This window comes from Tamandua tetradactyla, chromosome 3, assembly GCF_023851605.1.
Source record: "Tamandua tetradactyla isolate mTamTet1 chromosome 3, mTamTet1.pri, whole genome shotgun sequence".
NCBI classification, from domain to species: Eukaryota; Metazoa; Chordata; class Mammalia; order Pilosa; family Myrmecophagidae; genus Tamandua; species Tamandua tetradactyla.
Window position 1 is genome coordinate 51,147,685 of NC_135329.1, and position 144,179 is coordinate 51,291,863.

At 38.7% G+C, this 144,179-nt stretch overlaps 1 long non-coding RNA gene across 2 annotated transcripts; it reads left to right on the top strand.

Annotated features, from left to right (window-relative positions):
• Positions 1-1,131: 1,131 nt before the first annotated feature.
• LOC143677289 (uncharacterized) lies at positions 1,132-80,139 on the top strand. 2 transcript variants are annotated; one of them, XR_013172492.1, is made up of 4 exons: positions 1,132-1,600; positions 28,194-28,285; positions 67,049-67,482; positions 80,046-80,139. It is a non-coding gene; the product is annotated as an uncharacterized LOC143677289 (long non-coding RNA). The 2 variants fall into 2 exon arrangements; XR_013172493.1 differs by lacking the exon at positions 28,194-28,285 and having other exon boundaries at positions 1,134-1,600.
• Positions 80,140-144,179: the final 64,040 nt, after the last annotated feature.

Genomic DNA, 144,179 nt, shown 5'->3' on the forward strand with positions numbered 1-144,179 from the left:
GTAAATATATATTTTTAAGCTCAGTTTTAATTTAGTTTAAAACCATATGCAAACTAAAATGCTTATGGGCATCAGGTAAGATTGAGTGGATGTCATAAAAATAAATACCTGCATTTTAGAAAATAAGATCCTACTTTCTCAAAGTATTATATGATAGCAAGAACCCAAGCACAAGTACACAAAAAAAAAAGAAGTGTGTAATGTATCTAAAACTTCTATGAGAAGCAGAGCTAAGTTGAGAGAACACAGAATTATGAAGTGGGCAGGTTCAAGTTTGGACCCAGGATACATCATGTAATGCATCTTCCTAAGGATAAAGACTTGAATCTTGCAACCTCCAGTTTCTCCATCTGTAAGATTGTTGCTATAAAGATTTAATTGAAATGAGACACCAAGCTCCATGGATGCCATAGCCTTGGTATTGGATAAATGGCAGTCATCATTGTGATAGGTTATAAAGAAACTCTGTTTTTGACAACCCCTTAGAATAGAAACTAGGAACACAATTTAATACCTATGTGGAATTTCAACTAGCTTTCAAATACACAATTTAATCAAGTAAGAAAAGTCCCAAAAGCATGGCGAAGAAAAGCTTGTTACAATGGAATTTAAAAGCTAATATTGCAAAGGTGGCAGCTTTCCTATAAAAGCAATTTAAGCCACAAATCTATAATGGAAGTGATTATTTGAGATGGCTAGATTATCTGCAAAATTTTGTGTTTCTTAAGTCATGGAGAAGTGGGACTAAGGAAGCCGGACCATGAGAGCTGAGGTGTGTTTTTGAATAGAGTTTAGTAGAAGGGATGGTTTGCTGCCCATATGTTTCCAATTTATTTTTCAAATCTTTTTTTTCGTATGTTTTCGTCTTTCTGAGCCAGGTAAACTAAAGACATTGGAAGAGTAATTGTTTCATTAACAGAGGACCAAGATTATGATTTGGAAGAGTGGGATAGTCAATACATGTTATAGAATCTGTTTCAAAATCCGCTGGTTCTAAATCTTCCTAGATAGCAGAGCGTGGAAACTTGACAAGCAAATTTTGGCAGACAGGGATTTTAAACTGGGTTCCCAGGAGACAGGAATCATTCTGTCATAAGCAGTTGCATAAAATAGCTCACTCTTTCTTGTTCTGCAGCTTGGGGTGGCATAATGCAGTTAGGGTGAGATGGACAGGGCATTGACTGTGTCAGGTGAGATGATTATGCGGAATGAAGTGAATTCTATAAAATTCCATTCCGATTCCAGAGTACCCATTCTCATTTATGATGCTTGAGGTGGACTGTATATTTATTAGATTATGAACACTCAGGTCTTTTCCATCTCCCTGCCTACATAAAAGGTTTATGTCCTGGTCCACTTAGACTTTTTCCTTCACTCATCTTCTGAAGAGTGTCTGTTGGCCACACAGGTTGTTGGACTTTCTTTGCGTGGAGAACTGAAGACAAAGCAGAAGGGAAGCAGGCCGATGATATTTGGGGCAAAGGCCTAGACATTTTTTTCTGAGCATTTCAAAGACAGACACATGGAAGCGGACTCCTTCCAAAATGTACTTATTTGTTTGGAACGTGATTTTTCATCATGCCACTCTTTGAAGCAATCAGTAAGTTTATAACTTTATGGAAGTGTTATTTGGTGTAAGTCATTGTGTTGGGTGATGCTGTCAGAGGGAACATAAAGCAGTAAAAGGGAGTGATCTCTGTCCAAGGGTAACTTAATATCTATGAAAGAACGCAAAGCAAAAATACATACAATTGCATGAAAATACAACATAACGTGACCACTGATATCACGAGGCAGTCTATGCTCAGGGATGAATGAATGATGTAGTAGAAAGCTGTGGGTTTCCAGATGAGGGAACTGTTGGTTTCTTAAAGCTGCCAGAATGCAATATACCAGAAATGGGATGGCTTTAGAAAGGGACTTTATTAAGTTGCAAGTTTACAGTTCTAAGGCCATTAAAATGTCCAAACTAAGGCATCTTGAGAAAGATACCTTGACTCAAGAAAGACCGATGGTTCCAGAATACCTCTGTCAGCTGGGATGGCATGTGGCTGGCATCTGCTGGGGTGTTTAGGGACTTTATTAAGTTGCAAGTTTACAGTTCTAAGGCCATTAAAATGTCCAAACTAAGGCATCTTGAGAAAGATACGTTGACTCAAGAAAGACCGATGGTTCCAGAATACCTCTGTCAGCTGGGATGGCATGTGGCTGGCATCTACTGGGGTGTTTAGGGACTTTATTAAGTTGCAAGTTTACAGTTCTAAGGCCATTAAAATGTCCAAACTAAGGCATCTTGAGAAAGATACCTTGACTCAAGAAAAACCGATGGTTCCAGAACACCTCTGTCAGCTGGGATGGCATGTGGCTGGCATCTGCTGGGGTGTTTGACTTCTGGTTTCAAACAGCTTCCTGGAGGGTGTTTTCTTTCTGCATCTACAAACATCCAGGTCTCGTATTGGCTCTGTCACTTTTGAGGCTTCTCCAAAATGCTTCCCCTTCTAAAGACTCCAGTAAACTAATCAAGACCTACCTTAAATTGGGTAGAGTCACATCTCCATATAATCAAAAGGTCACACCCACAACTGGGTGTCATATCTCCATGGAAACAATCCAATCAAAGTTCCCCACTTTAAACAATAGGTCTGGTCTCACAGTATTGGGTCAGGATTAAGGCATGACTTTTCTGGAGTACAGAATAGTTTCAAACCAGCACAGGAGCCAACACATTACACTGGAGGAGTATGGAAAGACTTTGTAGAGAAAAAGTATTGTGAGTCTACTCCTGTAAGGTTAAAGGATTTCAGATATATGTAGAGGAGGGAAATAGCATGAGCAAAGTCCAAGCTGTTGAAATGCCTAGGGTGTCCTAGAAATATGAACTTTTTTTTTCTGTCTCTGAGCTCTCTTTCTCTCTCCCTTCCTCCTTCTTTCCCTCCCATCCTCTCTCCCTCCCTCCCTTTCTTCCTCCCTCTTTCCTTCTCTCTTTCTAAGTAGAAGTATTAACGTATGTTTTGGCTAGGAAGAACATGAGCCCAGACTCAGAGCTTTTGCTCTAAGAGTAAAAGGAGCTACTGCCAGATTAGTCCTCGGGCAATGACAAATCTTTCTTTGCAAATGCTTTTCTTTCCCAGAAAAGAGTCTGTGACATTTGCTGCATCCCACAGTTATCAATGCTTAAAAGGACGCTGAGAACTTTTAGTGATTTTATGTATGAAGTTCTATGTCCATCAGCTAAATTTAATGTTAGCCAGAAGGTTTTGGTGAATTGTGAAAATAATTAAAGAACAAACAGAGCTGGTTTACTTGATAACTGGGTCAATAGGGTATTTTCTATAAGCATGAAGAATGGTTACAAGTAATTATTAGTATAAACTGAACCAGACTGCAGATATTTTCTATAAATGTCTTATCCATATTTAAACCAATCTGGAGGGTTTAGTTAAAATTTGGCCTTTCTCTGAAAAAAAAGATTTCTGATAATACCAACCCATGATGAGCTCTATACTACTTTTGATGCATGGATGAAACAATGTTTTAAATTTTGTGAGTAATTTGTATAAATAATTAAATAAATTAGAGAGTTGTTTCTTTATTGATATTTCAGTTTTTCGTAAAAATTAACTTATTTCTCTGATGAAAATTTAAGCCTTATCAGGAAAATGGTCAAGCTCTTTGTATCCCCCTCATGATTAATGCAGTGAATTCTTATTGATTTATATAGATGATCCCAGTAAAACAATTTTTCACTAGAGAAAGGCAAGAACAAGAACTTTTAAATTACACAATTTTCTCTAAATAAATAAGCTTCACATGCATATTCAAAGATATATGTGTGCGTGTTAAAACATGTTAGAAACCTGATTACAAAAAAGTTTTCTAGATCCTATTTCTGTTTGTAGAATGGGACAACAAAAGACTCAAGAGTTTTCTTTTTCTTTTAGTTTGTTTTTTCGTTTTACTAAAGTGGCCAAAAGAAGTAGCCGACCTGAGGAGACATTTGAAAATCCTTGTACCAGCCTGACTTGCTAAAATCAAATATTTACCTCCTAGCGGTACTCAAAATAAAAGCTTCTGCTTGACAATTTTTTGCCAGCAAAACAAATGTTTGCTGCAGCAGGCTACAGTTAGGTTAAGACGTAAATTGTTTGATTGCCAAATCATATTTTTCCTTTGGAAAAATTACTGATATTGGTTACATGGTTGAAGAGTTAAAATTAGCTTTTTTTACTTGAGTGATGGTGTTGGACACTCCGAAATTAGTAAGACCTCACAATATGTACTTTATGGATAGCATACATTTCAAAACAGTTGTGAAGCTCAGATGCAAAGGCAAATAAGGCAAATACTTGCTCCTAAAATAAAAACTCACTGGGTGACGCGCATTGCCGTTGCCATGTTCAAGGGTATGCCAGCCTATTTCCTATCTTAGGCCTTTGTACGTGTTTATAATGAGATTTTTTTTTTTTTTTAACACGGGCAGGCACTGGGAATGGAACCCGGGTCCTCTGGCATGGCAGGCGAGCATTCTTGCCTGCTGAGCCACTGTGGCCCGCCCTATAATGAGATTTTTGTTGTAGAAATAAATCTCAATCAATTGGACTTCGCTAACTTGGAATTTTTGATATGACTTATAGAAACTAGTTTGGAATTTTTCTTTTAAGATATTAGAATAAACACAATTTCAAGAAGATCTTTGAAGCTCCATAGCACACTGCACTAGTCTTAAGCACTTTGGGAGGCATTTATCTGCATATAAACAATCCAAATGTTTGCTGCAGATCATTCTGTCCTGTAATTTAAGCAGCTCCGTCAGAAGGCCTCTTAGGCATGTGGACTTTCACCCACTTTGAAGCTTTCTTGTTAGTGTTTTGTTTTGTTTTGCTCTTTTTAAAAATTAATAAAGTTGCATGCATTTTTATTGTTCCCAACTTCAACTATCGCCTCTGCCCAGTTTTTATGAATCAGTGAGGTGTGCTTTGAATAACTTATTTGCCATGTTGCTAGGAGATGGGGCATTTCTCCTTACTCACGTGCTCCATACTAAAAAGTAATAAAATAGTAAAAGGTAGCTCAACTGCTACCTCAGTGTCAGTTAATCCTGCACCTCTGCTAAAATTCTTTGACTTGATAGAAAATTTGTATTTCTCCACCTTGGCATTGCATATACTACAAGTGGTTAATGCTGGTAATGGGTGTGCACTGAATGTTAACTGAGTTTTAACTGTTTGATACATAAAGAAAGGGCATCCTCTGCCTGGAGGCTTCATATAAATTATGTAAATTAACAGATAGAAAACACACCACCAGGAAAGAGAGCAGAGCAGAAGAAAATCATTCTTCTAAGCCTACCTTGTAATGATACCTTTTAATAATGAACATCATATCTGAATTGAATAGTGTTGCTATAATAGAAGGATCATAAGCTCTTTAATGTAAAAATCTGGCTGAATCCCAGTGCTGCTTCCTGTTAGATCTCTTGAAAAATGAACATGCCCAGGTCTCACTCTTGGAGATTTTGATATGGTGAATTTGGGATGAGGTCTGTTCAGGAAGTTTGTAAAGAGCTTTAGTGGTGAGGCTGATGCACACAGGTGAATAATATCTACCGGATAATGAAAGCAGCATTAAGTAGGAGTTTGAGCACCTGCATTCTAGTTTTGATTTTTTTATTTACCAGCCACCTGACATTGGCCAGGCTACTGACCCTATCTGAGCTTTAGCATAATATTCATAGAATTTAAGTGTCAAAATTCATGCTGGAAAAAATATAATAAAGGGCTCAAAATTGCAATACTGTGTAAAAAATAGATGAGATTTTTAGTTTCAGAGACTGGAGGTTTGATTGGCTGAAGTTTGTACATTGAGAATATTTCATCAGGCTTCACCCTGCTAGTTCACTCACAGACAGTGCTTCCTAACCCACTTGTCAGATCTTCCAAACTGACCTATATATTCGGTCCTTGGATTGATCAAGAAATGCTTTCTGGCATGATAAAAACAGAAACATGCAGGGAGCAGATTGGCTTACTAATAGCAGGATGCATGACCTGTTTGGCTGTGTCAGTAAAATGAGACCATAGTGGACATGTTTGTCATTGATTATGTGATAAGCAGAATATAGAGAAACCATTAAAAGGTGTTTCAATGGAGGTCAAAAATTAGAATTCCAAAGTAAAAAAAAAAGACAGAAATGAGGAGAAAAAATAGGTATCTGAGATAAAAACAAAAGATCCAGCAGAAGGGTTGTTTCCCCTTAGGATGTAGAAAAAAAAAGTAGAATGCCATTTCCACACCCTAACTTTGTGAAATCATAGAATACTCACTGAGCAATAAATCAGTTCATCAGAGAGCTTAAGTCACCAAACTACCAGATGAACTCCCTTCCATGTGGAGCTGATGCACGTAAACTGTTTTACCTTTGGCAAAGCATTTTATTTTCTGGTCTCCTGGTACTCAAAAAAAAAAAAAGACTGGGGTCAGAATATGAGGACTGGGAGCTTGGTAGCACACATGCATGATATGCTGTTTACTTATGTCCTATGAAGCCAAAGCCTTAACTTTCTGGGGAAGGGGCAGAAAACCCTTCTATTGACAGGCCAAAGCAAAGAGCCTCCATTTCTGGAAGAGAGATAGATAGAAACAAAGTCTGCTTCCCACTGGAAAGGGGTAGAAAACCACCCATTCCTGCTTCTGAGGGAGGGGCAGAAGAAAAACTCTTTGCTCCTGTGGCAGGGGTAAGAAACTTTTTGCTTCTACCATAAGTCTTGAACTGTGTGACAAACAACAGCAGTGTATTACTTCTAGAGGGATGGGAAATCCTCCTGCCACTGGTTCTGGACTAATTTATGCTACAACTGATGAAGAAATAGAAGCAAAAATTATCTCCCCCGGAAGGAGCAACAGTAAACCTGTTTGGGCTCATGATCTTAAATAAACACCACGCAAAGTTAAGGTCCTACTGAGGGAGGAGCAGGAAACACTATCTCATCCAAGACCCCTCCCAGGTAGAGTTTTCTTGCTATGAGGAAGAGGGAACAGAACTATAGAAAAGTGCAACCCCAAAGGCTCAGGTAATAATGATAGGGATAATGAGAGACTGAAGATATACCCAAAGGATTGAAAATCCTGGCCACACACTACCTGAAGCCAACAGGGGGAGTCTCCTGCTGGGGTAAATGAAAAAGTGCGCAGAGATAACCATTCTGTGATGCAGGAGTGCCAGGCCACTGAGAGCTGAGGGTGAAACAGGAGCAGTGAAATTTCTCCTGGCATAAGGGTTCAAAATAAAGACAAGACATCAGTAATCCTGCATGCAAGGAATCTGAAGTCTTTGGAGCCCTAAAGGTAAATACACCAACAACAAAACTCACACCTAGGGTAAGTATAAAATAGGTTCACTTAATCTCCACACCGACATTCTGGTGGAAGTAAAGATGAACCTATTTCCAAGCATAAATATTATTTACCTCAGTCTCTACTGTTCTACTCTCCAGCATTCTATCAAAAATGGCAAGACACATACAAAACAAGAAAAAAACACAATTGATTGTAATACAAAAAGCAGCCTACAGAAATGAGTTCAGGGACATTGGAATGACCATACAGTGGCTTTAAAATAATTTCAGTGAATATAAAAGGCTAGTGGGAAAGACAGGTAACATGCATTAAGAGAAGATTTTAAGCAGGGAGATGGAAGTTCTAAACAATAATCAAATGGAAAAGCTAGAAATAGGAAACTCAATATCAGACAGGAAGAATTTCTTTGACAGACTTTTCAGCAAATGGGATGTAAGTGAGGAACGAATAAGTGAATTAAAAGATTGGTCAATAGAATTTATCCAAATTTAAGCAAAAAGATAAAAAGAATGATTTTGTTAAGGTGGCATCCAATAACTTTGGGACAATTTAAAATAGACTAACATACATGAGTGAAGTCCAAGACAGAAAATAAATTGGGCAGAAGAAATATGTGATGAGATAATGACTGGAAATTTTGCAGAGTTAATAAAAAGACAAAAAAACCCCCCACAGATCTAAGAAGATAAGAGAATCCAAAGCAAGATAATTAAAGAAACAAACAGGTAAATAACACATTTGTATGTACATACAAAATAAACACAGCATCTAAGCATATTATAGTCAAGCTGCTGAAAAACAAACATAAGGAGAAAAGCTTGAAAGAAAATATTGGAAAAAGAAACATTGCATAGAGAGGAACAAAGATCAAATTAAAGAACATTTTAAATAAAATGTTGTGAGTCCAAAGATAATGCAGCGACATGTTTAAAGAATTAAAGGGAAACACAACTAAGAATTTCATACCCAGAAATGTTATCATTACAAATACTAGAGTAAAATAAGATCTTTTACAGTCAAACATAAATTGAGAAAATCTTTTGTCAGCAGATCTGCATTACAAGTAATGTTAAAGTTCTTCAGGCAGAAGTGTATCAGATGAAAATCTGAAGCCATATGTGTTGGCTTGAAAGGATATGTGTCCGCTAGAAAAGCCATGTTTTAATCTTAATCCCATTTTGTAAAGGCAGCTGTTTCTTCTAATCCCTGAACTGTACCATATGCTTGAAACTGTAATTAGATCATCTCCCTGGAGATGTGATATAATCAAGAGTGATTGTTTAACTGGATTAGGTGACAACATGTCTCCACCCATTTGGGTGGGTCCTGATTAGTTTCTGAAGTCCTATAAAAGAGGAAACATTTTGGTGAATGAGAGATTCAGAGAGAGCCAGAGAAGAATGGCATAGCCACGAGAAGCAGAGAGCCCACTAGCCAGGGATCATTAGAGATGAAGAAGGAAAATGCCTCCTGGGGAACTTCATGAAATAGGAAACCAGGAGAGGAAGCTAGCGGATGATGCTATGTTCACCATGTGCCCTTCCAGAGGAGAGAGGATCCCTGACTGTGTTCACCATGTGCCTTCTCACTTGAGAGAGAAACCCTGAACTTCATTGGCCTTCTTGAACCAAGGTATCTTTCCCTGGATGCCTCAGATTGGACATTTCTATAGACTTGCTTTAATTGGGACATTTTCTCAGCCTTGGAACTGTAAACTAGCAACTTATTAAATTCCCCTTTTTAAAAGCCATTCTGTTTCTGGTATATTGCATTCCAGTAACTAACAAACCGGAATACCATACAAATAAATGAAGAGTAAGAACAGGTAAAAATGAAGGCAAATATAAAATAAAAGTTTCTTATTGTTAATTCCACTAAAAGAAGACTAAAAGTCTAAGGCACAAATGCCAACAAAACAGAGTGGAGTTTAACTCATATTTAGAAGTAAAGTGTATGAAAACAATAGCTCATAATTTGGGAGAAAGAAAGTGTAAATGTATTATACATGGTTCTTACACTATTTGTTAAGTGACACACTATTGCTTGAGGATAAATTATGACAAATTTAATCTATATATGGTAAACTGTAGTGTGATGATGTCTCTACGATAATGGAAGTAGTCTCTATCTGCACAGCACATAATAGTAGCCACTATCCACATGTAGCCATGTAACATTTGAAATATGGCTATTTTAACAGAGGGAATAAATTTTAAATTTTATTTAATTCAATTTTAAGTAGCCACATGTGCTAGTGGCTGTCATGTTGGGCCCTACAGTTCATGTGTAACCACAGGTATTTGTGAAGGGAGAGTATATAAGAACAGTGTATTTTGTGCAGGATTTTTCTGTATACCTACAACTTTTCTAATAAGAAAGCTTATAAAAAGAGTAACCACAGACAAAAAAGGAGGCAGAGTTATATGACGATAATGGAATGAAAGGAATCATACAAATTTACTCGATTCAAAGAACAAAGAAACAGAAAAAACATGAGATATTTGGAAAATAACTAGCAATATATAAGATTCAAATCCAGCTACAACAACATGAACAATAAATAATCTGAATACCCCCAATTAAGGAGCATAGAAGGACAGATTGAATAAAAAAACTATATGCTATCTGTAAGAAATCCATTAAAAAAATTTTTTTTTGTGGGCAGGCACTGGGAAACGAACCCAGGTCTCCCACATTACCAGTAAGTGAGAACTCTGCCTGCTGAGCCAACGTGGCCCACCCAAGAAATCCATTTTTAAATACAAAGACATAGATAGATTAAAAGTAAAAGGATAGAAAATGATATACCATTATAAAACTAATCAAAAGAAAACTAAATGGGCTCGTTTCCTGGGCCATGCACCCCATCCCACACCCCCCCCAAAAAGAAAGCTAGAATGGCTACATTAAAATCAAATTAAATAGAAAAAATATTACTAAGGATAAAGACAGATATTATCAATAAGGAAGTAAATTCCTTTGCATGTCCACTTTTGGCTAAAATGAGGTAAAAGGTAAAGATTACACTCCTACCTGAAATAATTAAAAAGTGGATAAAATATTTGAAACAACTATGTTCAGGCACTGTACTGCAGGCAGTGCAGGACAATGATTCTTAGAGAATGGAAACAAAAGAGGTGATTTTTGCGCTTAGCCTAAATCATTGCCCAGAGAAAATTTTCAGGGCACTGAGTAGGTAGAGCTTGCACAGGGAGAGCCTGGAGGTCTCCTTGAGTTGAGAAGATGTAGTTGGGAGTCAAGGCAGCTAGAGATTGCTGGACAAGATAGAGGTAAGAGTTTCACAGAGAAAGAAAAAGTCTCTGTGACTAGTCTTCCTCAAGTAGTCGATAGTCTTCCTCAAGTTTTCATCCAAGTATAATCAAGTTTTGTATGTGAGATATCAGTATATTGATATCTCTTTTAGTCTCCGTTACTACTTAGTCCATGGAAAGAACCATTCAAAAGTACTAGAGCTTGTCTAGTAATGGTGTGTGTTCTCACCAATCACAATAGAAAAGCCTCTTAATTCACAAAATATCAGGTAGAGTATTCACCAAATTGCCTTCACAGTGAGGAAGAATGAGCCATATTCTAAAAGCTACTGCCCTCTAACAAAATAAACAAGCAAGTGAAATAAGGATCAAACTATTTTCAGGTAACTTAACTGAGTACCAGAGCAAGATTAATGAACAATTGTAAGCAAATGAAACTATGTATCCCCAAACAATTTATAAGGCAATGTCTGGTATCCAATGGAAAATGACTAGGCATACAAAGAAGCAACATAGTATAATTTATAACCAGGAAAAATATCAACCCATAAAAATAAGAGATGATGCAGGTAATAGAATTAGAAGACAAAGACATCAAAAAATGATTGCAAATATTTTCCATTTGTTATAAAAATATATAGGAAAGATTTAACATATGTGCATATTAAAAGAAACATGGAAGATACACAAAAGGTCCAAACTGTACTTCTAGAAATAAAAATTATAGTTTGGGAAATAAAGATTATATTTTTGGAGATAAAAATGCATTGGATCAGATTAATAGTTGATTAAATACTGCAGGAGAAAAGATTACTGAGATGGGAAACAGCAAAACAAACTAAATGGAACATAGAGAGGAGAAAGCCTGAAAACAAATTAATAGAGCACAAGTAAGTTTTTGAATAGCTTGACATGGCTTAATATGCATGTAATTAGTATTCCTGAGAATGTGGGAAATACAGGAGGAAAAAATCATTTCAAGAATAAGTGACTGACCTCTGGATAACCTCTTTTGTTGCTCACATGTGGCCTCTCTCTGTCTAAGCCCCAACTCACCAACTGAAATTATTGCCCTTCCCCCTACATGGGGCATGACATTCAGGAAAGTCTCCCTGGTGGCATGGAGATGACCCCCAGGAATGAATCAGGCCCTGGTACTGTGGGATCAGCAATGCTGTCCTGACCAAAAGGGGTAAAAGAAGCATAACAAATAAGGTATCAGTGGCCGAGAGAGTTCAGATCGAGTCAAGAGGCTGCACTGGAGGTCACTTATGCAAACTTCAGTTAGATATTTCTATCTGTCACAACTTGCCAAACCCCAACCGAACACCTAGGACAATTTATAAGGTTCTACAAAGGTTCCATGCACTAAGGTAACTTTCCAGAAACCAACAATCTCCAGATGGGTCCCTGGACCAGATAAGTCTCGAAATGCAGAAAGGTCAGCCTCTCCAGAACATCAACTTGTTCCATCCCCGATCCCATATTATCAACAGCCTTTTCCAACATGAAAAAGCTGAAATGGGCATAATCCAAATACCCTTAAAGAGTGGGAGAAAAGCCAAAGATTATGGTGCAGTTATATTGAGAAGGTCAGGTTTAACAAATGAGTATGATTGCTGAATCAGTAGATTGATATCTCTTTTAGTCTCCATTACCTTAGAGCAGCTAGAAATAAAAACCTAAAATTGTGGAACTGTAACCCATACCAAACTCTGAAATCTGTTCTACAACTAATTGTTCAATGTGCTTTGAAATTTATTGCTTTTTTTTGCATATATGTTATTTTTCACAATAAAGTTAAAAAAATAAAAAAAGTAATTATAAAAAAAAAGAATGAGTGACTGAAATTTTTCCAAATTTGATTTAAACTGTAAACACACTAATTCAAAAAGCTCAAAAAGTCCCAAGTACAGTAACTGAGGAAAACTACATTATAATCAAACTGCTCCAAACCAATGATAAACAGAATAAAGTCTTCCCGATTGAAAAGACACATTATATACAGAGGAACAAAGATAAAGATGTCAAAAAATTAAGATGGAAATACCTTAAAAGCAAGGAAAGGAAGAAAATGTCAACCTACAATTCTGTGCAATATGTGATTTCAAGACTCTCTGTAAAGCTACAATAATCAAGGTAGTGTGATAGTGGTGTTAGGACAGACATGTGTAACAAGAGAACAGAACAGGGAATGCAAAAGTAGCCCTACATATGTAAGGCCAGTTGATTTTGAACACATTTGCCAAGTTAATTCAATAGCAAAGCACTTTTTTTCAACAAATGATCCAAGAACTGTTGAACATACATATGTAAAACATTGAACCTCAGCATTTACACTATGTATAAAAAATCAACTCAAAATGTAATATACAACTACATATAAGATGTTAACCAATATAATTTCTAGAAGAATACAGAAAATCTCTGTGACCTCAGATTTAATAGTAAATGATTACTTTAATATTAACTTAAATAAAAGTTTAATGTCCCACCAAAAACATGAATCATAAAAGAAAATATTGATAATAATTCACTGATAAATAAAATGTCTTCTGTTCAAAAGTCTTTGATAAGAAGGGAAAAGGCAAGCCATAGAAGGTGGGTAAATATTTGCAAAACATATGCTGATAAAGGGGCTTGTACCCAGAACATACATTGCAACTCAGTAGTAAGATGAACACCGAACTAAAATTGGAGAAAAGATTTGGACAGATACCTCACCAAAGAAGATAAAATGATGGCAAATAAGCACAGAAAAGATGCTTGTAATCAATAGTCATTAGGAAAAAGCAAAATTAATCACAATGAAATACTACAGTATACATGTTAGGATGGCTAAAATTTAAAAGATTGACAATAGCAAGTGTTGACAAGGATGCAAAGCAACTGAAACGATCATAGTAGGTTGACAGCAATGCAAAATAATACAGCCACTTTGGCAAACAGTAGCTTGGCATTTAAATGGATCCATAACATAGAACTCAGCAATCCTACACTTACACTTAGTACTTTTCCTCAAAGGGTTTTGTGACAATTATATGAAATTTAAATCTCCTTCAGTCTGACTTCTGTTAACAGACGTTTTACTATACTAAATCCAGTTCTCTAACTTATAGGTGTAGGCTGGGTGAGAAGGGAAAAATAGATTCATTCTGGCCATCAACATCTTTATTCAACATGCAATGCCATTAGTTATATTTTGTAAGATCTTGCTCCTGAGAAACTTACAGTCTAGAAGTAGATATAAAATGTGGCTATAAATACTTATAATGCCAGGCAATACTGCCTTGCATAAGCAAAGTTAAATATAAATTGTTTTAGTAAATTTGGAAGAGCTAGAGCATGCTTTTGAGGATGATTAGAGATGACACTATGGAGGAAGTAGCAATTTATTTCAACTTAAAAATTCTTGACAAGTGGATAGAGGAAAAGGTAGTGCAGGCAGGAAAAAACAAGCAAACAATAAAAACCCAGTCAAGGAGATGAGAAAGTAAAGAAGCAAGCTCAAGTAAAAACAAATAACACATATACTAAAGAAAACTTATGATGGAGTGAACTGCTGGGAAATAAAACTGCAAGGATGGAGAGGGGTCAGTACAGAGAAGGCCAGACTGAGGAGATTGACCTGTATTCTGGGGGCAGCAGGAACGAAGGGCCACATTTTGATAAGAAAGTAACAGGATTAGCACTATTTCAGGAAAACTGACTTTCTCTTGAGTGAGGAGTGAATTAGGAAGGGGAAAATCTGGGAGCAAATATTCAAACAGGGGGGCACTCACTGCGCTGCTATAAGGTAGATGAGAGACCCAGTAAACAGATTTTTCTTTCTGTCTGACTTTTTTGCTTTTGGGGAGTTTTGGGGAGATTTGCTATTCATGTAGCTGACTGTGTATATCAGGTAATTTTCTAACGTTACATTAGAGGATGTGGCTTAATGGTCAGACAGGTTGGTGATCTTTTTGGCTAGGCAAAATATCAGGTCATTATGTGATGCTGTAGTTTATTTAACGTTTATCATGAGAAAAGGCCTTTATGACACACGGCTACCAGAGTAATGTGGCAATCAGCTTTTTTTTGCTTCATTATTAACAGGATAATTTTCTTCAGAATCAGATCTCTGAATCAATATTAAAAATAATGTCAATAGCCTGATTTTCAAATTGTTACACTGTTATATATTATTCAGTTGAAAGGATGCTGAGAATTTGGGGATATAGGTCAAGTTGTGTAGAGTTCCAAATGGCCCCATATGGCACACTATTTTAAGGTCAGTGGCTAAAGGGACATTCCCTGCAATCAGTCATTTCCTGGTCACCCATGACAGCAGTGTGAAATGCACCAGGTGCTACTGCTCCAAAGACTCTTTGAAATACTAGAAAAAAACCTGGCAAAGTCAATGTCTCTAAGACTCTGGAAAAGAGCTAAAGGGCTGCAGTAACTGTGTGAGTGCCAAATCAAGAAAATGCAACTTACCAAATGGAGGGGCATGTTGATGTTGATGGATCCTACTAGACCCCCTCCCCGGTATGGTGTGGATCTGGCCTGCTCTGCCCTTGTGGTCTCTGGCCCTGTTCTGGAGGGAACAAGATAACCCCTCTGTGCATATCATGCTGCCAATCTAAACAGGTAGCAACCTGAAAGACTGAATCAGGACATTATTTTCTGGCTCACCTTGCCAGTATTTGCCTACAGGGCAAGTGTAAGAAAAGTAGTATTGGAAAAAAAGAAATCAAAGTGGCCTGGGACAAAGGATTACCTACTTTATGACAAATAGAGTGTGTTAGTTTGGAAGCTGCTGGAATGCAATACAGAACTGGAAAGGCTTTTAAAAAGGAGAATATAATGACAAGTTTACAGTTCTAAGCCTATGGAAATGTCCAATCTAAGGCATCCATGGAAAGATACCTTAATCCATAAAGGCTGATACATCTGGAACACCTCTGTCAGATGGGAAGGCACACTGGTTCCTTGCTGGTCCCCTGTTCCTGGGCTCCATTGCTTTCAGCCTCTGTTCCTGTGGGGGTTCTTCACTTTGCTTCTGTAGGGCTGGTTTAATTTCTTGGCTTCCCTTGGTTCTCGTAAAGCTCAGATTGCATGCTGAGCTCCAACCATCTCCAAACATCTGTGTCTCTGTTTGGTGAAGCAACTGTTCTCCAAGTACATCTTGTCTTTTCAAAATGTTTCCTTTTAAAGGACTCCAGTAAACTAATCAAGACCCACTGGAATAGGTGGAGTCACATCTCTATCTAATCAAAAGGTCACACCCACAATTGGGTGTGTCACATCTCCATGGAGATAATCTGATAAAAAATTCCAGACTACAGTATTGAATCAAGATTAAAAGAAACAGGCTGCTCCCACAAAATTGGATCAGGATCAAAACATGCCTTTTTTTGGAGTACTTAATATTTTCAAATTGGCACACAGGGCAGTTGTGAAAGGTGGGTGGTTTCAAAGGGAGTAGAAAGAACTCAGTTTCCTATAAGTAGGTGGGTTCCTAAGGCCATGAGCAGAAGCCAAGGGCATGACACAGGTTCAGAAAAGACATAGAAGAACTTGCACTTTCCTGTCTGTCTGATCAGGGGAGGAGGGCTAACCTCTGAGAGAGAATGCCAGTCAACAGAGCCAATTTGCAAAAACTGTGAAAGGTGATACTTGCATTAATTTCCCTAGTTTTGCCAGCTCCTGGGACCCAAGGAAAGCTTTGTCATATGACTAACTGGACCAAACTTAAAAAACAAACAGCTTAGGGATGAAATCCCAGAAGTAACATATTAAAATAGCATTCTGCATCCCAGAAGTAACATATTAAAATAGCATTCTGCATCAAACATTTCAAACAAAGAAACAGGAGCTGATGGTTCATCCGAAGGAACAAGATAAAAATTTAGTTATCATCAATGAAGAATACCAGACTTTTTTTTAAATTAGAGTAGTTGTAGGTATAAAAAAAAATCATACAGAAAGTACTGAGTTCCTTTGTCCCCCCCCCCGCCACATGCAGTTTCCCTTATTTTTAATGCTTGGCATTAGTGTGGTATCTTTGTTACAACTGATGAAACAATATTATTGTAATTTACATTAACTATAGTCCATAGTTTACTCACTGTTTGCATTGTATAATTCCACGGGTTTTTTTAAAAAATGTATTCCGTGACATATTTACAACCTAAAATATCCCTTTTTAACCACATTCAAATGCACAATTCAGTGGTATTATTTACTTAAACAATGTAGTGCAAGCTTCACCATCAACCGTTATCAAAGCATTACAAACACCTAGAGAATCTCTGCACCAATTAAGAATCAACTCCCAATTTCTTACCCATACTCTGGCCTCTGGATAATTTATTCTAGTTTCTGACTCTATAAATTTGCTTATTCTAATTTTTCATATAAATGAGATCATGAAATAATTATCCTTTTGTCTTCAAGGTTTATCCGTGTTGTAGCACAGATCAGAACACCATCCCTTTTTGTGACTGAATAATATTCCACTGTGTATATATGCCACCTTTTATTTATCCATACACCAGTTGGTGGGTACTTGGGTTGCTTCTATCTTTCAGCAATTGTGAACAGTGTTGCTGTGAACACCTGTGTGCAAATATCTATTTGAGTCACTGCTTTCAGTTCTTTTGGGTATACAGTTAGAAGTGGGATTGTTGGGTTATATGGTAATTCTACACTTAGCTTCCTGAAGAAAAGCCAAATAGTCTTCCACAGTGGTACAGAAATCTGTAAGGAATTCAACTCCTATGAAACTCATAAATGTAGTCATGCAAGGGAGTAAAGAAGACCTTCTAATCCTTTAGGCTCTCCTTGAATATCATCATTCGGGTAGACTTTGGCATACTTCATTTGCTCGGCATTTAAGGGGATTAATTTCTTACCCTAAATATCTCATCACTCTCCTGCACATTGCCTGCTGCATCAGTAGGGCTTAGTCCCTTAGGAAAACCTCAGTGGCTGCTTAGGTGGGACCAAAACTTGAGAAAAGGCTTCAAGTTTTCCCAGATGGCTCAGAGATTGTGGGTGTTTGCAGGAAGACTTTGCACATATGTAACTCTCCAGGAAAGAGGATGCTCTCACAAGAAGGTAGCACAGGGTGGCAATCTGTCACTTGTGCACAACAGAATGAGTTTAAGAACAATTGAGTTGAACGTGCACATGCACTATTCCATAAGGTCCCCCAAGGGCTTTTTAAGCAGGAAGCAAGATGTTATGACTATGTAAAGCTGTGAGTTTCCTGGATAAGAAATCTGTTCCTGTATTTCTTTCTTTGTCGATACGTCAAATATATCCATGCAGAAGAGGAAACTATTTTAGGAAGGAACATCTTCCAACCTCATGGCTTGTATTATGCAAGAAAAATTTTTGAAGTTATTTGGGTCAATTATTATAGTCAGAAGATGAACTAAGGGGCATGATAGTCTGTGATCTAGGAGAAAATTTAGTTAAAAGTCAAAGCAAATAATTTCCTATGATTCCACCATACATTACTGGCTGATTTGTAAAGAGTATTCTTTTCTCTTGATTAATTCTTTGCAGTATCTTTTGCTGCATAAAAACACCCCCACCCTGACCCACCCCAATTTAGTAGCTAAAAGCAATAGCATTTTTTTTTTTTTTTAATGAATTGCAGTTTGGTTAGGTTTAGCAGGGACAGCTCACCTCTCTTTGATGCAGGGTTCACTGGAATGGCTCAACTAGAACCGGAGCATCTACCTCCAAGGAGGCTCAGACAGAGAGGGAGTAAGCTGGGGCTGACTATTCCTGAGGGTTCGGATGGGGTTGTGGTCCATGAGCCTCATTTCCTGCTCACAGGATGACAGCTGATTTTTAAGAGAAGGAATTTCAAATGTCAGGAAGTGGAAGCTCCCAGCTTATTAGGGTATGGGCCCAAAGACTGGTTTAGTTCTGCCACAATCTGCTGGGCAAGCCTGTCCAGATCCAAGAGATGATGCATAGACTTCCCAACTCTTGAGGCAATCTACCACATGCTCCCTTGGGTGCCATAACGTGTCTTCATTTCATGTCAGACTTTTACTGAGAGTAACATTTCTCACGTTTCCTTTTTTCCTTTGTAAATACCTTATCTCTAGTTTTTATTCAGTCATTGTCTTCATAGACTTAACTGTTTTTTCTCTAATCTTGCAAGTAAATCTCTGAAGGCTAATGAGGTGGCGTGACTTGTCCAAGGTCACAAAGTGAGTTAGTAATGGTGGAGATGAGAACCCAGGTGTACTGACATATCGTGTAAGCCTCTTGTCATAACGCTCAATTGACCAAATTGAGCTGGGCCTTTTACTGAATAGGTAGTGTATGCTACTATTCTCATATTAGAGAACCATATATGCATCTTTTCTTTGGCATGAAATACTTGAGAAGTTACAGTCTATAATTGAAAAATGCTAACATTTCTTGACAAACAACATACTTTGGGGAAGGAGGAAAGCAAAGTGGTCTCAGACAGTATGTTAGACTATTGTATAACTGAACCAAACCAAGCTTCTTTCTAACTGAAGCTTCATAAAATATCAGAAGCTCACAGGCATCTCCATGTTGTTTCTTGGTCATTTTAAAATTATGCCATCAAAATGATGACTTTATACCATGCCTGATTTTCATAGAGAGACATAAGAAAATATGGAGAAAGGTATGACTTAATAGTATGGAGAATGAAATATAGGAGCAGATTTTAAGTGCTGCCAGAATCCTTTTATACATTTCAATATTAATACATTTTTTTTCTCATAATAACCTTGCAACGTAGGCTTTGGAAGTTGAAATGAACTATCTTGTCCAAGGTCTGTGACCTGCTAAATTACAGATCTGAGATTCTGTTCTTCTCTGTAAATATTTATCAAGCACTTACTGTTTACCAGGCACTCTGCGCGGTGTTCTAGATACATCTTAAGCCAGCCCAGAACCAGTCTTTGCTCTCATTCAGTGTTTAGCCTAGGGAGCTTTGAAATCAGCTTTCTCTGAATTTCTCCTTACTTATACCAACCTTTTTGCCTACTCAGGTCATCCTTGAGGGACCAGGCATGGGTGAACCAGCCTAAAGTAGCAAAACAGAATAGTCCACGGCAATGAGCTAGAGAACATTCATCCCAACTGAAGACATACAAATTGTTTAAACACAACGTGGGCTAGATGAAATGGGCTGTGAGCTGTATTCTAGGTTCAGGCCACCTGTTTGGGTCCCCTGACATAGAGTGACAATGGAAATGACTGCCTGGATCTTTCACTGTTTTCAGACTTGGCTTTGGTTTTGATATTTACAGAATGCATTAATCCATATAAAGATACATAACTGTGGAAATCCCTACAATTCCAAAGCCCACCTTTTTCATAATATGCTCTGGAGTGAGTTGAAGAAAGAAAACAGTACTTCTACATGACTATCCTGCTTTTAGGTCAATGTCTCTAGAGAGATCAAGGCTGTGCCTTCTGGAGTCTTTGGTATCCTACCTCTGAACTGAAAAATCAGCTGCTTCATCCTTGATAAGCTTTATTTTATCTTTCTAGAATACTGCAAAAATGTTTTCTAGTAACCATTACTTGTTGAATTTTTAACCTTTTAACAATCTCTTATTATCGAAATTTAACCCAAAAATCTTGCTGGATCTTTTAAAAATTGAAATGAAGTAAGGAGCAGTATAAATTAATGTAGCTTTGAATTAGCTCATAAGGTAAAAATGATGTTCATTTTATTTTACTTCCAACTTGCCATTTTTGCCATAGTTGAGACAGAACAATAGCTGTTCTTTTTTTCCCCTTATAAATGCAAGAAATGCATTGTTTTTGCTGCAAGAAATGCATGAATTGTTAAGTTTTAATAAGCAACTTTGATGATAAAATGTCATATAAATTATATTTTGCTTTTACTGGAAGCATCTAGAAACAATGTTCTTTCACTATAAAATGACTATAGTGTTTTACACTGTAATAACAAAAACAGCAATAACATGTGTACCTTAAAACAAAATGAAGATCTATATTGTTCTACCTAAATGATAGAATTTTTTCTATTCACGTTTTTTTGCAAGTAGACTAGATTACAGGGCTTAATGGAAGGCATATGGAACCAAAGGAAAGTCATCTCCACTGTGTTAAAGTATAGGGCTATAATGAAGGATAACGCACAGGATTGACTGTGGTTCCTGCTTTGTGTCGATTAATCTCTAGAATGTTCAAATCTTGATTCCAAATAAGTAAAGAAGCAAGAAAAGAAAAATAGCAGCAAAACACTTAGTACCTATTATGTTCCAGGATGCATTCATGTATATTTGCTTATTTAATCCTCACAAAATTGCAGTGAGTAAGGTGTCATTATTATTACATTTTACAGATGAGAAAACTGAGGCACGATGAGGAGTTAAGTAACTTTCTCCAAGTCACACAACTCAGTAAAACAACGAGCATTTAATCCTAGACAATGTCATTTCAGAGTCTATGCTCTTGACCACGTTTTTACTGTCGATTCTCTTTAGAGGCTATATCCTACAATTTTGCAGATTATATGGAAATTCCTCTGCTAATTTTATCTTCTCCTTAGTAGTGGTCTCCTCCTTTCTACTTCTACTTTTATTCTTCTTGTTACACTTTTTCTTCTCATCCCCAAACTGCTACTGATGCTAGTTAGTAGTAAGCAACACGTTCTCCTGCTTACTAGAATGGAATCTTCCTCTCTTTGGATAAAATAAGTTTTAGGCAAAATACTTAGATGATAAGTCTTACTGGCCCTAGCAATGCACTAGAAAAGCAGAGAGGGAAATCATATTTTCTGAACTACTCAAAACACCCTGGTAAATGCTTTTCAATTGCTCTCTCATTTAGTAGATGGTAGAGTGAGTTTGAGATGTAAGCTTGAGATGTAAGTTTGAGAGTAAGTTTGGGATATGTTCCAGCTAATTGTTTTAGGCCTGTATATTCAGAGATATGGAAAGCTACTTGGTTTGGGTTCAGTGACAAAAGCTACCAAAGTTTCCTCTTCCATTTTCTCTTTTGCAGAGTTAACATGACAACAGCACCCACCACGCTAGGTAGTTGTCAGAATTAAATAGATTACATGAGACAATGCAATGTTTGGCATATTAAACGCAAAGCACATTGGCTATTTTTATTAATAGGGATTGAAATGCTCATTGCATTCTGATGGAAATCATTTGAATTTTATGATATCATTGTTCCAAAGCAAAACATGTTTAAAGTAAGAATGTAATGGGAAACAGTTGCAATTTGATCATTTGGCAATTTCTGGATTATTTTCTCTAGGCTGCTAGAAATTTCATTCTTCCAAAAGAAGAGAAAGTTAGAACAAATGCAATTTCAAAACCTTTGCCTTGCTTCTTTCAGTGATTTATGGATCGCTCCTGCATCCAAATCATTTCCAAATATTTTCTACTTCTGAGTTAAGGGAAAATTACTACTTCAACATATCTGGAATTTTACTGTGGGAAACAAGTATTTCTTCCAATTCAGCCATTTAAATGGAGGGGAAAGTGAAGCAAAGAGAGTTTAAATGACTTGCCCAAGGATATGCCATCAGAACTAGATGACAATTTCTCTGCTCTAGACTGCACCTATACCAATAATACATTTGTGGCTTTTTCTAGGCATGTAAGAACTTTCCCTCTGGAAGTTCATGGCATCCCTCCCATTCCATTAAGCCTAAGATTTTTAATGCCCTTTTAGATCCTTAAGAATGAAATTTGCACAAAATAGCTGAGCTATTCTGTGTTGCTATGTAGCTCTACAATGAGCTCTGTTTTGCAGTTGCTGAAATGGGCCTCTGATTTTGTACCATTGTTTATTTTACCGAGGTCAGCTTTATTTACATGTTAGGTCCCACAGTACTTTACATCCTGCAATATGATAGGCTGGTATTATCTCAGAGATGCAAAAACATTGCTCTCATTAGTGGGGTTTCAGAAACAACCTCACTGTATAGAACACTTTCAAAGAAAACCTATTACTGATGAACATTTAGTAAGAATAACACATCTATACTCATGGTGATTTTTGAAATGTGATACTCTGGGTTAAATGTACTGTCTATACATTATTTAGCTTTTGGATAAACATAGCATTTAACTTTGATTAAATAGGGAGTAGATGTGAATTTAAACTAGTGGAACTCAATTATTGGACTGATTAAACAAGAAATATATGTTATCTATTTTAATCTGCTTAATTACTGAAATAAGCTTTTCTTTTAAAATTACTCCATTAGTCCAAAGAGCAAAATCAATGCATATTCAATTAATATTAATTATACAACAAATGCAAAGTGAGTCAGTTTTTGCACAGTCCAATACTGTAATTTTCTTACTGGTAAATTGAAAATTCATTTACTGAGTTAGAGAAGGCTGCCTTTGACTACATTTAGTGAATGCTAAAATTCTAAATGTCAAACCAATCTCAGACCCGCAGGGGTTTGTTTAAGTGTGTACAGGGGTGAGGGAGGCGAAGAGTGGGGACAGGATGTATATTCTGTTCACTGCTTTCTCTAGAACAGAAACTTGAGAAGACCTACAAAATGAACTTGCAAGCTTTCTGGAATTATTTTTGCAAAACAATAATTCAGTGATTAAAGAATAAATGAATCAGAAAGATATCAAATTGATTTTCCTTATGCTATATACAGGTTCACAAATGAAAGAGTTAATCCATAATAAAATGTGTCTATGTTTCGGCTAGACAATTCTTTTGGCAACCACTGCACATGACAACCCATTTTGTCCACTTGAGAGAAAAAAAGCCAAGCATATCCAACTCATTTTGCCTATCCAAATCCATTGGTCGTGAGGAATGTAAGGAGAGAAAGGGAGAGAGGCAAAAAGAGGTGCTTTTACAGTGGCTCACCTAAACTCTCCTGGTTAGGTTTGGACTCTGCCAACATGTTGCATTGAATGCAGATTTGATCTGGTAGTAATATTTTATGTTTATATACTGCTTTCATTTTACAAAGCTTTTAGTTTCATTCCTTAGTTAACTCTACCAGGTATATATATATATGTTTACATAGACATGTGTTCATAATATATATACACACATACAAACACAATTATGTCTATATATAGCTAATTAAGCTAAATTAAAAATTATATATATAACCTATAAATTATAGTAAACATTTATAAATTAGTAAACAAAGTCAAAGAGATGGAATAACCTAAATAGAATTGAATAGCTGATGAATGGCAGAGCAGGTTTGTGAGTCTGTATTTTTATTTTCTAAATCTAGTACTCTTTTCTCTATGCCAAAAGTCTCATTCAATTAACTGAATTGTTGATTGAGAGAGACAGGGAAACAAATAACTACTCCAAGATATACTTTGAGGAATATTGATATTACAGACTCTGGTTCCTATGTAAATTAAGTTACTTCAACCGACCACAGATATACTTCTCTCCATGATGTCAAGCTAGAGTCTAAGTTACTATGCACAGAATTTAAATGTTACATTAATTCTCTCACTCATTTATTCACTTTCAACAAATGATTTTCTATGTTGCCTGAGTCTCTGTACTGGTCCTTGGAAATAAAACTGTGTAAAATATTGAGATGGCTCTTACCTTCAGAGAGGCTAGAAGGGGACAGATTAGTGGCTAAAGAATTAGAATGAAGAGTAGTAAGTTCTATGAGAAGGGAAGTACTCAGAGATGTGGGGCATCAGAGGAAAAGCACTTAATCCAACCTTGAAGAGTTTGACAAATCCTGGAAGACATTTCTCTATTTAGTACTGATGGACAAGGAAGAATTAGCAAGGCAAAGTTGGAAGCAAAAAAGGTTTGCAGGAAGGAGGGACAAAGATGTTCCTGAGAAAATGAATAGCATATATGAAGAATCAGTTGCTTGATCTAGACTATTTTTCAACAACTGTATGCAGTTTCACCTTGTCAGAGATATAGCTGACCCTTAATAACCATCCTCACTTTATTAGTGTGGGTGCCAAGGCTCAGGAAAGCAAGGGCTTTTTTATCCTCTGCTAGTAATAACAGAGTCAGATTTAAAACCTACGTTTACTTGTCTCCATATTCATTTCTTTTTTCCTAATTAACCATGGTTGATATCAAAATTCCCCAGATCACAGTTTGCCTTTGGATATGGAGAAGATAGCAGCTATTGCTGTGACCAAATAAATAGGACCTTGAAATTATTAAATGAGTCAAAGTAGTTTATTCGATGAGTCTTAAACGTAGAAACTAGCTACACAGCCATCATTTTCCAAGGCTGTCTGGACCATGAAGTCTGAAAATGAAACAAAGTTGATGTGGGCCAGAAATAATTCTCCACTTCTGCTACAGTGATTCTAAATATCTACAAATATATACAAATTATAATTCAAAAAATATTTAAATTTCAGCCTTTCTGATACATCAAAGCCTGTATCTCAGAATGAATTGAGAGGGGGAAAAAGATGTATGAAGCATGGCTTTTAGGACTCTTTGGGAATATTATATACATACTTTATGTTCCTATATGTGTTTATATATGTGCAATTTTTATATTAAAACAGGCACAGAGATTCAGGGCTATCTTACATGTAGACTCCAAAAAAACAACTTACAAATAACTAATGAAAGTAGACAGACAGTAATATAGATGTTAACCACCTGGTATGGCATTTTGGCCATCTTTAATGTTCCACCACTCAACCCTCAACCCATTCTGAATGTTTGTTATTTCCTGAACATACCTTATTTCACACTCTGATGTCTTCCCTCCCTTGTACATGCTGTCTCCTTGCCCTGGCACTCTGTCCACTTGCTTCATTTTGTACCCTCATGCTTCAAGATTCAGCTTATTTATTTTCGCTGCCCATGTCTAGTCAACCTTTTTTTTTTTCACTAAAACAATGCCATAATTTTTGTAGAGGGAGGGGAAATGAATCCTTCAAGGCTGACAACTTATGAGGTTTAAATGGAGTCGATTCATGAACTAAGAATGAAGGCAACACACACACTTAGAGAGAATGGACCCAAAAGACAGGATCAGAAAAATCAAAATTTGGGTGAAATCAATTAAACCTCTGAATCCAACACTTACCCATGATCAGATTTTAAGCCCCCCACTTCATAGAATATTCCCTTATTCTTTAAGCAAGTTTGGGCTGTGTTTTTGGCCATTTTCCATCGGAAGAAAATTAAGTGATGCATTTTGCCAATCCTGATGAAAAAAAAAGATGCTTGGCATTCCCAAAGTACTTTGCTTAGAGCACTATTCAAACACTGATAAATAGCTTTTAGTTATATATGTCTGTAAGATACTGAGGGCATTAACTATGACTAATTCCACTTTTCATCTCCCAACTGGAAGCACAATGCCTGGCACATAGTAGATGCTCAACGAGTGTTTGTTCAATTAACTAACAAGTTTACTTCAGTTCTTCAGTTAGTTTCAAATTGGTTTCCTCTCTCCGTGTTTACAAGCTTCAACTCCTACAGAATGAGCACAGCAAAGATTCCTGCAATGTTTTAATGATTAGGATAATTAAAAGACAATAGAGCTACATTATCTTGACAACTTCCTCAAATGTGAACCCAGTTGAATGCTCTTGGGCTAGTTTGAAATGATGTATATACCCTAGAAAAGCCAAATTTTAATCCTAGTGTCATTTTGTAAAGGCAGCCACTTCTTCTAATCCCTATTCAGTATTGTATGTTTGAAACTGTAATTAGATCATCTCCCTGGAGATGTGACTTAGTCAAGAATGGTTGTTAAACTGGATTAGGTAGAGCTGTGTCTCCATCCATTTAGGTAGGTCTTGATTAGTTTCTGAAGTCCTATATAAAAGGAAACATTTTGAAGAAAGAGAGATTCAGAGAGAGCAGAGCAGAACAACATAGCCACGAGAAGAAGAGTCCACCAGCCAGCGATCTTTGGAGATGAAGAAGGAAAATGTCTCCTGGGGAGCTTCATGAAACAGGAAGCCAGGAAAAGAAGCTCGCAGATGACGCCATGTTCACCATGTGCCCTTCCAGATGACAGAGAAACCATGACTGTGTTCACCATGTGCCTTCTCACTTGAGAGAGGAAACCCTGAACTTCACTGGCATTCTTGAACCAAGGTATCTTTCCCTGGATGTCTTTGATTGGACATTTCTATAGACTTGTTTTAATTGGGACATTTTCTCAGCCTTAGAAGTATAAACGAGCAACTTATTAAATTCCCCTTTTTAAAAGCCATTTCATTTCTGGTATATTGCATTCCGGCAGCTAGCAAACTAGAACAGCTCTTAACAAATCACCATCAGAGGCAAACCAAATGCAGAAAATTCTCAACTGTTTGCCAAGAAATGTCACCATTGTTTTTAAAGCTTGTTTTTCCAGGCTCACTTTATTTCTATTCTTCCATGGGCACTGGGGAACTTTGAAAAATGAAGTATGAGTGTTCTATTGATAAAAAGGTAACCTTTAAAGGATTTTGGAAGATACAAAATAACGATCACTGAGAGTGCTTTCCAGAACCTTGTAAAAATGCTATCCCCTGAATTATTATGATATTTCTACTTCGTTTCAGTAAATCCACCCCTGCCAGGATTGAAAAATACCAGCCAATTAGCCATCCAGACAGCATGAGTGCTTTCATTAGCCTTCAAACGTTTGTTGAATCTCTCACATGCACCCATACTGAGCAAAAAGCCCTCTCATGGATCCAGTATAAATGCAATCAATAGGCCAGATTCATCATTTTTGTTACTCTGGTAACTTGAAAAATCCAGGCCAAAGCTGCTAAGCTGAAAACCACTGCCCATGTATTTTTATTTTATCGCAATTTTCACAATCATTCCTCCCCCATCTTAAATGGAAGGAAAGACCACTTTAGACCAATGGCCTTTATTGATCATTCCTTGCCTCAAACAGAGTTCCTGGTAAGTAAAGCCTACAAATGCAGCTTCTGGCTTTCTATAGATTACTGACACATCTGTCCTTTCTTAGGTTTAGCTGTGCATTTTAACATGAGGCAATAACGCTTTTGAATTTCACCTGAAAAATATCATACCGAGAAGAGTAATGAAGTGGCATGGAGGATGATACGGCAACAGACTGCTTTTGACTCTGAGCTGAAGGGCTCTGAACTTGGAGAAAATCACTTCTCTTCCCCTGGTTTCAGAGGCCTTGTAAAGAAAGAGATTGGTGTAAATAGTCTGTCAGTATTCTAATCCTGGTAATATTTTCTGATTCTGTAATGCTTTTCTTTTAGGAAGCAGTATGCTAGTTAATGTGCATGCGATGCAGAGAATGTCGCTTGGAGAAGACAGTCACAATGTCCTGTTTGTCTTTGGCAAAATAGTTTTTTTTTTTCCTTTCAAGTATGCTCATTTGTAAACTGGGAAGCATAGACTCCTTCTAGAAACCTCTTTCTCGCTGTGGAAAGCAGAAATGTAATCATGTCGAAGGAAAAGAAATAGAGTTCTGATTACACTTAAGTCACAAAGAATTATACAAGCATTGGAATAACCTTTTGGATTATTAATGACTTTTGAAATGTGATCCTGTTAGTTCTTCCTATTTGCCAGTACATTAACTCCAACTTTCTAACGTAGAGAATTTCTAGAGACTTGTGATGTCTCCACACATGTTTACCAGCCCTAGGAGCCTTCACTGATGTCCTCAGCCTTCTTTGTGCTCTTATAAGGTACGTATCAATCACTGTATTTCCATTCTCTTCACTGTTCTTTGTGTGTATCAGTTGTCTATACTTTGCTTTACTTGAAGGCAAAGAGTATACCTCATTCTTTTTATCCTCAAGACCCAGCCTATTGCGTAGCACATTATAGAGAGTTCAATAAATGTCTGAAGACTAAATTTAGGGGAAATAAAACATCAAAAAAGAACAAGCCTTGAATAGTACTGTGAAACTTAAAATAACAATACAAAAAGATTCATATAAATGTGGGATAAATAGGAAATGGATGTCCCAGACATGGGAGGGGTAGAGAGGAGATAAACTGTCATTTTTAGGAAGAGAATAGTATACATAAATATGAAAAGGTGACAAAGTGCTTGTGCTAAAGAACTGAAATTAATCTGCTATGGCTTCAGAATATTAGAAAGTAGGACCGAGCAAAAATTTTAAAAGGCATTGAAGGTCTTAAGAATATGTGCTGTGGGCAACCCTATCTTGCATCTATGTTATGGAGGTGGAAAAACAATATCCCTTTGAATCTCAGTTTCCTCACATAAAGAGTAGAAATGTTAGATCACCAGATGACCTGTAAGATCCTCTTCTGATCTACAATATGAAGCCTATGAATTAGGGCTGGGCTAGCTTACCCTATAAACACGTCATTTTGGAAAGGCCCTCTTGCCTCTGCTTCATCTGAGCTAAAGATAATAGATAACTGCAATCATCATTTTGACCTACACATTTCAGCATACTTTCCTAACAACCATGACATTAATCCCTTAGGTCAGGACTTTATATTCATACAAAATAATTTGTTGAGGATTCCCAAACACATTTCACTGAAGAGAGGCAACATAGCATTGATATTCGCCCCAAGTCCAAAGTTATCTTGATAACCAAAGCTAGATCTAACCGACATGGGTCTGCTTGATGAGCACAGTAGCTTAGACTTTAATCTATAAGTGACTTATACCTCGTTATATACCAAAATCACACCTATCATCATGTTAAGTCTGCCATTTTCTTATAAATGTTCTGTGACTAAGCATATAATCAGTCTTCACATGCTCAATAATTAGATCACCTCGGATTACATCATCTGGAGCCATTGTGCTCATTATCCTAAAACCTGCCCTTCTTTTGATACCATAAAACTATCAGAATTGCTGCATTTCAGAAAGACAGATTTTTAGGCTGATAGGCCATCTGATCCCATCCTTTGCATCTAGTGATAAAATATCTCTTTGAAACCTTGGTGTCTCAGGAATTGGTCATTTGAGCTTACTGGGAAGAGAAACTACCACACTTGTCCTGAATCAACACCCTGGGAAGTGCTTCTCTAAGGAGGAAGAGCACAGCATAGCTAGAAACCAGGTTCAAGAACCAAAGCTGAGTTGACCTCAGGGTTAGAAGGGCAGATGCAATACTGAAAATGAAAAGAAACCAGAAGCAGAAGCCAGTATGTGGGTAACCACATTTTGGTGTGAGCTAGCTAGAGCAGGGAAGATCTGGAGTTCTGAATTCAGTATAGGTAGGCTAGGCCAAGGGAAGTTTAAAATTGTAGCAGGAACTTAAGTACCCAAGGAGGATCCAGAGGAGCTGGCATGACTGTCTTTTTGCGGCTCCAGATGGAGTTGCATTCCAAACCACTTCCCAAGGCAGTTTCCACTTATGCTTCCCATAGATGCTTAAAGTTCTCAAATCACTTATGACTGTTTGGGGGCAAAATGGTGCACTAGAAGCTCAGACTGGCTAATACTCCAGTCTTAGTAAATAATTCAGAGAAATACATTAACCTTCATATATTATAAGCAATTCGCATAGGTCTGTGGCCTTAAATGTAATATGGACCTTTGGACATATACATACATTGCCCACTATAATTAGGACACAAAATATAACTTCCGATGTGGTCAGTTCCTCTTACTGTATCTTCTTTCCCTATGTTGATTAACCCAGTTTTGTACTCACACATGAGATAAAATGCTATCCAAAGGTATGAAGTTAAGTTTTTCAAGGAGAATGAGGATAATAACACACATGCATGCATATACACACACAGAGCTAGCTTCCTGGGCGTGTGACCTAAGCAGCACACAATGGCCTAGTTCTCAGAAAGGCTCTACACTTGGTTTAATATTCTCCTGTCTCTGTCTTAAAATTCTTAATACTTTTTGATCAAAGGGCCCAAGAGTATCATTTTGTCCTGGGTCTTCCAAATGATGATGTAACTGGTCTTGTATGTGGGTAAGCAGATATATAGTTAAGCTGATGGATTGGATGGATAAATAGATGCCAAATTATAGATAAGGACAAAGATGAAAGGAAGGAAGAAATAAAAGAAACAAGGAAGGAAGAATGAGAGAAAGATGGACAGAAAGAGAGAGAGAGAGATAGAGAGAGAGAGAGAAGAGAGAAAGAGAGAGAGAAAGAAAGAAAGAAAGAAGTAAAGAAAGAAAAAGAAAGAAGGAAAGAAAAAAGAAAGAAAGAAAGAGAGAGAAATAAAGAAAGAAAGAAAGAAAGAGAAAGAAAGAAAGAAAGAAAGAAAGAAAGAAAGAAAGAAAGAAAGAAAGAAAGAAAGAAAGAAAGAAAGAAGGAAAGAAAGAAAGAAAGAAAGAAAAGAAAGAAGAAAGGAAAAGAAATTTGATTGAAGGAGACAAATCTGGAGTTTGGGATGAAACTTTCTACCATATATTAAATGATTGAACCATTGCTTTTCTGCAAACCCATTCTTCTCCCATCTTATTTGTATCCCATATAGAGAGAAATTTTCAATTTGATTGTTAGTAGAGAATTTAAATGCTGTAAAGTACCTATTCTTTATGAGTTGCACTGAGATTAACTTTGCACGCTTCATTAAATGAAGTTATTAATGTTATTTATATGGGTACTTTACAACATATTAGAAAGGTACTTTTTTCTAGAAATGGAAGAATATTTGTCAATAACCTTCTTTCGCTTCTCTTTGTCATAACTTCATGCCTAAGAACCAGCAAATTCTAGGTGAAAAATATGCCTAATTTGCTGCCACCTCAAATACCAAATGTTTCAAAGCATGAAGTCCATAGACTTACTGTGTGAGCTGCGCAGTGCCTATGCTTCATTTTGGTATAATTGCAAACAGGCCTGGTTTGAAAATCCATGATGCAGGAGAGCTTATTATGCACCTTGAAGACATCACAGAGCAGTTGACAGGTCCACAGAATTTTAGAGCTATTCAAATGGTCAGAGATTGTCACAGTAACAAGATGAGCCCATTCTAAAAATAATTGTTTGAAATCCTGTAAAGCTCTCTGCTAAGCCTCACTTTATTTCCATGTTGCTTATTACATATTAGCAGTTGCCTGCATTTCCGCTTTTAAGTTATTCTACATTTAAGCTTATTTTTAAAAAAAGCTATGAATTTTCTTTCTGGATAATGAAAATTACTATTAGTACTAGAAGAACTATTTGAGACTATCCAATTCATTGTTTTACAATCTTCCTGTATTTGTTTAGTATATTCAAATCTTTTCCATATCGTCATTCCTGATACATAGTATTATTACTTCTAAGTAAAAATTTAAGATCAATTCACATGTTATGGCAAAGCCTCAGCTTAAGAAACACTATTCATTAAATCATGGATTTAATATGTTAGTCGTATGCTTTCCAAACATACAGACACAGATGCAAATGTATACATGCAAAGATGCACATGTGTATATATAGATATATATACACGCATACAAATAGATGCATATACATAGTGTGTATTACTATTCTTTTTTTAAGTTTATCTAATGCCACCAACAAATAAGCCCTAATTTGAAGAATGGAGATAAAATAAAAACTTCTCCTGGTACTAATGAGCAAAGCAAAGCAGAGTGAGCATATTAAAGTATAGGCCACCCCATGGCACAATGGAAGGCATAAAATAATAATCTTTCTTAGAATACTTATCCTGCAGTGTCTTACCTCTTTCTGCTAAATTATTTAAACTCCACACGCCTCAGTTTTCTCATATGTAGAACTGGGATTTAGCTACTTACATAGATCATAAGATACTCTGAGCGCAAAGTCAACACAGGGAGGAGGGGGTCAGAAATGGGAAAGTGAGGGCGACAGATTATGTATGATCTTGTGAAGACTACAGCTTGTATTCTCAGTGAAACAGAAAGTGTCTTCCAAGGTCACAAAGCTAGTTAGTGGGAGATCATGACTAAAACCCAAACTTTCCTAACTCTCAATCCATTAGCTTTGGTGCAGAATATACTAAGTTCATTAGCTGTTAAATAAACTTTACTAAGAATATCCACTATCTTCATTGCATCCAGTTTTTAAAAGACTTAATCTTCCTGTTGATATTTGTAAAGCTCCAATAACATTTTTTTTTCTGAAGAAAATATATCAATGCATTATTGCACTAAAGATCGTTGGTTCCATAATTCTTCTCTGACATGGTTACTTCGTTGTAATTTATCTCTTTAGCAAAAGGTAACATGATTGGCTCATTTCTGCTTTCTCCTTTCAATCTAACATATGGTTCTGTTTAAATGTGTCCATGTTTGCAACTTACAGTTGAAGTTTTTGGCACTCAGAATAGTATCTTGCAATTATGCTTAGTTTTGAAAGAAGGGTTTGCTTTAACAGCAGAATGCATGAAATAAAAAAGTTCAAGTCAAATTTATTGGCTGCTGAGAGCCCTCCAGAATGTAGACGTCTGGTCTGGGAGAACTCAATAGATTTCTGTTCTTGGTACATGCACCCACTTACATGTTCATGTCCCACCCCCCATCCTCACAGCCATTACATAAAAGCATCTGAGTGTTATACAAGGCGAAAGCTTTTTGTGTTAACTTATCCCATATGGAGTAGGTATTAAACAGTCAGCAAATTCACTCAGAGCCCCGGGCAAGCATGTATTTGTAACATGGGGACAACTATCAAGGGACTTGAGTAGCACAGAATAAGAAAAATAAAAAAACAGCATGGAGAAAAGAGCATACAAAGAGTAGAAGAGTACCTTCTAGGCTACACTCAGTCTTAAAATAATTGTGTTTTTGAGAGCTATAAACCCTTCTACGCTGGTCGTGGTGGACATTCACACTCAAAGAAAGTATTGGAGGAGGGGGAGCTCCTCCTCCACCACAATGAGGCACAGATTTACTCAATGGCGATTAGACCCAGAAATAGCAATGTTTCAGTGTAACTCAATAAGTGTCGCAGCACCAGACCCTGGGCACATGGAAATTAATGAAACACAGTCCCAGTTTGCAGAGTTTCTGCAAAAGTAATCGAAATGCACATGCAGAGCCCTTTGTAGTTTAAGCAGAAGTATTTTATATTCTAGATGTTGAATTTTGAGCAAATGAAGAAAGATGCTGAGAGCTCTCTGCGATTAGAATATCTATATTCATTTTAATAAGTGATCAGAACAGTTTGCAATGTATCAACAGACAATGTAAATCTGAAATAAATCCAGGACAATAAAAGGAATGTGCTTGAAGCAAACCAGGAGAGACATCTGTGCAGCCAGTCTTGACTAAAAAGTACGGTGACCCCTAATAGGGAGGAAATAGAAGTTAGTACACACACACTGGGTAGGCTTGTTTATTTTTATAATTTCTTACATTTTTTGCTTGCTTACTAGATTTATAAGAGGCTGCTCTAAAGTGTGATTATATCCTAGGTTTTTTTACCCTTTAGTTGTCTTTACACAGCTCTTAAAAGACTTTTTTGGGTAATGCATTCCTATTATCATAAGCCTAACAATTAATCTAGATCTCTGGTACGGAGTAAGACTAACTAAAGGCTGGAAAACCATGTGTCAAGTGCAATTCACATCCTGGTAGGTTTATGAAGAAATGAAATTTTGAGTTACATGGTATCTAAAATCTCTTTCAGCTCCGAGATTATTCAATGAGAGTTTCCTGAACTCAATAAGCTTAATAAATACCTGTAGCCTGATTGTACTTCTACTCTGCTACCTGGATCAGTATCCTAGTTGGGAAAAATCTTCTGAGTCAGCCAATCAGACATTCTTCTGGTTAACAAATTTGTGTCCATTAAATGTTGGGTACCTACTATGTGCCAAGTACACTGTTATGAACACAGAGGACATAAAAGTGAAAAAAGACAAATAGAATCTTTTTTCCAATGGAGTTTGCATATTACAGGAGGAAGGTAAACATTACTTAATTCAACACAAGTAAAACTGCATACTTAAAAGAAGATCTAGGAGGGCTGTAAGAAGATGGTGAAATAGTGAGCTCCAGGTCTCAGTCTTTCCACCAAAACAACAATTAAACGTGAGAACTGTCTGAGACAACTGTTCTGAAGCTTGAGAGGTCAGGACCGTACAGTATCCAGGAAAGACTGGGAAGAAAAGGTTAATAAATTACAGTAAAGAAAAATAAATTGCTTTCTGGGTGTGGCTGTTACCAGCATCCACCCCCAATCTTACAGCAGTCTGCCATGGGATCCAGTCACTGGCTAGCTTGCTGGTGATGGTGACAGAAAGGGACATAAAAATCTTCTTCCACAAGACCAGTAGACCAGGCCAATCACTGATCACAGTTTTGATAAGTGAATTCAGTCTGCTGGTGGTCTGGCTCTGAGGGAGGCCCTTGTTTTAAACTGCCTGGACAAACATGGTGACAGGCCCAGTTGCCCCAGATGAGTGGTGGTGGTAGAGTCTTAAGATTGCTGCATTGCCTCAGGGCTTCAGGAAGCAGTTAGTTCAAAGGCTCCATTTGCTGAGCAAATCAGGAAAGCTCAGCTATGGGGAGCAGTCAGAGAAGTGCTTGGTGCCCTTTCAGAATCCCTCCTCAGGAGACTCTGGGGCAGCTGCATCCACTTCATGGGATCCTGACCTTGTCTTGGCTGGGAAAGACTGACTTGGGAAAGTTCTCTCTTGGCACACTCCTTCTCCCAGACTTTACCCCGGAGGCAAAAGCAGCATGAGATAAGGAAAGGAACATAAGAAATTATAGTGTTGGAAAATCTGGGGCAAGGGCCTGTGGGCTTCAAATATCCAGAAGCGGGTGATGTGTCTCTGGGAAAACAGAGGGGACAAACTTCTATAGGTAGGGGAACTCCAGAGCAACTAACACCCCAAAACCAGGAAAGAGAGATGCCCAGAAAGAAAGGGAAAATCCTGCACACTATATTTGCTTTGGGCAGGACTTCCTAATAGGAAGGCTGAAGCTTTTATCAATAGCTAGTTATCAACAGTTGTCTTATCAATAGCTGGTTACAAAATCCAGACACAATGTCTCAGGGAATAAATCTCAGAGTTGACCTTTTAAATATTAAAATATGCAGTGTGCAACAAGAGTACAAGACAAACAAGGAAATAGGAAATGATGGCTCATCCAAAGGAAGAGGATGAAAATCCAACAACAATGAGGAAGACCAGAATGTGGATGTATCAAACAAAGCTTTAATAAAATGATCTAAACATGCCTAAAGGAGATGAAGGAAACTACAGAGAAAGAACTAAAAGACATCAGGAAAACAATGAATAATCAATATGAGAATCTTGGTAAAGAGATAGAAATTTAAGAAGGGAACCAAATTGAACTACTGGAGTTGAAGACCACAGTATGCTAAACGACAAGTTGCCAGGAGAGTTTCAAGATCAGATTGGAGCTAGCAGAAGGAAGAATCAGTGAATTCTATGAGAAAGCACTTGAAATGAGTCCGACTGATGCACAGAAAGAAAACAGAATTTTTTGAAGCGAAATAGCCTACCACACCTCTAGGATGCCAGCACGCATATGAATATTTGTATTATGGAAGTCTCAGAAGAAAAAGAAAGAGAGAATGGGGCAGAAGGAATATTCAAAGAAATAATGACAGAGAACTTACCAGACTTAACAAAAGACATTAATATGCACATCTAAGAAGTCCAGAGAACACCAAACAAGATAAACATGAATATATATATATATACACACACCACTGTACACTGATCATATTATTTAATGCAAAGGATAAGGAGAGTGTTCTGAAAGCTGTAAGAGTACAGGGGAGTGCCAACTAAATTAGGTGTAGATTTCTTATCAGAAACCATGGAGGTAAGAAGGCAGTGGGTTGAAATACTTAAAAGTGCTGAAAGAAAAAAAATGCCAGCCAATAATTTTACATCCATTGAGATTATACTTCAAAAATGAGAGGGAGGTTAAGATATTCTCAGATAAACAAAAGCTTAGGGGGTTCGTAAGCATTAGACCTGTTCTATGAGTATGCTAATGAAAGTTCTTCAGACTGAAAGCAAAGGACACTAAACAGTGGTTCAAGGTGGCATCCAGAAATAAAGACCTGTGGTAAAGATAATCATTTGAGTAACTACTGTATATCATCATAGTATCTTGCTTCGTATGCACTCCATTTCTTACTTCCTACAGGTACAAAAATGCATATGCATAAAAATTAATGATATATCTAAAGTTTGGGACATATAATGTACAAAGATATGTGGCAACAAATACTAAAAAAGTGCAGAGAGACAAGGGCATAGGATGAGTATATGTGCACGCTATTGAAGTTAAGTTGGTATCAAACCAATATTATTATTATATATCCAGTGAGTTAAATTTTGATCCCATGTTAATCACAAAGAAAATAGATTTCAAAAATATATACCCAGAGAAGGCACTCAATAGGGTACAACACAAAAAATCAAATAAATATTTAAGTAAGCATTAACAGAAATGAGGGACTGAAAAGTATAAAACTTGCAAAAGCTAAATAGCAAAATTGCAGAAGATAGTTCTGTATTATCAGTAGTGACTTTAAATGTAAATAGACTATAATCTCCAGTTAAAAGGCAAAGATTGGTAAAATGGATAAAAGACCATGACCCAATTACATACTGTCTGCGAGAGAATCATCTTATAGTCAAAGATACACATAGGTTAACAGTGAAAGTATGGAAAAAAAAAAATACACCATGCAAGTCATCACAAAAATAGAGCTATGGTACCTGTACTAATATCAGATAAAAGAGACTTTCAGTCAAAAACAGTTATTAGAGACAAAGCCGGTCATTATATGCTGATAAAAAGATGTACAATTATAAATATATATGAACCTAACAACAAAGTCCCAATATGAAACAAATATAGATTTGAAGGAGACTTTAAAACACCAGATTCTATAATGGGTAGAACATCTGGTTCAGAAGATCAATAAGGAAATACAAGACTTGGAAGATACTTTTGTATATATGTATATAGAGAGGACATATATAGAAGACTTCAAGCAGTAAAAACAGAATAAATGTCCTTCTTGTGTGCAGATGGATCATTCTCCAGGATAGACCATATAATATTAGGTAACAAAACAAATCTCAATAAATTCACAAATATTGAAATCATATGATGTATCTTCTCTACTGCAATGTAATAAAGCTAGAAATCAATAACAGAGAGAGAGATGGAAAATTCACAAATATGTGGAAATTAAAAAGCATACTCTTAAACAACCAATGGGAAATCAGAAGCAAAATTAGGAAATATCTGGAGGAAAATGAAAAATACTACATGCCCAAATTTGTGGAATGCAATGAAGGCAGTGCTGGGAGGGAAATTTATAGCTCTAAATGCTTACATTTAAAAAGAAGAAGACCTAGGTCAGAGACCTAACCTCAAAAACTGGAAGAACTCAAAAAAGAAGAGCAAAGTAAAGCCAAAGCAAGCAGAAGGAAATAACAAAGATTAGATTAGAGATAAATAAAATAGAAAACCAAAAGACATAGGATCAACAAAATGAAATGTAGGTTATTTGAAAAGTTGGTTATTTAAAATTGAGACACTTTTAGCTAGACTGACAAAGGAAAAAAAAAAGAGAGAGGATACAAATAACTAAAATCAGAAATGAAAAAGCTGAATGACAGAAGGCAGAATGACATTAGTGCAGACCAGACTGAAATAAAAAGAAATATAAGAAGATGCTATGAACAACAGTATACCAATAAATTAGACAACCTCGATGAAATGGATGAATTATTAGAAATACCCAAACTACCTGCACTGACTAGAGAAGAAATAGAAGATCTCAGAACACAAGATTCTGGAGAGACAGCTGTGCCCAGGAGAAGAATGGAACATTAGGAAAATGCCCAAGTCCCTAGAAGGGAAACAGTGAGGGAGAGAGTGAACTGAAGTGTATTAGTTGGTAAGGACTACTGCTGGGCCACCTAGGGTCTCAGAAGCCAAGTTAAGGATTCTGGTTTTGATCCTAAGTGATTTTGGAAGCCACTGAAGGTTTTAAGTTGAAGGTTAACATAATTAGATTTGAAATCGAAAGGATCAATTTGGCATTCACTTACATGCAAGCAACCAAACCCAAACAGTTTTTTGAATCAACCCTTGACTCTTACTCCCTTAGCAGATAATTTGAAAAAATCTTCATGTTTATGAGTTTATTGTGCATATCAGTGGCAGGGCTAAGTTGAGCTGCCCTGGCTTAAACCCAGTGAATCCTCACCAACCAGGCTTTCCTGGCCATTTTGTGCCAACATGCCTCTTTATTTTCTTGAAGAACTGATGTCATTTGGGAAAAGGCAAGAAACAATGACAATAAGTTCTCTGAACAGTCATGAAGTGTGCTAATTAACTAATGGGAAGACTGTCCAATTTATCTTTGAAAGCAAGCAATAATAGAAAGAACATAGATAAGGTATCAGAAGACAGTGGTCACCATCATTGGTGACCCTAGATACAATTTACTTAGCTACTATGGGTTTCTGTTTACTTACTTGTAAAATAGAATTCATTCATTCTTGCAACACTCTTTTTCTTTCTTGGAAACAATGGTATGTGCCAAATACTGTGTAAAGCTTTAGGGACATACAGATAAAGTGTGAGCTCAGCCTGCAAATCACTGGCATTCTCAACGGAGAGGAAAGTGTCCAGTATTTATTGAGTATTTAGGCATGGTACTTTCATGTGCATTCTATTATTTAATTCTTGCAATAACCTGGCAATATCACCAGGCCCTTATTCTCACTTTTACAGCTGAAAAACAAAGGCTAAGAGAGAAGAAGTACCTAACCTGAGATCAGGCAGATAGTAAGTAGAAGAGCCAACTTTCACACACAGTTTTGTCTGATTCCAAACCCCTTGTTCTTTCCACTATCACACACCGTAAGCAAGTAATTACAGAACAAAGTGATAAGCGTTTCAGGGGAGGTATGTACAAAGCATTATGGGAGCAGAGTGGACAGAGACTAAAAATAACTTCCCGATACTTCATAGGGCTGTCCCCGAGATCAAATGCAGTAATGGAATTGAAAGTGCTTTGTAAACTAAAAAGTGCTATATAAATATAAAGGATTATTATAGCCCACATATCCGGATCTGCTATGTTAGGGCTCTGAGTAATTATCAGTGCATGGAATACATGCTTGGATTATGGCTATTTAATTCATTCATTTCCAGGACTTTCTTGGCGTTCAGTAAACCACAGGGGTGGGTCTGGCAGCCAGCAAGTTCACAAGTTCTAAATGGAAGCCAATGCTTGTCAGCTGTGTGGGGGACATTCCTGGGTGCTGAATGCTGGAATGGCACTCAAGGTTTTTTATCTCTGAGCTGAAAGGGAAAGGATTGATTTAGCATTGAGAGCTCCCAAGAAACATCCTCCCTCACCTCCTGTTCAGAATCTAGCAGCCCCTCAGAGCTCTTCCAATGCCTAGGCTCCAACTGTGATCCTCAACTATTTCCTGGTGGGATTGCCTCCGAGATAAGCGCTGGCAGTGTCCGCTCTGAGTCATGGTCTCCACCTTGTGGGAGAGAAATGATTTGGAAGCAAGACCTGTTTAAAATTACAGGGATTTTCCAGGCTGCCGAGGGGGGCTGGGTGGATTGTAAACAGCTGTGTTCAGTAGCAAGCAAGTGACAATAAGGCTATGTGACCCAACTCAGAGTCCTCTAGGAGAAATTTGTGGCCAGGCTAAGGGCAGAAATTCTACCACTGACCATTCCTGTGGTTAATGTGGGTATTGCCTGTGTGAATACGTATTGACTTGGAGGGAGCACCCGTATCTATTTATTACATAGGAAAGCCTATTATCTCTTTATAGACTCAGGTTTAAGAAAAGTTTAATTTATTGGGACTCATGAGAACAGTTGAAAATGCAGCTACCATTGGTCTATTCTAAACATACTGGTTATGTTTCATTAATACTTGTAGCCCTAGGTGTAGTCCTGTTACACACAATCTTCTCTCCTCACTAATGTTTGATTCCTCTAATGCTAGTCACAATAGCATATCCATAGCTCATTTGAGTGGCTCTGAGGAGAGGGGCATAGGTGCACTTTCCTCCATATTCTAGGCTCTTTAGTGTTACTTATTATCTCTTTTTTATAATGGCATTATACTACTCTTAACTCACTTGTACGGTGTTTTCACCATGCTCCTTTACCCTACACACATACTTACTTAAAACCCTGCAAGTCGCTTTTTTTAAGCTATCAAAACTAACACTAGTACTCTTACCTTAAGAGGGGGACTTCACTAGGTGAAATTACCTAGGAAGAGAATGCACAATAGCCTGAGGACAACACCATCCCTTGTGGGTATGTCTGCAATGAAAAGTTTGATAGTCTCACAGATAGTTGGAAAGTTGTCTCAGAAGAGGAATAACAGAACATGAGAAGTAGTTAGAGAGGAATGGTAAGCTCCAAGAGATAATAGTTTCTTGCATTTCAAGGAAAGAGAATACTATAAGAAGAGCAAACTAATAATTAAATTTGGGAGAAAATTCATTGGAATAAGGCTTAACCAACATTTTAAGGAGCCATTTCTGGACTTTATGAGGGTAGTATCAAAAACTAGTGAGGATTTTAGTAAGTTCAAGATGGCAGGAAGCAAACAGAAAGTGTGTTTGCTAGAACTTTAAATGATGAAGACAATAAAAGAATAAAAACAGAGATCAAATGTGCACTTATTTATTTTCAATATGGGATCCACTTGAGCGTATTTGTTGATTAATAAGCAGTGGAAAGAAAGAGATTAAAGGATAAGGGAGATTATGTATAACTGGTAGAACCAGGGCAGTCTCAGTTTATGCCGGATGCACCTGCCCTCCCATCTAGTCATAGCTTCCTTTCACTCTAGCTGGAATGAGTCATCATATGGTTAGAAAGTTAGAAAAGTTGAGGAGATTGAATACAGCATGTAGATCGAGGAGTTAGCCTTGAGCTGGTGGCAAAATTCCATTTCTTATGGAGATAGAAAAGAGGAGAAAAATATTTGTGAAGATGCAGACATATTTTCAAATGCATAGGAAGGATGTGAGCATAACCATAGAGAAACATCATCTCAGCATGGTGAGATGATCCATTGAAGGTGAGAAGATGGGGTCAATTTGGAGTCTGGAAGAGAACTTTAAGGTATGTGTGCTGGTTTGAAACTGTTATATACCCCAGAAAATCCTAATCCAATCCTAACCCAATTTTGCAGGAAGCCTTCTTCTTTTTTTTTCTTTTCATTTTAAACAGTTTTATTCACACATCGTACGATTAAATCTAAATAAATAGAGATGCCTTTGTCACCATAATCTATATGAAGACATTTCCTTTTCTTCCACAAAGAATCCATACCCCTCCCCCATGACCCAGCTTGATGACATTTAGTTTTGACGTAATGCCTTTGTTACATTCTGTGGAAGCATATTACAATGTTACTGTTGACTATAGACCCTAGCTTGTGTTGATTATACTTTTTTCTGTGTATCATCCATTTTCAACACCTCACAATGTTGAAATTCAGTTGTTCTCTCCCATGCAAAAACATTTTTATACTTGTACATGTAATCACAATCATTGCCCGTTCTAAGCATTCCTAAATTATACTGTCTCAGTCTTTATCTTTTATCTTTCCTTCTGGTTTCCTAATTGCCCCAGCCCTTCTCCCTCAAGCATACTCACATTCAGCTTCATTGGGTGTACATATATTATTGTGCTACAATCAGGTAGTGTTGTGCTATCCATTTCTGAGATTTTACAATCAGTCCTGTTGCACATTCTGTACCCCTTCAGCACCAAATGCCCAATCTCTACCCTATTACTATCTCCTGATAACCTGTATTCTTAATTTCAACTCTCGAAGTTATTCATTAATATTAGTTCATATTATGAGACCATACAATATTTGTCCTTTTGTTTCTGGCTAATTTTACTCAGCGTAATGTCCTCAAGGTTCACCCAAGTTGTTACATGCTTCATGACTTTATTCTGTCTTACAGTTGCATAATATTCTATCATATATATACTACAGCTTATCAGTCACTCATCCATTAATGAAATTTGGACTGTTTCCATCTCTTGGCAATCATAAATAATGCTGTTCTAAACATTCGTGCACAAATGTCCGTTTGTGTTCTTGCCTTCAGTTCCTCTGAATATATACTGTGCTGGTTTGAAAGGATGTATGTCCCCTAGAAAAGCCATGTTTTAATCAAAATCCCATTTCGTAAAGGCAGAAAAATCCCTATTCAATACTGTATGTAATTAGATCATCTCCCTGGAGATGTAACCAAATCAAGAGGGTTGTTAAGCTCCCATTAGGTGATGACATGTCTCCACCCTATAAAAGAGGAAACATTTTGGAGAAAGAGAGATTCAGAGAGAGCAGAGAAGAATGACATAGCCATGAGAAGCAGAGAGCTCACAAGCCAGCGACCCTTGGAGATGAAGAAGGAAAACGCTTCCTGGGGAGCTTCATGAAACAGGAAGCCAGGAGAGAAAGTAGCATATGATGCTTTGCTGGCCATGTGCCCTTCCAGCTGAAAGAGAAACTGTGACTGTGTTTGCCATGGGCCTTCAAGATGAGAGAGAAACCCTGAATATCATCGGTCTTCTTGAACCAAGGTATCTTTCCCTGGATTCCTTTGATTGGACATTTCTATAGACTTGTTCTAATTGGACATTTCTCAGCCTTAGAACTGTAAACTAGCAACTTATTAAATTCCCCTTTTTAAAAGCCATTCTGATTCTGATATATTGCATTCTGGCAGCTAGCAAACTAGAACATATATCTAACAATGGGATTGCTGTATCATATAGCAATTCTATATTTAGTTTCTGAGGAACAGCAAAACTTCCAGAACTGTCCTACCATTTTACATTTCCACCAACAGTGGATAAGTGTAGCTCTTTCTCCACATCCTCTCCAGCGTTTGTCATTTCTGGGTGGTGGTTGTGTTATTTTTTGTTTTATAAAGCCATGTTCTTTAAATTCTGATCCAATATATTATAGAATGGGGCTTCTTGATCAAGTTGTTTCCATAAAGATGTGACATATCCAATTGTAGGTGTGATCTTTTAATTAGATGGAGATATGACTCTGCCTATTCAAAGTGGGTCTTAGTTTACTGGAGTCTTAAAGAGAGCCCAAGGGGAGAAAAAAATTTCAGACCTGACACCGACACAGACATTTAGAGATGTTAGTCATGTGCCTTCCCAGCTGACAGAGAAATCCCGGAAGCCATTCAGCCTTTCTTCAGAGTGAAGGCAACTTTCTCTGGATGTCTTAGCTTGGACATTTTCATTTTAATGGAGATTTTAAAACTGTAAATTGTAACATTATAAAAGCTGATCCATTTATAGTGTATTGCATTCTGGCCACTTTAGGAAACTAAAACAGTGTGGGACAGATTAAATGGAATATGAGGTGTTAGACTTTGTGGTAGATGGAATCATGTTCCCCACAAAGACATGTTCAAGTTCAAACTCTTGGTCCTGTTGTGTGGACTCCTTTGTAAGAGGGACCTTGAGATCTTCAAACATACTATTTGGATGAAGGCAAATTGAAGGAGGGTGATCCTTAAGCTAATATGAATGATGTCCTTATGATCAGAGGAAATTCAGACAATTAGGAGAAGCCAGAAAAAGAGTTGGGAGAGCTGACCATGTGGTGGAGGCAGAGATGCATCTATAAGCCAAGAAACCATAACGATTACTAGCAAGTCAACATCAGAACACTACAGCCTCCAGGAGAAAGCATGGCCTGGCAGTACCTTGATGTTGGACTTTTAGTCTTCAAGCCTTTGAGACAACACATTCCTATTGCTTAGACCAACCCACTGTGTGGTATTTGCCATAGCAGACCTGGCAAACTAAGACAGAGCTCATTTTCTTTATCTAAAGGATAACTTTATTAGTTGATCTATCTGTGTTACATAGTTTATTAATAATTGTCAGCTTAGATTCCTATGGCCAAATCCTACAGTGCCCACCATGCTGTTTGGAATTGAATGGATATCCTATTTTGTAGGGATGTTCAGAGGTGCAGTGCCATCATTTTATATTACTGCCCTTTGCCATACACTTCCCTTTATAAGATAATTGCCTCCTATCATCAGTAAAGCATATACACTGATCACAAGTGACAGAAGTCAAGTCTTAATTGATTTTTTATCATAGCTTCTTTGAGGCCATCAACCTGAGTTTGAGGCAGCTTATAGACACCACCCTAGGGACCCTTGTATTTCTGTATCGTCATTTTCATAGAACAGAGCTAAGCAAAGGAAGACTCTCAGGGAAAGATGCAGTACAATTGGCTTCCAGAGGAGAAGCAGGCATCAGGGCAGATGATTATGTAGGAAGTGGGGTCTCAGACATTTAACAGGATATTGCAGAGGGCTTTCAAAGAGATTTTGAGAGCCTTTCCTGAAGGACTTAGAAATAGAAGGCCTGTGGGCAAAACTGAATTAGGACTGGCAAGAAGAAATGGGTAGTATAGTAGGAATTTAAGTTGGGATGCAGGAAGGCATGAGTGAACTACACAAAATGCCATTCTCTTCTCTTGGCTGTCCTGGTACAGGATGAGGATGATGTGTTGAGTTCCTACTGTATTCCAGGCACTGAGTCTAGAGCTTCATCCACATTTTATTTGATCATTACTCTCAATAATCCTGCATTACAATGATGAACCTGAGTCTCAGAAAAGATAAGCAACTTGCTCATGGCCACATGCCTAGTCATATGGTGAAGGTATATTTTAAACCCAGTCTACCTGATGCCAAATATATGTTTCTTTGTCACACAGAAAGGACAGCAATGGCTTGGACACATACTCCATAACTCCTATGACACCAATTCTAGACTCCTCTCTGTCACAACACATAGAATATTTCTTATAAATTACTACTCAACATTAAAGAGGAAGAAGTGAACACTTGGGGAACGATAGAGAAAAGAGCTCTAAAAATCCATTCTGCCATAAAAAATTGAGCACAATGGTAAAAATTTTCAAAATCTACATTTTTAGAACTCTATAAATTAACAAACAGCTTACAAAAATCAGAGGCGTGTTTGAGAAATCAGCTGAATCTCAGTAAAGACAATCTGGAAAGTACAGCAGCTGTGGAACCCAGTAACCCAGCTGTCATTGGAGGGGGGAAATGAGATTGTGTCTTCATTAAGACCCCATCCTCAGAGAATTGCTATTATTTGAATTGCTTGACAGCTCCCTGAAAAGCTCCATTTTTAGGAGGACTCATCTTTATTTGGCCAGATTCAGAGTTCACTCTGTGCAAGCAGCCCTACATAGAGGGGATCTGTCAAAAACAATCAGTAGCAATTCCTTTACAATGCAGCTGGCTCAGAAAACATGAGTTGGAGCTCACAGGCAGCTGACAAAACAATTTTAGAAGAAAAAAAGGGGAATAAGAAGTTCATAGAGGATTTGATAAGCTCCCAAAATACTCCTGCAAATCTAGAAGGCCATAGATGAGCAGGACTGTGTGCATGTCCAGGAAAGACAGGAAAACCCAAGAAGACTCTAATGTTTAGGTGACCTTGGGCTCTGTACAAGCAGAAAGTGAAGGCTAAGGTAGAGTTGTAAACTTCCTGCTAGAACACTGAAGACCTAGGCCAACAAATTCTCTAGGCCATGTACCTGCTCAAGGCCTTTAAGGAAATCTCTGTCCAGTCATTTGTGGTCCACTAAACTAACATAGCAAAGAGTTCAGTGGCCATGTTTGTCAAGAGCTGACTGCTGGTGATCCTTCATCCTTAGTTTATCACATGACAAAGTACATGATAGTGTCTCCTGATCTCTCCATTCTCTTCCGTGATCTGTTGATGTTGAGATCTGGCTGATCTCTCTGTGGTTTCTTCTTGATATCTGAATTTCTTTCCTTTTATAAAGGACTCCAGTAGTAGGATGAGATCCATCCTGATTGAATTGGATCATATTTTAACTGAAGTAACCTCATCAAAAGGTCCTTCTTAAAATGGGTTCATACCCACAGGAATGGATTAAGTTTAAGAACATGTTTTTTCTGTGATACCTACAGCTCCAAACTACCACAAGGCATACCAAGATCAAATGGTGGGAAACCAAAGACAAAGAGAGACTTGAAAGCAACAAGGGAGAAACAACTGATCACAAAGTATCCTTGATAAGATTAATGACTTCTCAGAAATTTAAAGGTACAAATTCCTATGTTACAAAGAAAGACCTGAAATCAATATGTAACATTCCATTTTAAGAAGCTAGAAAAATAAGATAAAATGATTAAATGAAACCCAAGTATTGCATATGCTTAATATGAACCCATATTATAGAAAGAAATCAATGAAAACAAAAGTTACATCTTTGAAATAATATGGAAAATAACATGTTTATTTAACCTGACCAAGAAACAAAAGATAAACTCAAATTACTTAAATCAGTATTGAAAGAGGAGGTATCGAGTGGTGCAAGGGTAGTTCAGTGGTAGAATTCTCACTGCCATGCGGGAGACCCAGATTCCATTCCCAGTCCAAACACTTCCCCAAAAAAGCAAACAAACAAGTCTTGTTTTTGAAACAAACAGAAATTCAAAAAATGGTGCTGCAATAACGGTATACTCACGTAGAAAAATGATGAACTATGACCCCACCATACAGCATACACACACAAAAAAGAGGAAGCATCACTACTGTGCTTAGAGAAATAAAAATGATAATAAAGGAATACCAGGAGCAACTGTATACCAACAAATTAGTTAACCTAGATGAAATGGACAAATTCTGAGAGAAACAAAAGCTATGAAAATTACTCCAGAGGAAATAAAAAGCTGAATAGAGCTATAACAAATAATGAGCTTCAATTAGCCATAAAAAAGTTTGCACAAAGTAAAACCCAGGCCCAGGTAAAGATTGCGATAAGGTGAATTCTACCAAGTGTTTAAAGAAAAATTAAACACCAATTCTTCACAGAGTTTTGCAAAAGTAGAACAGGAGGAAATACTTCCCAACTTATTCTATGATGTGAATATTTCCCTGAAACCAAAATAAGACAAAGATTTCCCCCCCTGAAAGAAAACTACAGCCCAATATGCCATATGAATAAAGAAATAAAAACTATCAACAAAATAACAGCAATGCATTCAGCAACCTATAAAAAGAATTACAGACCATGACCTAATGGAATCTATCCTAGGAATGCAAGATTGGTACAATATAACAGTAATAATTAATGCAATATATCATATTAATAGAAGGAAGGACAAAAACTATGCAATTATCTCAAAAGATGCAGAAAAAGTGATTGGCATTATTTAAACACCATTTCACGACAAAAACGCTCATCAAACTAGTAACAGAATGGGAATTCCTGAACATGGTAAAGGCTCTATGAAAAAGTCTTAGCCAATGTCATGTACTTATGAAAGACTGAAAGCTTTCCCCTAAGATAAGAATAAGAAGGATGTCAATTCTGGCCATTTTATCTGACATTGTATGGAGGTTTTAACCCATGGCGATTAGGCACAAACAAGCATCCACATTGGAAAGAAAAATTTAAAATTATTAGTAGGTGGCAAATGACAGTTTCATATATAAAACATCCAAGGAAAACACACACACACACACAAACACACACACACGCACAAATACATACACACATGAGTTCAGAAAAGTTGCGTCATACAATATACAAAAATCATTTGTATTCTTCTCCACCAACAATGAACAATTCAAAAATGAAATTAAGATAAATAATTCTATTGTAACAGCATCCAAGCGAACACTTAGGAATAAAGTTAACAAAAGAAGTGCAAGATTTATAAATTAAAAATAATAAAACACTGTTAAAAAATTAAAGAAAGCTTAAACAAATGGAAATACATTCTATTTTTATGATTTGTGACACTTGATAAGGTTAAAATCTCAATACTTCCCAAATTGTGCACATATTCAACATACTCTTCGTAAAAATTACAATTGCCTTTTTTAAAATGCAGAAATGGACAAGCTGATTCTAAAATATTTGTGGAAATTCAAGGCAACCAAAACAGCCAAAACAATTGTGAAAAAGAACAAAGTTATAGGACTCATACTTTCCGATTTCAAAACTTGCTAGAAAGCTACATTGCTCAAGGCAGTGTGGTATTGGCATAAGGACAGACATGTAGATAAATGGAATAGAGATTTGATAGCTCAGAAATCCACTCTTACATTCAGGGCCGAGTGATCTTTGACAAGTCTGCCAGGACAATTCAATGGCGAAATAATCTCTTCAATAAATGGTGCTGGACAACTGGATATTCACATGCAAAAGAATGACTTTGGACCTGTACTATACACCAGACACAAAACTTAACTCAAATTACACCTAAACATGAGAGTTAAAAATATAAAACTTTTAGAAGGAAATTTAGGAGTCAAACATTTGACTTTGTTTTAGTCAATGCACAGCAAAAACCAATGCAACAAAAACAAAAACAAAAGCTATATTCTCCAACATCTAAATTAAAGACTTTCATTGTAGGCAATACCATTAAGAAATGGAAAAGATAATTCATAGAATGGAGAAATTATTTGCAAATCACTTATCTGATAAGACATATTCTGAATATATAAATTACACTTACAACTCAGCAATAAAGATACAAATAACTGAAGTTTATAAAATAGAAGAAAGGATTTGAAAAAAATTCTTCATAGAAGATACACAAGTGGCCAAAAGAACTTGAAAAGATCTTTAGTTGTTAAGAAAAGTAAGTGAAAAGCACAGTCGGATACCACCATGCCCACTAGAATGGCTGCAATAATTAAAGAAAGATGGATAATAACAAGTGTTGTCAAGGATGTGGATAATAGGAACACTTATATATTGTTGAATGGAATGCACAATAATGCAGCTACTTTGGAAAACAATTTGGCAGTTCTTCATAAAGTCAAACATACAGTTACCATATAATCCCTAGTTATATACTACTAATTATATTCAACTATAGAATCTTAATTGTATTCTACTCCTAAAGTTTTACACCCAAAAAAATTGAAAACAAGTTTCCAAACAAAAATTTGTTCATGAATGTTCATAGGAGCATTATTCATTATAGTCAAGAAGTGGAAAAAATCCAAATATCCATCAATTTCAGGGAATAAGCAAAATATGACACATCAACAATATGGAATATCATTTGACAATAAAAAGAAATAAAGAACTGAGCCATGCCGATGAACCTTAAAAATATTATGTGCAAGGAACCAGGCACAATTGATCATATATCATACAAGCCCATGATATGAAATGCCCATAATAAGAATCTTCATAGTAGGAGAAAGTTAGCAGTGGTTGCTAAAGACTGGGAGAAGGGGAGAATGGAGTGTGTCTGCTGATGAATTTCTTTTTCAGGTGATTAAAATATTCTGGTTTTAGGTGGTGTGCAAAACTATGTGAATATACTAAAAATCACTGAATTGTCCACTTTGAAGACATGTATTTTATTGTGAATCATGTCTCAATAAAGCCAGTTTGAGAAAAAGGATTAAAGAGAAAGCGCTAATATATTTAAATTTGAACTTCAAGATAAAAAATATATGATGCCTTTAAGTACAGAGACTTATGTCTAATCAGAAATTTATTCTTAAACTGATCAGCCAGAAAAACATTCATCTTATTCTCCAAGTCTACAAAATTTCAAAACTACAAAATCAAAAAAAACTACAAAATCCAGTGACATTTCCCATTCTCTATTTGTCCCTTAGAAATAATTCTGTCAATAACTTTGAATGCTCATCATGGCTTCCATAAAGATACCTGTTCCTTCACTTTCAACCAGGGATGACTATTTTTTTGTTGTATAATATAGCATATATACAAAGCAAAGAAAGGAAAAAGCAATAGTTTTCAAAACACTCTTCAACAAGTAGTTACAGGACAGATCCCAGAGTTTGTCATGGGCTACCTACCATCCTCTCAAATTTTTCCTTCTCACTGTTCCAGAACATAGGAGGCTAGAAGGAATAAATATTTTTTTTTATCACCACAATCGATTTTTTTCTTTCTTTGTGAAAAATAACGAATATACAAAAAAGCAATAAATTTCAAAGCACCGAACCACAATTAGTTGTAGAACAGATTTCAGAGTTTGGTATGGGTTATAATTGCACAATTTTAGGTTTTCACTTCTAGCTGCTCTAAGATACCAGAGACTAAAAGAAACATCAGTTTAATGATTCAGCAATCATATTCATTTGTTAAACCCTGCCTTCTCTGTATAATTCCACCTTCACTGTTGATCTTTCTTCCACTTTTGGGGGGGTATTTGAACTACGGACATTCTAAATTTTTCATGCTGGAATGGCTGTTGATAATATGGGGTAGGGAGATGGAACTAGCTAATATACCAACCTGAGGTGATTTTTAAGAAGCATTTCACAGTCTGAAGATTAGATCTACTCATAGATATTTTTCTTCGCTTTCCTTCTTTATTTGCACCTTTAGTTCACCGAATGGCCTAAATCTGGTAAATTCTAGCCCCGACTGTCTTATCTCTTCTGAATGTTGGCATGTAGTCCTGATCTTGGCTGAAAAGACTTAAAATGAACTGTCCTTTTCTAAGCAGACGCCCACAGTCCAGAGAAGGGAGTAGAGATCAATAACTCCTTTATCCTTCCAGAGTCCCCTGGAGCAGAGCCAAGATATTTCCAGAACTCATTTTCCTCAACCCTCCGGCCTGGGTGAGATGCATCCTACTATTGCTAATTTTAGAGGAGAAACACAGTTACTGAGTGGGTTCTTAGTCTATTTTCTATTCTTTTTAAAACCTTTTAGTTCTTTTACATTCTGCCAAATAACTACTATCAATAGTTTGCTATTGATTTGCCAATTGCACATGTATCTTTAATTTATATATATATATATATATATATATATATTTTGTTTGTGTAATTATTTTTGTAACTTTTCTGGAGAAATTTAAACGTGTGTCTTTGTATATTTTGTGAAAATTTTTCTCTTTGTGGCTTCGTTATGAACAGATAACCATCTTTATCGTCCTGCCTTTCCCCCCTATACATTTAAGGGCAGAAGGCCAGTAGACTCACCTTTAGGGGACCCCTTGCTTTGAGTTAGACACTGTGCTGACTTGGGTTGAAGTTCAGATTCCACCCATGTTCTGCATGACCTTGATTAAATTATTAAAAATCTGAACATCAAGTTTGTGCATGTGAAATAAGGGTAAAAATACGTACCTTATAAGATTGAGAAAGATGTTTGATTTTTCCTTCTTTTTGCTGTATGAACTTCAGAATAAACTTTTTATTCCCTACAAAATAAAAGATAAGATGTCTGTATGCAACTCTTAATCTACTGTAATGTAACTGCTACATGTAGCATTCCTTTTCATGGCTGCACTCGAAGTCATGAAGTAGGAGTTCTACCTTCATTGCCCTAGCACATCCACTTCTCCATCCACCTCACTGCCATCAGCCTGAGTGGCACCTAGGTTGAGCAAGGCTTGGCCAAACTGTCATTTTGGAATGTTATTCCATTCAATAAACATTTATTGAGCACTTGCTGTATACTGGGCATTCTAGTTGGGCAAAGAAAGATAAAAGAGTTTCTTGCCCTAAAGAGCTCATATCTAATGTTCATCAAACAAATTTCTTTTGGAGGGAAAAAGATCTAAATAAGCAACCGACAATATTTAGGCATGTGACCAATTCTTTTCAAAATCTCACTTGTCTTAGCTGTATTCCATCTCATGTATAAAAGCCTAGGGCATAGATGCTATTGGATTTCGCTCCTGATCCAGTGGATCAGTTCACTATTGATGCTTTGAGGAAGAATCCTTATTTTCTTAGCTACTTACCATCTTCTTTTGTCGATGACATCAGTGGCTTAAATCCTGCCATGGTATTTGAATAAAAGGTACCTTTAAAAAAAAATCTCACTCCCTATGCAAGACTCTTTTCCGTGAGTCTGTATATGCATCATCTTCTCTTTAGTAACTTTCTTCGGGCTTTGTCACTGAGGCCTCCACTCTCCAACCAGCCCCAACAACACTTGTTGGCAAAGCTTTCTGCTTGTTCTTTATCTCACATTTACCAAACGTGGGTCCCCATGAACTGACTCTTCAGTCTTTTTTTTCAACTTTCTCCCTTTTTCTCACATTCCATTTTGCTTTTTGGATACATTTTTTTTTCTTTTTTTCTGGGATAAGCATTTTTAATATGCATGTGGTCACAGAGTTCTCCTTTCTTTTCCTTGTTCCAACAGCTCCTCTCCCCAGGAAGGTGTTGTGACTTACCCTGATCCCGGTTTATTTTTATTTTTTGAGCATTATTTTGGAGGATGAGGGATGGGAGAAGGTCAAAATTAGAATAGTGGAGAGAGGGAGACAAATAAAAAGAAAAGATTTAGGCTAGAGACTAAGGCGATTAACATAATTATGTGCTGATGGAGTTGAAAAAAAAAGGAGGGGAAAAGGAAAATATTCCTGTGTAGATTGGAGAGAAGTTTCCTGAGGTGTGGGGAGCACAGGAAGAGAAGTAGTTCTAGAAGAGGTATTAGAGTAGTTGTGTGCTTTAAGCAAAACATGAAAGAAAAGAGAAAAGAAAGGGAAGGGAAGAGAAGAGAAGGGAAGGAAAAGGAAGGAAAGGAAATGGAATTTTAAGAATCTCTGCTGGGGACTATATATTTGCTTTTTGAAAGATTCAGATAAAGACTGATATTCCCTTTTAATAAATTTAGTTGTTCAGGCATTGTCCTGGAACATTACACAGCTCTGAGAATGAAGCACGTGGGTCCTCAGGCTCCTAATGAGAAATATCACAATTGCCCACACACGATCATTCTAAAGACTCTCATATGTTGTTTGGTAATGTTGCTATACAATCAAAAAGAAATAAAATCTTGTTCTTCAAAGGGTATTTCAGCAAAAATACAAAGAGAAGGTTTCAGTTTTTCAAAGGGAAATACCCATGGCATCTCTTTTCCACAACGTAAGCCAGGTGAGAGAAGTTATTTGAATATCACATACCGTGTTTCTCTAAAAGGAAGCTGCCTGAGTGTTGTCTCAGACAATGACCTTATATCTACTTATTTTAGCGTGATACTCCACCGTTCACCCCAGCACACACATGCACCATTGTAGTTTGTGCATAAATAAGCTTTGGTCGTGTGATAATTTAAACTCTCTCAGAGATCTTTCATTTGTACTTTTACAAGAACCATGGAGTTGAAGCAAAGGGTTATTTTCATGTCTGTCTTCAGCATTATTATTATAAGAAATGAATATCATCACCTTATCTAGGAATGCTTTAAGGGTCTTGACCTGACCCAAACCGTGAACCCTAAACTGAACTGAACCACATTAATTTGCAAAACCATCAACTGAAACTGAAACCACACAGTAATTTTAACTGAAATGTATACTGAAACAGTGTCTTCTAAAAACTTGACTGGATTTGATCTATTTCAAAAGATAATTAAAGTATGTACAAAAGTCTTTGACCAATTAGTCATCAGAATTGCATTTGTAACATGAGTCAAAGCACATGCAGTGTGACCAAAATAATTAAGGAAGAGAATAACCACCCTATACTTTAAAATGATTATGCTATCGACTTTCTAGGCTGTGTGTTTGGGGCAGGGAGGGCCTGGAGGAAAGCATGGTGCTGACTTAGACAGTCATTGGGACCAGCCCTGGCTGTGGGTAGGGGGCAAGGAGTGGATCCAGGAATGGCCTTTGAGGAATTCAGGCCCCAGAGATGATAAGGGGTAGGAGGGAGTCAAACAGGGTAGGGATTCCATGAAGCGGGGGACCTGGGGCTTTGGACATGCTCCAGGGGTCAGGATTGGAAAGGAATGAATAGTTATTCTAGAGTATCCCTGTGCTACACCCTCCCCCCCCCCGCCCCCACATACACAGTGTTCAGCAAACTGATGTGACTACTTCCTAAAACTGATGAACAAGAACTTTTCCAGATAATTAAGTTACTCCCTGAACTGACTTTAAATAGTTCAAAATTGAATTAGAGATCTCCCTTGATTCAGGCCACTTTGGTAGAGTGCTTTTTAGTTCAGAGTTTAAACTTTTTAATTATACAGATTGGGAAGAGAAAGAACATGAGAAAGAGAGGGTAAGTGCAGAAGGAAGACAGGAAGGAAGGAAAAAAGAAGGAAGGTAGGGGAGAGGGAGAGAGGAAGGAAGGGAAGAAAAGAAAGAAGGATGTTCTACCTCTTGCTTCTGCTCTGTACAAGTGATTTTGCTCCCCAGTGAAAATAGCCTCAGCACAGCCTCCCTCTAGAGAGCCTGACTTCTCTGAGGACATGTTGTCCATCTCCAGGGATGAGTCCTCAGGGGGCCCTGTCCCTGTTCTTCCTTCACATGCATCATTGTTTTCTTCCAGTCTTAGCTTCTTCTGCCTTGTGTACAGTAAAATGAATGAATGGATGAATAAGTGAATAAAGCAAACCCGAATCACTCTCCTTTACTCCTACCTTGCCCTTGGCCCCATCCACGCCTGTTCATTAATTACCCACTCATCCTCCTTTCACTGGTCTCTCTTCTCAGAGGCTCCTGCCTCTCAGTCCACAAGCATGTTCAAGGGTCCTCCGTCTCCTTGTTTCACTCCTTAAAAAACATGCTTTCCTTCCAAATATACCTTGTATTCCAGTTGCAATTTCTTCATTCTTGGTTTAGTGCCAAACTCCTGGAAAGCATGAAGCTTACTCATTGCTTCTTCCTCAATTTCAAGTCATTTTTCAACCATTTGTTGCAATTTGTCCTCTCCCTCAGATATCCAGCAGCTGTGGCCCATGCTACTTTCTTCTCTACCATTCTTGTATCCTATCATTCTCACTCCCTCTCTAACATTAAGATGAGATTGCCCAGGGACTCCCAAATGCAAGAAACAATGGTGGGCACATGCCCCAACTTCTCAACTTCTCCAGGGCAGCTGACATGGTTGACTCACTCTTGATTTTTGAGATGCTTTTCTTCCTTGCTTTCTAGAACGTTTCTTACCGGGTCAATTCATTGGCACCCTGCATCTGCTCATGGAATGCCAGGACTGCCAGGCTTTCATGCAAGGTCTAGTGACAGCTTGCTCTCCCACGCCACCCCCCCCCCCCCCAGGAACACTTGGCATTCATGTGACCCATTGGTTTGAGATGTTTGAACTGCTCTCATCGCCATGCTCCTATGGGATGAAGGTCAGAGAAGCATGAAAGAAATACCATGTCTCCCATTAGAATTTATGTGCATGCCTGCTCCTCTTACTAGACTGGGGAGTTTTTCTGAGCACTGTGGCCACATAATTTAAGCATTGCTAAGCCTGGCCCAGAAGAAATACCTCATATGTACCGAATGACAGAATGAGTACATAAAACAATGGTACTTGTGACTTTTCTGAGAGAATGAAGCAAGACTTGTATCTAATCTTTTTATCCTCTTAAGAGTTGGGAACGGGGAAATCATACATGGCATCCTGCTTCAGCTGTAGCATTAGGTAAAAAGGAGATAAGGATGGGGTGTCCTGGAGAAAGGGCAGGGACCAATATGGACACATGCTGGTCATTGCCTCACTTGGAAAGCAAATGCTGCTACTCTCTCACAAAGTCTGTCCATTTGTGAAAAGCAATGAGGGTCTTGCTTCAGAGGAGACTGATGAGAATCAGCAGAATGCTTTAATTTTTCTTCGAAGAGATTTCTTTTTTAATCCTAGAAAAAAAGGGTGGAGAGGGAAGAACAACATTATCACAGGAAGCAAAATATAAACATCTTAAATCTTAGCTGTAACAGGGACAGGTTGCAGTCAACAAGTCGGGAAGTGTTTTGTGAGTGCCCGTGGGGTGTCTCGTTCAGCCAAGGAGCCCGGCACACATGGGGGTCTCAAGATGTGCCCTGCTGTTTTTTGCAGAGGAACAGATGCGCTTTCTGCAGAGGTGGAATTCAAAAGTTGCACTTCACATGAAGAACCTGTCCGCTTGAAAGGAGGCAAAATAATCTCTTTAAAGTTATAAGGAAGCAATATCATTTTAAGAGCTATTCCCTGAAACTACAAGGGTGATAATAATTTTGCATGAGACCTTTGATTCTATACATACATACCCATGATACAGGTCACTTTCATTGGCTTGTATATTTAAGAAATTGAAATGATTTTAGTAATTGAATTTTGCAAGGATTGTGATAGAATGGTACAAATGAATCACAATAAGTTGCTTCAATTTCTTCTCATTTCTAATGCAGGGAGGGAAATGAGAAAGCACATCAGGTCAATAGATATGAAATAATTAAAAAGGAAACTAAAAGCAATTCCCTTCTAAGATCGGTGATGCAAAGCTATGAAATAGCCAAAGTGTCTGTAAATTTACATACAGGCTTAGAGCCAGATCATCTGAACTTCAATCCCAGTTTTTCTACTTCTTAGCTGTGTAAAGTTGGACACTTTGCTTAAACTCTTTGATTCTTGGTTTACTCATATCTAACATGTGCACACACACACACACACACACACACAGTTATAAATACCTTGCATTGTTCTTGTTAAAATATTATGAAGTAGCCCACGCCAGGATTCCTTTCGCAGTACTGGTGAAATAGTCTGTGCTCAGGATTTTTTTTTATCTGCATCTGATTTCAGATTGGGGGAAGGCACAAAGAAAACAACCCATTGAAAATTAAATGCAGGCGGTTGTATCTCAACTCCCAATTCTAAGGATTCCTAGCTTTGCCACATTAATTTCTTCATTTAACATTCAATGGCTTTTTTCATCTCTTCTGAATCTGCCTTGGAACCCTGGAGGAAAAAAGTCCATCCTGTGTCCCTTGAAAGTTTACCCAGAGCTAACAGATATGCATGGATGCTGGCAGTGAAGAATCTAAGAGCAGGCGATAACTGAATGAGAATGAGGGAGGTTGGAAAAAAAACAGGTCATTTCAAGGGCAGAATTCAGCTTCTGAGCTGTGATATCAAGAGGCCCTGTCTTTGGCCGCCCAGGAACTCAGTCTGCAGGTCTACACTTCTTATCTCCAAGGCAAATGTTCAGATGCACTTGCCTTTTTATTAGAAGGTGCATCCTGCTCCAAGGTGCCACAGTCTTGGAAATAGAATAAATACATGGAGGAAGGATACTCTGAACTTTTCCTTCAGGACAGCTTTTGATAGCATTTGAAATAGCCACCGTTTTTTTTTTTTTTTTTTATTTTTGCAAACACCTAGTTCATTTATCCTATCTTCACAAGGCAATTTCATAAATACTGAGAGCATTTGTATCTATGAAAGATAGAATTACTAGACTGAAATATTTTTGCTGCATTTTAGAATTTTCATTAGGCCTAATTCCAACTGATGGTAAAAGAAGGAAAATGGAATAGAACGGTCATAGGTTGTAACTATTCACCATGCTTTTGTACTTTCATTACCTGATTATTTGCACTAATTTTTATTGTGTACTCTTACATTTTATGAAGCTCATTTGCAAGTGTTAGTTCATTTTGTTCAAGCTATAGAACTATTCTGCCTTCTTGAGAGGATTGATTAGTGAGGGAAGTGAAATCACATTTACAAAAAGGAAAGGCATTTATTTTCTATTTTTAAGTGAGGGAACAGATTTAGTTTAAAAAAATGCATAGGGCCCAGTAACTGTTTGCCAAAAGCGTTTATTATGAGCTGGACTCTGGTCCGGGGGCTTTGCATCTATTTCCTCGTTTAATCTTTGTCATAGCCCTGTGTGCTGAGTGTTATTATCTTCCATTTTGCAGACGAGGAAACTGGTTTACATAGTTGAAGCAATATGTCAAAAGTCATAAGATTAGCATGTAGTAGAGCTGGGACTTAAACCTATATTTTCTAACTATCTATATGGTTTTATTTAAGTGATAGTGGGTCAGACTTCAGTATCATCTACTTTGTAAAAAAGGTCTTCTCACAGTATGGAAAATAACAATCATAATATGAACTGAAAGAAAAAAGTAATTTATTTCAACTGACTGAGGTTCATGATAATCACAAATTATGCTACTGCTATCTAAATTACAAAAGCACCAATTTTGGATCAGACTGTGTGGTTCCCCCTTCTGTACTGTTTCTCCATGTAAGGCTCCACAATCACAGAAAGAGAGAAAACAAGTAGAAAAAGGGTCAAGAGGAATGGTAGAAAAGAAAAAAAAAGCAGCAGCACAAGATAAGTGTTTTGCCAGATTGACTGTGTAGCGGCTTTGGTAGCTTACTGTGATTATGCACTGGAGATGGAGAAAATTGGGGGGGATTTGGGGTTATCATGTGATTGGCAATGACTTTGCTCAGCTCTACAACAGGATCAGTGCTCATCTCATTGCTGAGAGGAGGTTAACGTACACCACTCTGGTCCCTGGCCTCCCGGAGCTTACACTTTACATCTGAAGGCTTAGAGTGCACACAGGCTCAACTAGGAGATTTGACAAGAGTCTGTGATATCCAGGGATGAGCCAAAAAGTCAATGAAGATGAGAAGAAGAAAACAAAAAGAAAGTGGGAAAAAGAAAGAAGTATAAAAATCACATAAATTAATATCCCTGTATCTATATTTAATGTACACCTGCATTTCTATGTATCCCTGACTCCCTCTACCTGTTTATCTTTAAGAAAATACACAGAAATGTGGCAGTGGTTGTCTCTGACTGAGAGGATTATCAATGGTTTTAATTTTTTAAAGTTCTTCAGTAAACATTTATTACCAAATAATTAGAATACAGCAATGATGCCATTTTGTAAAGTGAATAACATAGAAATGTTTTAAATTACTCTGGATATCTCAAAAATGAGAATGCTTGAAAGATTAATACATAGGGAATGAGCTGTCACGTTGAGCTTTAGCACAGGGCATTGACAAAATTCTTTTTTTCCCTGAAGAATGGCAAGTTAATGATTCCCTGCTTATTTATACAGAGGTAGAAATGAGAAATGTAAACATGTGATATGAAAGATCATCTCTTTCATTGTTTCATATCATTTGGAAAGAGAATTATTGCATTTCTGCAAAATAGACTAGGTGGCATTTAATTTTTACTGTGACAGTTTTATTCTCTAAGCTGTGAAATTTTGCATATTATTTGACCAAGGCAAATGAAAATTGAGACACATCTCTGATTGTTTAGGGGAGCTAAAAGATGAAACACCATTCTCATTCAGGCTTCTGTGACTCCTAGAAAAAAATCTTTCTCAAAACTACCAAATGAAATAAATAACCAGTATGGTTGCAGAAATATTTGAAGCAAGAAGAAGGGAAGAGGAGAATAAAACTGTAAACAGTTAAACCACTCAGTACTGCACTCCTTGAGACTTTGAGTTACTGCACACAAATCTTCTAAATGACCTGCCTTCATTTCTAGTCTCATTCTCCTTACAAGGAGTCCTCCATATTGCCACCATTTTGGTTTTTCTGAATTTTAAATCTGTTTGTGATCATGCAATGTTGAATGGCTTCCCATAGTTCACAGAATAATTTTCAAACCCCAGAGTATGACATAAAAGATTTTCCTTAAACAACTTCCAAAGACAAACTATAGATGGTCAATAAACACATGAATAGATGCTCACTATCATTAGTCATTCGGGAAATGAAAATCAGAACTACAATGAGATACTGTTTTACACCCAGTAGCAGTGTGATGGTTTGGAGATGTTATATATATCCAGAAAAGATCATGTTCTTAAAGCTAATCCATTCCAGTGGGTATAAACTTATTGTGGGTGGAAGCTTTAGATTAGGTTATTTCAGTTGAGGCATGCCCCAGGTGGATTTTAATCCTTTATAAAAAGATGAAAAACAGACAAAAATATACAAAAGACAAAATAAAAAAAATTAAGAAAAGAAATAAGAAAAATATATATGTATACAGAAGACAGAAAGAAAAAGACACAGAATCTGAGAAAGAAGCCAGAACCAAAAGCAATGGAACTCGGGAGAGAAGGAAGAGACCAGCAGATTTGCCATGTACCTTGCCATGTGGCAAGGTTGCTGAGGATTGCTGACAGCCTGTCTTCAGAGTACAGGTATCACTCTGGTGATACCTTGATTTGGACATTTTCACTGCCACAGAACTGTAAGCTTATAAGTTAATAAATCATTGTAAAAGCCAAACCATTTCTGGTATAATGCATTTTGTCAACTGTAGCAAACCAAAACAAGTAGGGATTTAAGTTTTACAAAGGAAAACAACGAGTGTTGACAAAGATTTGGAGAAATTGGAACCCTTATATATTGCTGGTGGGGATGTGAAATGGTGCAGCTGCTGTGGGAAAAAACAATTTGGTAGTTTCTCAATGAGTTAAACATAGAATTACCATACAACCTAGCAATTCCATGGGTAGTTATGTTCCCCCAAGGATTGAAAACAGGGGTTCAAACAAAAACCCCCTGTGTACAAGAATGTTTATTGCAGCACTGTTCACAATAGCCAAAATGTAAATGTAACCATTAAACACGTCTGGTAATGGGTGGATAAGCAGAATGAAGTATTACCTACAATGGAATATTATCCAACCATAAAAACAGATGAAAAACTGATATATGCTGCAACAAGGATGAACCTTGAAAGCAATATGCTAAGTGAAAGAAGTCAGACACAAAAGGACATGTATTGTATGATTTTATTTAAATAAAATATCCAGAATAGGCAAATTCATAGAGACAGAAAACAGATAAGTGGTTGCCTGGGGATGGAGGGAGGGGAGAATGGAGAGAGCCTGCTTAACGGCTTTGGAATTTCCTTCAAATGTGATGAAAGTGATTTGCCGTAGATAAGTTGTGACAGTTGCACAGTATTGTGAAGGTACCAAAGGCCATGAGCTGTACACTTTCAAATGGTTGAAATGATAAATTTTATGTTATGTATATTTTATCAGAATAATAATTGGAAAGGATTTTCCATATCTGGATCTAGCTTTATTTTGCTAAATATTGCATTCCAACACTATTCTTTGTGTGCATACCAAGCCAAAATTCTCATACTTTGCAGAATATATGGACTATTCCATCTTTAATTCTGTGCTTACACTCCTCCCTGTGCATGAAATTGCTGACCTGCCATTTCTCCCATCCCTGGCTAATATTGATTGAAGCATGTCATGGTGGCTTGGAGCTATATACCTCAGGAAAACATGTCCTGAATATTAATCCATTCAGTAGATGTGAAACCATGATAAATAGGACCTTCTGATGAGGTTACTTCAGTTAAAGTTAAACTGAATCAGGATGAGTTTTAATCCTACAACTGGGGTCCTTTATAGGCAAAAGGAAATTCAGACATATATAGAGAAAGACACAAGGAGAAGCTGGGAGTCAATAGAACCCAGAGAAGCCATGGGAGGCTTCTGTGTGCATTGTCACATGACACACAAGCCAAGGACCAATGATTGCCTGTCATCTGGAACCAGGAAGCTGCAGTCTTCTGGAAGAAAGCATTGCCTTGCTGGTGCCTTGATTTTGGACTTCTCCTGGGCTCAAAACCTAGGAGGAATTTCTAGGGAAGAAATTTATTTTCCTTACAACTCCACATCCAGGAGCCAATAAATTCTTGTTGTTTAAGCCAACCCCTTGCATGGCATTTGTTTTTACAGCCAGGAAACCTAAACACATATATTCATATTTCAACATAGACATCATATTACTATCTCATGAAATCTTTCCTGAACTATGCAACATATATTCGATAATGCCCTTGCTTTTGCATCCACTGCAACTCGTGCAAATTTGTATTAAAGACACATATTATTGCTAAGGTTAATATGGTTGTGTGATAAACCACCCCAATACTCAGTGGATTAAAACAATGTCAACATCTGTTTCAGTCACAAGATTTGCAATCTGGGCAGAGCTTGGTGAAGGTAGCTTCTCTGTGTTCTCATTTAGCGTCAGACAGGGTAACTGGAAGGCTAGAATCATGTGAAAGCTCACATGTCTGGTGGTTAATGCTGGCTGTTGGCTATGAGCTTAGCAGGGATTGACAACCAGAGATCCTATACCACGTGGCCTTGCCTGATGGTCTGAACTTCCTTGCATGATGGTGCTAGGTTTCACGAGTGAGGCCCCATGTAGAGAGTGCCAGAAAGAAGCTGTGTTACTTTCATGACATAGCCTGGTGGACTATACAGCATCACTTCTAATACCATCCATTAGTTAGAACTGCATCATTTATTGTGGTCAGTGTCCAGGGAGAGGTGAATCAGACTCCACATTTATGGAAGGTGTGTTAAAGAATTTATGGGTATGTGTTAAAGTCACCACAAATATTTTCCCTCAGCCTAAAGCAGATGCACCTGTTCTGGTCTCCCATGGTCTTCTATAGGATCCTTTCTCTTTTTCATGTAGCTGTCTCTTCATTCCTAGACTGTTGGCTATGTGAGACAGTAGCAGTACCTTACTGCTATTATATAGCACTCTGCCTAAATATTTATTGAATGACTAAATAATTTTATTGCACTCATTTTTTACTAGGTTTTCTCAACCCATGTAGCTTTATATCCCCAGCACTAGGCATAGCTGTTTCCAACCCAGAGTATGGATAACAATTACTTGGGAAATGAATTAAGAAATGCATGGATTATTGACTGGAATTATAAAATGGATTTACAGGTGTATTTGTGCATGCAGTTGCTGCTAAAACACCTTTTATTTGTCAGCTAACCTTTGTCAGGGCAAGGATTTATTTTGCTTACACCTCCCCATTCAGGGATAGAAAATGCCTTGAACAGAATAAGGGCTCAGTACATTCATTCAATTTATTAATTGAATGAATTTGTAGTTTATTTTTTCACAGAGAAATAGATTGATAGATGAATTGTCAAACGCCTATGTTTTATGTAATTTTTAAAGACTTCCAGTGCAATGTGGTATTTGTTTAACATGCATTTTTTTTTCAAATATTAACTCTGATCCAGTAATCAGACCAGGGTAGTTTTATCAAGCAGGGTATTTTTGTCCTAAGAGGACTTTTGTCAATGTCTGGAAGCATCACTTTTGGTTGTCTCAGCTGGAAAGGTGCAACCAGAATAAAGTGGGTAAAGCCAGGAATGCTGCTAAACATCCTATGGTTCACAACACAGTGCCCTCTCTCCTGACCAAACTCCTGCCCAAGCAAAGAATTCTTAGACCCAAATTTCAATAGTGCGGAGGTTGAGATACACAGCACTAGAGTATAAAGAAACAAAGATAAATAAGACATAGACTTTGCTCTTGAAGGGACCCACAAGAGAAATAGACCTGCAAATAAATATCAGGGTGATAATTTTAATAATAGAAAGAACCTAGGTAAAACAGGGAGAGCAGTTATTGCCTAACGTGGACTCATCAAGAAGAGTTGCACAGCAAGGTAACAGCATGTGCACTTAATATGGAAAGAAATCATGAAGGGATACATGTAAAGTTAATAATCCTCAGAATTAGCAGGAAATGATTTGAAAGCAATTTGAGATTTAAGGGAAAGAGAACTCTCAGGATGGACAAAAAGGCATCTTCTAATATTTGAAAAAAGATGTTTGGCACTGAGACCAGAATATCGAACATGTCATTATAATCTTTTGATTTAATGAAGGTCAGAGAGATTAGTGGAGAGAATGAGGCATTTTATAAAATATATGAAATGCAGCGTCTCTGAATTTGGCAGTACAATATGACTTTTCTTGTGACGAGAGGTGACTCCTCTCTGTTCATCTTCATTTCCTCTTCTCCTTAGGAGTTTTTCTTTAGGTAGCATGGCAGAGATCAATTTATTTTCCTTCAGCTCTAAATCCAGCCTTTCTTGTCTTGCTTTATAACACTGGAGCTGGGTGCTCTAAGCGTGTCTCCTTTGCCAGCTGGAGACACATTAAGCTTCATCTATAGATGCCATGGGGTAATGTTGAAAGACACTCCCCTAATAGTTCCAGGCTCTCCTCAGTAAGACTATTGTAATGATGACGATGTAATTGGTAGTAGTACCAGTAGTAGTAGTAGTAGTAGTAATAGTAGTAATAGTACTCAATTTGGGATCCCAGCAGCCATGGCCATGTTCTTCCTTCTAGCAGCTGCTTCAAACAACTCCAGCTTACCCATACTTCCTGGCAATGATGGGCTACTTCTGCCAACCATCTCCAGCATAGTCACTCTTTCCAGTGACAGTGAATTGCTTTTGCAGAGCTGCTTGTACACATCTCCTAGCAAAAGCTTTCACCACCCACGTACTGTGGGTGCCTGTGGTAGCATACCATCTTTGAAGACATTGGAATTTCAGTTCTGAGTGTGTGTGTGTGTGTGTGTGTGTGTGTGTGTGTGTGTGTGTGTTTGGGGGGTGCTCTCCTAGTATTTAAGTCCTTCATTGTCCTGTCTCCCTCAGTCTAGAGGTTGTAACTGTTCTTTTGCTTCTGCTTGTACCTTAGAGTCTTGTTTAGCAGCTTTTAGTAATTGACCAGCTTCTACTAACTGACAGTTCTTTATATTAAATTTTCCTTATCCAAGTACTCAGAGTATTTCCATTCTTTTACTGGATTCTGACTCTACTGCCCCTTTTTTAAGCTCTGGCCCAAGCTTGAATAAGTACTTTTTCTCTTGATTTCACTTATCACCAGAGGTTCACACTTGGGACTTTAACATTATAATAGGAGAAGTTTAGAAGTCACCAAGTAGAGAGAACAGTAACAGTAGACTTTAATATAATAAAATCTGGCTTATTCTCCTAGATTTGCAAGCCTTGTTCCAAATATGATTTAAGAAGAAATGTTTAAAAAGTATGTTCACGTTTAACTTTTTCATCTAAAATATAAGAAAGAAATCAAACTTACTGATACTCTCAGTGCCTTGAATTACTCCAGCATTCCCTTTAGCCATATGTTGAGTGATCACACATCACATATTATATTCAGGGCCCACTCATATAATCATATATGAGAATAAAATAGTTAAAAATTGTGAAATTATTATAACCCTTCTGGGAAAAAAGATTTTATATTCAGTTTTGTTAATTTGTCTAATTTGTATGTATCACCATGAGACACCCCCCCCCCCACACACACACAACTGATATATAAATATTGGGAGAGGCCATACTCAAAGCCTCTTTTAGGAATGAAGAATCAGTAAAAAGTTGGCGTTCATCATTAAATATGGAAAAAGAAAGGCTAAGGAGAAAAAGGTTGATATCATACTCTCTTCTTTGTAAAGCTCCATCTTAATTTCTACATTCATGTTGCAATGAACCTTTTCCTTTGGGTAATTCATGTGATGAATGATTTCATCCTTTAGTAGACATGAAATGGGTCTTCTTGGGTTCTTATTCTGGATTTACCACTACCTGGATCCATCACTTTTCACAAACTTTATAACTTTTCTACATTGACATTACCTTACTTGGTAATTTTAAATGGTTGCTGAAAGGAAAACCACTTCACATGGTGCGCTGAAACAAAGGAGATGACAGAGAGAAAGTTTGTGGCAGAATGTCCCTGCATAGAGTAAAGGCTCATTAAATGCTGATTCTGCTGCGTTAACCAGTTTCTTAAACTCAGAGGCCTATCCTTAGCTTTGCAAGCATCAATTGGATTCCAACTCAATAAGACTATGACTCTCACATTTATTCAGCAAGAGATATGCGCTTCCAGTCAGGGCGAGATTGTATGAGCATTTTCTGTTGGAGTAAAACTAGGACCATGAATAGAATGATTGTAGCTAACATTAATTGAGAATGAACCATGGACCCAGCATTGGTCTGGGCAACTTCACCTGTATCGACACATTTAATTTTCACAGCAACCGTACGAGCCCACCAGACAGGTAATGATTTCCTATCTTATAAATATGGAGACAGAGGCATTGATCGGTTGCCTTATTTGCCCACGTTACAGAGCTGGTAAGGGGCACAGCCATGATTTGAAGCCTGAGAGCCTTCAGTGGTTATAATCACCATGTTATACCACCACTAAAAGCTATAACTAGAAATGTTTGGCTTAAGAAAAAAAAAACAGCACATATCAGAAAGGTGACACTGGAATGGATTGTTGAAAATCAACTAGCCTCACTGCTGGCAAGCCTGGGGAAGACATAGAAACTCAAGTACCAAATAATTTGCACAAACCCACGCAGTTAAGTTAGTATTGGGTCTGGAACTGGAAACCGGGTCTCCTTGGACTCTTCTGTGCTTTTTGATGTCGCTCTCACTTTCCTCCCACAATATAATCCATATTCTAATGTGCATTATTAATCTCCTATCCAGTTACATTTTCATAATCCACGTCTCCCGAGTCAACCATATCCTTTCCATATGGAGTTTTAAAGTCATATAAATTAAAAGAGAACGACATGTTATACAGGAATGAGGGAATGGTTGCCTGGATTGTTTTTTATATTATTTTTTTAAAAATGAAATGACTTCGGCTGGTAGGTATTTACGGAAAAAACATCAGAATCTTTACAGATATCTTAATGCTCGTAACATTTTAATTGGTTTAACTAACAAAAGACAGCCATGTAAGCAGAAGCCTGGGGAGTAATCACTCTGCTAAAAATAATAAAATAAATTTTGAACTGGCATCTTTTGCAGGGATTGGGTTGTGAACCTCTGAGTAGCTGGAGCCCTGGCAGAGAGGAGACCGGGACGTCAGTCGAGTGGCATCACAGGAAAATGCATTTTAGAGAGACGTGAGGACTCTGAGCTTGGGGAAGAGACAGTTAAAGCCTCCCTGTGAGAGCGAGTTATAGCGCACAGCGCCAGTGCCAGGTCAGCAGTCTGGATGGAGCTCGGACGTGGCTGGTCGCGCCAGGCGGTGCCAAGCACCCCTGGCAGCCCTGGAGAGATTTCCCAAATCCAAATCTCCTTTTGCAATCTGGGCGATGGTTTGACAACTGCCTCGCCGAAGGGACTGATAAACTGCACTGGTGCTTCGCAGGAAAGCCACGTTGGAAGCACAAAACTGTCACGGCTGGGAATCTGCTGAAGCTGTGACAAAGGGAGCACCGGCGGAAAACATTTCTCAGGTGAGACAAGGCTTCGGGATTCGGCTGCCAGTTGTTGGGGCCGAGTCTCTGCTACATTCCTGAGGAAAAGTCAGACTGCTGTGGGCTGGACGCTGCTCTCAGACAGAGTGATTGCTGCGTGCCTTTCGCCATTTCCCTAATTCCTTTTTCTAAAAGAAAGGGCCAGGCTGGTCCTGCGCATTGGTCATAAAGACACCTCTAAAATCAGCGAGACGGTTTCAAAGAGAATTTGGCTGATAAGAAATTCCAGATCCGACTCAGATATGGCAGAAGCAGATCAGGCTGTGATTAGCCTGTCACTAGCAGGTGATTTCTCATGGTGCCTTTGGATTAATCCTGGGATGGTGGCCGTGGAAGATGCCAGGGGTCTGCAGTGCTGAGTTCAATTCAGAACCCAATCTAAGGTCAGGTGGGGGCTGTGGGTGTGGGGAAGATTACACGACCCCTTAGCATTTCAGTTCTTCATTGAAAAAAATGTGGGTAATTATTTACTGTGACAGGTTAAACTCCTCGGGGCAGGGAGGGGATAGAATTATGTCCTCTTTACCTTTGGTCGCTGAGCCCTCGGCACAGTGCCTTGTGTTTGGCACACCTAAATGTTGCCCATTAACTCACAGTGCTTTGGAATAGGAGGAACAGAAAATAAAATATGAGTGTAAACTTAGGAAGAGCTTGAGATTTAGGTTACAACCTCAGGGAAGTCGACCTCGCCCGAGCATCTCTTCCATCATTTGTGAAATGAGCAGAATGATGTTTGGTTTTATGGTGATTAAATCAGTTAAGACATGAACAACGATGAGGCTGCGCATGGCTTTTCAGTAGATGCCACAGCCTCGGTTGCCTTCTCTTTGGGTTATGTGGGGATCTGAGTGATAGATCGGAACTAGGCAGCGTAGGTGGAAGACAAGCCCTGGGTTTGGGGATGGGAGGTTTTTGGAACAATCTGAATGAAGTCCGGTCATGCCGGCCAAATGGGTATGATGACCTTGAGCCATATCCAAATTGGGATCCACCTCCAAGATGTCTGATCCACTGGATAGCGTCTGGCATTATGAAGTCTCCTTGTATGGCAAAGCTCACAACAAGGCATATGTTTGAGTTTCAATGTCTAGCAGATTCCTCCACATTGCATGCCTAACTGAACTTTTTGAAAGGCAAATATGACTATGTTGCTTTCTTAATTAAATCCCCATAGTGTTTCCACATTAGCTTTAGGGTTACTTTCAAGCTCCTTCCTAGGACCTACAAAATTGATATCAGCATAACTTATCTCTATTCTCTTCCTCTTGTATTCGCTTCTGGCCTTATTTCCAATGACTCCCTTCTTCGTGCTTTAGTGATGTTCATTGCTTGTTTTTCTCAGCATACTCCATGATGTTTCTCATTTTTCCTGACTGTGTGTGTTGGACTCTGCTTAAAACACTCCTCCACTAACCTGTGCAACCTCTATTTTTTTTTAAAGATTAATTTTAGCTGTTGCTTCCTCCAGAAAGCCTCTTCCATCTTTCCACCATAGGCTCACTTAAGAATTTCTCTTCTTGCCCTGAAAGCACCCTGTGTTATTTCTGTTAAATGATATTGTATTGCAATGTCCCTGATTACACTAATCAGTGCTCCTTGAGCTCAGAGACTATGGATTCAGCATCTTGGTAAACCCAGAGTGTAGCACAGGCTATAGGGGAAATCTTGTCCAACTGCAGGTAGAAAGAGAGAGAACATCTAACCACTGGGAAAGACCAGGAGCTTCTAAGAATTTCACAATTCACAAAAAGGACCATAAAACCCGGTGGAGAACAGCAGCAACAAAAACAAATATGGGAAACCTAAGCAGAAGCCCAAAGCTCAGTTTTAAAGAGTGTGGGTATTTAACAGGCTACAATACAGGTCAGCAGGTTGAGATGTAAGTCAAGCCGACTGAAGGTAGGTAGCGTCACCCCCCAGGTGAAGGCTCCAATATCTTCCAGGCCTTACCTGCTTATGAGCTATTGCCCATCACTGCCTGTCTGGCTCTGCCCAGCTCTTGCCTGCACTAAACTTGTTGGGGTGAAGGCTAAAGAATTGCAGCTAAAAGTTCAGTTCTAGGACAGGCAGTGCTGGCTAGGCACTCCTTGAAAATAAGCTGAATTTTTGAAATATTAATTTAAGCATTCATTTGCTCTCAGGTTATAGCCCATTGCAATCATGACTCGAAGAGGGTACCCAGAGAGTTTTTTCAGGCCCTGACTTTGTCCCAGAATCAAAGTCAGAAGCCGCTTGGGAGAGGAAGTGGGCTGGGCTGTCAATCTGGGACCGGGATGCATACACAGCTCTGCCCTAATTAACTGCATGGCAAGAGCAAAGTGCTCCAAATTGGAGGAAAAATGGTCTTTCTGGTGCTAACTTGCTATCGTTTGAGTGGGGGTCAATTTAAAGGCAAAGTTAGTACAGTACATATGACATGTAGGGTTTATTAGAAGTCTTTGGGTTGTGATAGAAATCCACCTCAAGGTATTTAATCAAGAAAGGAAACTTATTGGGTCAAATGACCGGGAGGTTCAAAATATATTTTTGCTTCAGGTTCAGCTGGATCCAGGGGTTCAATTAAGTCAAATAAAACCGGTGTCTTTTCTTTTCTCTCTCAGGTACGCTTTCTTCTAAATTGATTTTATTCTAAAGCAAACACTCCCCAAGTGGTGACAGATATGGGGCCTCTGCCAGTTCTAATTAGTAATCCCAATGATCAAAGAGTACCCAGAGTCCTTTGTGGCTTCATTTGGCTTCCCAAGCCCATCTCTAAATGCAACCCTGGGGGTTAAGGAATTACAGCATTTTAACAGGCCAAGCCTGGGTTGGGGATTGTTGCATCCCCTAACCCCCTGTTCAGGGCAACAACCCCACAACAAGAAGTTCCAGCAGTGCATGCAGAGAAAGCTGCAATTACACTGATCTTCTACATGATTTGAGGAACTTGCAACCATAGGCTGCCAGGGAAGGAAAGGAGCTTGGAAGCTGTCTGGTCAATTTCTCTCATTTTTGGTTTATTTATTTTTTTCTGGACTGCAAACACACTATATAGTTAGTGATATTGACTTGGAGAATAAAGAACGGTGAAAGATGAAAATAAAACCATGACAAATCTTCCAATGTACAGTTAATTTCTCTGATCAGTCAATATTTTTCCTGAATAAGTTAAAGTTTTCTATATAATTTGAAGCATATTTAGAATTTAAAGTCGCAATGTTTACTTTAATCATTTTCCTTTGTCATTCAGATTTTCTCTAAAAGATCTTAAGTGATTGCACTGCATCCCCTAGCATGCATGCATGGGTTCATTTACCTAACTTCTTTGAGTCATTCCCCTATGACCAATTCCTTCATTTTTATAGATGAAGAAATTGACACCTAGAAAAGTGAAGTGATTTTCTATGGTCGCACAGCCTTTTGGCAGCAGGGTTAAGGCAAGATTCCAGCTCCTCTGATTCTAGCTTTTAGCTTCTCAGAGAAATTATTTGCCTAAGGTCTCTATTTTCCCATATCTTGATATAAGAGGGATTAGCTTTGCGTGTATGGCTTCAAGGAATGGATAAATATGAGAGACAGATTCTAGCTGAGGTTACTTCTGTAACCATGGAGACTGAAGTTTTAAAGGCAGAGAAGACCCACTGAGGCATGACAGATAAAGTACATCAAAGAAAGGTTGCTTAAGAGCGGCAGCAAAAGTGAAGTTTTCTAAATTTTATTAAAGGTGAAGAATATATTTAAAGTACATGCTTTCACTTTGTAGGACATGCAATAGGAAAGAGTAACTGGTGTTGCTTCTGCCTCTAAGTTTTCATTTCATAACTCTTTATAGTGCACCCGCTATGTGCCGTGCATTGTTCTAAGTATGTAGGACAGGCAGTCAAAAAATGAGCATGCTGTAAAGGAGCTTATGTGCTAGGCAGAGGAGGTTGGACAATAAATTAGACAAAGAAATAAAGAAATGAAAATGAGAAGTATCAGAGACTGATAAATGCCAAACGGGGGATTAAAATGGAGGACTTGAATAGAGACTGCAGAGCATTGATTTTGCGGTAAGCCATCAGGAAAAGCCATTTAGATGGTGAACTTATAGGCTGAGCAGTGAATGATAAGCATTAGGAGTCAGAGCATCCCAAGCAGAGAGAAGAGTTATGCAAAGGTCCTGAGGTAGACTGTGCAGGGCTTAACTGAGGAGCAGGCCAGCCAGTGTAGCCAAGGCTAAATGAAAGAGTACAGGGTGCTACGGTGGACACTGAGACCAGGAAGAGAAGCAGGGGTCCAAGAAAGGAATTTGTTTTTTATTAAAAGTGTGCTGGAAAGCTGCTGGAAAATTTCCCAGCTGAGGAGTGACACAGTCTGAGTCATGCTTTAAAAATGATCTTACTGACTTCTCTGGAAGATTGGGTTACATGGGGGTAAGAATGGAAGGAAGAAGACAAGTTAGATGGTTATTACAGGGGTCCAGACAAGAAATGAGGGTGCCTCGGACTGGGGTGGCCGCAGTGAAGCAGTGGGAGGTAGCTGCTCCATGGCACTCCAGCTGAATGGAGAAATTCCCCCAGAGAGTTTCCACAGGCTCTGAAGTATTTGTGGTATGTGAGCCGCAATGGAGGAATGGAATTTATGCTGCCAGAATAATTAGAAGGCTATTGCCCCTCATTGGCAGGCCAGACAGCAATGTTTTGTAATTGCAGAGGTGCTCTAGCTTGTTTTCTAATTGGTCTTCAGACTGGAAGCGGCTATTATCTCTCCTTACCTTTCAAATCTAAGTTCCTCAGACCTTCTCCTACCCCCTCAGTTAATGGCCAGTAAACAAACAGCTAAATGCCCCGAGGGCACTCAGGAGGGGGAAGGGAGAGGAGATGACCTCTTACAAAGAAGAGCGTCCACCTGAGTTAATGAGTCAGTGAAAAGTAATGTTTAAATATCAAGACCTGAAGAGAAATGCTTAGTCAGCCTTCCAAGGAGTGGGTCCACCAGCCCTGGGCCCTGAGGATGGGGTCAGCAAGTGAAGGGGGAGCCCCTGAGGGCCCAGCTTGTATGTTAGAAACAAGTGACAGTTTTGGTGGGTGCTGAAATTACAGCGCTGAGGTGGGAGTGCTTTACCTGAGGAACTGCTTGCCTGGGTCCTTCTTCCATCAGCTCCACTCCCACCAAGTGTATTCATCCGCAAAGTCCCCTCTCCTCCTCTTCAGCTCTCTAATCCTTCAAGTTGGTCTGCGATTCTATGCTGCTTGGAAAGTTACCGCAACCATCCTCTAGGCTGTAATGAAATCTCTTCCTGCTCTGGACTCACCAGCATTCATTATTTAGCCCTTACATTTTGCACAGTTGCAACATCGAATGTCCAAAGACCACTTTCTGGTTTGCAAAGCAAATATATGTGCGCAGGCCACAGAAAGAAAGTACAACACATTATTTATATACTAAGGCACTATATGCCGTGTGTTATGTTGTGGCAGGAGAATTAAAGATGAATCCGACACTTTGCTGGTGCTGATGTTTCTCGGTGTTTGAGTATTCAGCACAGGCTGCAGATCTTGGTAAATACCTTAAAAGAAGAAATGTAAAGAGACGATGTAAATGTCGTGGAAGGCTTCATCGTGAAATTAGAAACAACATAAAACTAAATTTTGAATCTGCAAAAGGGATATTGGCTTCCACAGCAAAACCAAAATCAGGGCAAGCAGAAAAAATATTTCATCAATGAAAAAGGAAATGAGCTTACATGAAGGAACATTAGTGCAATGGCTAACTAGAAGATACTTTATGGATGCACTCATAGCAGTTTGACTAACGTTAAGGTGAAACGAAATCGGTTTTTCTATGTCTGGAATATCTGTCATGAAATTAAGATCAAGATGATTGAATAGGCCAATTAATGCTTTGATAGCTTTAAAATTTCATTTTAGGAATGAAAATCTTAATTATTAAATATTTATGATTGTATCTTTCATTTAAAGTGATTTGTAACTTTCTATCAATGTTTTTAATTACCAAATGTCTACAATAGGCACAGGTAATTTTTACTTGTTTTTGAAATATATAATCTTGTCACAGTATATTGGTTAATAATAATAAGTCATGCATATATATGATACATATTTTTACAGAAAACATCTTAAACTTAAGACAAACCTATCACAGAAAAATGATGCATGTGATTTTAGTGACTCATTACTTTAAAATACATGAAAAAATGCTATGGAAAAAGCAGCATAATATATCATTTTAGAAATATTCTGGAATCCCCGGGAATTCCAATATCTCCTTCCTGAAACCCAAAGGTTTCCATGTGTTGGGAATCTGGAAGCCCTATAATCTACCCACACTGCAAAGTGAGGAATCCACCACAGAATTGAGACAAGAGCGTAGAAGAGACCACTAATTTTGCCTGAAGGAGATGATTAGGAAATAGTGTATATATTTTAGATGGATTTTGAAGGATGCATAGGAGTTTATCAGGCTGTAAAAGATGAGAACAACATCTCAGACTGTACTTTCTGCACAAGCCGAGACTTGATAGACAAATACATAGTTTGGTTGCAGAACAGTGTAAGATAGAAATGAAAAATATAAGTCTGTGCAGTGTAACAAAAGTTATGACCTAGGAGGAAGGTGTACACCTTAATAAATATAGAAAGAGACGAGGTAGGCAAATCCAATGGAGTAGGAATTGAAACCCTGGCATGTGCTTTTCTATTTTCACCTCTGTCTTCTCCCAGGTAGCGCCTCCTTCCTCTTCCTGTCTTTCAGTTGCCCTCATCTGGGCTCTCCAGCTCTCAAGAGCATTTTTTCCCCTCTAATGACACCCTTCTCATCCAAATGTTCTTGTCTCTTCATCTCCCCCATTTTCCACTTCCCAGGTCTCCCACTTAGCCTGAAGTGCCTTATAGACCTAAGTAATTTCCGACTTTTTTGACACACAGATTAAATAACAGTGTTTGCAGGGCACACTCAGAAGCCTGCCCATGGTGGGGGGTGGCCCCTCGGGGGCTGTGGGAACCCCTGCCCCAGCAACCCTGTAGTCAGGAGCTACTGTTGGAAAGCTTTGTTCTCATCTGTTGCCTTACACGCAAGTCTGGTCCTTGGACCAGCAGCACCTGCACCAGCTGGGAGCTTGTTGGAAATGCAGACGCTCATTTTCTACCCCTCAGATTTACTGAATCAGAACTCATATTTTAGTGCAATCCCTATGTGATTTGTATGAATATTGTAGCTAGAGAAGCCCTGGGTCAAAGGATGAGGAACCCGAGCTGCCCTTTTGGCATAGCCCTCAGTAGTTAGGGTCAAGTTTCTTCAATCAGCCTGGCACAGGGCATCAGAGCATTAGAGCATACAGATCTGGGTCTGGTAGGCACCCAGGCCCTGGCCATGGCTTCCAAATAGAGTTAATACTATGATTATATCAGCAGAGAAGATCTCTCCAGGAACAGCCCTCAGGGATTTTAGAAGTGATCCTTTTATGCACTCTTCATAGAGAAGCTGGGCCCCAGCCCAAGCACCAATGGGGAGTCCCTCCTAAGGGGATCACAAGCAATGCAGCTTTGAAATTCAGAGTTGGGTGGTAAGCAACAGGCACAGGGGTGAAGCATTACAGAGGCCTTTACTTCTAAGATATAAAAGCTCCTTTGCCTGGCATTTATAGCCCTCTTTGGCTTGTACTTGACTTTCCTGGAAAGCCTCATTCTTGCCATTCCTTGCCTGAAAGTTCACATTGTAAATAAGAAAGAGATGCATGTACATTGCAGTTCTCTCCCTCTGTCTGTTCTCACACAGTTCTTTCCTGCCGGCAAGCCTGTTCCCCTCCTTTATTAGCTTACTCCTATTCAGGCTCCCTGTTCTAGTTTACAAGCTGCCAGAATGTGATGTACCTGAAACAGAACGCTTTTAAAAAGAGACATTTATTAAGTTGCAAGTTTATGGTTTACAGCTTGAAAATGTCCAAATTAAGGAAAGGCTATGAAAATGTCCAAATTAAGACATCCAGGGAAAGATACCTTGGTTCAAGAAAGCCCATGATCAGGGTTTCTATCTCAGCTGGAAAGGCACATGGCCGTGTCTGCTAGCCTTCTCTCCTCATTTCATATGGAGATGTTTACCTTCTGCTCCAAAGGTCTCTGCTCTGGGGATTCTGTTGGATCTGGTGGGTCTAAAGCTTTCTCCAAAATGGTTCCCTCTTAAAGGGCTCCAGTAAGCAACCCCACCTTGAATAGGTGGAGACACAACTCCGTGAAACCATCTAATCAAAAGTTACCACCCACAAAATTGGGTGGATCACATCTCCATGAAAACAAACAAAAAGATCCTACCTGGCAGTCCTGGATGAGGATTAAAGAACTTGGCTTTTCTGGTGTACACAACAGATTCAAACTGGCATGTTCCCCAACACTTAATCAACCATTATCATTTTCCAAACAAAGATTCTTTTGATTGTGATTCAGCCTGGTATCAATATCCTGCCTCTAGTTTACCACAGCTCGCACGCCTCCCTCAGGCAAGGATCTTTGTGTACTTCTTACACATTCTGTCACCACAGTTCTCTCCTCTTCTAGAATGCATGCTCCTCATCCATCTTTGCAATTGCAATAGCTAGCAACATTTCTGAACCATTTCTGAACCCAGTATTGCACAATCAGGTTGTCTCAAATTTGGGCAGGAGAATATTATGAACCCTAGGAAACCTCTATAGAATCTTTTCTGACACCGAGTTTCTTTCCCAAGGTGAAACCCAGGCTTTTCCTCTGTCCATGCTCCAACTTAAAACTCTATATTCTGGGAAAACAGAACTTGGGGCCGAGGTCAGCAAACTACAGCCCACAGGCCAAATCTACCTGCTGCCTAAATTTGTGTATTTGTGTCACTGATGTTTTATTGGCACACTGATGCCCATTTGTTTACATGCTGTCTATGGCAGCTTTCGTGCTACAGAAGCAAGCAGGGTTGAGCAGTTGTAAAAGAGACCACATAGTCTGTGAAGCCAGATATTTTTGCTACCCCCACCCTTGCCCTAGAGAAATGTGTACCCCATGTTGTGCCCAATGGTGCACCCAACCACTGCAGCCTGGGTTAACACATTTTTTTGTTTTCAGTGCTTTATTTCCTTAAAGCACCAGAAAATCAGTAATCCATTATGTTTAGTACTACAAAGTATGGGGGCAAAAGTATGGGGCCGGGGGAAGATGTTCCAAGCTTTGGTTCTGCATTACTTAGACTCCGTGGCTTTGAGAGAGTAATGAATTGACTTGGCTTCTTGATTTCCTCATCTGTTCCAATACCAGTTCCACCCATGGAGTCAACATCAGGGCTTGGTAAAAATGAGAAAACCATGTAGTGTGTACCCTAAAGTGCGACCAGACAGAGGTCCTGAGAAGATGATGCTGATGCAAGTCCATCTGTGGGAAAGGGCCATTTCTGTTTGAGATTGGATTACATCCTAAATTTACCCTAAGCCCCAATCTCAGTCAATGATTCCTGCTGCCAGATTCTACTTTGTCCCCTCCCTACTTTCTTACTTTGGCTTGTCTTTTCTTTCATCTAGAGTAACCCCAATCCTCCAACTCTATCATTCAGGCCTTTCTTAAATGACGCCTCCTCCAGGAAACCTGCCTCGTGACCCTTTTTCTTCTCAATCAAGATTTATTCCAACCTTTCCTGAGCTTCCCATGACATGCACACATCACTGTCTCTCTAACCAAGCTACTGTCCAAACCATGCACTTGCTTGGATTATATTATATTCCCCCATGGCATGGAGTACAGGGCCTTGTAAATTGTGCTTGTTGACTTAACTTGATTCATTGTTCCATGTTCTTCTACTCTCTATTTTTGCTTCTCTCCCTCTCACCTCCTTCACCTCCTACTTTTTACCAGTAGCACAGATTAGTGGGACAAGAGAATGAGGTTGTGAGTGCAGCATGTCACAAGATAATATAAAAGAAGAAATGAACCATCCCAGGGCTGCTCTCAAAACATGCCCTCTAGTCCACGGGAATTATCATCGATAAAATTACATGAGGTGTGTAGAGGCAGAGTTCCATCTGTTGCTTTGTGTAAGTGTGTACATACGAAATGGGTGTTTCACCATTGTTTTTAAAGTGATGCACTTTATATCCTGATTCAATGTGTAAAAAAACTCTTATTTTGCTCCTGGGTAGCAGGGTAAGACTTACTATAAGTAAAGTGAGAGGAATGTGGAAGAAAATAAAGGGTTAAAACAGATAAAGTGTGTAAATCAGAGTCCAAACTCACAGCTGAAATGGTGTGTTCACTGAGCAGAGGGATCACAGAGACTTCCTATCTAAGATCAGGGCAAAGGACTATGAGATGTTGAAGGCCTGGCTTCTGTAGCCATAATTTTTTCATAGCTTTATAGATAAAAGTGATTTAAGGATGAAAATGGTGCAGATAGCTGAGAGTGTCAGGAAGTAACAAGTTAACATAGAAATGCCAGCTGTCCAGGAAGTTGGACACTTATTTAAAATTTTTTTTTTTTTGCATGGACATTTGTTTTTAAAGCAGCTTAACTTTTTAAAAAAGTTGATCATTTTATATAAAGATCCTTTAAAATGTATTGTATAATTTTCTTCTTAAGAAGAGTGAACTGAACATAAATTATAATGTAATACAGCGCTATTTTCAGGGTTCTGAAGGGTTGTTTTCTGTTATTTTAAATAATTCTAGAGTACTATGTCTTTTGAGTTTCATGGTAGTTTCTGGTGGTTTTTAATGTTTTGGTTTATGCCTGCTTTTTTTTTTAATTGTTTTTTTTCCCATCCCAGGTTGTCAGTTATTTCTTTCATATTTAATTAATTTCTTAATAATAGCAATGTTTCTCAGTGTGAATAGTTCTATTCTCATCTGGCGAGAACTAGGATTATGAGTACCGGAGCTAGATAGAGAGAGCTATGTATGTAAATTAAGAACCACCATATATGCAGATTAACAGTAACGGGTTAGGGCGGATCATGGTGGCTCAGTAGGCAGAGTTCTCACCTGCCATGCAAGAGACCTAGGTTCGATTCCTGGTGCCTGCTTGTGCAAAACAAACAAACAAAAAAAGAGTAAGGGACTAGAGGGTTCAAAACTAAGCCAATAACTTGACAGTTAAAACTGGGATTTTGTAGTTTCAACTTCAACTGCTGCAAAGAGGTTTTGCCTGTTTGGTGTTTTCTTGTTTTGTGTTTTTGGGCCATTTGTCTAATAGATGAGATTGCTAAAGGGCTAAATTCCATTATTTGAGGTATTTCTGCCATGGCATGAATATGCCTCTTTATAAAATGATGAAAAAAAAACATTATTCAATTAAATTCTTCAACTACCTGATTAATAGCCAACACGTGCCAAGCCCTTCATACCACAGACACTGTGCTAGTCTTTAAGAGGGACACAGGGAAGGAAAGGGGTTGCCAGCCCCACCCCCATCCTGGACAGATGCTTGATGTACCCTTGAAATATGACCAAGGCCATATGTGGGGGAAACATTTATGGATAAGCCAGATGGGATCTATAGGAACAGACAACTTTCTTTTTTTTCTCAGTTTCACTTAAATGTATGGCAAAAGGCACTGTTTACTTAAAGATACTAGTTACCACCTTTTTGTATTGTACTTTAAGCGTCTAATGTCCGTTTTCTACATGTCAACAAGTAAAAGGAGATCAGACTCTTCTTTTCCCCCTCATGGTTGGATCTATTTATTTATTTATTTAACATAGAATTTGTATAATGAATATTTTGATGACTTTGGGTCACAGTGTCTTAATTGTGGAAATGAACTCCATCTTCTACCCTCGGTTTGTGAATTATGTATATATGGATAGATAGATCCATAGATGAATAGATAAATAAATAAAGGTGATTTAATGATGAAAATAGTGCAATGCCAGACTAGGGTGAGGGCTCCTATAAACCCAGACTTGAACAAGTGGTCCCTTGGAAACCAAGTACCAAGGGCATAGAGGTGACAAATTCAAATAGCCATGCAGGCCAGGAAGGCACCACAAATGAGTGAAAGGGGTAGGTGCAGTGCAACAGGGGGACTGCTGATTATTACCAGGGGGGAAACGTGGGGCCCATGATGTCACATATTCTAGAGTTTCAAAAGAAGTCAGGATTCCAAAATTATAGGTAGAGTTCCCTGGCTCTTAATATCCTTTGCAGGCCAAACAAACACTAGATCTGTGGAAAGAATTAGGTTTGAGGGCCATGAGTTTGTGACTTTTGCTTGGTGCATGAAACTAACTGAGCTAACCATCAAGAGAGGTCAGACATTTCCCACTGCACGGTCCAGTCATCAAATCCAAATAAAACTAGCTAGGCCTATTCTGAGGCTAGCTCAGTGATTAACACATAGATAAAAAAAAATACATGTGCATACAAGTGTCTTTGAGAAGTGCATCCTCCCCCATTTTCCTCAGACCTCCCTATTTTGCTACTTCACTACTTCTTATTGTTTTACAGTAGGAACAATTCACACTTTCTATTTCCTACCTGTTCCCTGCAGGGATTTGCAATTTTCAGCCACGTATGCAAAGAGGTATTAATCTCAATTTCTTGTTTTTTAGGAGTTTATGTCCAGATTGAAAGAGTCTACCATCTAGTTGGGGAGCTAAAAGCAAGAAATGAGAAGAGTTATAAATAAATGTTGACTTATTTATATGTACGTATAAATGGTCATGTTGTGGCATGGGGAGATGGAAAAGCACTAGCAGTTGGCCTCAGCTGGTGGTGTGGCGTGGACTTAATTCCAATTTCCTCCTGGCCTCTGAGTTCTCATCTGGAAAACACAGAGTTAATGGTGAAGCTGGAAACGAAATGTAGAAAGCATCTATTACAGTGCCTGGCACATAATAGGAGCTCCATATATGGGAACAAATTTTTGTCCTGGTTATTATTTTATGGTTATTATTTTTTATTACCGTAACTTACTTGAATGGCCACAAATACAAAGAAAGCTAAACACACTTGGAATCACCAAATGCATCAATGCTTATATTCATAAACTTACATGGATCCTTGGCAGAGCAGTTTCTTATATACAAATACAATAGATACAGAATTCTAAAGCCCCAATTAAGTGGAAAAGGTAGCTTTCTGGGTAACAATAGGCCAGGGCCAAGCAACAACAACAAAAAAGCACTACTTAGTTTGGCAACCTTTGTTAGGAAGAATCCTTTAAAAAAAGCCCCCCTCGGAATCTTGTGAATGGGGCCTGAGCCAACCTTTAATCCTCTGCCTGTCACACATAGGGTTAATTGAATACTTGGGTTGGGGGTGGGTCCCCCTTTTGTGGCAATAACTGGTCACAAAACAAAAACCAATTGCTAGGTTGGGAAGGGGTCTCTAGCTCACATTGTGCTAAAATAAGCACAACAATTTCTGTTCTTTCTCCGTCAGAAGGGGGTGAGGAGAAAGTTAAATTCTTTCAAACAAGCAGAATTTGTTCATAACATCTCCAAAATGTACTCTTTGCACCCTCCTGGTCCCCGGTTCAGCAGATAAGACTGCGAGTTTCTCCTCTTCCAGTGTGGGTGGTTTAGTGGGAATCTGTCAAGCTGTAACTACCCCACCCCCCCACTTCGCCAGTAGGCTGCACACGATAATTAAACCTTGGGGGCTTGGAGATTTTTGGGCTCAAGCTTAGAGAAAAACTGCACTGAAGACTCTTTCCCCCGCCCTGCCGTGCCCCGCCCCAATCTTGCTGTGGGAATTTTCTTTAGTTACACATGGCTTCACAGGTAAACAAGCTTGAAAAAAAATCACAGGCGGGAATTGAATTAGCACCTTAGCGTGGCTTGTCATGAACCTGTTTGCTTAATTAGATGATCATAAAATTATAACATTGAGAAACAAAATTGTCGCCAAAATTTAGAGAATTTAAACCGCACTTTCACAGACCTTTCATGGAATATCCTATACTAATTCCTCTCTAGTTGCCTTCTACATTGTCGCAACACTTCTGTTGTACTTTTTATTCGTTTCAACACCCAGACCTGAAAACTTGGGCATAAAGAAGCTAAGGAACCAACTCAAGACCACAGATTTTGTGATGGAGGCCTGGATTCAAAGCAAGTTCTGCTGCTCCCAGAACTCATGACTTCAACCACAAGCCTCTCTCGCTTCCCAGAATACAGGATCGGTGTTTTATAACTTTTACACTCAATTTTATTGTCTTTTTCTTGGGAAAAAAAGGGAAACTCTTGCTCAGCTTCTGGTCAGCCTCAGGTTTGAGGTCTGTCTACCTGTGAACCATATGACATTTCCCTACGGTCTCCCTGAATTTACAATGAACAAAGAGTTACTTTTCTTCTGAAGTAATCTTGTGCAGTTGCTGTGAGTCTGAGAAAGAAAGAAAGTTTACAAATGCCGAAAAACCGCTTTCAAATATGCATCTAGGATCATCACGAAAGCATCTCTCAGGAGAGGTTCTGCATGCCCAGGGATTATTGCTTCATCATTAAAGTGGCAGATTTGGGTCCTCAAAATGACTTCTGTTTTGGGCAGACCTGGACAGAGGTGGCGTGACTTTTTCATGCTGCTTTAGGTCCAGTGGCCCATGGATGCAGAGGCGAAGAGCTAAAGTTCTCACTCCATGTTATGTGATCTCCTATGCCAGATTTCCACCCTTCCTTCCAATGAGGCAAGCATCACCTTCAAAATGTGTAGAGTCCGGAGGGCAAGAGATGTGGATTTCCATTCTGGCTTTTCCTCTTTCTGGTACTATGGCTTCCGCCAGGTTGTCGAATCTGCCTCAGTACCCTCAAGCATCTCTATGTTCATTTCCACTTTGCCAAGTCTGTTAGGTACATGTTGAATCCGATCATGGTAATATTAATAGGGTATATCACAAGGTAGGGAAGATCATATCAGCTCATGTAGCTCAGAAATTTACTGCAAAACTTAAATTTCCATGCATTATTAGAATTTTTTAACCACTGCTCTAATAAAGTAATGGCAAAATAAGCTGTCCCTCCTCACCACAGCTTACACGCTGTTTTTGCTGTCTTGAGGATGGAAGGTGGAGGTGGGGAAGGCAGGGGGAAGAAGGGAGGCTCGATGATAAGGGAGGAATCATGGCGCGAAGTAGGACTTCAAAGCATATTATAAAGAGCTTTCTTGAGGAGGGAGGGGGATGGATGAGGGGAGTCCTTTGAGGGGAAGGGGCGGGTAATGCTCTAGAGAGAGGGGCACAGATGTCAGGTCCTTGATGGAGCTTTCGCATCAAGCCCCTACTGTAGTTACTCGATGCCCTTCGCTTTATGTGGACTTTCTGATGTTCACAACAGCCTTCCATGGTAGTATTTTTATTCTCCCTATAAAACCAGGGGTCTGACACTTAGGGAGGCAGATAACTTCTCCATAGTACAGAGACGAAAAGGTGTGCCAGTTAGTTTCTGCCCAGGCTGGGACATGAGCCCTGGGATCCCAGGGGACACAATTCTGCTGTCTGGTTATCAGAGGGGACCCCCAGCAAAAGCTCGAGTTACACATGCCCATGTGACCTTGGCTCCGCAACCCAAGCCCACTTGCTTCAATCTGCATTAACCCCTGGCTCTAAGGGCAGTGGATTCTCTCCAAGTTGGGGCTGATGCTATATTTGCATTATGCAGTGCTTCTAGGCTCACTATTCTCTCCAGCCTTTCCTGCTCAGAGGTAGAAATGGAAGAAGGAGAAAAATGGTTTTATTTGATTTTATCTTATTTTTAAGTTAAAATGTGTTCTACACTCTCACTGTACTGTGTGCCTGTGGAGGGGAGAGAATGACATTCTAAGTTGAATCTTTTCCATTCTGCTCTGGAAGGTCTGTTTCCTTCGTCTCCATTGGTTTGATCCAATCTTATTCTAAGAACGATTTAGCTGTTGCCTATGAAAACTTTCCTGATGTCTGTTGTGTTTTGTCCTTACCCTTCCAAACTCTGCTGTGCTAGCAGAGACCTTCTTCCCAAAGTTAATTGGATTATGTCATCTTCTAGCTGGAAATTTTGTATTAGCTGCTCCTGGCTTCCAGGGTGAATGCAATTTGCTTGGGAAGGCATACCAAGCCTTCTCATTGCACAGACCCATCCTTCTAACTTTACTTCCTGTGCCTCCCTGCTACCCCCTCTTGCCACTTGCCAAAAGCACCCTAATTTCTCTAATGTGACTCTCAAGAGGGCAGGAAATTTGTCTTCCTTCATCATTCTAAAACCTGATAACGTTTCCATATCCATAGGGAAGTTTGAGGTGACTCGAACTCTAACTGTGGAATGAATGGATAGGTAAACAGTAGTCATCCTGAAAAACTTGCAGCCCCTGAATGGTTTTTTAATTACAACTTACTCTGCCCCATGTGCTCTCATTCCCCCTCATGCAGCTGACACTTCATGAGCCTAGAGGACTCCTGTTTGTCCTTCAAGGACCAACTCAGCTTTGTCTCCTCTTCCATCAAGTTTTCTCTTGTCTTCCCCAACCCCAAGCCAGATTAATAATAATACAGACCAATGATAAAAGCCTCAAAGAATTAATTTTCTCTTTTGTTGCTTATTTTCTCAAAAACACAGAAACAAATTTGGTTCCTGAATGTGGACTGGGAACTGCGTTAACATCTAATGAGTTCTTTATGGAATTCTCCATCATCCTCTGAAAGCATGACTTTCCAATCCTTACTTCATGACCAGGTCCTTACTGCCTTCCAACATCAATTCCATCCCAGCAAGGGGCATCCAACTCCATTTGAAATGGGGAAATATTGCCCCAAAACTTGACCTGCACTCCCCCTAGTGATAGTCTGATGAACCCACCTCCTGTTCCCTCTCGCTGGATTATACCCAACACTGACATAATTTCAGAAGCTTCTTGATGGCAAGCCTTTTCCATCAATTTTATAATGAGAAATATCCTTTTAGAAGCTGGCAGCGTATGCAATTGAACAAGGCATGGTGAGTCTCTCGAAGATTTATAATCAAGGTAGTTACAATAGACATATATATGTCTGTGACAGAAACACAAAGACATTTGAGAAGTATTATGGCAGAGCAGAGAAAGGTATGACTTATTCTGCCTAGGAGAATTGCGTCAGAGAAGGCAGAAATGGCTTTTAATCTTGACCTAAAAGAATGATTAAATTTTAAAGGTCAGGTTTCCAGGGCATTTGGAAGGCAGCCGGACCTGAAGAAACTGGGTAAGAGAGCTGGAGTTTGGCCGTAAGCAGTGGTTGAGGGCATAGTAAGGGGAGGGAAATTGTATGTTTGACCTGTTTAAATCTGTATTTTACCGCTCGAAAGAACATTCTCTTCTTTTCCTGCCCCTTAGAACTCTAATCTACTTTCTATCTCTACAAATTTGCCATTTCTAGTCCTGTCTTCTAAGTGGTATCATACAATATTTGTCTTTATGCGCCTTGCATATTTCACTGAACATAATGTTTCCAAGTTTCTTCCATGTAGCAACACATCTCATAAGTTCATTCTTTCTTTTGGACAAATAATACTCAATTGTGCGTATGTTCCACATTTTGTTTATCAGTTCACCCGTTGATGGACACTTTGAGTTGTTTCCACGTTTTGGTTATTGTGAATAATGCTGCTATAAATATTGGTGTAAATGTATCTGTTTGAGATCTTGTTTAAGAGCTGTATTTTTGAAAATTTTCTAAAATGGCATTTAAGATACTAAGCAATGACTGGATATTTTACAGACCTGTGTGCTCCCAAAAATAAAATCCAAAGAATTAAACAGCAATAGGGTCCATAGGGATAAATGGGATAAACACAAACATTTATAGTTCTAAAAGTTTCAATGTCACGTATTTCTCTGTTAACGATCCCTAATGAAGACAGTGGCCGGTAGTTAAATAAATGAGTTGTAAAATTGAAAATTAAAGGGCAACATAAGCACAGTTCACTGATTAAGTTGATCATTTAGATGAATTAGGCAATGTACCCATTATTCGATTTCATTCAATGAGTTTTATTATTTAAGTATGTCCTATCGGCTTGCATACAGAGCTGGGCACAAACAGACAGTGTCACCAGGAGCCACTGTGGGCACAAGTGCGACAGCGAGCACTGTCACAGTCATGAGGTGTTCCCTGGGCCCTGGGGCCAAGCATAAGGCAGAATGAGCTTTGGCCGAGTCAGACTTGAACCCGTGGCAAGTCCGGGTCGCTCCCAGCCTCAGCTCTTCCGTTCATAGAACCTCAGCTCAGGAAGTGGCACTGAAGGTTAACAGGGCATCATGTGGACTAGGCCCCAAGGAGGGCCCCCTGAGCACCAGTTTCCCTTCCTCCTTCCCTTCACCTGGCTTTCAGGGCAGGGACTTGGGAATGGCGTTTTTATGACGGTGAGCTCAACTACCAATTCCAAAACTAATCCTTGCCCCGACTTGGCCAGCCGGTTGTCATGGTGTAGTAGCTGTTGACGATTTTATCCCTTGAAGGGATAAATTCTTCCTGAGAGCCCTTCGCAGCCACATGGCATTTGCATTAGAAAGCTTTTATCCCTTTCCATTGTGCTAGAACATTCCCATTAAATGGACAGGCTCTGTCTTACTCTGGCTCCCTAGGCTAGGGTGTATTTGTGTGGTTTCCTTGCTCTAGCATCCAAGAGCTAAGACTGCTCTTGTTACCAGTGCTTTATTTTTATTTATTTATTGATTGATTGATGGTGCATGGTCCAGGAATCGAACCTGCGTTTCCTGCATGAAAGGTGGGCATTCTAATCACTGAACTACCTGTGCACCCCAGTGCTTTATTTTCATTTTATTTTACTTTATTTACTTAGTTTTGGCATGGGCAGGCTCCAGGAACTGAAACCTGGGTCTGCAGCTCGGCAGGCGAGAATTCTTGCCACTGAGTTACCGTTGTCCCACTCCACCAGTTCTTTATTTTTTGCAAGAAAAACCTGTTTACTGGGATTGGAGCTGGGAGGGGGCAGTGGAGAGTGAGGGGAAGCTGACTACAAAATCCCAGTTGGAGTGTTCTTACTAAACTTGAGCTATCTGGTTTGCATCATTCTCAGCTGTGCAAGGAGTAGGCGTATGATTTGATGGGCAGAGATTGCCCAGAAAGGAATTAACCAATCAGTCAGCAAGGCTCACCAGTTGGGTTTTTAGAAAAACTGGGGCAATGACAAAATTCACCTTTCTCCAGCGAAGTGTTTAAAGAGGCCTCCACCTTATGCCTCAAGTTCAAAGGAGCAAGGCTCTCCCAGCATCCTTCCTCGGGCTCCTATGTTACCCGCTTCTAGACCTCCATGGTGGTACCAGTAATTCCATGTTGTGATTGGTATTTGACTGACCTCCTTCCTCACTGAGCAGTGAGTCTGTTTTGGGGAAGGCTCATGCCTTATTCATTTTTGTGGTCAGTCTGAGATTACTGAATGAAATCAAGGATGCTTGTCTCTAAAGAACCAGACTTCCCCTTCACATACCTTGTTCCCTTTTTTAAAAATTTTGTACGATGTTCCCTTTTGCATGGAGAATCCTCTTCTCATCCAGCCCTGCTGTGATAAAAACAAATACAAAAATAACACGAACACCAGCAAGAACTCTCCTATTGGACATTTATTCCTTTGTATAAATTAGTTTGAGACACCATGTCTTCTCTCTGAGGGAACTTGCAGTTTCTCTCTAATTTCTGTTTCTTTATATATACCACACACTCTTCTACCCCAGGACCTTTGCACTTACCATTTCCTCCATGGGAAATGCTTTTCCCCTAGATAGCTTCCCTCCTTTAGCCCTTTCCTCAAATGCCATCGTATCAATACACAGTATCAATACACCATATCCTGACCACTTTGTTCAAAATAACAAATCCTGCCTCCCTCTCTGTTATGTTTTCTATTCTCCTCCCCCTTTAATGTTTATCCACAGCATTTAACATTAGACACAAAATGTCTTACTCTTTATTTGCTTATGCACTGTTTCCGTTTTTTTTAAGTATTAGCTACCTATGAGCAGGAATTTTTCTTGGTTTTATAAGCTACTGAATCTCCAGGGCCTATAAAAATACCTGGGCACATAGTAATAATTTGAATGGTTAAATAAGTAGGAAAGGGTAGCTAGCAAGTTTGGAGGCACAGTCAGCAATGAACACATATTTGTAGAGTGAATAAACGAGTTAACCCTGGCTGAAGCGGTAGCTAGTTGTTTTATTTGTGGTTGCAGTGCTCTTAGCCCCTGCCCTAGGGGAGGCCTCAGTGCAGGGCTGAGCTGGCTCCTTGCAGACCAGGCTCTCTTCCTCCAGGACAGGATTAGGGATGCCAGCAAGCCGGAAGTGATGCTACCTTAACTTAGGGAGCAAAGCTTGCTGATTTGGGTCCTACTGGGGGTGTGGGAAGGAGTATCCTAAGAGGAGAGTAAGGGTTTTGAGGTCTGATTGATTTGGCTTCTCTTCCCTTCTCCATCATATTCTGCATATGTTTCATTGGGCAAGGCTTTCTACTTCTTGAAATTTGGATTTTCTTGTCTGAAAAAGGAAAACAAGACTACCAATGCCTGTTCTTGTATATGATCATTAATAATTGTGGAATGACACGTGAGAAACCGGAAGCAACCTTCCATCTCCTGGCACTTAGCAGACACTTAAATATGGCAGGTTTTATGTCTTATAGCAACAAATATGAAAAACCTGGAAGTGCTTTGGGGTGACTTTGCTGAGGGGAGAACTCCAATCCCCGAAATTCTCCATGTGTTTCTTGCCTGATTGCCTCTTCAGAAGGAAGGCAAAATGTTCTGGGAGAAAGTTCAAACTATGCTTGTTTGTTTTTTAAACTTCTTAAATTGTATATTATAACATATACAAAGCAAGAAATGAAAAAATGCTATAGTTTTCAAAGCACTCTTCAACAAGCAGTTATAGGACAAATCCCAGAGTCTGTCATGGTCTCCCAAACCATCCTTTCAGATTTTTCCTTCTAACTGCTCCAGAACATTGGAGGCCAGAAGGAATAAATATATATTTTTTATCATCACAATCAACTTTTTTTTTCTTTTTTGTGAAAAATAACATATATACAAAAAAAAGCAATAAATTTCAAAGCAAAGAGCCATACTTAGTTGCAAAACAGATTTCAGAGTTTGGTATGGGTTACAATTCCACAATTTTAAGTTTTTACTTCTAGCTGTTCCAAGATACTAGAGACCAAAAGAAATCTCAATATACTGATTTAGCAATCATGCTCATTTGTTAAACCCAACATTCTCTGTATGACTCCACCATCACTTTTGATCTTTCTATCCCACTCTTTAGGGATATTTCTAACGTTTTCATGTTGGATGGGTCTGTCAATATTATAGGGTAGGGAGATAGAACTATTTGATGTTCTGGAGAGTCTGGGCCCTCTAGGTTTCAGGACTTATCTGGTCCAGGGACCCATCTGGAGGTTGTAGGTTTCTGGAAAGTTCCCCTAGTGCATGGAACTTTTGTGAAAGCGTATACATTGCCCTAGTTGTTCTTTAGGATTGGCTGGGATGGATTTGGTTCAAACTGTGTTTTGAATTCTAAATACCATGCATAAACTGTGTACTGCCGTCCACATAATTTAAACTCACAGAGCTTCCATTTCCTCATCAGGAATACTGAGACAATATTCATTAACTTTGGGAAGGTTTTTTTCTTTTTCTTTTTTATGATTAAATAGGAATCCCAGGCACCGCATATCTCTAATTCTGTCGATTTTCGATAGATATGTTGCTTTCCTTCCTTATCTTTCCATTCAGCTCCATGCCTCCAACATTTTAGCTATCCTTTCTTACTTATTTATCTACTCAAAAGGAATTTGTCAAACACCTATGATTACAGAGTACTTTACCAGACTTTATGGGCGAAGACAGGGCACTCTACAGTTAAATAGTTTGAAGGGCAAAGCAGGACATTTATTCAAGGGGCTACAAAACCAGGCCGTCTCTTCTCCTATCAGTGCAGTTATAAATACTGTGAGGACCCGGGAGAAGAGAGAGTCCTTATTTCCTGCAATGAATAGGGACAGATCCATCAGAGTTGAGCCTTTAAAGATGGGGCAGATTTAAATGGGCAGGGCGCCCCCATCCCACCCAGCTCTGTGACACCAGGATGTATCTTCTCTTCCCATTATTGTTATCCATCCATTGTCGGCAGTGACAGCTGCTACTCTCCAGCAGAGCTAGGGTCAGTCTGGTCTCAGGAATGTCTCTTTCCCTCTTAGATAATGAGCAAGCCATGGATTTATAACATTTTGATCATGGAACACAGTAAATTGGAAACTCCACCAAGAGTGCAGGGTGGGGTAGGGACAAGAGAATAGGGTTTCAGACAGAACTTGCTTAAATTGCTGCCTATTGGCTGTCTGTCCTTGAGCAAGTTTCATAATGTCTCTGGGCTTGTGTCATTGTTTACATTTTATCAGAGTTCACTGTTAAAATGTAGATAATAGTACATACTCCTCAGAGGGTGTTAGGAAGATTTAAATGAGATTATATAACCAATTACATTATTATAAATGTGTATATAAGTAGCCAGGACAACAGCGCTTGGCACATGTAACCAGCTACTAACTCTTCACTTTTTTTTCCTTCCCTTTTAATGAATAGGAGAGAAAGCCAATGAGAGTTAAGTGGCGTCTTTCTCGGGTATCAGAGAGGAGAAAGCAGATGGACAAGTCTTACAAATCAGAAAAGTTTCATCTAGAGGCATCAATATATTTCATGCTCTTCTTTATAATTTCTTTTTTGGATTTTGTATTAATTGGGGCTCAGTTTTTAAGAATTCCCTTCTCTTGACCTCTGGAAGTTTATGTCTTTTACCCAGTCTTGGTCTTTGGCTTCGCGGATTTGGACTTTGGCTCTGCTCTTGGTGCCTCTCTATTCTGAGGCTTCGTGACGGTGTTTGCCAGCTTTCCCGGAGAAGGTGCCGAGGGACATCCGAGTGCTGAGATTTCAACTTGGGATCCCTGCAAATTGCTTTCGGAATTATGCATATTGAGTGTTTTTGTGAGTAATGGTGGACACCCAGTTTTTAAAAGCTGCTGGAGCCCAAACCTTTGCTCTGGGACACAACCTTTTATCTTCTCTTTGGCATGCCAGAAAGCTAATTTAGCTCTCACCACCTTCTCCTCCTCCCCCCTCTAGTGCAATCAGGATGCGGCAGCAATTCACAATGCAAGCCTTTTTATAGCTCCCTTCCAGTAATGTTGCTATTTCAACTGCAGACCACTGGATAAAAGGACCACCACACAGTGGCTCAGGAAGTCATTTTAAGTAGGAGGTAAATATTCTGTTATTTAACAGCCCATACATGAACTTAATTACATCCTTCATTTCTCAAAGATATTTTTCTTCTTCTTTTTTTTGTTTGAAGAGAGAGAGAAAAGTAGTGCTTTGATCTCATATTAAGCCAATGTTCTTTAAATCAACTTACCATGGGATTTTATTAGGAACAGTAATTAGTGGTTAGCTTTGCAGTGGCTGTGGCCATTGGAGGCAGGCACATGCCAGTGCCACATTGGAGCATATTTCTGACACATTTCGCTTGGTGGCAGGCCAGGCTGGAGAGGGGAAGTGTGAACAAACAGCTGGTGAAGCACATGCAATGAGAAAGGGTAGGCTGCTTTATCCTGATTTGTTAGCAGACGGTTTCCCAGGGAAAGGGGCTTTTATTTCAACAGAGTTTGCATCCCCAAATCTGAGAGGTTTGGGAGCAGATGTGTAGAGTTAGAATGAAACACAATAGAGACAGGGAACCTTTCCACTGTAAATACTCCCCATATGTTCCAGGGCTGACTTTAGTATCTGCAGAGGCTCTTCTCGAATGTCCAAATCCCCTCTGTTCGGGTACCCCAGAACAGATGTTACCCTGCTTCCTATTACATTAATTTATGAACTTTACATATGCTGAGTTATGAGTCCTGCATGTTGAATGAACTTTACTGTTGTTAGGCTCCGAAAAATACGTTTTTATCATTTTGTACAAACTTCTGCTTTTGCTGTCTGTGAGATTCTGATTGCTTTTCTCATCAGCATTTCGGTTTTTAGTCCTAAAACATCAGAGATTGAAGGAGGATTTTAGCAGCTCCACCCATTGCTTTCAGCCTATTGGTGATGAGAATTTCTGAGAGAGGAAGATATTTTCCACAGGGTGCTGGGGTTAGTGACAGAGCTCAAGATCAAGGCTCCTTCTGTTACCTTTCGTATCAGTGCTCTTTATTTCTCACATACCTGATTCTCTTTTTTCAAAATATTTTTATTGCAAAATCTTCACAAACACACAGTTCATACATAGTATACAATCAGTGGCTCACAGTATCATCACATAGCTGCATATTCATCACTATGACCATTTTTAGAACATTTGTGTCACTCCAGATGAAGAAATAAAAAGAAAAAAGAAAAATCTCATGCATCCCATACCCTTACCCCTCCCTCTCATTGACCACTAGTATTTCCATCTACCCAATTTATTTTACTCCTTATTGCCCCTATTATTTATTTATTTTTATCCATATATATTTTTTAAATCATATATCCACACCCTGGATAAAAGGAGCACAGACACAAGGTTTTCACAATCACACAGTCACATTGTAAAAGTTACATCACTATGCATTCGTCTTCAAGAGTCAAGGCTTTTGGAACACAGCTCAATGGTTTCAGGTACTTCCCTCCAGCCATTACAATGCACTATAAACTGAAAACAGGACATCTGTATAATGCATAAGAATAGCCTCCAGGATAACCTCTTGACTCTGTTGGAAATCTCTCAGCCACTGAAACTTCATTTTGTTTCATTTCTCTCATCCACCTTTTGGTCAAGAAGACTTTCTCAATCCCATGATACTGGCTCATTCTTGGAGTCTGTCCCACATTGCCAGGGAAATTTACACCCTGGGAGTCATGTCCCATGTAGGGGACAAGGCAGGGAGTTCACCTGCTGAGTTGGTTTAGAGAGAGAGGCCACATCTGAGCAATAAAAGAGGTTCTCTGGAAGTAGGCTTAGCTTCTCTTTGCAGAAATAAGTTTCATAGGGCAAACCCTGAAATTGAAGACTCAGCCTATTGAATTGGTTGTCCCCACTGCTTGCAAGAATATCAGGAATTCCCAGATGGGGAAGTCGAATATTCCCTCCATTCTCCCCAGTCCCCCAGGGGGACTTTACAAATATGTTTTTTTGTCTCAGCCCAGATTACTCTGGGATATATTCAGGCATCACACTAACCTGTACAAACCAATAGGATCTCAAGCCTTGTTCAAGATCCCATGTAAATATGGTGTTTATATTAATAAGGGTTCTCTAGAGGAATAGACCCAATAGGAGATATCTGTAAATATGAGATTTACAAAAGTGTCTCATGCAGCCAAGGGAATGTAAGAGAGTCCAAAATACGTAGTGCAGGCTGTGAAGTTGGCAGTTCTGATGAAAGGTTTGGACAAATTCCATATGAAAGGCTTGCTGGATGAAGAAGCAATGAAAATGCCTCTCTTCTTCTTCGAAAACCTTCAGTTGATTGAATTATCTCAGTGTGGGAGCTGTGATCGGCCACAGATGCAGTCAACTGACTGATGCTTTAATACACCAGCCTTCCGGTTTATCACCCAGCCATTAAACATCCTTGCAGCCAGTGCAGGCCACTGCTTGCCTGACAAAACAACTGGGCATTATTACTTGGCCAAGTTGATGCCAGAACCTAACCATCACAGTATTCAAGTAAACTTACCATGCAAATTAAATTAGATAATGTACTACCCATAATAAAAGTTTTGCACCAAACAAAATCCCTTCAACAGAGGTTGAAGTTTGAAAATATGGATCATATCATCTTTTACCCTGTATTCACAGTTACCTTAATCTGATCCAAATCAGCTTCATTCATATCTCTATTTGAAGTCTGATCATTTTTTGGGTAGTGTTAGCTTTCATACCTTCAGTGCTCTAATTCAGGGTCTCAACACACCTGGTTCTTGATAATGTAATAGTTTTTCTATCTTGTGAGACCACACATTTAAAATAATTTAATAATGCTTAATATTTTTTGAGGTTGTATGGTTATCCCAAGATGTCATATCAGCAAAACGTTTCCCACACCAGGAAGGTGAGGTTAGGTGCTAGCACAGTCTCTAGGACAGAAGCATTTCAGAACCACCTCGACAATAGATTTTCCAGTTAATCAGATTTTGCTTTGTATTCATGGCAGTATGGCCCAGTGAACATGTTTCTGAGGAGAAGCTGCCCTTCCTCAGAATTGCTGAGTCATTCTTTTCTGAAACCTTCTCGCTTCTTATGTTGGTGTACACTCTACCTCAGGCACCAATCTGTACAAATCCCCCATTTGTCCTGAGGCTGCACCGTGCCTCTCAGGGGTCCGTCATGGCTGTTGGATACATCACCCCAAGAACTAAGCCTTGCTTATCTTGTTGAGTCTTGCTCCCAGCCAAGTAAACAGTGGCTGGTTTAGAGTGGGTGCTCAATTGTTATGTCTTAAATGAAACAACAGATGTCATATTCAAATTGGTCTTTCCTATGTGTAACGCTTGCTATTCTTTAACAGTACATCAGGACATTCCTGAGCTTTGCAGTCTCATCTCAGTGGTTCGCAAACTTTGGGGTGCATGATGGTGAACCACTGAGCCAGAGTCCTTGACCTCACCCACATGGGTGCTGGTTTAGTATATCTGGGGTTGGGCCTTATAATGTGCATCTTAACACAGATGCTCCAGGTGATTCTGATGTTTGTGGTCCAAGGACCACTGTAAGAAACACTGCTTTATAGAAGGACCCAGTGAGACCAAGTGCTCTAAGAGTAATGAAGGAGCCCACCCTTCTCTTTGCTCAGGTTCTGCATGAGTGACTAAGCCACAGAAGGATGCACTGGATATTCGTGGGGTTGACTCACAGATGTAGGGTCCTGAGACTTAGGTTTCAGGCCAAGTTCATGCAGTCTGAGTGAACTTGAGCAAGTCATTTTCCCTCTCTGAGTTTGCCTATTCATCTGTGAAATTAGGGCATTCCAAAAGTTGTGAAAATCCTTTCTGTCATTAGTAGCCCATGATTTAGGAATCCGGGAAATTATATCTCCTTATCTCCAATCTATTAAGAGGGATTTTGAAAAGATGACAGGTCCTGTCTACTTCTTTGTTAGGCAAACTCTGCAAAATGAATTCTGCCCCTCCTGCAGCCCCAGGCACAAGTCTACATGATCACCATGACTTCAAGCATTGGGGTGGGGGCTCCCCTCTAAAAGTGAGAAGCACAACCATGCCCCTGACCTTTGCTTGCCCTTCATTCTCACGTGAATAACTTCTGCTGTGATATAGGCTTCCAGAATTTAGTTCTTTGCTCTCTATTTTGTTTCATTTCAACTAGTATTATGGAAACTGCTTAAGAGTAGGATTCCAAATACTTATGTTCTAGTTATAGCTCAGCCACATGAGCTCAGAGATTTGTGGCAAGTTATTTAATCTCTCTTGACTTCAGTTTCCTAAGGACATCATGGGGGATTTGTATGGATTAGTGGTTCTAAGCCTGGATCCCAAATCAGAACCCTTTGTGCAAAATACATCTCAGAGATTCAGTAAGTCTGAGGCAAGACCCAGACGTGAGAAATTTGGGGGAAAAAAATCTCTATGTGGGACTCTGAGATGAGATGATCCCCATAGGCTCTCCCTGCTCTGAGCTGCAATATTTCTATAACTAATACATGCTCTGATATTCATCTATTAACAACTTACCCTCTGTCAGGAAACTAGTGACTCATTTGAATTTAATACCGATACTCCCTTAGCATTTACAGTTTATTTATAAGATGTAGCCTGCAATAATAGCTCTTCTTCTGCCAGTTGGGCTTCAAATATATATGGATAAATCCTAATAGGTAAAATCACTTCTATCATAAATATGCTCTTTTGAAGTTTAGCACAGAGGCACAGAGTCTGCACAAAACAGAAACAAACAGACAAACAAAAAACACGCATTTGAAAAGTCATAAGCAAGTATTTTGGGCTGTGGTTTAAATCATCTGAGGGCATTCCTGGAACTCCCAACATTTGCTTAGAGTGACAAACATTATTGAGCAGTCTTTTAAATTAAGCTTGCATATAAACAACATTTTCTGAGTCAGAATGTGAGGAATTGTGTCTAGCTTTCTAATTATACAAATAGCATATGGGAAATTCATGCTCTATTCTTACTATCCTATCATGTACATTATCCTGGCCTTCTCACAATATTGTCATTATTATTTATTGTTAGTATTATTTTAAATAGCAATGGTGATGTTCATGGCTACAATTTTTTAAGTTTTTGCTGTGTCCCAAATACTCTTATAAATGCTCTGAATCCATGACATCATGACAACATTATGAAGTAATTTGAATCAGACTTTCAGAAATAAAGATCTAAGCTTTTCAGGAACTTGGACTGGTTGTTATAGCTGGTAAGAGGTGGAGCTGGGATCCAAATCTAGGGATATCTGGCCCAAGGAATTTGTTTCTAACTACTGTGCTATATCGCCTGCCAGGACTCTGGATTACCTCAGAAGGGAATAAATCATGGCAGGGCCTAACAACTTTTCTTTTGTGAACAGTGTGAGCTGGTCTTCTCTATTCATCTTTGTTGTGGTTACCTTTCTGAAGTACATTTTGGGGAATGTATTATTTTGGCCACTGGGGAAATGATGCATCAGTACATTAGAATTCATTCAAAAAAAGAAGCAAATAAAAAAAGTTAGAGAAATTATGGTTACCTGATTCACCGAAAGTGTATATTTTGCTTGGAAGGAATTTAGCATCTCATTAACATAATCTTAGAAGAAGAGGGATTAGTTTACTTTGTCCGGCAGCTCTATTCCATATAGTAATTCTTACAAATAACCTCAAGATAAAGAGCTACTATCTCTCTTTTATGGATGGTGGCAGGAGATGCAGGAAAATTACTTAGCCATAATGACATACTAGTGTCTCACTGAATGTAGGACACCAGGTCGGTGTTATTTCAGAACATGTCCATTTACTTTCTACTGAGTGATTTTTGTGAAGTGAATTTTCAAAAACTAGAACGCATTCTGCTCTGTCAAGTTCAGGAAGAATTGAAATCCCTTATTATCAGCATGTTGGATCAGGAAAGGGAAAAGGCTGATGGTGGTCTGGTTCCATCTCACTCCTGCATGCTCCTGCCTTTTGCTTCCTGAAGTGATGACACATTCCAGAAGGCTTGGTCTGCTCAGTCTTGGGACAGTAAAGAAACAAACTCTTCTCACCTTTGTTTCCATGAGGGGAAAAGTAAACAGTTATTTATTGTACTCATTGCACTGTGGTTTTTGTATGACTGCTTTGTATAAGCCTCTCCAATATGCTTGCAGTAGGTATTCTCCTGTCCCTTTTATACAGCTTAGGACCCTGAAAACCATGAGAACAGACTATGGGTCCAAGGGAATACTGCCAGTAAGTGACAAAACTGGGACACAGATCCAGAATTTCAGAGTCCAAAGCTGGTGCTCTTGGCACATTATTGTGATTTCTATATTGTAAACTAATGTGGGTCCACTCTGGTTTTTGTAGTAGGAAAGACAATGATCGAATCTGATTCTATCCTTGGTCCTGGAACTGTTAGAAGTTGTTTCTTCTCTAGGGTCCTATATTTATAATGTACAGTGTTGACTTCTGTGAAGAAGATGGCTTGAGCAGTTGTAGAACCCTCTGTCTCTCTGATCTACTCTCTAAACACAAAGTGATGCTGGATAACATCAAGCACATTTTTAAATACCATAGGTATAATTATAATTAAAAAATCAAAGGGATTTTCAAGTGCCAGGAAAGTAAGACAAACTTATAGATAGAACACTGAGCAGGGATTGAAAGCAAGAAGCTTATGAGGATATTGGAATCAGATATTTATCTTGGGAATGAGAAACCAACACCTAGTAGGAAAAGCTAATGGAAATTGTAGACTCTTTGTGTAAGAGAGAATTGGAACTGAGCACCTTTATAAATCCAGGAATCAGAATAGAGTAATCTTGTCTGTAAAGATAAACTAGAAATGCTGGTCTGTCAGCACCAGGAAATAATGCACAAAAGCTTATGCTAGCCCTTCATCCTGTGTAGATAATGAGTCACATGAAGGAACCAGAACTCCAAGCATTCCCAGAGTGTGGAGGGCCTCATACTTATACTGTTTAGAAACTCTGAGCTAGAATTTAGTATAAAAACTACATGGGATTTAATTGCAACCCAAAGGACCTTGGGATAGAGGGAAGGATATTACCCCAAATATGATGCCTGCACAATTCAGGACATTTCTGGGATGTCAGTGAAAGACAGTTCCTAATGAAGATGAGCTCACGTGCTTGTGGAAATTCACCACCATAAGGGCAAACAAACCCAATAAAAGGAGAAGTCACATCCCAGGAACTGCAGGTGATAGAAAATTCAAAATGAGCCTTTCAACATTCAAAATAAATGTTAGAGGCACAAAAAGGAATATGTCAGAGGCATAAAAAGGAATATAGATGAAAATAAAATAATAAGATATTTAAACAAAGAAAGCCACAAAATGAAAACTGTAGAAATAAAATGAGGAGGTTGGACTAGAATGGTTTTCTGGTTCTCTGTTATCTTTGTCTCTAGGCTATAAGGTCCCTGAGGGTAAGGCTGTTCCTTAGTTGACCATGAAACTCAATGATGCCCCATAGAACCTAGCATTGGATGGGTACACAATACACATGCACTTAATCAGTGGCTGAATTCTCCATGTAAATATCCACAATAAGGTTCTACTCTCAGAATCTTCAGATGTAAACTGTTGCCTCAGCCAGATCCCATTCATTCCAGCCCAGCATCACAGACATCAGTTTAGGGCGTGAGGGATGAAAGTACATTGCTGGAGAAGAAACATGTTTTTCGTGGCCTGTTTCTTTTGTCCTCTCTTGTGTTTTGCAATGAAAAGAGCCCAGAGTAAATCTGTGGATTTTATTGTGGTGCTTGTACAAACACAGAGGGTCTCCCCCAAGAGCCAACCTACTTGTGATAGCTCTTGCTATCTGCCATCTCATGCCTGATAGTATATCATATTCCTTATTCTTGTGCTAAGAAGGGTCTTTGAAAAATGACTGGTATGGTGACAATTTACAGAATGTACTGTAGGTGACAATTAAATGTACTTAACATTAAAAAGGAGTACAAGCTATGATTTATTAAGACAGCTCTGTTGTCTCGTTTGTATGGGATGTGTTTCTATGATTTCTGCTTAGAGCTGAGGGGGATGTTTTCCAGGCCTCCCCATAGTGACTCCAGTTCCCAGACCACCCCGAATCATGTTAGTATGGCTTGATTGCCCTTACTGCTTCTTATAATGCCCTCTGATGCCTCCTGGTCTTTATCTACATACAGCCTATGGCAACATGCCATTGTACAGAAAAGACACGTGAAAGGGAGATATTTCAGATACCACATTATTAGGAGAGATTCTTACACATTGTGTAGGATCATTTGAGGACAAGAGTTCAATTAAATCCTGGGATTTCCCTGTGCTAAACATTGTTGCTTTCTGAATGTACAGAAATTCAGCCTCTAGATAGACTAGAAATCCAACTCTAGTATAAAGACTGGGGCAATCTATTTTACTGTGGTCAGCAAGCCCAAAATGTAATATTTCATTTATCCAGCAATCTTACTTAACATGAGACTCCAAAAAGAAGAAAGAGTGCTTCTGAGAAAGGTAAAACACAGACTAATCCTGTCAACTTACTCATAAGTGACAACTAGATAAGAGATGACCATACCCTGTAACAAGTGTCCCATGCCTCCTCTACACTCTGGCCAACTGCACAAATTAATATCACATTCCTTAACATTTAACATTCTTGTTAGCAAGCAACGTTGATGGAAGAGATAAAATCTATTTGCCAATCCTGTCCTAGACCTTCCCCAAGAAACTTCTGGCTAAATGTAGAAACAATGCTAATGATTCACTTTTGCAGGATGCACAAGGTATGAGCATTTTGTTTTCTTCTTGGTGGAGGCACTTTTCTTTCCCTGCCACTAAGAAAGCAGGACAACTTTGTGTTTCTTTACCTGGCTGGTTAATTTTATCTGTTTCAGAAACAAAAGCAGAAGTTTCCGGGCAACTAGAAGATAATTCACGCTATTGTTTTTTTTTTTGAAAGTCTGTCTTTACTAAGAAGAATCACATTGCGTATTAACAGTGAAGGAAGCAATGGAGGTGTGGGATTTTTAAGTGATGAGAGATGAGAGCAGTCAGCCTTGCTGAATGCAGACGGCATGCTAGGAATGGGATGGCTTCTCGTTGTTGAGGCTCAGGGATTCCATGTAACAAGCATCCCACTCACACAAAGAGACCCTGGAGGGACCCTGGGGACACTGACCACTGAGACCTGTGGCCTTTTGGCAATGGAAAGTGATACTTGTAACCAAACTTGGCTCAGGGAGAAACCTACCCACAAGGCAGTGGATGGATAGTTCGTCTGTGCGACACTTGGTTCTGGACAGAGAGCTCTTCCTTGATGCTTGGAATACATAGAAACTTCTGGAATTTTGTTCAAGTTCAGGGAGAATGGCTCAGAACATAATGGAGATTAATTTGCAACCATCAGGTTGAAGAAAAATCAGGATCAGATTGTATTTAATTTGGAGAAATAATGCAATAAGATATTTTTCTTTTTGAGGTCTAAAGTTTTTAGAATTTGCTGCTGATTTATGAATTAATAATTACTGAATTTCCCCCCAAAAAGAAGAATATGGAAGGTGGTGTTGAGGCCCCTAGCTCCATGTGCCCGTGTGCAAATTTATTTAAAAAAACACAATACAACAAATGCTTTTCTTGGAGGGGGAATGGCATACAAATATTGCCAGAGTGCCAGGGGATACAAATACCTTTTTTTAAATCAAGAGAGGATTTTTTATTTAAGGCGCAGACCCTAACATGGGTTCACTGCCGTTATGGAAATTATCTGTTAACCAATATCATAGGAGTTTTCTAGGGATGAAACTCCTGGGTTAAGATAGAGATACTTGACCTTTACCTAGGACATTCTAATGGAAGGTTTGAATCAATGGAAAGTATCTGAGACCAAGAAAAGTGTCAGCTGGGAGTGTCTAGGATTTAGCTTTTAGGTTGTCTGCATATTCAAAGAGAACCAATCTTCAATGACTGTAACTGAAGGAAAGCCTGAATAATTTAAAACAGGTTTTTGGGCATGCTGACAATCAGAACATAGTGCAGTCCATGTATTTAAATGCCCATTAGAAAATTGGATTATGGGGTGTGTGGAATTGTTTTGAGAGCATAGAGTCTCTGACCATAGGAGATTTAAAACTCAAGCTCCATGGTGGTTTAATCCTAGATAGAATGGGTTTGGTCAGGACAAACCTGAAGGATAGCCTCAACCCCAAGCTCAGCACAACTGAATTTAAAACTCTTTGCAAATGTTCTCAACCAGAGGAGGTTTTGAAGAGAGAGAATGTGATGGCTCTTCATTACCAGCAAGAGATTCAGGTGGAGACTTGGGCTGGACTCTCGTAACCACCACAGGTAGGGACCCCATCAAGACAGTGGAAAGCTCTGAAGTCTTTCAGAGAAACAAATGTGGGCGTCCTTTAGAAGAAAGATTACCTGTTGTTGAAAGCTTATCTGCATACTCTGTAATCGGCAGTCGTGGCATTGGTCCAGGGCATAAGCACAGAAGGAGGCTTGAGGCTAAGACAAAACAAACTTTTCTAGATATTAAGTGGGGAACACATTTCAGAGACAAGTTCTAAGAGCTTAAGAATTTTACGAGACTCAGCCCTGATGCAACCTTTTTTGGGGGGGTGGCAGTGGGTATTTTAAAGAAATGATGGTGGGCAAGGGGAGGTGGGTATTTTATGGCAGACTACACCAACAATGAAGAATCTTGTGCAGCAATTTGAAAGTTAAGGAATTATTAGGGATTTCAAGAAATTGGGAAAGAAGTAGAGAGCCAGGATCCTTTGTATCTGTAGGACATTTTGCTTATCCATCTGACCCCAAGTCACAGGAAGTGGTGGATGAAAAGACCAAAACATTCATCTGGTGATAGATGCAAATCCAGGGAGGAAATGGCTTGCATGGCAGCCTCTCCCTCTTTCTGCCTCTTGTCTCAGGTAACAGACTTGAGACATTTAGTGAGGCTAGTGTGGGATGCCCACCATGTCTGGAAACTTTAGTGTTGAGGTTGTGGACATGCTATAAGTGCCATACCGCTGTGCTTGAACTTCAGACATCAAGCAAGAGAAAAGAGGACAGCCTGGGTGACATGCCTCTTCCAGTGTCAGGTTTGGGGACGTTGCACATGTCTCTTTTTGTTTGTTTGTTTGAGTTTTTGCATGGTCAGGCACTGGGAAACGACCTGGGTCTCCAGCATGGCAGGCAAGAACTCTGCCTGCTGAGCCCTGGCCTCCCGCCCCACACATCTCTTTTGGTCACATCCTTTTGGTCAGAACTTGGTCATTGTATTATCTCTAGCTGCACAGGAATCTGGGAAATGTAGTCTTAATTTTAGTCAGCCATGTGCTCAGTTCTACTGGGGTTTCTGATATTGTGTGAAATAAGGGACGTGCAGGCATTGGGTATCAATTGGCAGTTATACCCAGGCAACTTCACAGACTAAAAGAGGGATTAAGTTAAAATAAAAATGGAAATAAACATAACAAGAAGACAGAAAACCCATTAAAACACTCAGTTACTTGAGAGGAACTTAAAATTATGTATTTTACTAATTTTTATTGTGGTTGCTATGTAACAAATACATTTTAGTGTCCAGACTGTTTGTTTTCTTTTACGTATTTTTTTCTCATTATTGACGATGTAACATCTTATTGTAAATTGTTTAAGAAAAACATGCAGAAGTGTGGAAAATCAATTCAAATTTATTAATCACACCATTAATACATATCTACTACTTTAATGTCGGCACATATTCTTCCTGTATTTTCAATGTATACTCACTATATTATATACATGTGTGCATATATTTGTAATAGAATCATACTGAATATACTGTTCTGTAATTGGATTTTTTTTCATTAAAATTTTTTCATTGATAATTTTATTCTTGGATTTGTATGTCTCAAGAGTTATTTCTTTCTCTATTAGAGAAAGAGAGAGATGAAAGCAAATTACCCTATGTGCTCTCCTTGGATGCATTTGGGAAGAGAAAAATGATCTCAAAAAGGACTAAAGAAGAGAAGAATGGAAATCATTTATGGTTTGTGACTTTGTTAGCAAGTTTGCCCCTGTCTGCTTTATTCACTCAGGTTCCAGTTTGGATTTCTGTCCAAGAATTATTAAAAAATCATAGCTAGCATTTATTGAAGGAGGAAGGGAGAATGAAAGCATGCCCTAACTCCCAGGAATATTTGTGTTTATAGATGCAGGCGTGGGTAAAAGAAAACTTCAGTATGCCCGTCATTGTCTAAAGTCTGCTTTTTTGTAATATGTACCCCAGGGTAAATGAGAAGGGTTTTATCTGGGCCACTCAGTTTCTCCTAGGCTGCTGTTTGTAGGGTACTTCTTCCACATCGAGTGGGATGATGGGAGTGCCTGTGGCTTATCTAGGACCTGGAGACCCGCATGCTTTGGGGGCATCTGAAGGGCACACTGGTACAGCCTCCTGGTTTGGATTCAGATTTGAATTGGAAATTACATTCCTCAAGATCAGTTTTTCCTTGAGCCATAGGCTAGTTTACAATCTGGAATGTGTGTGTGTGTGTGTGTGTGTGTGTGTATGTGCTTTGTTAGGTGGCAGGTAAAGAAGAGAGGAGACTCAACTACATAAATATTTCATTTATTCCCAAGCCTAGTCGAGTTTCATTTATTCACAAGCCTTTATGGTTGTGAAGGCTTTCTAGACTTTGGGTGTGAATGACTTCTTTAAACACACACGTGCACACACACACACACACACACACACACACACACGTACACCCTGTCTCCCACCCCGCCTCCTTCCTGACATGATAGATAGCAGACCCGACCCAATGCCCAAAAGGTCAGAACGTGTTGAGGAATCAATCTTGGGCTATTCTTTTGCCTAATTTTCCAGGAGAGCCAGAAGCTTGCCTGAATCCCTGCTCATCATTTCTCAGGATACAGAGTATTTCCAACTCCAAACCTCCCTTCCCAGCCAGCCATTGAATGAAGGAAGATTTCTTTGTTGAGGCTCCAGAGGGCAGGGCTGCCAAATAAGGGGGATGGAGAGGGGGGAGCAGAGGGAGAAGCCACCCTGTTAGCACGTGCCCCCACCAATCACGGAGGCAGCGTTTGGGTTCCAGCCCCACTGCTAACTCAGCCAGCCTGTCAGCAGGACCCTGCATTCTCCGGACGTGTGTATAGATTTTTCATGAGTGCCATATATTCAGAAGGAGGGAGAAAAAGACAGCTAAACCCAGGAATTAATCAACCCCCATGTGGATAGTAGTATACATTTTTAAAAAAATCCTAGATAGCAAATAGCCCATTGAAATCATGCCTTGTAATGTTTTAAATAGGGGCTCACTTTCCCTGCAATATTCCAGCACTCTTTGTAAAACATTCTTTGGTTATAATCTATGCTTTCGCCCGCACTCTGCTGTCGATTTCCTCCTGACTCAGCTGAAGGAGATGGTGAACAATATATCACCAAGGGAGAGAGGAGCTGAAATTGCAAGGCACAGCTGAATATACGTCTAGCGGAGTCCCTCAGATTTTCTTTCTGTCTGCCTCCATTTTACTGGAATCCCGAGATTGCACCGAAATGGTAGCTAATATAGGAGCAGGGGTAAGAGAAGCTATGTTCTCTTTATGTTCACAAGGGAAAATGTTGTATAGGTAAGAAGCAAATCCTAATCTCTGTGTTTCCTTTAAGCGTATATATAACCCTTCGTAGTGGTGTTACCTAGTGCTTATGGAGCCAATTCCCAATGCTTTTATTTGAAATGCAGTAGGCTGTAAGACTTCACTCCTGTGGGTTTCAGAGAAAAACCCTTTCTGGCTGCTTTTTTTTTTTTTTTTTTTTCAGGAGCCATGTTGCCTTTCCCTCCTATATTAAGTTGGATCCAGAAGGGGTGATATGGCTCTCTCCACTGCAAAAATATACAGGAACATGTGGAAATATTCTGGTTTTTTTTTTCAGATTGAAAAGCATGTGCACCAATTTTTCACAGATCAGATCTTAACGTGGATAAAAGTGAGAAACCCAGAGGGGGTAAAATGTTATAGAAATACTGCATTGTACACTATAATTTAATCATCGTGTGCAGCAGAATTTCTCTGCATAAATTACAACCACAATGATAGCATCACTTTCACAAAAGGTGGCCTCTAATGGATTCAACACTCAAAGCATGGCTGGGTTTTTCAAAGCGGGGCGAGTATGCCCTGCAGTCTCAGAGAGCTGCCGACTGCACCTGGCGCTCACACAGGCCCAGCCCTTCCAGCAGCCCATCTCAGGCTGTTCGCTGATTCAGCTGATTTTCTTTTTCATCTTGACATTTGCTAACCACTTGGTTTTTATTTTCTGAGGATAAAGGGTTACTGGGACCTGGTACAGCCCTCATTTCTGCAAGAAGGATGTTTCTAGAATTACCCCCAGAGTGGAGAGTCGTGGAGGCCCCCTTTTGATTATAATTGCCCTCCCCCCCTTCTTTATCTCTGCTTCTCCTTTCCCTGGACAAACATGATTTTAAAATTCCTTCTATTTTTAATGCTCTTGGATCTTCTTAAATTGTACCATCCCCCGCCCCAAAGAAAAGCACCTATGCTACTCTGAACAGTTCCTGACTGTTGTCACCCTTTTCTCAGGCTTAAACTCCCAGGGAAAGGGTCTTTCTCAGGATGCTGGAGAATTTTTTTGTCAGCCTGGCTATTGAAGAGAGGCCGTTAGGCAGCCGTGCATGTCTGCATTGTGGTGGTCAGAGAGAGTTCTGGACAATCCTTTTGAAAGATTAAGGTTGGGAAGATTCTCAGGACAGAAGCAGCTAATTTCCATCCTCGAGGCTTTCTCTCACAAAGGACAACTGATATAAAGAACAAAATTGAGGCTGTGAAAACTTTTCTCCTATTTCCAAATGTGTTGGCTCTGGATGAAATTATATCTGTTCCTATTTCCCTGAGAAAGTGATGCTTTAGTGGTAAAATTCTCAAAAGAGGATGGATCTCACCCGTCACACAGGATGCAATGGCAGGATTATATGGTGAAAAATCCAATGGGTACAAGCACACAGTGGATGTTCAATAAATGTTAAATGAATACATGAAAAGCACTCACAATTACCAATGCTATTAAAAAAGAGTAGTGATTATTAACAGATGGAACACTCAACCCCCCTTTCCGTAATCACAGCAATATGGCCTCATCTCCTATCACATTACCATAAGGAGCCTTTGATATTTATTCCTCGGGTGAAAATTGCTCATAGCCAGGTCATCATCTGGGTGTATGTGCACACATAAAATACACACCTGGCAGGCCGGAGTCTGAAAGAACTGTAATTGCACCCTGTATATCCAAGGTTGGTCCATAAATCACAATGCTCCCATGCAATGATATGGGAAATTTCATACAATACAGTTTTAGATAATAAAGGCTTTCCTTTGACTCTGTGTGTGTGTATAAATAGGAGTGCATAGCAAAAACAAGAAAGGAAAATAGAGACAGGAAAAAAGGCAGGAAGTATATAGACAACGAACGATTTTTCCTTCTGTGAGTCAGATTATTCTGTTGCCCACACTTTAACCCCGTCTATGATGTCAACTCAATGGATGGTTGAAATAATAGCCCAATAATTCACTGGTGTAAAAAGAGTGTGTGTGTGTGTGTGTGTGTGTGTGTGTGTGTATGCTGTGTCAGCTGAATTAGCCTGGCCACCATAGCTATGTACAATCGCCCAGGAAATAACATCCCGCCTTTAACATTTCAATAGAAAACATGCTGAAGTAAACCCAGCGGCAAGACTCATGCTTGCATTTGGCCATTTCCATGAGATGGCTCGGCTCTAATGATGTTTTCCAGTTTTGTTTATACCTTGTCCATGCTTTACACTTTTCCTCATCATTCCTTAGATTAAGAAGGAAAATCCATTAAAATTATTCTGCGGTGTCTCTTTTCTTTTCTTTCTTTTTTTTTCTTAATAAATAAATAGATTTCATCACTGTAGGAGATCTTGGAGATTAGAGAGGTTTCTACCTCTGGGTGTAGAGCTAGACATATCTGGTTGCTAATCCCAATTTCCCTATTTACTTTATGCATGATCTTTTTCCAGCTACTCTGCTACTTCATCCTCAGTCAGAGTCCCTTTAGCTGCAGAAAGGAAACAGTAATGCCTGTCTGTCTGATTCATCGTATGGAATGCTGCTAGGTAGGAAAAACAGCCAGCACAGATGAAGAGCTTAAAAAACACGAATTATTGCTGTTAGTGTGTGTGTGTATATCAATGCACATACTTATTTAAAGCAAGTACCTCCCGCTGGATCAAACATAAAAAGATCTTAAAGTGCTGGAGAGGACCCGATCTGAAGTGTCTGCAAACCTTTACTACTCGTTTAAAATAAAGAGACAATATAAGAGGGTCCACATTCTGCCACTAATTAGTTGTTGTAACCTTAGTTAAATTATGTCACCTTGCTGATTCTCAGGTTTAAACTCTGGGTGTGTCATAAATGACCCTAAAATAGGCAGTGCAACGTGGAAGATGCATTAGTACATGGCTGGTCTAAGGGAGAGTGATATTTTGCACATCCACTTCCCTCCTTCCTGGGTCCCTCTAAATGCTCTTCTCTCTGCTCTTAGTAACCCTTCTCTGATTCATGTTTCATTTTGCGTAAATGCTAGTGATGGCAGTTATTGTCCTTTCCTCAGACGAAGGGCAGGAAGGAAACAACCTCTCCAAGCAACACGTTCGACTTCCACTCTTCCTCTGTCTGGACTTCTCCACAGTCTTTTTGGTGCCCAGGTCTGTGCTCCCAGGTCCTGTTAGGAGATGGTCAAGAGGACTCACTTTTCCTCGGAAGGCCAGGTCTGCTTCCTAGACGCTGCTGGACCCCTGGACCCAGTGAATACAATGGGAATCGGTGTGCTTCAGTTCAAGGTCTGGCTTTGCCACTAATTCACTCTGTGACCTGACAAAGTTGTGTCCCCTCCCAAAGCCTCATTTTCCATGCCCATAAAACAAGTGGGTAGGCTCCATGGCCTCTTTGGTTCCCTTTAGCACCTCATTTCCATATTTTGTATCAGAGCAAATGAAGATATTCCAAGCTGGTAGGAGAAAAGTGGGAGTAATCTAATTATTACAGGTAATGTGTCCAGGTACAGAGGCCCTAAAAGACTCTCCACAAGCACAAGGAGCCAAGGCTTCTGTTTGTAAAGAACACAAAGGTGGGATATGGCGTGGAACAGAAGGAAGTCCTGTCTGCATGAGCTGGGGAGCAAAAGCAGTCCCATGTAGATTGTGAGGGGACTGCAGCTGACCAGAAGGCTGCATCCCAGCTACAATTAGAGACAGGCCTGGCAGGCAGCAGCTGAGGCCAGATCCCTGAGAGCAATTTCAATTGCAGAGTCTGTCACAGAAGGGCCCTTGGTCCAACAGTCATCTCTGCCTAGCCATTTGTCCACAAGGGAAATAATAGCCCCAGCCACATTGCTTTGGGCTGCAGGGAGGACAATGACCTGCCGTGAAAAGAGTTAAAAAGATTCAGTGGAAGGGAGAAAAGCAGGCCCACACAGTGGCAATTCAAGCTCTTTTGGATGCAGTTAGCGCGTGCTTTAATTAAGCCCCTCTTCTTCGGCTCATCCTGCAGAAATGCACCTGCTTCCCATCTGCCATCCCGAACAGCGAGCACCGGAATGATTTCACACTGTTACTTTCATAGTTTTGCCGTGGCCCACGGTGATTTTTCAAGAGAAGCAGCCACAGACCCACTCTCCCGTTCTCTTTCCCCCTTTCTCTGAAAGATTCTATTAAAACCATATTAGAAAGTGCATGAGCCAAGCAATTCCATTTATCAAAGGAAGAAGATCATAAATAGCATTCATTCCAAGAATATCAGACTCAAGACTAACATCCTATGTGGCGCATGAAGACCAGAGGCCCATGAATCGATCTAATCTCCATATCAATATCAAAACGATGCCTGGGCCCCAAAAGCTCGGCACAAAAAAATATTTTCCTCTACTAGAAAAATTTCATCAAACAAGTGTGGCCTGTGACATGGGCTGGTGCTATTTTCCCAGCGACTCAGTTCTGTTTTGGGCTGTTGTTATTGTTGTGATTTTAAGCTGTTTGGTGCAGTCTGGAACCCAGCTTGCTCCCTTCATCACATTGGTCCTGTGCACGGAGGGCCTGCATCCTAGTGGGACGCAGCGGGCGTGCCTGTCTGGCCCCCTGGAGGTCTGTTGCCAGAATGGTGTTAGTGTATTGCTGGGTGCCCCTCCCCTCCCTTCCCTTCTTCGCAGATGTTGCTGCATTTTCAGGGGAGAGCTGTTGCCTGTGCTGGCTGCCTCTTCCTCCACAAAGCCCGTCCATCTCCTAAAAGGAAAGCAAGCTGGGTGCAAAACCCAGCCTGGCCGCGGCTCTTGCCATTCCCGCCGTAGCTGGAACTTCTTCACTGGGGCTGTTGACCTCTGGTGACTAATCCCTTGACACGGCTGCACCCTGTTGGAGAACTGTTGTTCCTTGTTATGAATAGGGAAACTGGGGTGGTTGCAGGTTTTGTCCAGGGGTACAAAGAAAAGTCCAAGTCAGAAATCTCTGCCTGGGCTGCTTCCCTTGAAAAATGACTTTGTGCCCCTGAGAAACTATAAAGAGAACAGTATGAAGCGATTCTCCTCCTACCAGTGAAACTGCCCCCTGATGTGCTCACCCATTAGACACCTGCTCTTTGCATGCCTGGTCCGTGCTCTGTACTCACTTTCCCTATGCTACGCCCCACCCCCACCCCTCCAGCACATGCCTCTCCTCCCCTCCCCCCATGTACTGTCTTGTTTCCTCTTGCACACAGCCCTGGTGGGTGCAGCTCTGTCTCCTTTCATCATCCCTGACGTCATCTTTCATCGTGCACACCCCCCACTCGGGGGTACTCGTACTAGGTACGCCCTTATTCTCTGATCGTATGACTCTTCTATTATCAGCCCAAAGCCTAATGGGTATATGGAGCCACGCAGGCGTTTTTATTATATGCTTTTAATTATTCAGAAAACATAGGCCCGTTGGCCAAGATTATTGCCACTGCCTAAAGAAAAATGGAGTTGGGCACAATTCCACTTTGATTAATCCAAACCTAAAAAACAAAAGTATTAGTTATTTTAAATGTTCAGAGAGACTGCAGTATTTTTCTCAAAAGTATTCTTGAATAATCGGGACGATCTTCAACACCTCGAATGGATTGTAAGCAGTTATCTGCTTTCATTAACTCGTTTGGAGGCTATGAGCTGATTACTCTTCTCCCACTTTTTCATATACCAAAAGGTGCCCGCCATCTTCCAGAGTGGAATCTGATTCGGTGGCTGGGGAGAAAAAGATCAGAGTGATTTGCCTAGAAAGGTGAACCTTTTCAAGTGACAAAGTGAATTTCAGGAACTGGATGGAGGCATATTATTATCCAACATCCTGACGAGGTCCACTCAATGACAAAAACAAGGTTATAAGTCAAGATGTTTATTTCACAAACTGCAAACATGCACACTCACAGTGAAATCAATACAGGAGGTCTCAGGAAGAATTTTCTTCAGGAAAAGTTTTGGATCTTGCTGACTGAGGCTCTTTCCTGGCTGTGCAGTCGGGTTGAGACACATGCTGGGCTGGATCAGGCAGGCATGTAAGAGCTGAGATGTGCCAGGTGGAAGGCCCTAGATCCATGTTTTCCCCATTTTGGGAGTGAGGACGATGCACTCAGAGTGTTACCTTTCCTCAATAACTCCAGGTTTTCCTTTTTCCATTTTGAATATATCTTCCTATAGTAGCTTTTTCCATGATGCTCATTAGCCATCCATTATTTAAAAGTTATTGCTTCTCATGATTTCTCCAATTGCATCCCTTCATCTAACTCTATACCTTGAGCTGTTCATTCTCACTGGTCTCTAAGACTTCCATTTCCCATTCTATGCTGATGATTCTGAAACTTCTATATTCAGCTCAGACCTCTCAGTTGAATCCCTAACACAGTTTCAAAAGCCTACTGGTCATCTCTGGCTGAATCGTCGGCAGATACCACAACCTCATTTGGTCCCAAATGAACTTAGCATCTTTTCTCTTTCTCTCCTTTTGGCACTTTCCTTCACAACGTGCTGCTCCTCCATATTCCCCATCTTCAATCAACAACATTACCATAATTAGCCCGAACTAGAAATCTAATTGCTAACTACAGACACACACACACACACATGCATACACCTACACACACAAAACAAAAACAAACAACAGAACAACCTTAATTTATTGATTGGATCCTCTCGTTTCTGCTACTGACATAGTTCCTGGAATCCGTCATTGCCTCTCATGCCCACTTCCATGGCCCAAGTTTAGGCTCTCATCAATTCTTACCTGTGCTGCTGCAAAGTAACTTAAACAGAATTTGTATTTTCAGGCCAATCCTTCCCAATCAATCTGTCTTTCACTCCAGCCCCAGGCTCACACCGATACATATTTTGTTTTCTATATTTATAGAAAGCCCACTTAGCCAGGGTACTTAAGGCTCTTAAAAATGCGCTTTCAACTTACCTGTGCACCTGTTCAAACTCCTGGTGACCACAACCCCCTTATCTATACCTGTAGCCCTTCCCAGGACGCTGTGCTTAGGTCTTTGCATCTTGGCACATGTTCCTCCATTAGGAATGCCTTTCCTCGCCTTTGCTTGGCAAAATACATTTTCAAGGCCCCTTTCAATGCTATATGCTCTGGGAAATTTTCCCAGTCCTGAAGGAATTACTGTGTTCTTGTCGCCATGGGCATAGAGCCTTGGGTTTCCTATAAAGTAATGACAATACTGTGTGATACTTACTGTTAACATATACACCTTCAGGCATTGAATGGTTCCTTATTCACTCACCTTTGCGCCACTGCATTTAACGCAGCTGTAGTATATGGGAAGTGCTCAGTAGATAAAATCTGGATTGAAAAAATACTAAGATTGTTGGTTAGTATAGTGAGGAGAGCATTTTTTGAGCCTCTTATACATATGTGACCTTTTACATGCATATTTAAAATTCTATGACATGAGAAGAACTCTTACTCTTACCAGCTTTACAGTTGAGGAAACAAAGACTCAGAGATTAAGTAACTTGCCTGAATTCCCACAGCTACTAAGTGGAAAAGGAAGGATTTTGATTCAGAACTTGTGAATCAAAGTAAAGGGCTATTTACACACCTTCGTGTCTGCCTCCATCTCTGGACATTCCGTTTGTTTTCTGGTGCAGTATTGTGTAGGCTCAGGGCAGCGGAGGCGGCTGGCAGCTGGACACTGGGATGTTTCGGGGAATCTGATGTGACTGATATCTCGGTGCTTGGAAGGAAACCCCAAGCCCATCTTTTCTTCTCTGTGCTGAACTGAAAGCCCTGCCGGGAGACATGGCAGACTGTGCAGTTATTAGCTATAATGACACATGTAGCATGGTTCTTTCATTCTTTCCGAAGAACTTTCACACTCATTACCTTATTCATGTCAATGATTTTTATTCCCATTACACAAATAGGGAAATAAAGATTCAGAGAAAGTTGATACTTTTTCAAGGCAGAGATTAAACAATGGATACTCTTGATATCTTGCTTTCCCTTTTAATGCCTTGTTCCTTTACCCTCAGTCTTTTTCCTGCTTGTCTCCATTATTTCTGTCTCATTCCCTGGTTCCTCAAAGAACTTTCCCTTGCTTCACCATGCACCATCCTACCCCAAAGTGCTCCAGGCTCCCAAATCATCTAAACCCCAAAACTTGACCAGCGTTGAAGAAACATTTTAACCAAAATGGGTGACAGCACCAGAAGAGAAGTCTTCTCTCATGGATTTCCCTGGTAGGTTAATAACTTTTCTGACTGTGTAAAGGACCACCTTCACTTCCGACTCCCAATGTCTTACATCTTACTTTCACATAATATTGACTTTTATGTTTGTTTTCTGCCTTTTGACCAAAATCATTTATAAAAGTTTTTAATTGGTATACTCCAGGAAGTTTGACCACACTCATTAAAAACCACTAAGACAGCTGATTTAAATCATAAATATACTGAAGTATAATATTTTGCTAATTTATCAAACTTCTGTGTTTAAATGATTACCTGGGAGGCTCTCTAATTAGATGGATAGGTAGGTAGATAGATATATATATAGAAAGACAGACAGACAGACAGACAGACAGATGGATAGTTAGATAGATAGATAGATAGATAGATAGATAGATAGATAGATAGATAGATAGATAGATAGATAGATAGATAGATAGATAGATAAATAGATAATCTTTTGGCCCCACTGCTGGAGATTATAATTGGGTAATTCTGGGGAGGGTTCTTGGAATGTTAGATGATTCCTAATGGAGAAAGACAGGAATTTTACTTTGAAAATCTCTGGTAGAAACAGAATTTACTTTATAGTTAGACCTACATTCAAATCTTAACTTCACCATACACTAGATTTGTGACTTTGAAGGAATTGCTGATTTTTTTGTTTTGTTTCTAAGTTTCATTTTCTTTTTTTCTTTTGGAAACTAAATAAAAATGCCTACATTAAGAGATAATTTGAGGATTAAATGAAATCAGTTAAATCAATTGATTACGTTATAAACGCAGGTATCCATCTTATTAGTGCTCATATACATGGAAGATTGCTTTTTTATGTGAAAGAGCAAATATTTTATAAAATCATAATGACACATAAATGAAAATATTATAATCAAATGTGAAATTGGTTGGTTGTTTTATTTATTTATTTATTTATTTTTGCATTGTCAGGCACTGGGAATTGAACCTGGATCTCCAGCATCGCAGGCAAGAACTCTGCCACTGGGCCACCATCACCTGCCCTATTTTATTTATTTTGAAATGTCTATTTCCATCAGTGAAAATTTTGCAGGAGTACTACAGAAAATAATTATAATTTTTTTTTCAAATTGTAATTTCCACAGTGTGGTGGAACAAATAACTGAAAACTCTGCATCTAACACCTCCTAGAAATTCTGGATACACAACAATGAAAGTTATTGCTTTAATACAGAGCTGATGTCAAAAGAAAGAAAGGGAAATCCACACTAGCCTGAATAACGAGCAAGTGTTAGCTTACACCAGGGGAGAGTGTGTGGCAGGGTATTTCTACAATTTGTGTATCTCAAGGGAATTGGGCCACAGGAGACAGAAGTTGAGTCCTTGAGTCGAAAATTGGAAATTCCTCCCTGCTCCTGTCCCGCATAACCAATAAAGCTGGACACTGGATAGGGTACACCATCATTGAAAAATATGTTAGAAAAAACCTACCATCAGCTTGGGGGATAACAAGGAAGTTAGGCTATCTCTGTTTGACATACAGTTTAAATAACAGGGGAAAGGAGACTCTCCTAAAAATTTGTCCATGATGACAAATCATGGGCTCAAATGGAGAGATTTAGAACTGTAAAACCCAGGCATTCCTGGTAGAAACAAATGCAAAACAACTCTAGAAAAATAAACTCCACTAAGGAAGGTCCCAACATCCCCAAATCTAAAACTCATGTGAAATGAGCATGTTTAAAATGTTTAAAGACATGAAAGAAGGAAGTAAAACCACTATAAAAGACAAAGTCTGCTTCAAAAATCTTAAATAGATTATGGAGGGGAAAAAAAGTGGAGCTCCCACAAACGACAAAAAAGAATCATAGAAATTGAGATAATTCAAGTGACACAAAAAGCATATATGATGTACATAAAAAGAGATTTAGGGAGTGAGAAGATAGATATGAATATCTTAATAGAGAGTAAAAAGTAAGTTAGGAGAGGTAACCTTTGAGGTGGGACAGGACCAGGAAGGCTAAAAGGTAGACTATAACATATCTCTAGTAGGAAAACCTTAAGGAGAGAAGAAAGAAGATGGTGGAGAAGTAGTGTTTGCAAAAATAATGAATGCAGAGTGTTTTAGTTTGTTAGGTGCTGGAATGCAATATACCAGAATCAGAATGGCTTTTAAAAAAGGGAATTTAATAAGTTGCTAGTTTACAGTTCTAAGGCCGAGAAAATGCCCAATTAAAACAAGTCTATGGAAATGTCCAATCAAAGGCATCCAGGGAAAGATACCTTGGTTCAAGAAGACCGATGATATTCAGGGTTTCTCTCTCATCTGGAAAGGCACATGGCGAACACAGTCACAATTTCCCTCTCGCCTGGAAGGAAACATGATGAGCAAAGCATCACCTGCTACTTTCTCTCCTGGCTTCCTGTTTCATGAAGCTCCCTGGAAGGCGTTTTCCTTCTTCATCTCCAAAGATCACTGACTTGTGGGCTCTCTGCTCTCATAGCTCGGTCATTCTTCTCTGCTCTCTCTGACTCTCCTTCTCCAAAATGTTTTCTCTTTTATAGGGCTCCAGTAAACCAATCAAGACCCACCCAAAGGGGTGGAGACATGTCACCTAATCCAGTTTAACCACCACTCTTGACTAAATCATATCATCCAGGGAGACAATCCAATCACAGTTTCAAACATACAGTATTGAACAGGGATTATTCTACTTTTATGAAATGGGATTTTGATTAAAACATGGCTTTTCTAGGGGGCATGCATCCTTTTAAACCAGCGGACAGAGTTTTCCACAACTTATGGAACACATGAGTTTGGAGAGTCAGGATCCTCAATAAGACCTAAGAAGGATAAATCGAAATAAATTCACACCTAAACACATCACAGTGAAATTGCACAACACCAAAGACAAAGGCATGATTTTCAAAAAAATCAGAGAGCAAAGACAGATTACACACAAAAGAAAACAATCAGTCTAATGTAGATACCTCAACTATGCTCAGACACGTGGGGTTTGGTAGGAAAAGACCCATGAAAGTCACCTCCACTACGTGAATTAAAGTTCATTTTGAAGACAACTGAAATGGCCAAGTCATCAGTCCCTGCTCTTTTGTACAGTATAAAACTCAGCTTTATTCAGATTGGCCTGGCCCTCAACTCCCTACTGCATTTGACTTTGAGGCACATAGATTCCCTTATTGTAAACAAGTAATAAATGTCTGAAAGAATCTTTTCCTGTATACAATCATTCAGCAGAAGCAGGAGGAGTAATTCCTGCCTCCACTCTGCCTCCGAACGACATCTTTCTTGTGGGAGATGGAAAGATGCAAGAAGTTGCTCATGGAGTCCGTACACTTCATGAAAACATTTAACCTGATTCTCCTGGCTTCTTTCCTTCTTCTCCTTTCCTGAGGAAAGCTGGAGATTTCTGTTAAGGACCAAGATAAGATATTTGTGTTTGGCTAAATCTCTATATAGAGATGTAGAGAATATTAGGAAAAATTTATGTGAATATTACATTGATGTGTTTTCATTCCCTCCCCTAAATCATGTTCATGTATAGCTTTTTATTTCCAAGGCTAAGCATAAAGTTTGTTACCCCATAGCAGGAGAGAAAGGGTATTCACTGTCAGAAAAAAGAGGTCTTGATGAACTTCAAATTTAAAAGTTGATTTTCTTGATCCACTTAGTGAGACTTAGTTCTGAAAGCCAGACTGTGGAGAGAGAGTAGAAAGAGCAGAGATTTTTCAACCTAAATGTCTACTTTAGAATATCAAGATTTAGGTTGGTTTGATTTGATAACAGCTTTTTTCTATAGGGATATTCCTTAGGGTGGAAAACATGTACCTTCCACCTGAGGTGATTATGGGAAGGTGACAAGAAGGAAGTGAGGGAACAAAGGAGGGAAGTTGAGAGGTAGAGATGTGTGTAGGGAGAGAGAGAGGTGGGGGGGCACTGAGATACTGTCCACTTGCCCCCAGGGATGGGCTGGAGTGGGGAGGGGCAGATGTTAGTGAAATGTTTCATACGCTAATATCACATAGCCCTTTCTTCAGCTTTCTGTACATTTTATTTTATTGTAACTTTAATCTCATTTCCTCAAAGAGATATTTTCTGATAATCTTAAGAGAAACAGCATCTTTTCCTTCACTCTCTATGCTCTTATTTTTATTAAGCTTTCTCTCTCTTTAAACACTTATCATGCCTTTTATTACTTATGTATTTGTCGATATGCTATTGTCAGTTCTTTCATTAGACTGCTTTATTCAGCACATCCTGAAAAGCAGAACTTTGCATAATATGTTTATTTGGTGAATGAATGAAGGAAACCTAAATTATGAAAGCATTTTGCTCTGTTTGCTCTCCAGAACTTTGGTAAGAAAATGCCTTACCAGCGCTTCACACCATCAACATGGGAAAACTGCATCAGAGTCAAATTGTTCTGAGTGGCCATAAGGAAATCAGCCTATGTGTACACCCCTGAAGAAAGGCAGCTTACATATATCTCCTTGGACTCTTCTCAGCAGCCTTACTGTATGGATGTTGTCCAGAAGTTCCCAAGCTCCATGCAGGGGGATGCCAAAGGGAGCTGAAAGTTCTGACCAGTCTTCCAGGAGTTTCTTTGTGGTTAGAGTCTATCAACCATGTGGGCAAAAACTACCCCAAGAACCCTCAGGTTAGATGTCAAATGGAAATGGTACTAGGGACTACAAAGCACAAACAAGGACAAAGGAAGAGTCAACAAGGAGGATAAAACACATACTCTTTAGCTAATGACATCAGAGACAGATGTGAGGAGTCCCTGGGTAGATAAAGGACATTACTGTCATAGAGGTCATTAGGGATTTAGAGGGTGGAACAGAGATCTGCAGTTCTGAGAGTCATAAATCCTGCCTCTTACAGGCACCCACAAACCATCTGGAAGAAAAGATGTGGGAAGGTGTGGCACTCTGAGCATTTACCTGAAATGAACTATGGAAAACTAAAAACTGCTCAAACTATAGCACACTGAGAAATTGCTAAGTGGCACATTTACATATTCCTCCTACAATCAAGTTAAGGTAAAGGGTGAAGAGAAAGTTTAAATCAATGACAGTAAATAAAGAGGTCGTATGAGTTGTGTGCATTGTGAAAGTGGTGTACATCAATATGCAACCCCGATAATACCTTGCAGCTTCAAACTGGTAGCTCTCATCCTGAATTCAGCTCACAGAAGAGGGTTTGTTTCGTTTTGATTTGTTGGTTCCACACTGGATTTTTGAGCGTTTTAAAAATTGAGGGTGAAAGCCATTGTGATAGACTGAATTATGCACCTCAGCATAGACATGTTCTTAATCTTAAACCACATTCATGTGGTTGTAAATCCATTGTGAATAGGATCTTGTGAAGATATTTTTTTTAGGTAAGGTGTGGCTGCCAGAAATCAGGTCGGTCTTCATCTGTATTACTGGGGACCTTATAAAGAGAAAACCACAGGGAGGAGACAGAAGCTGGAAGGCAGTAGAACCTCAAAGAATGGAGAAAGAAGAGAACATCACCGTGTGACAGGAAGGCTAAGGAAACCCAAGCATGATCTTGTCAATGCTTTGGCTTGGACCTCTTGCCTCTGAAACCATGAACCACCAAGGGCTTGCTTTAAGTTTAAGCCAAATCCTTGTGTGGCATTTGTGATAGAAGCCCAAGAAAACTAAGGCGGTCCTTAAATATACATAGATAGGCCTAAAAGAATAGTGGAAATATACAGTTTAAAAATTTTGGTGGAAAAATAATCACCTTTGAGATCTAAGAGTCTGGAGAGTTGGGGAATGGGAGAACAGCCTAGAGATAGATTCAGATAAGCAGGTAAGGGTCAAATTGGATGCCACACTTGAAGAATGTTTCACTATTGCCAAGGTCCTCCTCAAATGCTCCAAATTATCCTATCTCAATGGCTGATCCTGGAGGAAATATTACTTCTCCATTTATTTCACATGAAGCAATCAAGCCCCAAAGGGAGTTTCATATCTAGGTAATAGAAGTGCTGGGATTTCATATGTGAGCTTCCGAGGCTTCCACCTGAGGGAAATAGGGAACCATGAAATTTTACCAAGGGATCTCTTGAAGACTGGCATGGCACAGCAGAATCACGTTGGAAATCAAATGTTCTGTCAAGTTACCCAAGGCCATTATTATTCAAATATGAAAACTTCCTATGTAATTTTGATGGATAGTCACATTCCTTTTCTTGCTCTCCTTTACTACTACCCCCCTCCCTGAGAACTATAATTATATGTGAATTTGTAGAAGGTCACAAAGTATAAGAAAGACAGACAACAAATCTGGGTGGACAGAGTCCAACAGGGATCAGCGCTGCCCTCACAAGGCCATGGGAATCTGATTCAGAATGCAGAGAGCTTCGATTTCCTGTTATACAGTGAGCTCTATCATAATTAGAAACATCATTATGTGGAAAGGATTCCCCAGTGGTTTCTAAATATCTTTCCCTCCTTTAAAAAATAAAGACATATGCATTTTGCATTAATATCGAGAAATAAATAAAAAATTATGAACAGAATAGAAATGAAACACCATGATAAGATGACTGTACAGATTTTTATGGTCCCTGGAGTAAGCTCCTCTTGAAACATACATTCTTTCCTCTATTCAAAAATGTTCACAATTCTTTGTTAATTCACTTCACCATACCTTTATAGGAACACTGGAACAGAAAACATATTTAAAATTCTATGGGCGCCATTCTTCCATTGCATTTCAATTAGAGACACCATTTGTCTTGTGCATTTTATCTCTTAGAACATTCTTCCATGTGCTGTTGGAAGATAACACTATTTCTAGGTCTCTGAAGTTGCTGGATTATACTCTGTGTCTCCTAACACCCCATAGGTGTATGTAATCTCGCTGTAACAGAATGTTGTTATGTCTTGTTGACTAATTAAGCTCCCTCATTCCAAATCTCAGCAGCTGAAAGTTCAAGTGTTAAATGGTGGGACAGTGAATCTAACAGAGGGCCAACGAGAATGCCACTGTGGCACTGCCTGGATTTTTACTTCTTCCTTTTTCATTGCTCTATTTTCCCTCTGTCTTGCCAGGTGCTCTTGGATTAGAGAGGCTGGAGGGTGTCATATGGAGCTAAATATGTAGTCCAAACATTAGGTTAGGAACTAGATCATTTGCAGTGAAAGGCAGTGAATACTTTTCCCTTGGTGTTCCAGCAGGGGAGGGCTAAATGCTCTTGTCAGTTTATTTGTTTGGTTATTCACACAACAAGCATTGAATGTCTACTATATGCCAGATACAGCGAAAAATGCAGAGGTGTAAATATCTGTAGGGTATAATTTTTGTCCACAAAGTACACAGATGAGTGGGAAAGAAACATAAGTAAATACAGAACAATGTGGTGGGGATTAGCATGGATGCATATTTAGGACCACTAAGGGCTGCAAGAAGAGAGTGAGACTTTTGTTCTGGAAGGAGGAGCTGGCTTTCAGGAAAGGTGACATTTTGAGCTGGGTAAGGATCAATTGTAAGGATGGTAAAAGAGTTGAAGCAGGAGAGGAGGCAGAACCTATATCACAAATGGTCACATGTTTGACAGTAAAAGTTTGGATATTTCCTATAAGGAAGTGCCAAGAGGAAATTTGAGGTTGAGATAGCACTCTTTGATATGTGTGCTAAAGGATGGGTTGAAATGGAGGAAAGCAGGATTATAGACCTATTAGGGAACTCTTTCTAAAGAAAAGGAAGGAGAGAATGATGGTCTGAGTATCAATCTGACAGTAGATTTTAAAGTTATTTAAGAAGTACATTAAGGGCTTAGCATGTAATTGGAGTGAGGAAGGTTTTAAGTCTACTTTAGTTACCTGGAGTGGGGATGCTATTTGTTAAATCAGGGAATAAAGATAAAAGTCACTGCTTAGGGATTGCATAATGATTTCAGTCTGGGTCAATTTTAGTTTGAAGTAGGATGAGGCTTTCAGGAGGAAGTCTTGATGAACTGGTATAAGGATTTGGAACCAAAGAGAAGAATTTGGGCCTGAATATAGATTTGTAATCAGGAGCTTTCCAAGGAAGTTAAAAATCAGATGTGTATAAAGAGAGAATAAGTGTAATAAAAAATAGCTATAAAATCCTGGAGAATGCTAAGATTTGAAGAAAACAGAGAGGAGAAAACTAGGGAATTAGACTGAGAACAAATGCTAAAAGAGGTAAGAAGAGCTCCAGAAAGAAGTGTTGTCACAAGAGCTAACTCTGGAGAGATTGTCATAGAGAGAGTCTCATACCATTACCAGATGCCATGGGAAGTGTCAGTGAGATTAGGATTGACCATATCCACTGGATTGGACAATTTTAAAGTCTCAGATGATATTTATGCAAATAATTTCAGTGGATTCATGGGGAACTTGAAAATTACATGGGGTAAAGACAGTAAAACAGAGGTGAAAGGAGACCTTTGAGTTAACCGGACTTAATTGCTTCTATTTGTAGGTGGAGAAATTGAGGCTCAGTGAATTTCACTGTTTGTCCAAAGGTAAGTACTGTCCAGGAAACTGGGCTTATATGGGGGGATTAGAGAAAGTGCACTGAGAAACAGATGGGAGGATCCCTACTGCGAGTCTTGAATGCCCTTTGGAGAATATGGATTTCGGTTTATTGTCCTCATCAGTGGCAAAGAGGAGTCACTGAAGATTTTCAAGAGGAGTGCTAGTATGTTCACGAGAATATTTCAAGATTGATCCAGTAGAAAGTTGTATGGGATTGAGAAGAGATAAAGAATGGTGGAGCTCGAAGTCTAGATCTGAAGCTCTGACAAACTCAAAGGATTAGAGCCAAGAATAAAAAGGAATGGAATGCAAGAATCATTTGGAATGAAGAATTATTGAATGGTATAATGAATCAATAGTGGGGGAAAAAATACAACAAGATTTATTCTAAGTTTTTGAGCCATCTTGTGTTGGAATAAGAGTGGTTCATTGATAGAAATAGGAAAGTCTAGAAGGAGTGTTGCTTCTCAGTGTACCCTTTTAAAAAATGGTGAATCTGATTGCTCAAAGAACAGTCAGTTTTAGATTGTACCAGAAAGAAATTCTTATTAACATTTCACCTAATACAACCTTTTAAACTGTTATGTACTCACTTAACAATGAACGCCTCACAGCTTTCATTTTAGACCCCTCAGTGAACTCTCACTCATTGTCAAGCTGCTGTTCCCCCAATTCAGCCATTTACACGCAAGCCCCACGGTGGTCTTACCTCACCTGTCAGGAGCAATTTAATAACAGAGAACAGCAGTGAGTTCTCATATTACTAATATTTCATTACTTTTACAAAAGAGACAAGAGCACATTCATTAGTACACTATGAAATATTACCCCAAATAAGTAAAATTAAATTATACTTGTCAAAATAAATGAACATTGCACATGCCACAATTCAGTGTCCCTAATTCTTTTAATTATGGCTTTTTTTTCTTACTTGCTAGTTTGTGAAATTTGCTAACTCACAATGGGCTCTCCTGTCATTAGTAAGAACGAGTCTGGTTCCGTGGTAATACAAAGAGGTTTGTACACCCTGCTTAGCATGGCTTCTGGCATACTGCACTTGCAGCACCACGTGGAGTGATTGATCAGTTCTTTTTCTCTCTCCAAGCTTGTTGCAAGCTATGCATTAATTATCACCTTTTGAAATTGGTGATTAAGAGATGAACATTATCTAGGCAGATGGAAGAATACCTTTTTGTTCTGAAATAAAAAATCCCATGAAGTTCTACAGTTAATTTAACATTGCCTTATATTAATGGTGTGTGTGTGGGGGTATTTTGTTATGAATGCAAAGAACAGAAAATTGTGCTAGTTTAAGATTTGTTGATTCACTGAGCTTTCTTTACTGATCCATCGCTGGGATGTACGTAAAAGTCAGTTTGACCTAGGTGTACTGTGGATAAGCTTTAAATTGAGACAGTATTTATTAGGCGACCTTCTTGGGGTATGTATGCATTCCCTAGCAGTTTTATGAATATTACCCCAATTAATCTTCACAAGATTTCAATGAGTTAGGCATTTTGATTTCCCATTTATGAATAAGGAAACTGAAGCTCAAAGTAGCTAAATTGATTTCCCAAGGCCATGTACCTAGATACTAAGCTTGATATTTTGCCAAAGAATGGGCATTTGTGCTTGACCTTGGCATAGAGGCTCTCACTTCAACAAGCCTAAAGGCTTTTAGCTACTATCTAGAAGAGCCATGCTGCTTTCCTTGATATGTGGGAGGAAGGGACGGGAAGGATAAATGAAGAATCACTTTCCAGTGAGTCAATAGGGCAGAGGCAGCCCTCCTGGCTCCTTCTTTCAATTATTAAATTTACAGCCCTAGGAAAGTTAATTAACTTCTTTGCATCTCACTTTCCTCACCCATACATAGTAACAAAATAGCAATTTCTCTGACTTTGTCAATTATTCCAAATGTGAAATGAGCTTGTGTACGTAAGGGGGAGCTGAAAAAAATTCATACAATCTGTTAAATGCTGTACAGATGACTATTATCAGAGTATTGTTTTTGACATGAGTGCTTAAAATTTTTTGAAAAGAATTCCAATTTTTTTTTTTTTTTTTGCTGTAAATGGTAGAAAAACAACATTTATTAAGTACCAAGATGAGCATGGTACTCCATTGGACACTTCATGTGGTATCTCCTTTAATTTATTTGAGCCACAATGACCATATAAAAATTCACCATAAATGGTGGATAGTTTCTTTGCTTTTTTTTTTTGTTTATGGGATTTTGATTCTGGTTGCACATGTAATACTATGAAAACTACTTAATCTCTCATTAGATCACTGAGGCATGTTTTTAAAGCGATATTTGTACAGGTTATTAATAAGAATGAATAAAGTAAAAATCCTAAGATCTAGGACATTACTTTTGGAAATGATGCCAACCCAATGATTTATCCTGAATTTATTTAGTATACAAAAAAGAACTTCTGTATATAATGAACTTTGGGGGTTGGTTATGCCTAGTGATAGCTTAAGTAAGTACAACCGGTACCAAATGGCAGAAGCTTACCTCACCTTCAGGCTCCAGAGATGCTATCTGGGCACTAATTCAGATATTCATCCTCTCATATATTATCTTATATAATTTACAAGATATCTATATATGATACATAGTGAATTACATAGTATTAAGCACAGGTTTGTCTTAGGTATTGGAGGTTTAACAGAAAGTGAGATTGTCACCTTAAATGAAGTTTATGAACAATTACAATGATGATTAATGCTACAAAGTAGATGTATATGCTAATATGGGGTGCGGCAAGAAGACATAACTTAGTCTGATTGATACAAATTTCTGTACAGAGCACCTGAACTATACTTGGGCTTTCATGTAACATCTATCCTTGTTGGCACCACACTGTAGGACAATAATATCTGTATGCAAGAGTTTACCTTGTATTCATTTTTCCCCCTTTACAAGCTGGACATACTTATAACACAGCTACTTCAACTAGTCAGTAATGCAAGGTTTTCTCATTTCTTTTTTTTTATAGCCTCTTGAGAAAAGATGAAAGAGTCTCCTGGAATGTGTGCGTAGATTGAAAAATTCAACCTTGGCTCACAAAACTTTTTTTGCAATCCAAGAATGGATAAATTTTGTGATATGGAGAGTGTAAGTACAAAGTGAGATGTTTCTACTTGCTAGATTTTACATTTATTCTGCAGCTATGTGCGCTCATGTGTGTATTTTTATATTGGCCTGCATGTGATATGGGAACTGCTTTACTAGCCTGGCTGTTGGAAGGCTTGAGTTGTTAATCCTGGTTCTGTTACTTTATGTGTGAACTTGGCAAAGTTCTTAAGAGTATTTTACCATTCATTCATTCATTCATTCAGCTAGCACGTCTTGGGATAATCACTTTGGAGGTCAAAATATAGTAATTCTGTCCTTAAAGATGGTAAAATCTAGAAGTAAAATTTTATTGACTAAAACTACCTATGTAGTGAGACTTTACTAAGGCTGGGAAGACACAAAGATCTGGATTCTAGGCAGATTCTAGGGTGTATAAGCCAACATCTGCAATTGAGTGTTTTCAGTGCTAAGAATGAATACTGTGAGATATGCTGTGTGGCACAAATGAAGATATGGTCAGTTCTCATTTCTGAGATTAGGAAAAGCTTCACGAAGAAGAATTTGAGTGAGAGGGTCTTTAAAGTAGATGTTTGCAAGGCAAATAAGGGCCAGGGAAATGCATGCCAAAAGCCTGAGAAATGTTATAATTTGGCTTCCTCTGGGGACACAAGCATTTTGGAATTGTTAAAATATAGAGAGCAAGGAGATTTGAAGAAGAGATGATAATAAATTATGTTCATTGAGCAGTTCTGTTTTAAACTGTGCTCTGAGTACTCTTTAAGTTTAAACTCAGTCCCTTTGCACAGTGAACCTAAAAGGCAGTTACTATAACTAATCAGTTTTTATAATGATGAAAGCCAGGCAATCCAGGCTCATTTGTTAACCCAGGTTCATTTGTTAAGTAAGACGCCCAGTGTCACAGAGCTAACCAGCGCTGGAGGTGATGCACATGCCGGACAGCCTGTAAGTCCATCCAATAGGTATTCTGGAGAGAAAAGTAGATTCCAGCAGTCTTGCATATATGAACTAAGGATTACGGACTTAATTCTGTATACTTTAAGTGCCCTCAAAATGCTTTTTAGGACTTCCGGAGAAGATGGCGGCTTAGTAAGACGCGCGGGTCTTAGTTCCTCCTCCAGAAAAGCAACTAAAGAAACAGAAACAATACGAAACAGCTCCCGGAGTCATGACAGAGACCAAAAAGACAGCGTACCCCATTCTGGAAGAGCTGAACGGGCAGGGAGAATCTGCTGCGGTGAGATACCCGAGGGGTGCGCGTTTTCCCGGCCGGCGGCTGGTGACTGGGGTCCCCTCCACGCACATGGCTCCCCGGTCTGACTGGGAACGTTGGATAGCGGGGCCCTCCCGTCACGCTTGGCGTTTCGGGCCAGCTGGGCAATTAGGACCGGCACTCTCCCAAGCCGCGGCGGCCAGCGACCCCCGCCTCCACGCGCGGTTTCCCGGGCCGACTGCCCCGCAGACAGACGAGCGCCACGAGCGCCACCTACTGGGAAGGAAAAGAAAAACAGAGCCCAGAGATTTCACAGAAAAACCTTTCAACCAGCCGGGTCTCACACCCAGGGAAATCTGATCAAATGCCCAGACACCAGCAGAAAATAATGGATGACGCTCGGAAAATTGAAGATATGGCCCAGTCAAAGGAACAAACCAATAGTTCAAATGAGATACAGGAGCTGAGACAACTAATGCTGAATATACGAACAGAAATGGAAAAACTCTTCAAAAACCAAATCAATAAATTGAGGGAGGACATGAAGAAGACATGGGCTGAACAAAAAGAAGAAATAGAAAATCTGAAAAAACAAATCACAGAACTTATGGGAGTGAAGGACAAAGAAGAAAAAATGGAAAAAACAATGGATACCTACAATGGTAGATCTAAAGAGACAGAAGCTACAATTAGTGAACTGGAGGATGGAACATCTGAATTCCAAAAAGAAACAGAAACTATAGGGAAAAGAATGGAAAAACTTGAGCAGGGGATCAGGGAACTGAATGACAATATGAAGCGCACAAATATACGTATTGTGGGTGTCCCAGAAGGAGAAGAGAAGGGAAAAGGAGGAGAAAAACGAATGGAAGAAATTATCACTGAAAATTTCCCAACTCTTATGAAAGACCTAAATCTACAGATCCAAGAAGTGCAGCGCACCCCAAAGAGAATAGACCCAAATAGGCGTTCTCCAAGACACTTACTAGTTAGAATGTCAGAGGTCAAAGAGAAAGAGAGGATCTTGAAAGCAGCAAGAGAAAAACAATCTGTCACATACAAGGGAAACCCAATAAGACTATGTGTAGATTTCTCAGCAGAAACCATGGAAGCTAGAAGACAGTGGGATGATATATTTAAATTACTAAAAGAGAAAAACTGCCAACCAAGACTCCTATATCCAGCAAAATTGTCCTTCAAAAATGAAGGAGAAATTAAAACATTTATAGACAAAAAGTCACTGAGAGAATTTGTGACCAAGAGACCAGCTCTGCAAGAAATACTAAAGGGAGCACTAGAGTCAGATACGAAAAGACAGAAGAGAAAGGTATGGAGTAAAGTGTAGAAAGAAGGAAAATCAGATATGATATATATAATACAAAAGCCAAAATGGTAGAGGAAAATATTATCCAAACAGTAATAATACTAAAAGTTAATGAACTGAATTTCCCAATCAAAAGACATAGAATGGCAGAATGGATTACGACCCAGCAATACCACTGCTAGGTATCTACTCAAAGGACTTAAGGGCAAAGACACAGACGGACATTTGCACACCAGTGTTTATAGCAGCATTATCTACAATTGCAAAGAGATGGAAACAGCCAAAATGTTCATCAACAGACGAGTGGCTAAACAAACTGTGGCGTATACCTACGATGGAATATTATGCAGCTTTAAGACAGACTAAACTTATGAAGCATGTAATAACATAGATGGACCTAGAGAACATTATGCTGAGTGAGTCTAGCCCAAAACTAAAGGACAAATACTGTAAGGTCCCACTGATGTGAACCGACATTCGAGAATCAGCTTGGAATATATCATTGGTAACAGAGACCAGCAGGAGTTAGAAACAGGGTAAGATAATGGGTAATTGGAGCTGAAGGGATACAGACTGTGCAACAGGACTAGATACAAAAACTCAAAAATGGACAGCACAATAATACCTAAGTGTAATGTAACTAGGTTGGAACACTGAATGAAGCTGCACCTGAAATATGGTTTTTTGTTTGTTTGTTTGTGTGTTTGTATCTTTTGTTTTTGTTTTTTTTCTTTTTCCTTTATATATATATATATTATTAGTATTATTATTTTAATTCTCTTCTCTATATTAACATTCTATATCTTTTTCTGCTGTTTTGCTAGTTCTTTTCCTAAATCGATGCAAATGTACTAGGAAATGATGATCATACATCTATGTGATGATACTAAGAATTACTGAGTGCATTTGTAGAATGGAATGATTTCTAAATGTTGTGTTAATTTCTTTTCTTTTTTTTGATTAATAAAAAAATAAATAAATATAAAAAAATAACCCTTTAGCAGCCAAAAAAAAAAAAAAAAAGATGTAATGGAGAGGCTGGAGGGAACTGCCTGAAAATGTAGAGCTGTGTTCCAGTAGCCATGTTTCTTGAGGATGATTGAATAATGATATAACTTTCACAATGTGACTGTGTGATGGTGAAAACCTTGTGTCTGATGCTCCTTTTATCTACCTTGTCAACAAACGAGTAGAATATATGGAATAAAAATAAATAATAGGGGGAACAAATGCTAAAATAAATTTAGTCTGAAATGCTAGTGATCAATGAAAGCGAGGGGTAAGGGGTATAGTAGGTACAATCTTTTTTTTCCTTCCCTGTGTTCGTTTTATTTCTTTTTCTATTGTCTTTTTCTTTTTCCAAATTGATGCAAATGTTCTAAGAAATGATGACTATGCAACTAAGTGATGATATTGTGAATTATTGATTATATATGTTGATGTTTTATTTGGTTTGCTAATTTTTAATTAATAAATAAATTTAAAAAAAATGCTTTTTAGCCTTTGCACTGGAAAGGATAGGCAGGAAGACTTCTTGACTTCAAAGAATCCACTTAAGAACAAAGGTGCTGATCAAAGCAAGAAATGATGAAGTTCTCAAAAGGGAAATTCTTTTCAATGTCAGTAGGAATAAGGTGGTATCTGTACAAATAAATAAATGGGATCAGATAACAGAGCTTTAAGAAAATAGAGTTATGAACTTTAGAAACTGATTAGATACAGCAGAGGGTGGGGAATTGAGGGAGAAACCTGCAATGACTCCAGAGTACGAATACATAAATGTATTTGCATCAGGATCATACCAACCAATCGGTAATATTAAGGAAAAATGCAGTCAATAAACTTCTCCTTGGATCTGACTATTCTTACACTATGAACACTGCATGCCACTCAAATGTCTCTATGTCCACTCTCTCATCCTAACAAAACAGCGATTTCATTATTTGAAGCAGAGTTGATTGCTTATGTAGAATTCACAGTTTTTCACCGGTTTTAATTTGGTGATTAGAGGAATGTCTCTTTTCCCAACCAGTTGGTGATACCTACCAATGTCCATGCCAAAGCAGCCCATTAGCCTAGCATGGTGCCTTGCACCCACTGGTCACTTCATATGTTTGCCAACTGAAGGAAGAGATAGATAATATATTATTATCATGCTTCCATTTTGAAGCAGAGGACTTTGAGACACAGAGAGGTTAAATAGCTTTCCCAAGACCACACAGCTATGAAATGGTATTTCTGTGATCTGAGATGTGTCTTTCTTACTGCGGCACTGCTGCTCCTTACCTCACTACATGACACAAGGTCACAATGGGAGCATTTGTAAAACAACAGACTTTGTGTTGACTTCTTTCCTATTCCCAAGGCCTGTTATATTTTCTAAAAAATGAATAATGCTAGGAGGTGACCACATTGAGTAATGGGCTACATTCCTATTTCAAGAAAAAAGTACCAACCAATATTGTAACTTTACTTAAATTTATCATAATTATTGTATGACCTCTCAGGATCAGTTAAATAAGGAATAATGGTTTAGGTTCTAGATGTAGTACAATGAGAGGATAGTGGTCAAAATTAAAGTTACTCATTGGAGTGTAGCAGGGATATTGAGTATAGCAGTAGGCATGTTCTCCGTCAATGGACATGGTCTAGATGATGACAGGCTCCATGCTGACATAGCTGAAAGTCAATGCAGGAGGTTGGACAGTGTCTAATTTAACATGCGTGTACAGTATTTGTTGAATGAATGAATGAATGAATGGATAAATGAATGAATGAAACATAAAATAGGGCATTGAAATTCATTACCTTTAGAGTGTCTTTTAGCACTAAGACTATGAAAGTTCATGGTTCTTTGGCTCCATATCTAGCCATATATTTATATGTGGATATATATATACACACACACATATATGTATGTATATGTATATATGTGTATATATATATATATATATATATATATATGTACATGTATGCATGTGTATATACCCAATATTATTCATTCTAAAATTTATGTGTAATGTAAAATGCTTTACTGTTAGCTATATCTTAGACCCACATTCTGACATTCTGAGAGAGGAAGTTCTCTCTGAATGCTCAATACTGATATGTTGTGTTTTGGCTGTCTGGCATACCATCATTCACGCCATCTGTTAAGGTGGCATTATGCCTAATTGCAAGGTGGCTTGACAGTTTTAAGGGACTCTGCTTGCCAATCACATTTGAGCTTAGCTAGCTAACCTGCAGAACCCAGAACATAACGAGCTGAAAAAAAGTTACCCTGCTGGTAAAAACCAACTTCAAATGAAAAGATTTGCTTCATTAAAAATGTCCATATTTGTTGACTATGGTAGGTATCCTTCAAAAAGCCTCTATTCAGTTTAATTTTCCCTAAATGACCACTATTCTGGTGACATTATACCATGCAGAAAGGATAACGGACAAGAGCTACACCTTGTCCAGACAGAAGCGCTGAAGCCTTACAAATTTTAGAATTTCTTCAAGTCTCATGCTTGGAAACAAATGCACCAAGCTGCCAGAATTTCATAGCATTGTTTCCCTATAATAAGCAAACATCTGTTACCCTAAAATTCAGTTTATTTTTTGGAAAATATGCAATGAGAGGCCTGATTTGAGTAAATTTGCTTACTTCCTGGAATTGCCATGGAAAAGACCCAACACAAGCATTATAATATGTAGATTACAAAATAAGAAGTTAAATTGCTTTCTTAATGTTGAAAGTCTGGGATTGTACATTTAGGTTTAGAGCTGATGGTTATAGATGAGCAAGTACAGAGATATTAAAAGATGCACTCAAGATCAAATAGGTACTTAATGCAGAATTGGGATTGAAACTCAGACCCCTTAACTTCAAGCACATAATCCTTCCTTCCAAAATGTGGTGGTGGGTTTGCTAAAACTGCCAGAATGAATATAACAGAAATGGGTTGGCTTTTTCAATGGGAGTTTATTAGTTTAAAAATGTACAATTCTAAGGCCATGAAAACGTTTAAATTAAGGCATTAAGAGGGAGATACTTTATTTGAGGAAATGTTGCTGGCATCCCAGGTTTCTTTGTCACATGGGAGGTCACATGATGACATTTGCTGGTCCTTTGCTCCTGGATTTTGGTTTTAAAATGGCTCTCTCAGCTCCTGTGGGTCCTTCTTGCTTCTCCTGGGGCATTTATTTTCCTCTCTCTGTCCTTCACTTGATTTCATCTCTCTGGGCTCAGTATGTGTCTCTCTGTGTTTTCTCTCTTTGAACACTTCATAGAGGACTCTAGTAAAAGGATTAAGACCACCTTGAATTGGGCGGGTCATATCTCCATAGAAACAATCTAATAAAATGTCCCCACCCACAAAAGATCTGACTCCACAAAAATGGATTAAAAGAATGTGGTCTTTTCTGGGATACATTACAGACTTAAGCCAGCACATACAGTTTTAATCAAACTAATAGTTATTCTAGTGAAAAAGGTAATCATGTGCATCAAAGAATGTTTTCTTTTTCTTTTTCTTTTCCTATTCTCTTAATGACCAGTTTTGCATAATTAATCCATTGCCCATGCACTTAATCATATTTTGTCAATAATACGACTTGATAAAATAATTTGAATTTTAGTGTTCTTAATCTTCCAGTCAAAGTCTTTGAGAAATTTATTATGATTAATACATCTTTTATTTTTATGAAGTAATCTCTAGCTTGAGCTCAGCTCACTTGTATTTGCTGCAAACAGATGCTTTCATGCCTTTGTATATTCCATAATATAGTACTGGATGGATAGCAGGAACTCAGTACTCTGGACTGAATATAGATCAGTGAAATGGGGAAAAGTAGAGAGGATAAGACTGGAAGACAAAGAGAAGGAAGTATGAATGATGTTGCCTTTTAAAATAAAGCCCCAAATTGTAAGAGCAACAGTGCTCACACATTATTTGTATTCCAGCATTCTCTACTTAAACATATTTGTATGCATGCATACCTCTATGCAACAGACATCTTGAATGGGTTGTACTTGTTAGAGGCAATCCAATAAATGGTATATTTTTCTTGCATTGTGATCTTCAAACTCACTTTCTTGGTTTTCTTTTCCCCATCCCTGGATGGGAAGTTTTCATAGCTATTTTGCTCATGTTCAAGCATTAGAACAATCTCATTTTCATTTATCAAAAATTCCAGACTTGCATAAATCAATACTACATCAATTTTAAAAATTACTCCATTCCCCCACAGTTTAGGTTTGACCCAGGCTCTGAGTCTTTCAATGGAGAAGCAAGCTGTGATATGCTCTTATTTCTTCCCCTCAGATTACATCCTCTAGATATCATCTGTGATTCCTCAAGTGTTGGTGTGAAAAGGATAGAGGTAAGGGCAAAGTTCTATGTGTTATCGAGCTCTGTGTGCAGATTCCCAAATGCTGGCTAGTTATTTGGGGCATAGTGTAGTCATTTTGTATTGAAGTTGTTGTTTTAAATATAATTGACTCCCCATGTCCCCTCCTTTCCTTCTTTCAACATTGGATAATGCTTTGTTTCCTGATGTGATACAGTATCTTTGGCGCAGCTTATTTCCTGGGAGTCTTCTTTTACAGTCAGAAAATATTAGACATTTTGGCTGCTCCAAAATCTGAAAAGGTAGGTAAATGGAAGCATCTCACAATAGAAAAGCAGACATCTCATAAGGGAAGTGCATTCATTCCAGTGGAAATGAAAACACCTCCCAGTGAAAAAAATAGGTACCTCCCAATGGAAATGCATGCACTTGCAGTGGAAATGCAGGACCCCCCCCACTCCCCCATCTGGTGAAATGTAGGCACCTCCTGAGAGCTCTTCATGATACAGTGTGGGAGAAGATAGGTGTCCCCAGGAGTTTTCTGTGCACCAGATTATTTTCAAACGAGGATGGCGGAAAGAGTTTACTCTCAGTCGCTTCTCACAGCAGTAGCCCTACTCCGTTCCAGTGGTTCTGAGAAAGATCCATTCACTGAGGTGGATATGGTGGAGATTTCAGAAGCACTCTACCCTCTGCCCTCCCTTCTCTCTTTACAGTTGATCAGTTTCTAGCTGCCTTCTCCTTTTTCTTTTCTTTTCTTTTTTTTAAAGTGGAAAGATCATTAATAGGTCAAGTGTCTCTGAACAAGCTTTGCCCATTTCTTAGCCATTTCCTGCAAAGGACAAGTCTAACTACCCTTTCGAGGAAATGAGATCATTTTTATCTGTGTTCCAAGGAAAGAACCTTAGTTAAGGCTCAAAACAACTACCACAACAACAACAAAAACAAACAAATAGGAATAAAGCTTCATAGAATATCCAGTTACATTTACTTATATCAAACCTTGAGCTGAAAAGATTCTACAGTGTTTCTTTAGAAAGAAAATGTACAATTAATGATGTGTTATCCACAGATTGTTAGGAATGTACTTGTTCCACATGTTAAGACTCTTCATTCAAAATGACTTGATGTACCTTTAGTTATAAGTAACTACTTCTCTTAGACAAAGGGTGTGCAATAATATTTTCTTTAATGTTTCTTTGAAAAAATGCTGCACTGTATTACTAAAGTTTACGGAAAGCAATGAGTCTGTTTCTCAAAATGAAGTAGAGACCTATGGTGTTTTAGAAAGTGAAGACTTCTAGTTCACTTAACTTTCCTCATCCTAAGTAATAATGCCATTAATATAGCTTCAAGTTTCTGATCTGTAAAACACAAAGGAGATTAAATGTATCTCAGAGTTGTTTTAAGATTTGCACAATGTGCAGATTTTTAGGCAAAGAAACACAAATTTTGAACAAACACACATCTCTTATATTTCTCCCATAAAACATAAGTTTTTATATTATAATAAATATAATATATAGTAAGTAAATTGAACTCAACAGTATTTTTGCCAACTAGATTAAAAGCTTTTGTTGAAAGACAAGCCATAGCTCCACAGTTTACATCTTATATCAGTGACTGGTGAATAAAATCACTTTGCAAAACTAAAATGTTCTGAGATTGCTGTCTGGGTCAATTACGATCATTTGGCCGGAGCTTCTACTTCTTGCAGGGAGGCCGTGTCAATAAGCCAAGCCCTTCAAGGCTTCATGTGGCTGCAATTAGGGTTTACCCCTCCTCCTGGATTTTCAGAATCAAGGCTTATTGTGGATAAATCCACACCATCTGAAAAGGTGGGGAGTAGAGAGAGAAAACAGAGTGCAAGATATTGCCAGCATTGCAGGATACATGCTTGCTTTCCTGCCGCCTTCTGCACTTCAGTGATGACTTTTATTATGTTCTATTGATTTTCGTGTTGTTTCCCACTTTTGAGCAGAATTGCTTGGAGCAAGAGCAGCAGTAAAGCAACATTTCTGTCAGTCATCTCTATCTTTCTCGTCTGCATGCATGTTCTGTCCATCACACGCACAAGAGCATACGGAATTCTTCCAAGTGTTGACTTTCCAAATAGAGAAAGTGAGCTAAGATTTTGTGAAATAGTTGTAGGACTGTGCCTAGAAGCCTTTAAAATGTATCACGATTCCCAGAATGAATATGAAAAGGAATATCAAGTACACTGAACTTCACATTATCTACGTATCCTTGAGATTTGAGTGTGAGTAGTGTGGGTACATGTCCTTTGGTATTAAACCCAAAGAGTACTTTTTAGTTTCTATTCCATGCGCGGTCATGGGACGGTATTGAAGAGTATTTTCAGAGCAATCCTGAAGAGGAAAACAGCAGAATCAGCATTACGCAGGAGGGTTTAGAGCAAGTGGGTTGTGCTAAGCGGGGTTATAAAATGTTCCCCAAGATTCCTATCGGGGGTGTACATGCCTGTTATAATGTGATCCTGTTGAAATGGCACTCCTGTGATTAGGTCATGTTATATTGGACAGTTGGCTTCATGATCGCTCTAGGCCTATGGACTTGATCAGATGAACAAAAAATGGACAGGGCTCTTTCTAAATAAAGAGATTTGAAGAATGAGGAGAATTTTACACAAAGAAGATTCTCCACAGCTGGCTTTGAATATCAAGGGAGCCAAGTGGCAAAGAAAGTCAACCCCCAGTTGACAGCCAGCAAAAAGCAAACACCTCAGTTCTTTCAGTATAAGGAACTGCATTCTGCCAATGACAGGAATGAGCTTGGAAGAGGACCCCAAGCTCCAGGAAGAGAATACAGCCAGCCAACGCCTTGATTTTGGCCTCGTGAGACTCTGAGCAGGGAACGATGCTGTGTCTGTACTTTCAGATCTATGCGCTAATAAATTTAAATGAAATACTAGCTTTATCAAAATATAAATGACATCGCATAAAGTTCACTCTTTAGAAGTGTACAATTCAGTGTGTTTTGGTATATTCACAGAGTTACACACTATTTGATTTCAGAATATTTTCATCACCCTAAAAAGTAACCCCCTGCCCAGTGCAAGTTCCTTCCATGCCTCTCTCTCCTCAAACGCTAGTGACTATTAATCTACTTTCTGTTTCTATGGATTTAGCTATTTGGGATGTTTTATTGAAGTGGAATTGTGCAGCATATGGCCTTTTGTGACTGGCTTCTTCCACTCAACATTTGTAAGATTCATTAATATTATGGCACATATCAGTGCTTCATTACTTTTTAGAACTGAATAATATTCCATTGTATGAATATACCACATTTTATTTAGCATCCATCATTTGATGGGCATCTGCATTATTTCCTCTTTTTAGCTATTAAGAATAATGCTGTTGTGAACATCATGCACAGGTTTTTGTGTGGAAATGTATTTTCAATTCTCTTGAGTACATACCTAAGAATACTGAGTCATATGGTAATTATACCTTTAACAATTTGAGAAATTCCCAAATTGTTTTCCAAAGTGGCTGTACCATTTTACATTCCCACTTGCGATTTCTTCACATCCTCACAATGCTTGTTATTGTCTGTTTGTGCTTATCGGCCATTGCATTTGCATGTCTCTTTCTTTTTTTTGAAACATGCCTATTAAAATCTTTTCCCCAGGGTTGTGCGACGGTGGCTCAGTGGCAGAATTCTTGCCTGCCATGCTGGAGACCAGGGTTCGATTCCTAGTGCCTGCCCATGCCAAAAAAAAAAAAAAAAAAAAAAAAAGAGAAAGAAAAAATCCTTTCCCCAGGGTAACTGGCCTGTTTTTCTTTCTATTGTTTTGCTGTAAGAATTCTTTATATATTCTGGTTGCAAATTCCATGCCACATATATAATTTGGAAATATTTTCTCCTTTTCTGTGGGTTGTGTTTTCAAGTTTTGATGATGTACTCTGAAGAATAAAACTTGTAAACTTTGATTTATCTATGAGTTCTTTTATTTGGTATCATGTCTAAGAAACCCATCACCTAAATCAAGATCAAGAAGATTTACAACAGTTTTTTGCTAAGCCACTTATAATTTTAGCACTGACATTTAAGCCTATGATCATTTATTGGGAGGGTGGTAGTGCATGGTCTGGGAATCAAACCCAGTTCTCTAATATGGAAGGCTAGCATCTACCACTGAACCACCCATGCACCTTCTGTGATCTATTTTGTGTTAATTTTTGTATATGGTGTAGAGTTACAACTTTATTCTTTTGCATGTGGGTATTCAGTTGTCCCAGCATCACTGGCTGAAAAACCTATTCTTTACCCATTGAGTTTTCTTGGCACCTTGTTGAAACTCAGTTGACCATAAATGTAAGGATTTACCTCTGAATTCCCAATCCTATTCAATGTAATCTATCTCTATCCTTATGCCCGTACCACACTATCTTAAGTTTTCCAGCTATGTTGTGCTTTTTCAATATTATTTTGACTATTCTGGTTTCCTTGCATTATTATATGAACTTTGAAACAGTTTATCAATTTCTGCAAATAATAGAGCTGGATATTGATAGGAATTGCACTGCATTTGTATATTTGCTTAGAGAGCAACTTGTTATATCTGATTATAACAATACTAAGACTTCTGATCCATGAATATGAAATGTCTTTAGTTTCTTTCAACTATTTCACATAGTTTTCAGTGAACAAGTCTTTCACTTTTTTTGTTAAATTTTATCCTAATTATTTTATACTTTTTGAAGCTATTGTAAATTACGTAGCTGTCTTTTTAAATTTTTTATATGGCTCCATTTATTTGGAATGTTCAAATTCAAATTAAAGCAGAGTAAAAATTAAATTATATACCAAATTTCTACCAGTAAAAATAATCACATACACTTTTCTCACCTACATGCTTAATTTTAAAAGCAAATATTTTCAATTGATGTCCTAAAGGGAGGTAGATTTCATAATGTTTTCAAGGAAGCTAGAGACATGAAGATGTTTCAGGCACACTTGGGCACTGGCTTCACTTCCCCCACTTTCCCCAGGTTAAGAATGTCCTTTGTGATTCTGAATTTATTTCTATAGCTAGAAGATCCTGATGTTTGTAAGCATTCATTGAAACAAAAGCAGATAGAGCATAAGCACAATTCTTCCAGCATGTGGTGACTTTCTTTGTTATTTAAAAAATATTTTTATTGAGAAATCTTCACACACATACAGTCCAGCCATAGTATGCAATCAATGGCAACAATATCATCACATAGCTGCGTATTCATCACTGTGATCATTTTTAGAGCATTTGCATTATTCCAGATGAAGAAATAAAAAGAATAAAGGAAAAACTCATGCATCCCATGCCCCTTAACCTTCCCTCTCACTGATCACCAGTGTTTCAATCTACCCATTTTTTTACCCTTTATACCCCTTATTATTTATTTTTTTATTCATCTGCCCTTTTTTTTTTTACTTTATCTGCCATGCTGGATAAAAGGAGCATCAGACACAGTTTTTCACAGTCACACGGTCACCTTGTAAAAGCTATGTAAGTTATACAATTATCTTCAAGAATCAAGGCTACTGGAACACAGTTAAACAGTTTCAGGTACTTCCCTCTAGCCACTCCAATACACCATGAACTGAAAAGAGGTATATACATATAATGCATAAGAATAACATCCAGGATAACCTCTTGACTCTGTCTGAAATCTCTCAGCCACTGAAACTTTATTTTGTCTCAATTTTATCTTCTCCCTTTTGGTCAAGAAGTTTTTTTCAATTCCATGCTGCCAGGTCCTGGATTATCCCCAGGAGTCAGGTCTCAAGTTGCAAAGGAGATTTATACCCCTGGGACTCATGTCCCATGTAGGGGGCAAGGCAGTGTATTCACCTGCTGAGTTGGCTTAGAGAGAGAGAGGCCACGTCTGAGCAACAAAAGAGGTTCTCCAGGGGTGATTGTTAGGCATAATAATATGTATGCTTAGCTTCTCCATTGCAGGAATAAGCTTCATAGGGGTGAGCCCCAAGATCGAGTGGTCAGCCAATTGAATTGATTGTCCCCACTGCTTTCAAGTATATCAGGAATTCCCAGATGGGGAAGTAGGATATTTCCTCCTTTCCTCCAGTCCCCCAAGGGGACTTCATAAGTACTTCTTTATTCAGTGCCCAAATTATCTAGGATATATTAGGGCATCACACTAATATGTGCAAACCAACAAGACCTCATGCCCTATTCAAAAGTCCATGTAATTATAGTGTTCAAATAAATTGACCATAAAAGTTAAATTAGATAATGTGCTACCCAAAATATAAATTTTGCACCAAATAAACATCTCTTCTTTTGGTCTCACAACAGAAGTTGAAGTTTGAAAATATGGGCCATATCATCCTTTACTCAATATTCTGATTTACCTTAGTCCTATCCAGATCAGCTTCATTCATATACTTAGACAAAGTCTGATCACTTTTTCACCTTTCTTAGCAGTTGCTGAATGGGGTAATACTGACTTTCTTAGCTTTAGTGCTCTAACTCTGAGTGTCAGGTGTCACATAAATATACGAAGTTTCTTGGAATAACAGGTTATATACAAATAACTCACTATCTCAGAATTTAGTAATAACAGCCACAACGCTTGAATATATGTGACTGCTGTAAGAGCTTGCAATCTAGAAACCTTTGCAATAGGCCTCAACCTGATAACTCATGCTCTTGATTTCAATTTTCTGAGTTTATATATTATAATTAGTTCATATAAGTGAGGCATGATTATATTTGTTTTTTTTTTGTTTCTGACATTTCATTTAACATACTGTCCTGAAGGTTCATTCACCTAGCTGCATGCCTCACAACCATATTCTTTCTTGTAGCTGCTTAGTAGTACATTATATGTAAACATCACCGTTCCCCCTTTCCTTTCTCAATCACTGTACCCTTAGGCCAGCTCCATCCATTGTGAATGGGGAACACTGTTGCCATAAACACCAGTGTGCAAATGTCCATTCTTGTCCCACTCTCAGTTCCTCCAGGTATATACCTAGCAATGGGATTGCAGGATCATATGTCAACCCCACACCTAGCTTCATGTGAAACCACCACACTGCCTTCTGAAGAAGCTGCATGTCTCAGCTTCCCTAGCAACAGTGAATAGGAACATCTCTTTCTCCAATTTTCCCTAGGATTTTTTCCTCTGTGTTCATTTTTAAACAGTTTTATTCACACATCATACAATCCAACCCAGGTAAAGAGTTATCCCTTCATCACCACCATAATCTTTATGAAGACATTTCCTTTTCTTCAGCGAATAATCCATCCCCCTTCCCCATATCCCTCACTTGTTGGCATTTAGTTTCCACGTGACACCTTTCTTACAGTCAGTGGAAGCATGTCACAATGTTACTGTTGACTATAGACCCTAGCTTGCATTGATTGTATTTTTTCCTTGTATACCATCCCATTTTCAACACTTTGCAATGTTGACATTCATTTGTTCTCCCTCATGCAAAAGTATTTTTATATTTGTACATTCCATCACCATCATCGACCACTTTAGATTTTGTGAAATTATACAGTCAGGATCTTTATCTTCTATCTTTCTTTCTGGCGTCATACATGCCCCTAGCCTTATTCTTCAACCATACTCACAGTCATCTTTCTTGAGTGTACTTACAGTATTGTGCTACCATGACAGTATTGTGCTGCCTACTTCTGGATCTATGCAATCAATCTTATTGAATATGCTGTACTCCTTTAGCATCAAATGCCCCATTTCTATCCTCTTTCTATCACCTGATATTCTGTATTCTCAACTTTAACTCTTTAAGGTCTCTCATTAGTGTAAGTTCATATCAGTGAAACCATACAGTATTTGTCCTTTGTTTCTGGCTAATTTCTCTGGCATAATGTCTTCAAGGTTCATCCATGTTGTTACATGCTTCATGACTTTATTCTGTCTTACAGCTGCATATAATATTCTATCGTATGTATATACCAGAGCTTGTTTAACCACTTATCTGTTGATGGACATTTGGACTGTTTCTACCTTTTGACAGTTGCAATAAACATTGGTGTGCAAATGTCCGTTTGAATAGATACCCAGCAATGGGATTGCTGGATCATGTGGCAATTCTATACTTAGCTTCCTGAGGAACCGCCAAACTGCCTTCCAGAGCAGTTGCACCATTTTACTTTCCCACCAATAGTGGATAAATGTGCCTCTTTCTCCATATCCTCTCCAGCACTTGTCGTTTTCTGTTTTTTTTTTTTTTTATAATGGCCGTTCTGGAGGGTCTGAGGTGATATCTCACTGTGGTTTTGATTTGCATTTCCCTAATAACCAGTGAAGTTGAGCATCTTTTCATGTGCCTTTTAGTCATTTGTATTTGGAAAGTGTCTGTTTATGTCTTTTGCCTATTTTTAGTTGGGTTATTTGTCTTTTTGTTGTCGAGTTGTAGAATCTTGTTTTATTTTAAAAACTTACCTGGTATGTGGTTTCCAAATAGTGTCTCCCATTGCATAGACTGCCTTTTTTACTTTCCTGCAAAGTTCTTTGATACACAAAAGTGTTTAATTTTAAAGAGATCTCATTTATCTATTTCCTTTTTTCTTTGCTTGTGCTTTGGGTGTAAGGTCTAAGAAACTGCCTTCTTTTACAAGATTTAGAAGGTATTTCCCTGCATTTTCTTCTGAAAGTTTTACGTTCTTAACTCAAATGTTTAGGTCTTTGATCCATTTTTAGTTAATTTTTGCATAGTGTGTGAGATACGGATCCTTTTTCATTATCTTGCATATGGATATCTTGTTCTCCATATACTATTTACTGAAAAGGATGTTAGGTCCAGGTGGATTGGCTTTACTGCCTTGTGAAAGATCAATCATTCATATATGAGACGGTCTATTTCTGAACACTTAATCCTATTTCATTGGCTAGTATATCTGTCTTTATTCCAGGATCATGCTGTTTTGACCACTGTAGTTTTGTAATATGCTTTAAGGTCAGGTAGGTAGCATGAGACCTCCCACTTTATTTTTCTTCTTCAAGATATTTTGAGCTATTTGGGGCACATTGCCCTTCCACATAAATTTAGTTATCAATTTTTCTATTTCTGCAAAGTAAATTGTTGGGGTTTTAATTAGTTTTGCATTGAACCTATAAATCAATTTGGGTAGAATTGACATCTTAACTATATTTAGTCTTCCAATCCATGAAAATGGTATGTCCTTACATTTATTTAGTCCTTCCGTGATTTCTTTCATCAATTTTTTGTAGTTCTCTGTGTATAGGTCTTTTGTATTTGTCCCCCTTTAGAACGTAAGTTCCATGAAAGAACTTTTATCTGCCTTCCTTGTTGCCATTTCTTAAGTGCCTGAAAGAGAACATGCAATGCATAAATTGGACTCTTGACAAACATTTGTAGAATAAATGCTGTGAATATTTAAAGATAAAGAGATGATCTGAAAAATAAGAAAAACAAGCTTTCTCACTGGATTTTGTTTCATATCTTACATTTTTGATGCTGGATTTTTCTTTTGTTTGTTACCTCGTTTTCAAATATTATTCATACTATATCTTGGAATGCATAGAGAAATTGTACTATCATTTATTTTTATGGAGATAGCACAGGAATTTCAGAGCAGATGTCATGCAGATAAGATTCAGAAATAGTTCTGAAGGAATCAGCATGGAAAGCAATAACAGGACAAATAGGCACAGTCAGTATTTGAAGGCCCATACTGACATCTTGAATATTTTCAGAACATAACAAAATGTGTTGGCACTGTAATATTCCTTCTTTGAAAAAATGTAATTATTTTATTTTTCAATCACTTTACGTATATTATCTGATTTACTTTCTTGGGAAGTTAGGGGCCAATTATAACCAAGCATGTGGATTATAGCTGAAAAAGGAAGTGAAAAAATAAAGGCTATAGATATGGAATAGCAAATAAGTTAGAGGCCTGCAAGTAATGAAATGAATTCTTCCTGGAACATATTATGTGCTTTCTTAATTTTGACTGAATTAACGAATGGATAAAGGTCAAGAAGCTGAGCGATGGCATGTGTTTCAATATGGAGACCATAAACAGCGTGAAGTTGCAGAAGCTTATTTTTGTATGTGTTTAGATTCTGGCCTGGACCCTTGTGGTAGTTGAGAAATGTAATTGATACATTCTCAAAGAATTCTTCCTCCATTCTTTTCTTATTTCCCCGCCTATCTAAGTTCATTTATTTTCAGCACAATCGTGAGTGAACAATTATGGTGTTAGATTACTATTTATTTAACCACTAAGTAAATAAAAAATTCTGTTTCTAGTCATTTTCTATATGCTGAGTGCTCATCGCTGAGTGTGTCTTAGAGGAAAGCACATTGGCTTCAGGAAAAACTGCTTGGTTTGGTATTGTTGCAAGTGATATAACCTTTATACAACAGTCTCCTCTTCATTAAAAAGTGTGAATAATCATTGCACGTGCCTCATAGTTTTGTTGTGAGGAGTCCATGAATTAGCACAGGTACTTAAAAAGGTATCTGGCACAGGGTAGTGATCTAATATGTATTAATTATTTTTATTTTTATGAGGAATACATTGAAAAATTATACTGTCCCTCTTTTCCATAGGTCTACAAAATAATTGGTAGATAAAATGCACACACATAAAATAACTGGAGTGTAACTAAGTGATGAATTTTGTTTAATTGCCCGTAAGTGCAATTGGTATTCAGAGGAGAGAGAGATGATTGGGAGCTGGCATGACCAAAAAAGATTCCTAAAGAGGACCAGAATGAATTTTACTCCAAAAACTGTGTGTCAGTGATGGCTGAGGACTGTCTCAGATGGCCTTTTCTCTTGTGGCTGGATCTACTGGCAAATGTATAAATGAATGCAAATTCATTTTAATGCCAGACAGCTGCCACCACTTCTTCCAGAATGCAGTGTGAGGGGACTCCCAAACTACAATAAGTATTACAATGTTAATTGTCAGGTAGAATCGGTGCATGTTGATGGAAGGAGAGGGAGACATATAATTGGCAGTCTACAGATTCCTAAGAAGCTACATTTTGCTCTTCTAGTGAGTAGAGGGTCAAGATTCCTGCAAAGTACCCCAGCTGTTTCAACAGTGATAGCCCATTGAACTAGGGTTTGAGTTCCTATTACATTAAGCTGGCACAAGAGCCTTTGACTGCTCTCCTTGCTTCCAGGCTTGCCACCTTATGGTAAATATTTAGTGCAGCCAAAATAATTGTTTATAAATTCAAGTCAAATAACACTTATTCTTTGCATAAAAACTTCTGTATATTCCCAGCACACTTGGCCTAAGTGAGAAGCGTTTAGCAGGGCCCATAGCACATGACTTGGGCCTGGCAACCCTCTGTTCTCACCTCCCATCACAATTCCCTTGTTGATGGTGTTATGATCACACTGAGTTCACTACTGTTCCTTGAACAACTTAAGACACCTTTGCACTTGTTGTTTCTATATTCCTCTCCTCTATATAGTTTCAATTTTGCCACTCTCGATTGCCTAAAGCTGCTTCATTTTTCTTCATGGAAATTTATTATTATCTACCATTTAGAAATGTCTATTTTGTGCATTAAATACCTCCAATGACTAAACTGCTATCTTCCCCAACTTAGGTGATCAAAACCATATCTCAAATGAATGAATAAATCTATGAATTAATGAATGAATGAAGACTTAAAACTGACAGGAGTTAATGGAAGGGTATGATTGGGGAGTGACTCAATGGATATGATGTTTCAGGGCAGAAAATTAGATGGCGTTGTACAGGATGTTTCTTAGGAAAATGAGTTTGAACCAGAGAAACCAGAGAGAAAGCCTCTTCCATTAGCTGAAATCTCAGGAAATGAAAGTCTGAGCCCTGGAAAGAATGCCAGACATAGAAATGAAGGGTCAAAGGAAGAAATGCCCACACTTGATGGCAGATTGGATAAGCAGACAAAGGACAGTGATTGATCAAAGTGGAGTTCAATAATTCCAGCAACAGAGATAGTGAAAGCCCCTAGGGAATCAGGGAATTTGGAAAGAAGAGCCAGGTAATGGTGATAAAGAAAACGATGTATTCAACTCTGAACATGCTGAGTTTGAAGTGTCAATGTGCCATCCATTTGGCCATTACTAAGTTAGAATGCCAATCATCCAGCAGTGAAACAGATAGATGTCTTAGGTCCCAGATGCAAGATTAGATGAAAGTGGTTTGTTAAGGAAGTCCTCTCAGGAGAAATCAGTACATAAGGGAAGAAGGCTAGGCAAGGGATGGGGCACACCAAAACA